At 34.8% G+C, this 144,179-nt stretch overlaps 12 protein-coding genes and 1 pseudogene across 21 annotated transcripts; 9 read left to right on the top strand and 4 right to left on the bottom strand.

Annotated features, from left to right (window-relative positions):
- Positions 1-45,786: 45,786 nt before the first annotated feature.
- Positions 45,787-48,748, top strand: LOC143904877 (BOS complex subunit NCLN). The gene is made up of 7 exons (XM_077419847.1): positions 45,787-46,163; positions 46,248-46,435; positions 46,562-46,891; positions 46,977-47,186; positions 47,289-47,693; positions 47,929-48,149; positions 48,337-48,748. The coding sequence occupies exons 1-7, from the start codon at positions 45,989-45,991 to the stop codon at positions 48,473-48,475; spliced, it is 1,668 nt and encodes a 555-aa protein (XP_077275973.1). The 5' UTR covers positions 45,787-45,988; the 3' UTR covers positions 48,476-48,748.
- A 2,002-nt stretch (positions 48,749-50,750) lies between these two features.
- On the top strand, positions 50,751-52,871 carry Gcat (Glycine C-acetyltransferase). Its single transcript, XM_077419849.1, has 7 exons — positions 50,751-50,944; positions 51,020-51,225; positions 51,359-51,645; positions 51,741-51,947; positions 52,025-52,217; positions 52,384-52,561; positions 52,699-52,871. The coding sequence occupies exons 1-7, from the start codon at positions 50,926-50,928 to the stop codon at positions 52,851-52,853; spliced, it is 1,245 nt and encodes a 414-aa protein (XP_077275975.1). The 5' UTR covers positions 50,751-50,925; the 3' UTR covers positions 52,854-52,871.
- Positions 52,872-53,007: 136 nt separating this feature from the next.
- On the bottom strand, positions 53,008-55,768 carry LOC143904880 (ATPase ASNA1 homolog). The gene is made up of 6 exons (XM_077419859.1): positions 55,298-55,768; positions 54,518-54,726; positions 54,200-54,302; positions 53,904-54,054; positions 53,489-53,797; positions 53,008-53,311 (listed from the first exon to the last, which is right to left on the bottom strand). The coding sequence occupies exons 1-6, from the start codon at positions 55,426-55,428 to the stop codon at positions 53,192-53,194; spliced, it is 1,023 nt and encodes a 340-aa protein (XP_077275985.1). The 5' UTR covers positions 55,429-55,768; the 3' UTR covers positions 53,008-53,191.
- Positions 55,769-57,798: 2,030 nt separating this feature from the next.
- On the top strand, positions 57,799-63,674 carry LOC143904879 (mitogen-activated protein kinase p38a). 8 transcript variants are annotated; one of them, XM_077419851.1, is made up of 10 exons: positions 57,799-57,956; positions 59,251-59,380; positions 59,455-59,513; positions 59,712-59,853; positions 59,928-60,090; positions 60,212-60,283; positions 61,542-61,621; positions 62,316-62,394; positions 62,477-62,650; positions 62,727-63,674. In XM_077419851.1, the coding sequence occupies exons 1-10, from the start codon at positions 57,814-57,816 to the stop codon at positions 62,804-62,806; spliced, it is 1,122 nt and encodes a 373-aa protein (XP_077275977.1). In that variant the 5' UTR covers positions 57,799-57,813; the 3' UTR covers positions 62,807-63,674. The 8 variants fall into 8 exon arrangements, with proteins under 8 accessions (XP_077275977.1, XP_077275976.1, XP_077275979.1 ...); XM_077419850.1 differs by lacking the exon at positions 61,542-61,621 and adding an exon at positions 60,781-60,860; XM_077419853.1 differs by lacking the exon at positions 57,799-57,956 and adding an exon at positions 57,963-58,262.
- Positions 63,675-63,813: 139 nt separating this feature from the next.
- Positions 63,814-65,468, top strand: LOC143904857 (uncharacterized). Its single transcript, XM_077419818.1, has 2 exons — positions 63,814-64,431; positions 65,236-65,468. Exons 1-2 carry the CDS (start codon positions 64,090-64,092, stop codon positions 65,359-65,361), a joined length of 468 nt encoding a protein of 155 aa, XP_077275944.1. The 5' UTR covers positions 63,814-64,089; the 3' UTR covers positions 65,362-65,468.
- Positions 65,469-65,656: 188 nt separating this feature from the next.
- On the top strand, positions 65,657-70,050 carry LOC143904883 (uncharacterized). Its single transcript, XM_077419861.1, has 5 exons — positions 65,657-66,938; positions 67,038-67,934; positions 68,159-68,377; positions 68,490-68,693; positions 68,792-70,050. The coding sequence occupies exons 1-5, from the start codon at positions 66,788-66,790 to the stop codon at positions 69,769-69,771; spliced, it is 2,451 nt and encodes an 816-aa protein (XP_077275987.1). The 5' UTR covers positions 65,657-66,787; the 3' UTR covers positions 69,772-70,050.
- A 1,741-nt stretch (positions 70,051-71,791) lies between these two features.
- Positions 71,792-78,656, bottom strand: LOC143904881 (trimeric intracellular cation channel type 1B.1). Its single transcript, XM_077419860.1, has 7 exons — positions 78,248-78,656; positions 73,042-73,198; positions 72,745-72,840; positions 72,501-72,589; positions 72,284-72,371; positions 72,043-72,163; positions 71,792-71,953 (listed from the first exon to the last, which is right to left on the bottom strand). The coding sequence occupies exons 1-7, from the start codon at positions 78,366-78,368 to the stop codon at positions 71,798-71,800; spliced, it is 828 nt and encodes a 275-aa protein (XP_077275986.1). The 5' UTR covers positions 78,369-78,656; the 3' UTR covers positions 71,792-71,797.
- Positions 78,657-79,364: 708 nt separating this feature from the next.
- LOC143904882 (uncharacterized) lies at positions 79,365-82,869 on the top strand (annotated as a pseudogene). Its single transcript, XR_013259060.1, has 3 exons — positions 79,365-79,537; positions 79,746-80,023; positions 82,765-82,869. The product of XR_013259060.1 is annotated as an uncharacterized LOC143904882 (transcript).
- Positions 82,870-91,050: 8,181 nt separating this feature from the next.
- On the bottom strand, positions 91,051-91,920 carry LOC143904845 (uncharacterized). Its single transcript, XM_077419806.1, has one exon. The coding sequence runs from the start codon at positions 91,876-91,878 to the stop codon at positions 91,066-91,068; it is 813 nt and encodes a 270-aa protein (XP_077275932.1). The 5' UTR covers positions 91,879-91,920; the 3' UTR covers positions 91,051-91,065.
- A 7,997-nt stretch (positions 91,921-99,917) lies between these two features.
- Positions 99,918-132,029, top strand: LOC143904829 (UDP-glycosyltransferase UGT5-like). 2 transcript variants are annotated; one of them, XM_077419789.1, is made up of 6 exons: positions 99,919-100,191; positions 108,802-109,041; positions 119,282-119,695; positions 125,408-125,630; positions 128,207-128,426; positions 131,563-132,029. In XM_077419789.1, exons 1-6 carry the CDS (start codon positions 99,964-99,966, stop codon positions 131,855-131,857), a joined length of 1,620 nt encoding a protein of 539 aa, XP_077275915.1. In that variant the 5' UTR covers positions 99,919-99,963; the 3' UTR covers positions 131,858-132,029. The 2 variants fall into 2 exon arrangements, with proteins under 2 accessions (XP_077275916.1, XP_077275915.1); XM_077419790.1 differs by lacking the exon at positions 108,802-109,041 and having other exon boundaries at positions 99,918-100,191.
- Positions 105,087-108,852, top strand: LOC143904830 (uncharacterized). The gene is made up of 2 exons (XM_077419791.1): positions 105,087-105,238; positions 105,974-108,852. The coding sequence occupies exon 2, from the start codon at positions 106,142-106,144 to the stop codon at positions 106,802-106,804; it is 663 nt and encodes a 220-aa protein (XP_077275917.1). The 5' UTR covers positions 105,087-105,238; positions 105,974-106,141; the 3' UTR covers positions 106,805-108,852.
- LOC143904831 (transcription initiation factor TFIID subunit 11-like) lies at positions 121,422-125,397 on the bottom strand. Its single transcript, XM_077419792.1, has 2 exons — positions 124,272-125,397; positions 121,422-124,196 (listed from the first exon to the last, which is right to left on the bottom strand). Exons 1-2 carry the CDS (start codon positions 124,315-124,317, stop codon positions 124,063-124,065), a joined length of 180 nt encoding a protein of 59 aa, XP_077275918.1. The 5' UTR covers positions 124,318-125,397; the 3' UTR covers positions 121,422-124,062.
- Positions 132,030-133,927: 1,898 nt separating the features above from the next.
- On the top strand, positions 133,928-138,920 carry LOC143904828 (glucose dehydrogenase [FAD, quinone]-like). Its single transcript, XM_077419788.1, is given in 6 exon segments — positions 133,928-134,300; positions 135,978-136,168; positions 136,300-137,786; positions 137,788-138,159; positions 138,251-138,519; positions 138,614-138,920. Coding segments are annotated over 3 exon segments (1,914 nt in total). The 5' UTR covers positions 133,928-134,300; positions 135,978-136,168; positions 136,300-136,391; the 3' UTR covers positions 138,398-138,519; positions 138,614-138,920.
- Positions 138,921-144,179: the final 5,259 nt, after the last annotated feature.

Below are 144,179 nucleotides of genomic sequence, written 5' to 3'. Positions count from 1 at the left end.
TTTACACCTGGTGCAAGAAGGTGAAAGGAAAGATTAGACGAGAAAGACCGCGACATCGTTTATATTCAAAGTTATGTCGTATCGGTTGCAACGAAATTAGAGTCCCTCTAATCTGCAGAGTCTGGCCATACGGTAGCAACTTTTGATTGGTTTGCCATTTCTTGACAAAAGCAAGAGAAACAGAAAGAAATATAAGAAAGAAAGAGAAAGCGATGTGAATGTATATCCTTCTCTCTCGCAGAATTTTGCCAAAACTGTCAAGTTGGCCGTCTGATTAGAGAGACTTAAGCGAAATAGTCCACCGGACGAGAAGAAATAGACGAACGTAGATGGAAAAAGAGAGCAGAGTAAAAGAACTCTGAAGATAATCGCGGTAAATCAGACGAGAAACAATGGCAGGTCCGTGTAACTGCGATTATTCGTGTCATAAAATAAGATTTAAATTATGAAATCTAGATTAAAATAGAAAATATACAAAAAAATATTTGTATTTTTCGATAAATATGCTATAGATTATTTATACGTTTTTATGAAACAAAAAGATAAGGATAAGTAAAATTAATTACGAGACAAACATTTCGTGATCGAAGCTGTTCAATTTGCGTTTAGAGGCGCACCCGCAAATTGAATTTAGACGTTCGGCTGAGAGGATGCGGGCATTTGCTGCAGGTGTCGCAAAGTGAATCGGAACAAACAAGCATTCGAAAGCGAATGCTGAGATAGCTAGGGGACTCCATTTTCCGGAGTCACAGTTTCGCCATATATAGATTCTTATCCCCTTGCCCTTCGACGTCAGAAAATAGAATCGTTGCTCGGTAAATCGGAAACATTTTTGTCGCCAGAGTCTGGCTTCGTGACATTGCATCTTCTTTCGAGATACGACAAATACGACGAGGATGGCGTTACAGAAACGTTGATCTAAATTTATAAAAGTTCGCAAAAAATGCCAGTGTTTGCGCCGGCAGAATTGTATAATGCATATACTAGACTTCTAATAATTTCATCCCCTGTGATATTGATACCGCAATCTTTTTCGCAAATCTTATACGATCGTGCCAATCGTCGGGTGATGAGTATTACAGGGCACCCCCCCCCCCGGTATAAGGGGGATAACCTATCCCATTTTCGTAGTTGGATTTGCCATAAAGATTTTTATCCCTTGTGCGATGTCGAGCGGAAGAAAATAGAATCGTCGCCGCTTTCGAATCGGCCGAATTGTCGACACTTTCAATTCTCGTGACACACACGAGAGCGAATCGGAAAGGGGGCGGAAAGAAGGACGACAGAAAAGGGGAGGTCTGGATCGGTGAGAAAAGGGTCCGAAGGTGATACGGCGTGGGATGTCCGCTTGGGGAGACATTCAATCGTTTGGTGGCAAACGCCTTCAAGATGGCGGGTTTGGTCCGATCGACTCTAATCGCAGCGGAGCGCGGATACGCGATAGCGGACGAGTTGCTCCGGCCACGATTTATGGATTCCTTGGGACGTCCTCCCTTGAAATTGTCTTGTTTATCGGAATCCGGTCTTAGAGTACCTGGAGGACCTTGCCAGGAATCGATCTTCCGGAAAGTCTCCGCCACGTTTTTCCGGGAAAATTCCAGAGGATTGCGTCTTAAAAATATCTAGAGCACATCGTAATAAAAAAGCAATAGGTAATTTCAAAAATTATCTTATTGCGAAGAACAAATTCACACAAAATACGCCAAAAATAAAAAATTTTTGGGTTAAGACAATTGTAAATTGTCAAATGATTCCCGCTATTTTCCCATCAAACCATCACATTTAAATCCCCTTTTGCCCCCTTTACAATCATAAATAGACTATGATCTCATATCCGAATTCGATCTCGATCCCTCGACCTCGAAACAGCTATCGTCCTACCGACAGTTCATCCCCCGGAGAGTATTTTCCGTATTCTCTGGTTGAACATAGGGTCGTCAGCGTGACTGCAGAGGAAGGGGATGATGAAGGAACGAAGGGGGGGACGAGCGGCAAACATTATAATAAATCAGCGGAGCTGTGACGTGAATGTAAAATTGCCGGAACCGATCTGGTCGTGTATAACACGAGGGGGTTGGAAGGGAACGAGCTGGCGAACTGCAAGAAGGGTGGCAAGCGGGGGCGGGGGTGGTCGATGGACCATTGTGAAAGTTATTTGTCATCCTGTCTACCAGATCTACGGAAGGGGGAAGAGAACTGACGATCCGCGAGGGGTAGCTGTTCCTATTGGCCGATTATCGATGGTTATTGCCTGTACTAAGCGCTATATGTAAAGAACAGGATTCCTCGAAAGAATAACGAACCACCCCTTTTGCTGCCTGCCCCTTTCCTCTCTCTCTCTCTCTCTCTCTCTCTCTCTCTCTCTCTCTTCTTTTTAGGTTCTTTGATCTCGGATATCTATATCCGATACTCATCGCTCATACATAAATCTAAAAGGTAACATTTACGAAGAGACCGTTCCGAAAAATCGGAAATTATTAGATTACCGCAGAATTTATATTTAAATAATTTTTCACACTTATATATATATATATACATATATACGCGAGTGTAAAATTTTGTTTAAACACATGAACGTAGAAAACTATGTTTTTTTTTATTATTCCTCTACCAGAACAAATTTTTTCAACGTATTTTTTTTTAAATTGATGTAAAATCTGGTTGGGAAAAAAATCGAGCAACCATGGCCGTTACTTCGTAATAATTGAGTTACAGGGGCGGACGGGGCGCTTTTGTGAGATCGACCGGCCAATTTCGCCCCTGCGCCGATTTCGATTGCATCGATACACTTTCGCGCGCACGTAGCCGGTGCCGACGATATCCAATCCGCCTGTTTGGTTTAAGTTTCGGCGGTTCCCTTTTGTTTGTTATTTCGCGCGTTCCGAATTAAACGTACCACCCGGTTAGGTTCCGGCCCGCGCTCTTTTTATTCGTGATTTTTTTTTTCAGCTACGCACTCGGATTCTCGTTAACGAGCGCTGCGGAGCAGAAAAAAGTGGAAATGCACGTTTTTTGAGACTTTGTTGACAACTTGCTCATCTTTCTAATATTTTATTACTTTGAAATAAACGTTGTCAGAACAAAAATATGATGAGCAGATATAATTTATAGACAAAAATAATAAAATAAGACTGCTATAATAAAAAATTATGACAAATTAACGTATAGAAATAAAAGTAACGATTAGAGAATAATTTTCAATTATGTGTACACTTGAATACGTATAATACTTGTATTTTCGGGCATATAAATTTTTGCAGGAGAGAATTAATTAATGTGTTCACGCGGGGGTTATCACGGTTCATTCAAAAGGTGACGAAATTAGCGCTGCGTTTGCGTGCGTACGACCAATAATTCATCGAGTTGCATAAACATCCTTATAGTATCCTTCAAGCAAGGAAATTACAAAGCGGATTGCGCAGTTCGGACACCGGCTCGACTAATTGGCACGCGGGACATCGAATTCGCGCCGCTCACGAATTTACATGAAATCCCGATAAGCGCCACGCATTCTCGGGCTGATTTAATTAGCCAGGCACGGGCCAGCGAGACAGAAATACCCATGCAGATGGTGCGAAAACGCTCGTCGCTGAATGGGACGACAAGCCGACTCGTTCATCGGCGCGTAAATTGACGACGGTTCGCAATAAAGTGGAAGAACATTTTTGTCTACCTCCTTTTTCACGTCCTCTCCTTTCATTCTATATGCTTCCCGTAAAATCTATAAAGTCACCTCTGAAAGTATATATAACACCAGTGTCTTTATTGATTATCTCTTTAATTAATAACCATTATTATTTTTCTGGTTATCTTTGTATCTAAAATCTACAGGATAAGTCGTATCCCGTCGTTTAATATTATTAATATATTAATGTTTTTATACGTCTATCTCTCTGCTAGTTTTTATTTTACTATAATTAAATCTGTAATTATTTAAGGATGTATATCATCCGTATGATACTAGTAGATGATTTTAGTAAAATCAGTGAATTAAAATCGTTATATCTCAGCAACCGTTTAGTGGATTTGTTTCTACTTTTTTGTAGCACATCAGGAAGACTAAAAGAACATTCTTACAAATTTTGATCCACTTGGTAGCGCTTTGAAAATTATGTCCTATACATCTAAGACTGTACCGGTGATACATCCTTAATCTTTAATTAATCTCTATTACAAACGTGTCCCGGAAAACGTTTTTAATATTTTTTATTATTAAGCTAAATGTTTGACGTATTTAACTTAATAAACAATTTCATGTATCATATAAATTGAACCAAGTTACGTATTGATCGAGTTCTTTTTTAATGACTGGGTCGCTTATTTTTACAGATGCGACGTACCATTATAGAGAAAATAATTCTACTCTTTGCATTATTGCGTAGGCTTTGTTACGGAGAGGGTTGACACTTTGACGGAAGAGAGTGCGCGATCGCGAATTCGCGCGGTGACTCGAATAGCACAAAAGGTGCGCAACGTGCGGCACCCTCGGGGAGCCTGTGGGAATGCGGCTTGAAGACTTCATTATTTTTGAGGGGAGAAGTGCCCTTTCTTGTTAGAGGATTCCTCGCCCAGGGCGACGAGAGCCCGTCTTGTTAAAATTCTCCGAACTGCATATAAGCTGGACCGAGAGCCCTCCTCCTGCCCTTCCTGCTCTTTCACTCTTTCCTTCATCTCCGTTTCGGCCTCTTCTCTGCCTTCTTCTCTACTCTTCATCATATTGTATTTACAATCTTGCAGATTATTCAGGAAGAGATTGAGAAATCGGCGTCATAATTCGTTGTATGATGCGCGCGATAAGTTTGTCTTAATACATAGATTTCATGGAGAAAAAGATATGTATGTGCGAAATGAGCTAAACGTCCTAGACGACAAGTATGATTTCAATCCTTTTCAGGAAAGTATAAACATTTTATATGTGTATAACGTCTAATTCTAGTAATATTAGTTGCATATCAAAAGTTTACAACATCAAAAAGAGATGAAACATAAGCTCCGATGGTAAGGTGATAGTCGAACGAGGTGACAATCGAGCGGAATTTCTCTGCGACGGGAAGCTTATCCGGCTATCTTCAGCGCGATAAACTCCTTGGCGCGGAAGATTTTCGGCGTCCTTTCCCGAAGGATTCCAATTTGACGTGATCGCCTTGCCGCACCATAATCGTATCCTACGATTCCTACCATTCCCCACCCTCGGAGGATATCAGTGAAGGGTCGCCGTAACCACCCCGGTGCAAGCTCGCTGCGATTGGCCAGCCGTTTAGGGGATGAATCGACGCGCGATACCGCCGCCGGTTGGCCGGATTTAATTAATCGATCGCACGCATTACCGGCCGACAAATGGTGGGCAGGCGGTTAAAGCGTTCGCAGTTAATATCGGCGATCATACGTCATGAAGAATAAACAAGTTCCGCTTGCTCGCAGCCGGCTAGCCGTAATTGCGAATTACATTATGCGGCTTGCGAGGTGCGCGTCGTAATGCGATGCGTAAAATTACTAAGCCCGAAAAAGCGACGAATCGAATCGCGAAGCTTGTCACTTTATCGCCGATAAAGAATAAGCGTCGAGTGATATCACATGAGATTTTAATCTCGTTATCATTCAGATAAATGAATTAAGGGCCGTAATTTTTAAATCTGTTATTGCTCGGTCTAAAATGCGCGCGATGGCTTAGAATATGACCAAATCGGTAAAGCTATGTAACGACAGACATTATCTTTTAGTTATTTAAAATAATATATTATATTAGTCGGTTAAATATAGTCAGCAAACATTTTTTAATATTCTACGATAGAAATACAGGAAAGTCTTTATGCCGAATCTACCCTGCCAATTCACGAGACATTAGCGCGATTAGTCGTGCATATAAAAACGTTTTTCTCATGCTTTTTCTTCTTCTTTTTTTCATATAGATATTCGAAGTGTCGCCATGACAGGAAGCCGAGTCGCGCTTCCAGCCGGCGGCGGTGGGAAGGGCGGCAGGGCGAAGCGGGGTGGTCGAGAGGAGGAATGTACGACGGTTTCATAAGTTATCGATTGAAAGGGACGGGTGGTGGGAAGCACCCTGTGGTCGCCATGGCGACCGAACCTGCGCCCTGCGAGTTGGACGTTTACCTTAATGCCCGGGAATTACGGGACGTGATTTTCACCCCGCTTTTCTGCCCCCTCGCGGTCCCTCACCCCGTCGCCTACCACCCCCCTCCTCGAGAGCGCTTTAGGCGATAATGTAATTTTATCTTTCTCCCCGCGGTATCCTCCCTTCTCGCCCGCGCCACCCCCTCCGCGTCGTGGAATGGCGGCGTGGAACGTCTTCTTCGACAAACAACGTTAGTTCATTGGCCGTCCGGCGAATTAATTGGATTCCGGGCGAATTAATTGCGGCAGAAGCCACGGCGGAAAACGGAAATTAGATCCGGCAAAATAGGAGAACCGCCGCCATTAAGCGGCGGACAAAGTGCGGCTGGAAGAGGCTACCTTTTTTTGCGACGTTTGCGACGGAGAAAAGCCGTCTCCTCCACCGATGGCGAGAGAATGAGGGAATTAATTGAATTTTAAATAATTAGTTATCCCAACTGCCGCCGGTATCATTGACACAGCTTGCTTGAGAGCGAAATAATTCGACGTGATTGAAGGGGTATTATGGAATGATGGAAGCATTTTAGGAATTGGAAGGAAATATTATTACAGGCTTAAATGGAAGCAAAAAAAATTCGATAAAGGTATTTTGGTGATTTTGCAATCATAAATTTTAGAACTATGATATTCTATGATATTTTCTACGCATTTATCTCGATCTCGAAGTTATGTCATATATATTACCGCGTGAGGATTCCATTCGTGCGTGGATTACGCTTTTTCAGATCGTTACCGCAGGCCACGTTTCATCCCTAACTACGTCGGCGGAGTTCGAGCCACCCCCTTGGGGGCTGTGCCAATGTAACCCCGCATTAGCTAACTGCGCCCTGATTCGTTGTCGGATCGATTCGAAAAACGGGGAAACCCGGCGCGAATTACAGCATCTCGGCGCTTTAACTACATCAAACCAAGTAATTAAACGTCAAAAAAGTATCTTATTTTTCATACAGCATTATAATAAAAATAGAATTTATAATACATTATTGAATTTCCATTAGTAATTAATTATTTCTATCACTATTAATATAACCCTACCATAAAAAGTAAATAAAAGTACACAGATATTTTTATATTTGATTTGTTTCGTCAAGATAATTTAATAGTTATTTGTGCAACAAGTGCTGGAAGATGAAAATTCACGGGAATTTTCATCTTCACGCACGGCTTGCATACCCTATTTTATGTTGCCTAAAGTGCGTGGAAAGTGGCCTATCACGCGCGCGTAGCGTGCGTAATAAGCCACTTTCCATGCACGTGTAACATAAAAGAAATTGTCTCTCTCATTTAAAAGAATTTGTTTGATGTTTAATGATAAAACAGTCACGTTCGCGGTAAGATCACCTAATGGAAAATACATCATTGTACGAGTCTTGATGCATGTCATTAATTAAGATCCACCGTCTTCAGCACACCGACACGAGCCTTAAACAATCTTATCGCGTCAACGATCGATCCCTTACGAAGCATGTTACCCCTCTTACCCTTTCCGAAAGCACGCTAAAGCTCAGGAAGGAGCCTGACACGGTTACCATGGAGTTATGTAAATCACCGGATTACTCGTCCCTGCAAATTGGAAATCGTAGGGGGGAGAGGAACCCAAACCCGCCTCTTTCTCTCTCTCTCTCTCTCTCTCTCTCTCTCTCCCCCCCCCCCTCCCGACTATCACTTCTCGGATGTATGAGACTAGCAAAATGGGGTGGCTCGTGCGGGAGATGTGTGTGTAAGGTGCCATCATCCCCGTGGAGTTACGAGCGCACTAACCCGCATACCACCTCCATCGAATCATCCCCTGGGCCACGTTACACGCATTAGCTAAACGGCGGCTCTGATTGGCCCGCCTCCACGCGCGGACATTGATGATTCCCGGAACCTACTACGAGGAGAAGATCAAAGTGGGATGTGCATGTGTGCCCGTCAATCGCGTTGACCGCGAGAGAGAGCTATATGTAAGAGGAAAAACATGTTAACGTTCTGCAATTTTCTTTACTAAATCTTCTTTTGTATCTTTTTCTTTTATATGCGGTGGTTAAAATATTAGTTTGAATTATTATGTGGCTCCATGCGGTTAACTCGTAGTCGACAGATCCTGTGGGTTCGATCCCGACTCTCGTCTCATATATACCTCGATTTTTTATTCTCACCTCGTCCACATTTATGAGAGGTTGAGGGCGTAACGGCGTAAGGTTGGTAACCTTGCAAAAAGAAAAACCTCGTAAAAAACTAAATTTACTAGAAAGCCTAGAAAGCCTAGAAAAACTAGGCATTGGACAGTGATAAAAATAATAGCGTTTTTATATTTTAGTAAATGATTGTTAATTAATGTAAAATTTTTTTTCTCATTAATATTTCTCCATTGCAACTGAGCAAGAATGAAAGCAAAAAGGCTGGTAACTACAAAACGTTTTCTCGTTAAATAAAAATCATCTATAGGTATTATGTTATAATTGACATGATAATATTTTTAAATATAAAATTACGAGAAATGGGAGCAATGGACAGCAAGTCGCAGCAATGAGAATATTATTCGGCATCAAACCGCTTTATTAGCACTGAGATATAAGTGTCCTGGAATGCGCCATGCTACGCCCATGGACAGAAAATGATCCAGAGATAGATAGATGAGTCGGAATCTCTGCCTTTCTCTGTTATACAAGACGCATGCGCATATTATTGAAAGTCACCTACAGTTGTCTTTGTCATACAAATAGTATAATAAAAACATCAGCAAGTCCTGCTAATTACCTCTTTCTCGGCTCGCGTCAGCCGAGCCAGTACACACTCCAATATATTTATATCTCAGTGTTCATTAGGCCGTGACGATGACTACTGCTGCATGGTCTAAAATGTAAAAGTAAAATAGAGGGCTGGTACTACACACACACACATCTCCCGAAGGAAATTATGTTTGGACCCATTGTTCATATAAGATATGAGACAGAATAATCTACGATTTTGAGAGAGCATAGGAAGTGTGCTTCCCTGAAGTGAGGAAATTCTCTTTAGTTGAGAGAAGTACAAGGTGCTATTGCTTTTAAACGGAGATATCTAATATATGGGATCCAGAACAACGAATACCGGACGTGCTTCTACGGTTGTTAGTGGAAAGTGGAAAAATTTTTCCAGAAGAATGCAGGAGATAGTTTTCCAATCGGAGATGGTGATGATTATGAGATGTGACAAAACTTCCCAGACCTTAAGTTACGCGTGTCCAGCTTCTTGTTACGACGGTAAGTAAGGAAGGGATAACAGACATTTTTACAGTTTACACGAAAATCGGCCCGAAGGTTGCAATTGACGCTGACCACTGATTTAAATGATGATTAACGTTTTGCTTTTTTAAAAGTTTCAATAAATATGCGATCAGAATATTAGAATATCATAATATTTATCGCATCCTTTAAAGAATACTTACCAAAATATGTTTAGCAATAAAAGGGAATTGAGAATACGTAATACCGTGAATTCATTATTATTTATTCAATTAAATAAATTTTTTTTATTTTTGGTCAACATTCTAAACTCGCTTACACTTCTAATCTCAACTCGAATCCTATAATCTCGGCGAGCATTGAACAAGTCGATATAGCATAAAAATAATATCAAAGGCGCCAAAAGATGTGGTGGCAGGAAATTTTTTAATCCTCAAAACAACTAGTATTGCTCTTTTTTTAGATAAAGTTATGGAAAGTCGCGATACATAAAATGTAACGGAAAAATTGAGTAATAATAATAAGATTTAATTTTAACTTTGGGCGATATAGAAGAACGATTCTTCTGCTGATAACTTCTTGGAGTGTCGAAAAGTTTAAAGCCGCATATAATATATAAAAAAACCTTTTATTCAAAATTCTAAACTAATTAGCAACTATTTAGCATGCAAACTATTTAGCATGTACAAAATAGATTTTTAATGTTCACATGCTTCGATCTTTTATATCGCACCCCGAAAAGAATACTGTTATAACTTAAAAATTCATAATTTTGGGGGGAGAGAAGAAACAAATTTAATTCAATTTCTTTTAATTGTGAGCTAACTAACACAATCATAATTACGATATTTTGTTATAATAAAACTTATATCTATTGTTTGTCGAAGAGGTCTTGTCTCTGTAATTCACTTGTCAATTCACTTATGACACTATTCATCCAGGAAATCGCAACATAATCGGTTTAAAAGAATAACGACACTTCTGCCCCGTGGAGCGGTTTTCGCATAGACTTGTGACATCATTATAGCACATAGGTAACATTTTAGACATACTTATATGGGCTTAACATAAAATCAAAATATTTTTAGTTGTGGCAGTACTTCTCGGGGTGCGCTATAATAGGAATATAACTTAGAATAAAATTGAAAAGGAATAATTTTACATGTTAATTTTCATATAGTTCTTTTTTATTAATCGGACGATGAGAAAGATCTTTGCATATTTGCAAAGCCATCGCACAAGCGAATGCTTGGGGGAGGGAGAGGAGCTCAAAAAAGATGAACCTAATCTAAACTAAATTTTAATTTTAATTTTGAAATAGATATGGGTTAGTTTTCTCGGCAGGGGGAGAAGAGCGGAGTCCCTCAATTGTCAATATAAAGAGCGAAATATAATAAAAATATTTTGTAATATCATTAATTAATAAACAATTTTTATTTGCAAATCTATATACGTTTAACTATGTCAAATATGTAAAAAAATAACAAGAAAATATTTAATTACTATTATATGACTTTATTTGAACATTTTATGCCTTCATTTTTCATTGGTATAAAAATCCATTTAGATGTTTATTTTAAAGTTATTTACAACATTTTTACCGAAGAATACGTAAATAGAAGGTAGGTGGTTTTCGGAAGTTTACCCGAATTTTATCTATGCTGCGTTGCAATGCGACAATTTACTCGACAATTATCGACAGTCGCAAACGTATCGATATCATAGACGTATATCTATAATACATAGGACATAGATCGTGCGGTCTACGTCTCCCGTATAGTCAGAACGCATCAGAAAATAGAAAGTAGAAAGAGATAACTGCTGTACGATAACCAACTGTTTTTTTTCTGACGTGCAGAATGGTGATACAAAGCATGCCATCTCTGTCTAATATTTGACAACCTCTCGACCGAATGCGCAGTTTATTATACATCTATATAATTATGTATAGACAAATGTCCTGACTGATTGACTAACTCATCAACGCCCAGCCCAAACCTTTAAACCTAAAAACATGAAATTCGGGAAGTGTGTTCCTTCCATGAGCACCTTCCGTAAGCACCAACTAAGAATGAATTTTTAGAAATTTGACTACTAAAAGTGAAATTTCATTCTCGAGTTTCTAGAACTTCTCTATTTTGTAGCCAATCAGTAGGATCTGCTGCTGCTTTTCACTGCTCAGGAAATTTCACCTTAATGCGGTGAAAAGGGGTAAAATGTGTTTTCATGGATTCCTCAACGGGCAACGCCGTACAGCTTAAGCTAGTATACTATAGGCCTATTCGTTTTAGCTGAACTTCTTGCACAGTTTATTTTTTCTCCTTTTCTCTCCAACGTGAAAAGAAAAAGAGGAAAGATGAACCGTACAAGAAGTCGATTCTAGAAAGAAATCTCCCCAGAAATAAGTTCCCGGGAAAATCTCCCCGGAAAAAATCTCCCCCGGAAAAAATCTCTCCCGGAAGAAATCTCCCCCGAAAAAAATTTCCCCCGAAAAAAATCTCCCCCGGAAAAAATCTTCCTATCCAAAATTTCAGTACTACTGTATTTCAAATTGAGATGGCATTTTTAAAGGCCGTTACACTAGACTGTGCGACTTTATTTGGTGCTTGTATATGTTATTATTCGGAACCGTCAACTGATTGTACTGTGTTTACTCATCGTCAGCAATATTACCTCGAATAACAGTAATCAGTTCCAAGTTGTGAACCCATATAGCACCTTGTCTCGCGTAGAAAGTATATGCGTGGAGGCAGTAGGTTCCGCCCCCCTGCGGGGGGCTCTACTATATATTGTTAAACTAGACACATAGTGTTCCCCAAAAGTACGTTCCGTCCCATTATTATTATTTTACTCGAGATATTTTTGTTCGATACATTATTGTGTGAGATATTTGTGGACTGAAATATTTTTGAACTGAGACATTTTGGACTGAAATATTATAGACGAGATATTTTTCCTGAGATGTTTTGGACTGAGATAAAATGAGGGGTCATCGGCACCTCGGTTTTTGCTGGGCACGGAAATTTTTTGCGGGGGAGATATTTTCCGGGGGAGAATTTTTCCGGGGAAGATATTTTCCGGGGGAGATTTTTTGATGGGAAGATTTTTTCCGGAGAGATTTTTTCCGGGAACTGATTTCCGGGAGATTTTTTCCGTGGAACAAAACGTCGGATACAAAGAAGTCAGCTAAAACAAACAGGTCTTATATGTCCATGATCGAACTTTAGTGCCACGCGTGCCATCTTTTCTAACAATAAGTCTCTACATTATACTCTCTAACAATTTATCACCGTTTTCCTATAAAATGACTACATGAGATCTCGACCATTTATCTTCGTCACATCTATAATGCCTGTCTATAGCTATACCCATCTTCGTCATCTAATACCCATTTTGGCCTAAAATATCGAAATGATTGTGACAAGCTTAGAAGTAATTTAAAAACGTATATCTTTTTGATATACGTGACATAAATAACGCCTTTTTCACACATTTTAAACAGTATAAACAATACAACTTTTATTGAAAAAAGCATCCCTCTTCCATTCTTTTGTTAGGGATAAAAGTACATTAGATATAAAAAGAACCTTTGTGTAAAAACGTTAAGGTTTTTTTGAAGGGTCATTACCTTGAAAATGCTAAATGGCTTCCTGGCGTGCGAAGAATAAAAAGCAGCACGAGTCTATTCTGATCATTTGCCATTTAAAAAAATATGAGGCAAAAATAGATCACACTAACACTAGACATAAAAGAGATACCTTAAAAGAGGTTGTTTTACCCTTGAACGTGAAATATCAAGTTGGTAAAAGACAAGAAAAAAGAGAGAAAGACGAAGACGAACGATCAGGTAGTCGATGAAAATAACCGAAAAAAAAACGAACTAATGCAAAAAATTGAGAAGGCGATAGAAACTGAATGTTATAGATAGCAAAAGATCGATAGAGCTAAAGATTATTATAATAATAATTGTGATGAATTAAAATGTTAATTAATCGAGTTTGAATTTCTCGATTAGAACATGTAATAAAGGAAGAAACATCAAAAAATTTGAAAAATCGACATTGATACACACTGAGTTTTAATTTCAAAAACTCGATAAAATGCGCCATGATCAGATTAAATTTCATGAGTAAGCGCGCTGCATTTAATTGATACCAATTAAATAGAGAGAAGTGCATTTTCGGTTGACTTGGATCTTTGTAACTTAACAATATTTCTGTGAATTTATATACTTTTTTTCCATTTAGCAAACTGCCCGCTGATTTATTTGTCTGTCTTGAAACACAGTCTCGTGGAAATGAGTTATAAAAATCAGGTAATTAGCCTAAGGAATGTATAGTGCTTTAAATTTCAAATATTAATTTCATAATAAACTAAAAGTAGACAAGAAGATAAATAGTAGGTTAATTACTAGAATTAGCGATAACAAATCCGTGTTTCCGACATGTGGTCGATACTTAGGACGTGCCACATCCTACGGACTCAGATTTCGCTTCTTTTTTCACTGAAATGCACAAACCCTCTTCATAACGAACGGTAACACTGAAGTAGGTCTCGTATTTCCATTCATTTTTCTGTTATCAAATCATCAAACTAAAAATATTGTCCTTATCATAATACTGAATGTGATTAATAAGAAATATGAAAATAATTGGTGCCTTGAAAAATACAGCTTTGGCCAAAATTTATAGGCAGCCTATTAAAATAAAGTTCTCTTAAAATAATTTTCAAAAAAAATAAAAAATAAATATATAAATTAACTCGTTCATAATAATAAACACTCTATTAAATAACTTTTAAACCATAGAAATCTTTCTTGGTATTAGATTTAGTACAGTAATGATTACGAGAGTGCCTAATAATTTTGGCCAAGGCTGTATACACATGATTAATGTATGTAAGAGTAATATACATGAAATATATGATTACGCTCTGTCAATATATTTCTTTCGCATTTTACAACAAATTTTTATAACAAAGTAAAAAATAAACACTATTTTACATAGTACAATATTTTTTAACAAATTGATAAAAAGAATACGTGTCTTGAAAAAATTATTAGTAAAAAATTAAAGTTGTATCTTTTAAAATCAAATTACTTTTGCGTGTTACACAAAAAAACATTTTTATCTCTGATCTCACACGTTTAAAGTATCTCAAATTCGATACTAGTGTTATCCTATCGGCGGTTTTTTTACGATGGTTCTTTTCGGTCTTTTTACACACCGAATGTAACGTGAGTCAAACACTCGCCTCGTCACTCGATACGACTAATGGGCCCATAATGACCGAATGACACGTCCAAAGTGCCGACGACACCCAAAGAGTCGACTTATTAAAACCTTGAACAATCGTCTCAATGTTTCTACGGATTTCATACCGTAATTTACAGAACTCGTGAGACTTTTCATTGCAATTTTATTGTGACAAAAGTAAGTGCAATATTGTGTGTAAAAAATAAGTGAATTGTTAAGTTTAGATTTGACAAAATTAGATTATAATATGATAAAACAATATGTATTGTGCAACAATGTGATATATACAATTTAAATTATATTTTTAATCAAATAACTACATTTTGACTAAAGAATTCAGTTGGAACCTGTCTTAAAATATGATATAATTTTACAAATAGATCTTGAAAATTAATATTTTCTATTTACAATCGCGATTTAATTGATAAATTTAGATAAAGTTTGTCTTAATATATGCCTGAGTTTTGTTTCTCATAGTTCAACATCCGATTCTAAACAGAAAAGTATAATGTATACATATGTATAGATAGGTTTTTTAATTTTATAACATTTTCGCAGAGATTTGAAAAGAGGCCGATTTACTTAAGTAAAAAATTGTGAAAAATATGAAAAAAATCTAAGAACAGATTTTTAAAATATTAAAAAATTACGAAAATACTGTTTTTTATTATAATATTTTTGTGATGTTCTTTATTACGAAAGATATGTTTTGAAAAATAATACTAGCTGATAATTTTCCTGTATTTATTTTTAATAAAATGGCGATATGCGCTTATTTAAACTTAATCTTTACTGAATATGATAACAATATATGTTCAATATATATAAATGTGTATTAGCAGCACATAAATATATACAGTACTAAATTTCATATTTATTTGAAAAATAAAACTTAGCTTTGTTTCTGATTGAAAAAGTGTGTTTAATAAAAATTATTTTATTATTATTTTTTCCGGTTTTATATTCTGAAAGCAATAAAATTGTGATTTTATTGAAAATAAATATTAAGTCGCAACTTATGCAATAATTTAATTTAATTTTTTAATTTATTAAAATTATAATATTCTCGATTTATTATTACCGTACAATTTCATTCCATTTTATGAAATCTGGAAATAATAATGGGTTAATTAATGCAAATAGGTTTTTGATTAAAACACGATTAAAATGAGACCAAAATTAAAACAAAAACAAATTTTATTCTTTAAATAAATTTAACATTTTTTTTTTAATGGAGTGTAATTAAGTATGCAAATTGCCATTAGAAGAAAGAATAAAATAATTTGCGTGTAACAATTTAAACTTGCTATTAATGATATATGTGTCAATCGATTGAAACATATTCTATTACAAATTACAATTAAAGGGACAACATTTTCTCTTTAAATATTTTCTAAATTGAACAGAATCACAATTTTAAACAACATTAATAAATAATGAGTCGCTGACATATCATATCAAGTTTGAAAAAGATTAATTTCCAGCATGTATCACTATCTTATTAAATCAACATGCTATATAACAAAATAATTATCTTTCTCTCATCAATTATGAAAACAATATTTCTATTCCAAAATATTTTGTCAATTGATCAGAATTCATCTTAATCTTATCTTAAGCAAGTCCATGAAACGGAATGCAAAATATATAAGGATAAATATACAGGGTGTTTCCTAAGTAAATACAAAAAATTTAAGGGAATATTTCATGGCTTATTTTAAGAAGAAAAGATCCTATAAACATATGTCCTAAATTGTTTTGTTTTTAAAATGCAGGTTGTTCAAAAAAATTTGAAAATTTTAAAAATATGGAAAACGTTTAAAGATATTTTATTCAAAATTGGTATGCGTATATGTGGTATAAGAACTATTTTCCAGCACCAATAAAACATTTTTAGACCCATCAATAGTATGATGGGTAATCATACTACTCATTTCTTTAATAAGAAAGTGGTACACCATTGTTTTTTTTTTCAAGTTTAATAATTTTTTTAAATCCCAAACTAAAACTACAAAAACTGCCCTTTTTTACGATAAACCGCTTTCGAGTTAAGGTAAAAAATTGAAATTAAAAAATGTAAATTAATATAATTGTGTGTATCATCGGTATGCTTCATCGGTACTAGAAAATGGTTTTTAATACCACATATACGCATATCAAATTTGAATAAAATATCTTTAAACTTTTTCCACATTTTCGAAATTTTTATTTTTTCCACAACTTTAACTCCATTTGGAAAACAAAGCAGTTTAGGACATATATTTACTTATAAGACCTTTTCTTCCTAATCCTAAATCACGAAATATCACCTTCAATTTTTTGTACTTAGGAAACACTCTGTATACGCCTTGCGTATGTATATGTATATCTGCAGTGACGTGCAGCTACCTGCAGTAATTTGTCTATGATCAATGAATGAACATAAAAGCACCTCTCGCTGTGAGCACTAATCATTCTTCGTTGGTCAAATTCGTTCTCCCATTTTTAAACCTTTTTAAACCTTTTTAAACCTTTTCATCTATTTATATATTTTGCTAAACGTTTATACGCTTTTCTTTGTGCAATTATTTTCATACCATAATACCATATCTTTCAATTCAATTCCAGATAGTTTTCTTCGCAGTAGGTTGTCTACTCATAAAAATCTTATTATACGCTACTTAACGGTATACGCATAACGAAATTATGTCTCGTATGCTTACTCGTTGACTGCAAATAGAATATTATAGATCATATCATCAATGAAATATAATATATTAATTGTTCGTTAGTAATAATTCGTGGATTTATACGTTCAAAATACATTGCAATTTTATTAATTACACGGTCTAAAAATTCTTTACGTACAATTTTATTTGAAGTGAAAGTAAATTATCTAACACATTAAGAACAAATTATTAATTTAATTTTTATTATTTCATTTTCACCTTTGCGTATATTTTTTAAATACAATTTGATATCTGCCTTAAATATTATATAAGTATAAGCTGTAATGAGAGTGTTTAATAAAGGCAAAAATAAAAATAAGAGATAGATAAGAATATATAAAAAGTAAGAGAGAGAAAGAAAAAAGAAATGAAATAAAATAAGTGCAAGAGCAAATTAGAAAAAAATTTAGCCGAGCCCGAACTTTTACTTCGAGATTTAATTTGGAGTACGATCGCGTGAAGTCTGCGAAAAAGATAATTCGGGATAATTGAAACAGTAATATTCATGAACAGACAATTTTTTGGAAAGCTATCCTATTTTCTAAACCCTATTTTATAATCCTTAACTTCTTGTTTCATTGAACACAAATTGATTGACTAGTCCAGGAATATTGGCTCAGAGCGAAAAGGAGCCCGATATCATTAGTATCATTACATTTTTCATTAGTTAAGTAAATTGATGTTGCATAAGATGTGAAAATATCTCAAATCTCGACTGTGAGTTATTATAATAATACAATATATATAACGATAGAGGGGGGGGCACAGAGCCGCAACAAGGTGTTCGCGCGCGTTAAATTATTTTTGTTGCGGCTTTATGCCCTATCGTTATATATATGTTTGATTTCTAATCATTTGAGCTTTTCACGATTAATAATATAATAATCAAGCTTTAGTGTTTGTCTGTTCCTTATATAAAAGATGGATACACAATATTTCACTGTTAAATAACATTTTTTATTTATTGAATAATAAAAAATATGCTAATAATAATATTCTTTTAAATAAATATGCTAGTTTTATTCTGATTTTTATAGCCCGTCCTTCCTGTTTTGATAACATGACTTTATATCACTTAAAACAAATATGTTTAATTGTAAGATTCATTGTCTGTAACTATCTCATCGTCTATACAATATTGCGGAATAATACTATAACACTGTAGAGTTAGGTTGCACATAATCGATTTTCACCAGTTAAGTACACTCTCAGTTGATTCCTAATTAAAACGTAACTACTGAATTATCTGTGTTTCAAGATATAAAACTTTAGCTTAAAACTCTGAATATCTTACTGATACGTATTTTGATGCGAGATTTATGTAACAAAAAATCATAAATACGGGCCGAGATATCTCTCAATTCTTGTTTCTTTTCTTTTTTTTATAAAACCAGAGATCAGCAATATAATGCAATTGATTCAACGAACTCTTTTATATTCAGGAAAATTTGTTTCCACCGTAGAAGAGGGGATGACGATACCTTCCTCCTTTCAACAGAATCAACGACTGCGCGTCAACGCGGCCGAAAACTCGTAAACGCGAGATTGCCTGTCCGTTTTACGATCCTTCTATCGCGTTTTCGGGATTATTTGAGAAAATGGAATCCTTTGCAGGCCTCGCTCGAGTGGTTTTAGGAGAAGCTACGCGTATATGGAAACACGGATAAAACTATTGCGCCGCGAGGGCGATGGTCCAGGAGGCGGGAAAGACGTAAAGTGCAGCATTCACCAGTGGCGGTTCGAGCATAGCGAAGAGGAAGGGCGGGAAGAAGGAGAAAAAAATCGAGGGCACCAAAGTGGAGGCGAGTAAGAGCGGCTCTAAAATGCAAACCAGCTGGAAAATCGTAAAAGCGAAAACGTTACAAATGTAACAGCTCGCTCGCCCCGTCAGCCCCCCGCTCTCTCTCCTCGCATGACTCCCTTCGCCTACACTCTCGTGGGCGACGATGGGCGTTTCGGGGTTGCAACTTGCGTGACGTGGAAACCGGCGAAAAAAAAGCCAGATTGCGGTGAGGGGAGAAGAGGGCGATAACGCCGACGAAGATCAGAGGGAGAGGGGAAAAAGGTAGGGAAACGAGATACTCGCTCGCATTCGTCAAGCGTTTTATGGCACGAGCTTGAGAGCCAGGGAAACGCCTGACGAGAAAGGGCGAGACCGTAAAAGGACCGTGAGGGATGATGCCTCATCACACTTTGTCGCCATCACGCTGAAGTATTTTTCTGCTCCTTTTCTCTCTCTCTCTCTCTCTCTCTCTCTCTCTCTCTCTCTATCTCTCTCTCTCTCTCTCTCTCTCTCTCTCTCTCTCTCTCTATCTCTCTCTCTCTCTCACTCTTTTTTTTTAAGAATGAGGATAGTAGCGAGACTCGATGCTGAAGGCTCGCAAGGCTGTTACGCTCGATCCTATTATATACTCAAACGACGTAATAAACTTGAAATAAGCTTTCAAAAAAAAAATTTATTTGGAGACGTTGACTAGACGCTAAATATTTTCATGAACTTTCTTTTTATCTACAGGAAATAAGGACAAGCTGAGAACGCAATAAAGAACAATGTATAACGGACAACATAACTGTGAAGAGAATATCCGAGAATATCTGAAATTTCGAAAGATTCGGAAACATTTTAGAAAACAGCTAGATACGCTAAAATGTGATTAAGAAGATATTTTCTCGGATTATAACTAAAGTCATAAAAAGTACATTTCAAAACATATTAAAGTATACAAGCGGTTATATTTTAAGCGTGTTAAAAAGAATGTCATTATCTTCCCATTAGTCTCATTCAACAAACGAACATCAGTACTCTTGTGTTAGCATCGTACTACGTCTGTATGTTTGTCACTGTTAGTGTCGCATTGCCACATTGTTTTCTAAAATAAAGGGCCATATATATTTCCACGTCTGCTAATCTCTAACCAATCGTTTAACTTTTCAATCAATAGAAATTTACTATTCTAAGAAGTTAACGGTTGCTTGTAAGAACAAAAGGATGAGATATCGACCAGTACATCGATCTGTCACAGCAAAGATTAGATTTGGCAACAGCGCGAGTCACCTCGACTGTATACATGTTTGTCATACGTTAACACTTTCAAACTCTAACTGTTTAGAAACCAACCATACAGATATAATCTAAAAGGTTTTGTGAATTAAAAAGTCAAAAAATTTCAGAGTCTACTTTTATGCCATATCTATAATGCAATTAAAGAAAAAGGATATAATGTTAGCGTTCGTCTAACATGAGAATGGGGGGTTAAGTACATAATCAAATTATTTGTACAAGTTGATTCAAAGGCAAACTTGCTATATAATAAATAATCATTTAATTGCGACCGAAAATAGAAGATTCATTACACAGACTTCGATTTATAGTATATATATTCTTCTACATATATTTCATTATGTATTATAAACATGTCGCTTTTAGGTTGAAAACGTTCAAGGTAGATTATGTTACAATCGAAGGGAGCGGATAGAAGAAAGTTGTATCAGACTGAATGTGATTTAGGATCAATTGCATCCGCGTCCATGAATCGGACGTGACTCGAAGCGGCATGGCGCGAGCGTCGTAAATTCATTAATAAATTACGCAAACCAATTATAATTCTGTCCAATTCCACACGGCGGGCGTAAAGCTAATAAATCACGATAAAGTAACGCAAAAGCGAGACCAAGAAAGAGAGGAGAAAGACAAACAAAAAAAGTGAGAGGAGGAGAATTCATTGTGTCCTGACAGTGTTGCCTGCGTGTGTTTCGATGAAAGTTTTACTTTTCACTTTACATTCATATCTGAAAGACAGATGCCTGTAACGGATGTGAATAATTGCAAAATCGTGAAAGATGGAAGAAAATAAAAATCTGACCTATTTGGGGAAAAAAAACGGATTTCAAAGAAATCAAGTTTTTCGGTAGATTTTATTATATAGGTAATTTTACTACATTACTCTTCACCTAAAATTAGAATAAAAAATCAGACCAATTTTAAGATAAATTAATAAATTATTTATATCGATATATAAATCGCTGTCGACCCCATCGATTGCTTATAATAAAACCTGCAGGTAACGAGGCGTTTACGTTAAAATACTCGGTATTATAGAATAACGATACCTCTTACAAAAAACACTGATAAATTAAAAGGGAAGATGAGCGCGCCTACAAGCCACTGTATATTTAAACAGTCTGTCAATCACGCAGCGGTGCACAATATCGGGCGTTCAATAATAAAAACGAATATAATTTCCATATAATTGCGCCCGCGCCGGTCGTGCCAATCTCGTTCCGTGAGTGAATCGAGCCGCAAGAAGGAGAAGCGTGACGAGGGAGCGTGTCCCGGCGATCGACAACGGGCAGAATTACGGCCGTTCGTCGCATGAATGGAGGCGAGCTGGTCTCTCGCGCGCCGGGGGAGGTGGTTACGCATCCGGTAGCCGCTCCATTCCGGTCGCTTAAAGCGTCGAGGAGCTTTTTAAAGACGCGGCCTGTGCGTCGGGGCCGTCGGACCGTCGGGCCGTCGGTAGGGCCGGGGACGGGCCTCGCTCACCCCCTTCTTGGCTGGCGAGCGAGAGTGCTTACTTTTTGCTCGAAATCAATTTGTAGAGCACAGTCGATTAATTCCGTGGCCCGGCCAGGTGGCTGGCTCTTCGCTGAGAAAGAGAGAGAGAGAGAGAGAGAGAAAGAGAGAAAAGGGTGTTAGCAAGAAAGAGAGAAAGAGGGACAGAGCAAACCTCGTTATAAACACGACTACGCAGTGCTCGCACCGTACACATATATCGGCCAGGACGCGATCCCGTAAGGTCATCAGGGTTCGCGTAACTGGCCGATGAATGCGCCGGTGTGGTCTCACCTTCGGGAACCGCAGGTCTCACTTTCCAGACCGGGTCCCCTGTTCTCAGAAGTCGACAAGGTCGAATAATTAACTAACATCCATGAAAGGCGAGATGAGTCATGTCTCGCCCAAAATACAAGTTCATACATTACTTAGTCTCCATTTTTCTCGAGCAGTATCTCAAACAAATTCCTAAAGAAGATAAAGGTTTGCAATCAGGCATCCCCTTTGGCATTCTCTTCTCTTTCCGCGAACTCGCGTAGCACACCGCTACAATATTGCGTTTGCGCTGCTGCGTGTAGATCGCGGGAGTGCTCGGTACCGGTGCTTCTCATCGCAAAATCGTGACTGTTCGGCTGCGCTCAAATTTTCGCCCCAGACACGTGGAGAAAACTCGCTTATTCTAACTTGCGCTTCTCTTGACTACCGGAAACCCTTAAGGCCGCTTCTTTGATTTTGGCGTATTCGAGTTGATGGAAGAACGAGCAATAAAACCGTGCAGCCGCATTGCAATCTCGATGCTCGTTCTTCACGATCTTGGCAACTTATAGAGGCCGCCTCTTTCGGCTAGAAGAGAAAACGACGACGCAGAGAAGGCGCAACATCGGCTATGTAACTGTTCGTCTTCACGCACTAACTTAAAATTGTCATCGCTCAGATTTGAGCATTTTCCTAAATATTTAAAAATAAATATTATAAAAAGGAGTACACGTCAATGTTGTAAATAAAAATTTTGATAAGGTGTAATAATCTCTTAGTATTCTCCAAATAAAATTAAAATAAAATAATACTTCTTTCCAACTTTTGCACTCATTATTCTTTTCTTCACTCTACTGCACTCTGTTCCTTATGTACCTGTCAAGTCTCAACGCAACTCTTCGCAGCTAAACGAGGAGCGCTAAGATAGCCCGAGAAGACGAAGAGAAAAGATGCGAAGATGAGTGCAGTCAGGAGCGCATTTTTGCCGCTACGCGCGGCGCGGCAGCGCGGAGGAAATTGCGAAAAGCCTCCGTAGTTTCGCTGGGCGGATTGGCGCGCTAAACAAACAGTAGTTGCGCGGCCGAGCAATCACGCGCGGGTTAGCTCAGGATCGTTTCTACCGTGACGGCGAGAGGGAAGGGGGATGATGGTTGCGGCCCGCTATGACGAGGCTGCCGATGCAAGGTGAAAATTGCCGGTTTGCTGCCGCGCGCGGCTCCCGCCAAGTACGGCGATCCTGGTTATAGCAGCGAGCGAGTCGAAGAGCAAAGGCCGGCAGCATCAGCCTTCGGTTTTATCGACTCAAATTGGCCGGAAAGTCGAGTTGGTCGCGCACGTGTGCGCGTTCCTTCTCTCCCGTTTGCACCCTCTTGCCACGCATCTTTTTCCTCCCTTCTTCCGCCCGTCCTTCTTCGCGTTTCTGCGTCTCTCTACTCTGCGCGGACGTTCTTTTTCCATCCTCACTCCGAGACCGAGCGCGCTCCACTAACGCGCTCCGAGATGGTTTGTTTGCACAACGCGGCGTAAGGATTTCCAGGTCGTCAAAACGAATCGAGCAAGACCGCGATAAGTGCCGGTTGTGTTCGAGATTGCTTTAAAATGAATATCGATTTACCAGCAATATTCATCAAACAAAATTAAATAATCTTTTGTCTGATTGTTCATAATTGTAACATTTTATGTTTGTTTGTTTTTTACATTGCTTATACGCATTATATTACTTTTACTTTGTCATTGTATCCATTTCAAGAAATTGAATGCGTTATCGTTTCACCATGTTTCCAAGTCAATGCCATCGTTCATCATATCACTCTATGTTATTAGCTCATAATTTTGCTCAAGAATATTGATACTTGATACGGGAAATCGTGATTTAATGTAGCGATTAAAAGATTAAGCACGCACGTTAGAGCGCGCACCAGCGCGTAGATATAGTCGCGCTACGATCTTTCTGTTCGCTAATCGATATTAGACGCAAAATCGCGTATTAAGAGGAGCGGAACGGAGGTGAGCAGGCGTTGCATAGTGCCCCGGGGAGCGATTTATACCCGAACATAAAAGTTCGCGGCCGATGCTCGAGTTCCCATTAAATCGATGCGCCGCCGCGGCCGTGAACATTAATTAAAAGAATAAAAACCGTACGGCGTTCTCAATTTTTCGGATTAATATCGGGCAAGTGAGGTAGTTTGCACATTGTAGAAACGCGATGAAAGGTAAGGAAGAAAGAGAAAAAGGAAAGAGAGAGAGAGAGAGAGAGAGAGAGAAAGAGGGTAAGTCGTGGCATCCCGGCGCAGCCTACCAGCGCATATTATTTATACGCGTACACGCGTGCGCACGAGCAATAAGCAATAATCGTGTGTCTCGCGTCTCGGGCGAGATATTTATTATTGCCGGAGGTGATACGAAAGCGGTGGAGGATGCGAGTTTGAGATAATACGTCCTGGAAGTAACGAAAACGATGATTTTGTACAGCCTCTGTATTCAAAAAAATCGTATGAGAGAGAGAGAGAGAGAGAGAGAGAGAGAGAGAGAGAGAGAGAGAGAGAAAAGAGTAAATAAAACTTATTCGTAAAAATTAAATAATAAATAATAAATAATTAAATTACTCAAAATACTAGAATAACAGAAAATTTGTGTTATCCTCGTAAGCATATATATTTAAAAAATCCATACACATTTTTTTCGCCAATCATCTTCATTGCATAATTAAAATATTATTTTAATAAGTACCATATTCCCTTGCCGATTATATTTTTTGTAGTTTCTAAAGGTTCAGTCTCGCAATTAAAATTACTTGTCTTTCATTCCAGTTTTAAGAAGACTTTTGTTATCGCAGCTGCATAATTTGTTACGAGCGAACGTGAACAATGCGGCGTGTAGATTCGCACGTGATTCGAAGCCGCAATGGCGCGGCTACGTGTGTGCCCGTCGATGATATATGTAATTATATTATAGATAATATTGACGCGCAGTTGTTTTTTCTTTTTTTTTTAGAGAGAGATTTATCACGCATTGTGTGCGCGCACCGCATGTGCGTCTCGATAAAAAGCTTTTTAGAGCACAAACCACGTAATTGTAGCTTATAAGAGCGACGCGCGCGCGCGAACGCATGCAATAAGCAATAATCGCGAGTGCACGTCGACCGAGATATTTATTGTTGCCCGCGGGGACGAGCGCGCGAAAGATGCGTGCGGAATAATATCCACGGGAATTAAATACAGATTAAGAGCAATAAAGCGGAAATCTCGGGGCGTGTTTTACAGATCGTCGGTTCTTACTCGCTTATTTCACCCGGAAGAGGATTTATTTATTAAAGCGAAAAATATAGAGAAGGAAGATGGGAATAGATGCAAGTATCGATCTAGGCCAACGTTCATAAAGATTTTGCATTTGTAATATTCGTGATTCCGCAATTGCTTTAACGTCGCGTGGCGGACGATCGTGTCGGGAATCGCTTGATGACGTCGCCGAAGGTGTTGCGCTCGGTGTTGCGGCAGCCACGTCTCCCTTTCGCGATCGGCAAGGAAATAAGGACAGAGAAACTGAAAGGCGGACGACGATCGAGTTGTCTGTTGAAGGAGCAATCGATTAGAGTTACGAGCTCTTAACGAGCATCTGTATGTACAGCGCCACGACAAGGTACGCGAGAAATCGTAATAATTGCCGGGATGGCGCAATTACGACACTCTTTCCGCGGATGTGTGCCGCAAATAGATGCTCAGATGCTGACGATTAACCTTGAACTGTAACTCTTTACGATCCTCATTTATGATCACCGGATTGCCCCTAATCGTTACTAAGTATCGGCTCACCGCCTCGTTTGCGTGACGTTTGTACAACTAAGTGCGTTTTTACGTGACTAATCGTATGTTGTTGATCGCGAGACGCGATGCCCGAAGTGGCAAAACTGCAGCACACCTGCACACCCCCCCCCTCTTCCCTCGCCGTAATTTTTGCGTAATGATCGTATCTGCCTAATGACGTACGATCGTCTCGAAAGATCGTTAGACCTTTGCGGTGCGGAAATTGTTTGTTAGTAAGAAATGCGCGTGCACTAATGCGTGTAATTTTATTTATATTGCTTTTATAGAAGACAGTTCCACTGTATCAGAACGCTCGCAAAACAAAAGTATCGAAAACTACGATTAAGAGAAATTTCTTCGCAGTGCGTGCATTTACGGAAACGAGAAAGCACGGATCGCTCTCCAGGAATGAAAGCCGCGTGATCGCATCGAAAAATGTTCTGCCTCGGCCTCCGCATCGCAACGATCGTTCACGCACACGCGCCTACGCACGCACGTGCCTCGCGGAAGCCCCGGGTAAGCGACGGGGTGGCAAGAACAACACGACCAAGCCCGCCCCCACGTCCGCAAGGACAGCGATCGAGTCCCGCCGCACGTAGTACATTACGTATTGTGTGCTTACAGTTTATAGGATGATGCGCGGCTGTGCAACGATCTCATTCGCGACCCCCCTCCGGCCTCCCCCTGCAGTTAACTCAAATTGCATTATGGCAGGACTGGTTGCGTTCTGGATACCGATTGGGGTGGATGGCGCGTCCTCGTGGCGGGTTACGCAGAGGGCAGATACACGCACCGTGTGCGCTCCACAAACACGAGGCGTGTCGCCGCGCCGCGCCGTCTTACGTATACGTATGCGCGTACACGCGTGTGTGTACGTGTGTCACGCACGCTGACCCCGCGGCGGATCGAGACTATTTGTTTAATAGGGATTATTGTGTCGGTCGTCGGGGATGATAGAGCTACGAATTGAAATCAAATGACACGTGACACCCCTCGCCAATGACGGCCTCTTTGTGCCGTGATGCACGGCGCGCGGCTTCGGCTCGTACACGTATAACGTTATTGACCTTGTTACCGTTGCTGAGAGCGCATCCGCATAATTCGATAACCGCTACGTGCGATTAAATCGCGTCGATCGCGCTCGTGCGTTCCTTGCAGATCCAGAAAATAACGCCGTTTAATTAATTGTACCCGCGAATCGAGGGATCGACCATAATGTGATGACGTAGTAAATGCAGTGTAATATAAGATATATTATATATACGTCAATTAAATTACATAAATTCCGGAAATATAAAATTTCAATTCGAGCACAACAAGATATACCCGTACGTACGATCGGTTTTCTCGCGATGGAATTAAATTACCCTAAATTTAACGTGCGGATCGTGGAGGTAGTCTTACAAATTACAAGCGGAACAAGCTGCTCATAAGGCGCGGCCGGCTTTACGATTATTTCGAATCGGCTGCTCGACCACTACCTCTCTACACATATGGCCGAGAAAACGAGTGCGTTCTACCGAACTGGATTTATAGCGGGCTTCACATTCGCGGTCCTGGGGATCCGTTATGTCGTAATTGGCCAGTCGTACAATCACCGGAGCGGGCGCGATTACTTCGCCCCTTCGGTTTAGTGACGTTAAATACAGGTAAGGGGTGTTGTAACGTTGCGGAATTGCTGTGCCGCGCGCGTCGTTACAAGGTTCGCAATTATCTTACCGTCGCGGCGTCGGCTCGACGGCGGCGTCCGTCGTCGATGTGATCACCGGCCGCGGGTTTTTCAGCGTGCGTTAAATTGCTTCATTATGTAATAGAAAAGGTCGTGCGAAAAGCCGATCGCACAATATGTGGGAGGGAAACTATTTCGCGAGCGGAAAAGAACGCAACGCAAATTTCCGTCCTGGTTGTGTTGGGCAACATTGTTCCTTTAAATTAACCCTCCTGCTACCGAGACGGATAACGAGATTGCTTTAGCTTATTTTATTGTTGGTCGTATACATCTTCGGAAGCGTCATTAATTCAACTTCGATGATACAAAGCCGACGTGACGCAGCTATTTTAGCGGCACAACAGCTGATGCAATTTCCACGATTCCTATAAATACTCGCACGATGTTGAAACTATCTCGTTTGTTTGTGTTTTCGGCAACAAAATTGCGAAGCGGAAAGAAAAATAAGAAGTGTTTATCTTGTGAGAACGAACAAGGGAAAACAGTCGGCTGATGTAAAGCTCTTTTCGCGTTGCGACGTCATTAGCCGCTAATCGAGTAATTTGAACGAGAAATAAGAAGTTTAAGAAATTAATTAAAGAGAGACCGAGATACGCGCCGTAAACCGAAACGGGCGATAATCCAATAAATCATTCGACAACATTTCGTCATAATTACATCAGTTTGTTGTAGACGAGCGGCGATAAGACATAGATCTTTTTTTTTTTGATAGCTGTTGTGCGATTTCATGTTTTTATCTCATAATTTATCGATGAGAACCATTGCGATTTATCTAATTAGCGGCGATGAGGATAGCGTAAGCTTGAAAAATAATCGGACAAGCTAAATGGTTGTTTATATAACGTACTAATGAACGCCGCTAATGAGGAGATTAATAAATTATTTGATATCGCAATGGACATATCGGCAATAATACTTAGCTCTTATATGTGGTCCATGACTGAAGATAAACTTATGTTGTACGAACTTAGAGAAAACAGTAAATTTTGCTAACGGTTATATCCCAATGCAAAAAAAATTGTTAGAACGCACAATAAGGCAGAAATGTACATCTTTTATCGTCGCTCGTAAAGACAAGATCGAATGAAATGGCCCCGAAGTAACAAGGCATTTTCCTCCGCTGGCGAAAGGAACGGTAGCACAAATGTAGATATTTCCTAAAGCACGAACGCGATGCGGCAGTCGCCGTTCGATCGTGCGGAGGCGAGAATCCGTCTTCTCAGAGGTAGCGACTGCTATTTCTCCTAGCTAGGAAGCTACGAGCCAAAGAGAGGAAGGGCAGCGGGTGCGAGACGAGGATGGAGAGAGAGACAGAGGGAGAAAGAGGAGGCTGGTGGCGAGCAAATGGAAATCGGTGAATCACGAAACAAGCGGTATGTAAATCCGCGTAACGGGGCCGTTTATTCGTCCCATAAAAAGGCCAATAAAATCTTCTTTCGCAGTGGAAGATATACGCCCGAGCCCTCCTCTGCGCTCTCGTCCCGCACTTCCGTTCGCCACCCCTCGACTCCATCTTACCCCCGGAAAAATGACAGAGAATAAATCGCCGTTGGGATAAAGAATGCGAGACCTGACCAGGGATGGCAAGGGGGAGAGGACATCGTTCGCGCGCCCTCCGCTTTCCAGTTATTCGCCCTCTAGACGACGGATTTTCAGAAGCCGAGAAAAATCGTTCTACATATTGCCCGAAATTGATCTCGCGTCTTCCTCGCCCACGCATGAGCGCCGCGGGATTCTTTTTTTATCGGGGTAGCGAGCTGCGCGATACACCCTATTCGCCGTGATTTTCATGTCAGCGAAAGAAGGTGACGAATGAGACGGGTAATTGTGGAAATTTCCGTGAAACGAGGGAAAATGAACGTGGCGTTTTCTTTAATTAGGCTTGCGCAACTCAACTGGTGATTTATCGCCATTTATATGCCGAGGTATATTTAGAGACGACCACGACTCGAATTAGCTTTCAGATTTTAGCCTAATCGCCGAGCGTTATCAGAAGCAGGGTGAAAAGTAGATTCAGTTGTATAACTAGTAATGATAAACGTATAGATCACAGTTTTGTAAATTACGTAAAAGTTTAAGAATTAAAATTTACTCTATAATCCAATTATGGAGTACTCCATTAGTTATTTATTATGACTATAAATTAGAGCGACTTTATATAAAACACTTGTGATATACCTATACTGTTATTTTTGTAAAAAATGTTTTTATTAATTATCCAATTTTTTCAAATCTTTCTCGTGTGTGTGTGTGTGTGTGTGTGTGTGTGTGTGTGTGTGTGTGTGTGTGTGTGTGTGTGTGTGTGTGTGTGTGTGTGTGTGTGTGTGTGTGTGTGTGTGTGTGTGTGTGTGTGTGTGTGTGTGTGTGTGTGTGTGTGTGTGTGTGTGTGTGTGTGTGTGTGTGTGTGTGTGTGTGTGTGTGTGTGTGTGTGTGTGTGTGTGTGTGTGTGTGTGTGTGTGTGTGTGTGTGTGTGTGTGTGTGTGTGTGTGTGTGTGTGTGTGTGTGTGTGTGTGTGTGTGTGTGTGTGTGTGTGTGTGTGTGTGTGTGTGTGTGTGTGTGTGTGTGTGTGTGTGTGTGTGTGTGTGTGTGTGTGTGTGTGTGTGTGTGTGTGTGAGTGTGTGTGTGTGTGTGTGAGAGAGAGAGGGTGTGTGTGTGTGTGTGTGAGTGTGTGTGTGTGTTGTTGTTTGTGTGTGTGTGTGTGTGTGTGGGTGTGTGTGTGTGTGTGTGTGTGTGTGTGTGTGTGTGTGTGTGTGTGTGTGTGTGTGTGTGTGTGTGTGTGTGTGTGTGTGTGTGTGTGTGTGTGTGTGTGTGTGTGTGTGTGTGTGTGTGTGTGTGTGTGTGTGTGTGTGTGTGTGTGTGTGTGTGTGTGATCTTCTATATCTTCCATATATTTTCCACACAGTTCATCTTCGTATAAGCTGTACGAAGCTGTTCAGCTCCGTATATGTATAACAATTTGCAACAATTCTTCGAGATACAGTGGCGATTTTCCCGCGATAAATGGACGTGAAAGGCGGCAAGGGACGAGTGGATAATCCAGCGGGGGTACCGCGTTTACACTGTAAACAACGTCTTGGTGTTGGGAAAATATTATTGTAACGGGGGTTGGCGGCTCCGTCTCTGAATCCTCGTGAAAGCGATACAGCAGTTCATATCCGAGCCAGGTGCCAACTTTCGGGAGATAATGCTCAAGGCAATGAAGAAAGAAAATATAACGGGTGGCAGACAGCAGCGCGCAACTACCAACTGTATAACCGACAACGTAATTACTACAAGTTGCTACATCAACGTATTTGTATTGCGGAAAAACCATTTTGCTGTTACATAACGTTGGAGCCAACGCGATGATTAAATGTATGTACGTGTGTAATAATTTATAAAGCGCGCAATTAACTATCTTTATTATCTTTGCTCAACTCGCTTCTATACCAAGTAAAGTAAGATTCGAGCGAGTGATTCATCATTCGAGGAGCGTGAATATATAATTAGTGTTCCTACTTTGTCTTCGTTTACTCCGAACGAGAGAAAATCGATTTCGACGGCACGGTAAGCGGCAGCACGTGCTGTCGCTAACTCGAAACAGATTCTCGCCAGATTTTTCGAAAATATAAATCTTATTTCATCGGCGATATGTTCTCCGGCGCCTTTCTTTCCATTTTCTTGGCCTTCAGAGAAAGCGTACGTCGCTTTCACGAAAATCTCTATTGTTTCTTTTCTCTCTCTTAATCATTACATTGGAAATAATTAGAAAGTATAATTCTTAACAATGCAACCGTTTTAATAACTATTTAAATACGTATGATCTCAATTAATTATTTTATACGCAAAAAAAATAATTGACAGAAAAACTCGATAAGTGAGTATTATTTTTGCTTATAACAAAAAAAATTAAATTGCGCCTATAAGAAGAAAACAATATATTTCTATTTTGGCATAAATGACGCACCGTTATTGACCTATATTGACTACCAGAACTTAATAGAAATATATTCTAAATAACGCATAAAAATAAATGCGACTTACGAACGCGTGGTGCAATTAATATAAATCTTACGGTCGCGAGGCGCGCGACAAATCCCCGCCGTCAATTCCTTACGTGTATTACCGTCAGATAATATTGCGAACTCAGAGCGAGATACGAAAGCCACTCCTCGTCCGGGTGTTTGGGTGCGGAGGATGCTCTGCGAGCGCACGGAGAAGTTGGAAGTTGCCCCGTTCTCGCTCTTTCTCGCCACCCCTTTCGCTCCTCCATCGAGAAATTGCTCGGGGCGTGCTAACGAAACCATCGTAAGCAGGTACTTCGACAAATTCATAAAGTACAGTTCATAAAACGTGTACTTAAGGCGCGACGGAGCGCGGACGGGGGACGTGGAGCTCGTAACTCCGGCGTAACCGACCGGCGTGTTAAGTTGAGCGGATAAAACGATGGCGCGTGCAGCGCGTGAATTTTCTCAACGGCGCGGCGTTCTCGAACATCGAGACGGGGGCGTGGTCGGGTGCAATCATCGGTATATTTTCATCAAAGTAAAAGAGAGAAAATTTTGATTTTTGAGGAACGGCTCGTTATTAAGATTAAGTGAACTCTAAGACTCCGTTCTCAGAATTAACACTGATTAAAATTAAGTTCAAGATTCGTTCTCTCCTGGAGTAAAATCGCGACAAAATATTATACATATACGATCGCCTTTCCGAGCACCGGCCGCAAAAAGACGAGTATAACATCACCGCGAGCAAGATCGTTTGTGCAGTTTCCTACTTCAGCGTGCCGTAATAATCGCAATAATTCCTACCTTTAACCGCAGTCTCCTCCTTCTCCACCTCCTCCTCCTCCTCTTCCTCCGATGTTCCGTGTGTTGAATGCCCCGAAGATTCTGAAACAACGGACATATTCATTGTTAGGCAACAAAGGCGTGATTCATTAATCGCGCGCATAGCAAGCGGCACGCGAACATAATGACGGACAATGGTGCGCATGCAACTCGCACGTATGCACGCCTCGGAGGAGTACATCGCTCGCGCTGTAAAATTCGCGGATGCATCTCCGCGTAACAGAATCCGCGACGATGGATGCGACGCGTGCACGAGATGCGTTGTGCGCGGCTTTCGTTTCTGGGAACTTCGAATAACAAAGTAACAATAATCGTCCGTAGGAAACCATGGCGCTCTTTCTCTTTCTCTCTCCTCTTGCTTGTGGAGAAACGATATTAATTACCGTAAGCCTTTCTCACAGTCGGAAGAGACCCCGGCAATATTCGTCACCGGCGCGGCGCGGCGCGGCGCGTACCGGGGCCCCGGAGGCCCAAAAACATTATACGGCACTCTCGCCACCAGGGCGTAAGCGAGAGAGATCGAGAATGTGTTAAAACGCATTCTAATGCGTGAATGCATGCGTGCTGGTCCGCGTGAGCGTGTGCACGATGCTTTAACAAGGGTCTGACAGGCTCGTTGCCGTTGTTATTTATCGGTTATGCCGGCGCATCTCCCATCTCGACGAGAGAAGCCTCCGCTATCCTCTCCTCCTACCTCCCCGTATTCTTCTCTGTCTTTCTCCCCTGCGCTCTGCACCCCAATTCGCTCTTTCTCTCCCTCTCTCCTCCATCTTTCGTTGCGCTCTCACCCCTCGCGTCGACTTGCGAGTGTATAAAAGTCGTACGCTCGTGTGCGCATACCGCAACAGCGTAGTCGGGCGAGGTTCAGCTCTGTCGATGATGGTTAACACGGAATGAGCAATGAGAACATAATTGGTCCTACCGTAAAGATTTTACGTCACAAATATCTGTATTTGCACGCGGGTAAATTAAAGTTGTTGCCGTTGTACGATGAGCAACTTCATTCAACATTGATAAGATAAGTCTTTTTTTACGAAAAAAAAAAATTTGTTGTGTATATTGTGTTTGGCGAATGCGTACACAGTAAAAAATCGTGTGCACATAGCGGTCCATATGCCATATCAACGTGATAACTTAACACTTTGTATATGTCATTTAAAAATTAAATATTATTTTGAGTTCTTTTAACACAATTACTTTAAAAAATCAACACGTCTTAAAGTTATTTTAACACATAAACAAAAGTTAAAGTAAATTTTCAAATAATCGTAAACTTTGACACACAAAATAATTAAATTTATTAAAATTAAATGTTTCTATATTGCACACAATTCAAGTAAAATCTGTAAAATAATTAATATTGTGTTAATATAACTTGAAAAATAAAGTAAAAAAACAAATGTAAAGTATAGTGTCAATTAATTAACATTTCTAATTTGTCAACAAGTAATAACACATGATAATTAAATGAGTAATTTTAACCTAAAATTTAAAATCGACTTTCTGGGACATGTAAAAAATGTTAAAATTACGTATTATTTTTTACTGTATAATCATATTTACGTAACATGCATATAATCATATGTCTTTTTATTGACTTTTTTCCTAAAGAAAGTTTAATTTTATATTCTTTCAAAAAGTCCGCCATTGTAATTATGATCGAGGATTCTGCAAAAGACCTTATCCTCCGTCGTTTTTTAAACATTTAAAAACAATGCAGTTTGAAAAAAAAAGTTTTTATAAAATTGATTAAAAATACTTTTTATATACTTTAAGATTCGAGACGATCACCTAGATATAATATTTGTGCATTCGAGAAAACTGAAATGAATTTCGCTCCGCGCCGTTACGCCACTGGCGGCCATAACGTGGCTTATGGAGATGACGTGACGATGGTGGACGAAGCGCATTTCTGCGGTAGATCGTTGTACACCACGATGTTAGAGCACGGATAGAGTGGGGTGGTTGGAGAGAAATGGAGACGAACTGTTAGCCACAAGCGCGTGTTAAAAACATAACCACTTACTTGAATGGGGTTAGAGTTTATTTATCGCGTGCTCCCTCCCTCGCGTCCCATCCCCGGGGATAATTCGCCTGGCGGCGGCGTATAGCTGCGCGTTTGGGGAAGCTGAGATTATCGTGGAAAAGCCGCCGCGACGATCGTCAAAACGTTCTCTCCCGCCCACTGAGTGATTTCGACACTTAATAGTGGCAACGATATTGGAGAATGACGGAATTATGACTTCCAGTTGGTCCTTCGGACGGCATCACGCTAATTTTGAAACCGCTCGGCCGTAGATATGTGCCTGATTTATTTTAAGAAGTTATTTCAGAGTAATAGTTTTCCAGTTATCAGATGATCTCTGGATATATTTAAAATAATTATTATGATATTGTGACTATTGGATCAAAAATTCACAATCAGAGAAGAAGAAGAAAAGAAAGAATCAGAAAATAATTAACAGTTATATCGTCCCCCATATCTCTTAATTTTGAAATAATTAAAACGCTAATTATTCAAATTAGAAATAAATTAGGTCCATAAGTTGTAATAAAATTTTAATGATGATTCTTAATTCCTATTTACAGCTTTACAAATCATTGCTTTAATCTGTTTTTTTTCTCTGAACTTTTTAAGACTTCGGAACACAGTTGTAATTGAATTGCATCAAAAAATCTAATATTTTTTATAAATAAAGTTTAAATTTTTTATGCAATTTGACAATAAAGGTTGTCGAATCACCGCAGCGTAAAAGGAAACGAAAAAAAAACGCGGTTAACGCTGGCTGGACGGATTTATCAGGGGTGTATCCCGCGGGGGATGTCCCGACAGCACGTTGACCGAGCGCTCCCGCGGGAACGCGGCCGCTCATACATGCGAATTGGGAAAATTTCCACGCTGAAGCGCGGATTGTAACAACAGCAATCACCGACCGTGGCCGTGGGAGGAGGAGGCTCGTTACGGTTTTAATCGTTTCATCAAGTTGTTGTTATCGCGCCGAATGGCCGGCTATTTTACGGACGATCGGCCGACGGTGGAGAGCAACTTGTTTTGTCCCCCGTGCGTTTTCAGGCCGATTCGCTCGTGGAATATGCTCCAGCGATTCCATGAGGAAAAGTTGAACGGAACTGCACTGGAGAAACTGCAAAGATGCGTAGTAATTGTAGTAGAAATTTTTCACCAATCAGAAATTCGGTATTTTTACATGAAGATTGTAATAAAATGTACTAGGTGTTCTTCTATAAAGAAGATTTCTGATAAAAGTGATTTTGAAATTAACATAAATTAGCAGTAGTTTTATGACGTAACATTGTATTTCTCTAGATCTCATCTTGTCCTCGATAGTCTAAGGTGTTCCAAAATTCGTGTAAAAAAAATTTAGAAAATGCCAGCTCAAGGAAATAGATCTAGGATTAAGAGTCCGTTATTCGGTTCCGTGCGTATAGATCGCTCAACAATCATGGTTAATGCATCTGCGATGCGTCGTTAATACAAGCCTGGTATAGTCCTAGGAACTTAACGAGGTCATAAATCGCGTGGGGCGTCCTTTTTTCCGAGAAAGATCGTGAATCTGCGCGCGGAGCTGGCCGGTCGAGGTCGACATTCGATCTGTTTTCGAATTAGACAGGGAGGTAGTCGCTCGTAAAGATGGTGGTACGCGCGCGAGCAGAGCTAAGGTAGATCCTATCTCGTAGAATTATGTCTTTATTAGGCGGAATCTCTGTCCGATGACCATAACGGTTTCCCGAGTTGCGGGGTTAACCGCAGGTGTCTTTCGGTGGAACGAAAGCGAGAAGAAAATCAGAATATATTTAAAAAAAAATGACAGAACACACGGGCGGAAAAGCGGACATGTTGGGTTGGACCTCGAGCTTTTAGCTGAATGTTTTTAACTTATTACATTAGATTCGCCGCTGTACACTGACAAAAAAATTTGTTAATCTAAAAAAATATTTAGTCTAATACGTAAGCAACTTAACATTTTAGTTAGTTTAACTAAATATTAGTTGTATTAATTAATTTTTGATTAAAAAATTTTGATGGTTGACATGATCGAATGGACTCTACCTTTTTTAGTGCAACTTAATAATTGTTGAAACAACTAATGTTTAGTTAATTGACTAACATGTTTAGTTGCACATATCGGACTAAATATTTTTTTAGATTAACAAATTGTTCTGCTCAGTGTATAATAATACCGTTATTAGTCGAGGAGAAAAAATACGGCACATATAGCAACTTTCTATCTGCAATTCAATTAAGGTGGTTCATGCACCTACTTGCAAAGTCAAATAGGCAACTATTTTTATTAGTGATAAATAAGTGTGATTTTTGTCCGTAAAAATTAGCATATAATTAGATTTATTATTTATGACATCTTTAATGTTATACGACCTCTACGTAATTAAAATATTTGAGACAAAAGTCACATCTTTTACTAGAGTTGTGAGCCGTGTGAATATATGTACAACAGCAGCGCGGCAATGAATAAATGATGCATGTTAAAATTATTTGGACATTTTATAACCTCATTGTATTGAAACTTGTATTTATTCAGTATTGCAGATTTTGATGCAACCTAATTTTAATTCTTTTCAGAAATAGACGAATATTTTTATTTCACCTTTTGCTTTATTCAGCGTCCAGAACATGGTAAACGAATGTTTTGAGATATGCGCTATACTCATCAGCTGACACATGCGACGTTGCCAAGCTGCCGCTAATGCCGCTCGAGTCCAGCCGTCAGTTCCGTGTTGTCGATTTAGTCAATCGAAAATTACGTTTTATTAATATATGGTACAGTCAATAAACTCGGGTTTTTATCCAGTATCTTGCAAAATGTTTATTGCATCGTTTCGTAAGTTTTTGGTTCTTTTATCTAGTTTTGAAGTATTGCAATTTTTGCAGCATAAGCGCTTTAACCTCGTTTTTCGGATAAGGGGTCCCCCCACCGCGTTAAATTGGCAAAGTTTACGGACATATATCTCCGGAACCAATCAGTTAAAAAATTCGAAATTTTACAAACACACTCGAGGAACGTTAATCTTTCATTTCATATTAAATTTTCCGGGCTAAGTACATATGACCTAAATGCATGAACCACTAATATAAAAAAAGTTCAAAACAAAAGCCTACTAAATAGCACACATTTATAATATCAATTATTTATCTTTAAAACAAAATTTATATTAAAAAAACATCATATAATATATATATATTCTCATATACGGTACATATATATCATATGTGGAAGCTTTTTTACATAATGCATTATATATGTATAGAAAAATTGTATCTTTATTAATTTTAATATTCTTTTCTATTTTATAAAATGTTATAAAATTAATTTTCTCAATATTAACGTCAAATTTTCGAGTATTATTTATTGGTCACCCGCAATCGATAAATACGACAATCGCGGCTGTCATCGCAATATGGAATTAATACTTTCGAAGAGCGTGAAGATTTTACGCGTATACAATTTGAATTAAGCCGATGCAGATCGCGGACATCGCGGTTACTCAATCCTCCATTGACGGATGTAGCTACGAACGATCGAGGTAAATTGAGATCTCTGTGGCGTTATTGATAAAGTATGACTAATCGGTAATCATGTTGTACACCGCCGCCAATACATACAGTTGGCAGCAATATCCATCTTGCAACAGTTTTTTGCGAGAGGCGCTCGACGGAATAAAGTGGGCTCGTTTTGTTGGATTAAACGGTTTGCGATCTCCGCGGCTCAATTTATAAGAGTGTTGCGTGTTGCGTGGCTTGTATCCGTCAAGAATTGAGAAACAAATTAATGGCGACGCGCGAAGATCTCGTAATAGATATTTTACGGCTTTCAGAAACGTAAAGATACACCGATACAAGGGTATTCAAAATTATTGTACGCGAGATTCGAATCTCTGATGCACAGGTATGTTAAGGATCGCTATGACGGAGGCCCTTCAGACAAATAAAGACGCCGGTGAAATTGGGCAGATTTCTAGAATCAGATATATATCTTCATTACATTTACTTCTCTTCAGATCTTAAAGCGCGTGCGCGCGCGATCGGAGTAGAATAAAATCTTTTTCAGACTATATTCACGAGCGTTGATCGTTTTTAAGAGATCACGGTAGCTGATCATAAATCTGTCTCTCACCCAGGTATACCGTTATCCCTTTGTGCGTCGTTTTAGTCAGATAAATGCTTCTTTGCCAACAACTAATATTTTTTTCCCTTTTGAGAGAAAAGAAAGATAAATATAACGCAGTGAAATCAGTGAGTGATAATTGGTAAAATTAGGAATGCTCCGATATCGCATTTTTGTCACATATATACGGCCAGTTCTTACCATATCTCCGGACGATCTGTGGTGAGAGTTGTGACACTAAAACCTAATCGCCTTCGCACTTCGATGTTGTCCTGCAATAATCAAATTAAATTCACATTCACTCCAGGAATTTCTAGCAAACTCGTCAACATATCTAATTACAAAACGCTACCATTGCAATTGTGACATGATTGCACAGATTTATAAACATAATGTGACGTGTACCGATTATTAGTTTGTAACGACTATAGCTCACATTTCAGTAGAAAAATGCAAATTTACGAAAGGTGCGACTACCTGATGGCTTCTAGCCGAGACTAAATAACGATAATAATAGATATATTCACTAAATAGATATTCTAGCGATCCAGCGCGCAAACGACGCTTCGTAACGTTCGGGAATCCGCGCGGGCTATTGACTTCAAATATAGATTATTAGTAGCCACCAGGAGGTCTACCTTAACCCTTAAATGCCCCGTGGGGTTCAGCGGACCCCAGACCCTTTAGAATGAAATGGTTTTCAAATGTTCTTGCCAAAAATGGAGCTCATGCTCCCATTGATGATATAGTTGAGTGATTGACCTACCCGTTTGTACACTTAACAGTACTCAGTTTACTTAATTTTTTATACTATGTTGAAATTGAAATTTTAACAATATAAGCATTTTATTCTCTTTTCTGAGCCTTGAACAACATTGAAAAAAATTTTCATAACTAAAGATAAAAAAATCAATGAGTATATAAGGAGACATTTTTTTCATGCTGGGGTCTTTTAAACCCCTCATGTCATTTACGAGATTCTTGAGAGGTGTGGCATTTAAGGGTTAAACATATTTTCTTTGTATTTTCCAGTTCCGGAAACTGCTTTCTCATTTTGGTTTTCTGCGTGTTTGTTTCTTTGTAACTTTAGATCAATATAAAATTGACATAGGTCATGTATTCTTTATGATGAATTTGTACAAAACTGTCCGCAGGATTTTAGTTTCTTTTGTTAATGATGAATAGTCTCTTTTGTTAATGATGATTTGACTAACATTTCTGCTTTAGAATTTTATGACGTGATTATATTAATGTAAGTGACGCATTGATTTGCTTTTACAAGGAAATAGTACGAAAACTATCGACCTTCTATACAACAATATTAATTTAAGCCTTTATAATAAACTAGCTTAAGCTGTCCAACATTGCCCGTCGAGGAATTTGTGAAAACACATTTTACCCCTTTTTGCCCCATTAGGGATCGAATTTCTAAAAATCCCTTCTTAGTGGATGCTTACATTATAGAAGGAATATACTTCCCGAATTTCATGCATTTTTTAGGTTTGGGAGTTTCGGCTGGGCGTTGATGAGTCAGTCAGTCAATCAGTCAGTCAGTCAGGACATTTGTTTATATATATATGTTATAGTCAAAGCCCGAAACGCGAGCATTCCTAGGATTGACTAGTCAATCCTGGGGAACGACCAAACGTCTTGGTCAAAGCCCGAAATAAGTTTGCGTTTCGGCTTTTGACTAGTCAATCCTAGGAATAACTAATACGGCTAGTCAAAGTTATATATATATATATATATATATATATATATATATACATATATATATAAACTAATATATATATATATATTATAATAAAATAATATATTATTTTAGCTTTAAAATTTTTAAACCGATCACATTTCATGATATCGCTTAATATTGCTGATATTATTTATTAACATTTATTGTTGATATTTATAAGGGTATGCAACAAGGAAATATCTGAAAAAGCGGCTCGATAATTAAGACAATTAATATCTTGTTTACCCAAGCAAGCGCGGTGTTGACAACTTAATAGTAATTAGCCGGACGTTCTCATTTGAGAGGTTTGTAACGTAAATATATGTGTATTGGTCTCTTCGCACGCTCGCGAGGCTGCTTATATTTTACATCCGATGTGCAATTTACATACTACAGAGTAATGCGAGTTATGCAAATGTTAATCGGCATAATATACATGCCCCGGCACCTGCGTGCACGTTATACCTTGCCTCGAACGGCGATGTCCTACGCCATTGGCAGCGAGCAATCGAAACGCCATTAGTACCCGATGGCATTAAATGAGCGTGTTCTCCAGGCGGGTAGCCGTCTCGTCCGCGCGCCGCGCGGCTTCCACGAAAATTAACCACTTCGCGTTGCTTCGATTTGAAATTCATTAATTTCCCTCCGGACCGCGAAGATGCGTGCACGCTCTGCAAACCGTACAACGATCACCCGCGGTGTTCGCGCGCCATTAACGCGCGGCCCGCCTCGTCTCGGTATCGAGTTACGCGTCGTTTTTCTACGATCGAGCGTAAAATTATCGTTGCAGCAACCGCGATTAAGTTAATTAATAAGTTCTGTTAAGATATTAACTTATTGTATCATGAACTTATTGTATCATAAAATTACCAACTTGGAAAATAAACTCATATACATGCGTGTAGAATAGTTCTCGTAAAGTATAAATTTAAAGAGATGAGATCTTTAAATCGATAAAATCTTTGGATAAATACATATATTACATGTATTAATTAATTATATATCTGTAATTATATGCGCTTGCACGGGCACAGACTTTCAGGATACCTACTGGCGAGCATTCTCATTATCGGATATCTATGTGATTAACGATAAGAGACATCGAGAGTTCAATAATCTGGCGCTTATACTCGCGGAGCGAGATCTCGGTGGTGACCTAATCGACTTATCTAAATTAATGTAAATCGTCATTTTGTCAGCGAGTACAATCTGTAACTGCCGGACGACGCCGACGCGCGCGCGGGACGGAAGAGGGTGTGGATCGTAAAGTCGCGATGTTTCTTAATAGGGAAGCAGATAAGATCACCCTTCCCCCCGCGACTTCTCGCCCGGCGGATTCATGCGTGACGCTCAATGGGCGTGCTTTTTCCTAGGACATTACGTTTCTTCCCCGGGCTATAAATCGAGCGATAACGCCGATAACGTCACCGAATTGAAGGCAAACATTCCGTTGGCACGCATTCGTCATTACAACCGGAGGACAGTTACGGCAAGTCGACGATTTGTCAATTTAGACGCTTAAGACAAAATTCAAACGTTCAGCTGGTAGTAAAAACTGTCGAGCAGATTTATCATGACTATATGTGAAAATTTCGATGGGTATTTCGCATCGTTTGACAAAGCGACTCATCATGATTTTCAAGATTGTCGCCTCACCCAGCCGCTAAAATTTGCAGAAAGTTTCAAATTTTACGTCGTAAACTGTTGCGAAATAAGAACTGGAAATAAGTTGGCGTGAAACGATTGATATAAATTAGCTGAAATATTCTCTGGTCGCTCGACCAGTTTCTTTGATGTATACTGCGCGAGCCGCTACTTTACAAAGTGTATTAATGTTGTGAGCAATCGTGCGTGATTAAACATAATCTCGAAATAAGATTGTCCAATCTAGTTTGAGATAGCGTAAAGAAAACGGGGCTTTGGAAGTAGGAAGTATCGGCTCGGCTTCTCTTATAAATCGCGTGTAAGGAGCTAATAGCCACTTCATGACGAATCGGCGGCGGCGGGGCGATGCGAGCAAAGTGGTCGCGCCACTTCAAATAAACCCGGCGTGTAAATAATTCATTCTGTATAAATAAACAGGAATATTTTACATAATTACGCGGGAAACTCGTTATCGCGGCCCGGTAATGATAGCCCCCGCGCTAGTCGCCATAATTTAAAACGCTAATAATTGGACCAATAATTACTAAACGCGGCTCGCTCGAGTGCAAGATTTACCGGCGCTCCCGAACGGATCTGTCGGCGAGACCGAAAAATGCATTTTAATATATCGTAACGACATATCGATTAGCATGGCCGAGGAAAACGTACGGGAAAAATAGCGAGATCCGCCCCGCAACCTGGAATTAGACGCATTTAATCGCCGCTCGTTAATTACGGAAAACGTCGGCCACTCCGAGCAACAGCGTGATGTTTCGCTAAGTTCCATAATTCGCGTGTATATCATATTCCGACGGGCAGTTCTCATTTAGTTCAGTTCGAACAAGGTGAACTCTGTTTATCAAAGAAATTACGACACCCTGTGTCTTTGCAGAGTATTTTCTATAATACGTGCCTCTGAAAAGCTTCCGTTAAAAAAATCATTATTTTTATTATTGAATCATTTTGTTAATCGAGAAGTGTGTGTATTACCGAGATAACGACTTTCTTCTCTTATCAACAAATTAAATATGGAGCACGCAGTCGCAATTTAATGCACGTATTATCGCACCGTATCATCACCGTATTAGGGCTTGATAAATTAATCGGCCAACGAGAATAGGTTAATAGAATCCCGTCACGGGTGTTGCCGCAGCGGGCATCCGCACCTCTTTTCCGTGGCGCGTAACACACGTTGTTATTATTATTATTCATAAACCGGTCTATTCTCACCCTAATCGAAATCAGGACGCGCCATTAAATTCCGGGGGCCGCGCCCTTTAATCGTCGCCCGACAGCGTTACGGACGCGATTTGTCATCCACGAAATTGAGTCGCATCTGCAGAGAGATGCGCGCGTCCAGGATGCTGCGCTTCCGACGACTCACACGCGCGCGCGCACACACGCCACACACACACACACACACACACACACTCAGTGTGTGAAAGCTGATGCACATGTGAGATTCATGAAACGTTAACCATGGGGTTGCATACGGATTCGCGACTCTAATAGCGCTGCCAGCGCAGATCGAATCCTCGAGGGCGATATAATGCTCGCCGTCGAGTATATACGGGCCACGGACCATTAATATATGGTTGCTGGGGCCATTGTTGCGAATTAGGTGCCATTGAACGACGCATTGTCGGCGATCGACGGGGGGTCCGACGGAGGATGCGACGTGCCCCGCGTACTACCAACCGCGTTTTGATAGACCTCGTAAGTGGAAAGTGGACGATCCCCGCCCCGCCTCTCCTTTTTCCCAACGCGCACGAGTCCCTTTATGTCTGTCTGATACACTTCTCCGCCGTTACGAATAAGCATGGAATGGCTGGAGAGATTAATTGAGCTGAAAAATTCTTGAAGCATCTGTTCGAACAGATTTATATCTCAGTTAGCTTCCTTTTAGTTTTTCTCGTATGAAAATCTGATAGAAAATATAGAATCTAATACAAAATAATATGTAATATTATATTATAAGGTATAATAAAAAATATAATATAACATATACTATATAATATAAACTCTAAAGAACCATATGTTTTATATAACATATAAAACATATTTTATTTTATGTAAGACATATGTAACAAAAAATATATTTTTTTATCTATATATTTGTTTATCTACATATATAAAATCTATTTATATTTTTATATCTACTTTTTTTTATTAATTATAGTTATATAAAAAGATTATCTTATTATATGTTTGATACAATATATAAAACGTATATATAATAAAAATCATTTTTCTATGAAAACTGTTCTAAAGAAATTCTAACAATTTGTTTCTTTATCTTAGAAAAAAATATACTTTAATTCTGAAAATTACGGATAGTACTGACATCTTTGATGTAAATATTCAATCGCCATAATTGGAGTTGCGTACAGTATTTTCTTTGAAATAGAATATTACCTATTTTATGTGCAGCTTCGGTAGCAAAATTTTTTTTTTTTTTAATTAGAAAAGATACAAAATTCAATCGTAGGAAACCACATACAAGAGTCTTCCTCGCAAGCAGAGAGGTTTCTCTCTGTCGCAAGCATACTTTATACTTTATACTGTCTTATACACCACGATAGCAAAACTACGAGATGGCATCGAGGCGCTATCAAACGGGATGTTCAAGAACCTTAAGCTATATAGATCGAATACGATCTGCAGGTAAAAATCGTAGTAAAAATGAATATTGGGAGCGCTTGCCGAGCGCCGCGCCGAAGCGGGCCGAGCCGAAGTGTCCTAAGGGCCGGTATCACAGTCTCCGATTAACGTAATCTCCCTAGATTCTCCGATTAAACTCACTCTTCGTCTCTTTCTAGGGGGATAGTTAAAAAGAGATGCAGAGTGAGTTTAATCGGAGAATCACGTTAATCGGAGACTGTGATACCGGCCTCTAGAGTCCTAGAACTGCTTATTCTACAAAGTACAATGCGAGTCATAAAGTCGTAAGTCGTAAGAATTGACCAATCACAATCGAATTTGAGGAGAATAATCGACTGTGATTGGTCAATTCTTACGACTCGCGACTTTATGACTCGCATTGTAGACCTAGCATAAAAGTTTATAACACCCTGATTCCGAGTTCCGATATTCACTGCAATTCATTTACTACGTTTACGCGAGCGTTACTTCTGTAGTAACTTACGATATATTACTCGTTTACGCGGAGTAAATTATCGTAAGTTACTACAAAATCCCGTTTACGCGAAGGAATTATCGTAAGTTACTACAGAAGTAACGTTCGCGCATGGTAGAAATACAGCGTTCGCGTAAACCGTAGTAATTGCCAGTACTAAAAATCTAAAATGTTACATACAATACATACACGTGACGTTATGAACTCAGCTTAAATCAAGCAGAGAGTCATATGCCTAATATATAATAACGGCCGGGGAAATGCCTTGGTAAAATTAAAAAATGATAGGATATTATATTTACAAAAAACGTAAATCAACGCTAACTAATTATACCTGCATTATAACTAATTATAACTGCAAATGCCTAAATCAGGATGAGAAGGCAATATTTATAATATATGTGGGTACATTATTATATTAGCGCTATATAGTATAATTGTTACGAAACAACATTTTTCTCCACAGTTATCTCTCATGGGTAATCAAACTCGAATGATAAAATAAACGTGTATAGTTTTAAATAAATCTAAAATATTATCGAAATATATCTACAAAACACATTAAAAGACAATAACAAATCATAAAATTAATATCATATGAGCTTTCTACCAGTCATACTTAAAAATTATTGTGCGGTGCCTGGTGCCTTTAGCAGCCTTTAGCTCTAGCAAGTCGCAAGTCATACTAGCCTAATCCGACACGAGGAAAAGTGGGGTTCGTGGTTCGTCGTCGTCGTCGTCGCACGGGTGATAGGACTGATAGGACTGAGAGCGCGGATCCGTGGTTGGGCTTAGGTCGATGAAATTGCGCGAGAACCGCATTTCCATTTGAACAATTGGTACAATACTCTCGGTGGAAACATGTGGCTGGAGGAGTGCGACAGCTTCGCCGAGCTGTGCCGGGGATATCTGCCGTACTATCTGCTAATAGTTCTGCCGATCTTCATCATCATCTCCCCGGTGAACCCGGTGGCCGCCTCCCACGAGTTTCCCGTGTACCGTATGCACCAGTACGACCTGCACGGGGTTCCGCACGGTAAGATATCGAATTTGTCTGTGATCTGTCCGGAGAACGTTCGGTCGGTTCTCAAAGAGACGCGATTGTGATGTACCCTATCAGGTTGCCGAAGCGCGCCCATTTCTTTGGAGGCGAGGTCCCTGACAGGATGGAGTACCTCCAGGCACTGCGTCGTCACGAGAGCACTGGATATGACGCCGTCCGTCTTCCAGTCCATTAGAAGTAAGGCTGGCGCATTGGTGATTGTTCTACCTGAGAAGATGAGTGAACTTACGGCCGAGGAAAAGCAAGTTAGTAATAGGATTAATATGAAGCTTCATTGTATTTTAAAATATTTGTTCTAAGATAAGGTTGTCATAAACAGCTAGATTTATTTGTTAAAAGTTAGAGCAAATTATACTTTGTATTGATTTCAGCACATTTTGAATCTAGAAGAATCTATGATGTACGGTTCTGAGACAATGATACCGGTGTACTTTGCACTGTGGCATCCCGAACTTCAAATGATTCTAGATGATATTGCGGGTGGTTTTATTACGGATGAGAAGGCTGGTTCAGCAGCTGAAGCCATATACAATTCAATTTCAGCTAGCGGTTATCAAGTGGTAGTAACCACTGGACAGGCACTTCCTAAAGCAGATGTTAAAGTTGCCACGTTGCACGGCAAATTAACTGGAACTGGTACCGAAGAGAAATTACCTACCATAGCAATAGTGACACATTACGATAGTACTGGTGTGGCACCTGTAAGTCGTATTATTATTTTCTGTATCATTTATGGTATTTGAAGGCTCGATATATGTTCAAACGCATGGTACAATGCTATTATAGGAATTGTCATTTGGTGCGGACAGTAATGCTTCCGGTATAGCTATGCTACTAGAAATAGCGAGATTATTCTTTGCTTTATATTCCACTGGTCGGACAAGGCCGCAATATAATCTTGTTTTTATTGCAACTGGAGCTGGTAAATTAAATTACCAAGGTAGTAAGAAATGGTTGGAGGATCAATTAGACGGGGTTGAAGGATCTGTTATACAAGTAATACAATCCTAATATTGATATTTTTGAGTAATTTATTTGTATATTTCCATTATATATTCTCTTTAATGTAATTAATACTTGAAAATATTATATTTGCAGGATGCAGCTTATGTAATATGCCTTGATACAGTTTCCGCTAGCAATAATTTATATGTACACGTGTCCAAGCCACCTAAAGAAAATTCTTCGGGTGGTTTGTTTTACAAGGAGCTTAAAACTGTTTCGCAATCATTCAACACTATCACTGTTGATGGCGTGCATAAAAAGATAAATCTTGCAGAAGAGACATTAGCTTGGGAACACGAAAGATATAGCATTCGGAGATTGCCAGCTGCTACTTTATCTACATTAAAAAGTCACGAAGATTCAACTAGGGCTACTATATTAGACGTCTTTAAAGAAGGACAAGTAGACAAATTATACAAGCATACCCAAATTATATCGGAAGCATTGGCGCGTCACATCTATAACTTAAGTTCTAGTCAAATCTTCACCGGTCCATTGGTATGTTTATCGCTGTAAACTTTTATTTCCTTGATTGACTCTAATGTTTCTTTATTTTAAATTTTAAATATAAGTAAGAAAATGAAATATTAGAATATTAAAAAGTTATTAGAATATGTTAGAATATAATTTTAATCTATTATATATGGATTTAATAATTAAATAATGGTGAATAATATTTATACAGCATTGTATGCTTCTAAATCATACTTTATGTGAAACTTTCTCTTCGCAGGATGTATCAAAAGAATCGCTCTCCTTATGGTTTAATTACTTTGCTTCTCAACCAAGAGCAGCGTCATTACTAGTGGATAAAAATAATTTATTAGTTAGTACTTTGAAAGAAGCAATGGCGAGATATTTGGGAGATGTGAAAGTTACTCTTCACACTCCCGATAAACAAGATCCAGAATTTATGTTCTATGATGTTACAAAAGCAACTCTAAATGTATATAGGTAAAGTATATAGCTACGCGCGCGCGCGCGCGCACGCACACGCACACACACACACGCACACACACACACACGCACGCACACACACACACACACACACATATGCGCGCGCGTATGTTCATTTTGCATATATATTTGTAATGTACAACGATATCGATTATATGTATAATTATTTTTATTTTATTTACAGTGTAAAGCCGGCTGTGTTTGATCTCTTTCTTACTATCGGCATAATTTTGTACTTGGGAATATTGTACATGATTGTACATCATTTTCCACATGCTTATGCTTTGGCAACGAGACTTTCTGCGAAGAGCAAGACGACGTGAATCTTATTTCGTATTTACAAACAAAGAAACCTGAGCTTTTTTTTGAACATCAATTTCCAATAATGTTGAATAATCGACCTATATAAGAAAGTTGACTAGTTCTTAGATTATACATTTCTTCTAAAGTACTCCAAAACTATATATACTGATGCATATTTAGGTATTTGCTAAAAGCAAGTTAAATCCAAGTATATATTTGTTTGTTTGTTTGTATGTGTGTATATATTTATTTCATGAAGTTTTTAATTATAAAATAACTACAGAGAATACGTATTTATAATGCTCAATAGTATGCATGTTGACATCCTTTATTAACCTCTTCCAACAATAACGAGACTTAGAACACTGAGGAAAAACAATTAGATTTCTTTGTAATTAGGTGTTCTCTAGTTATAATCTATTACTACGTTTACGCGAGCGTTACTTCTGTAGTAACTTACACGATATATCACTCGTTTACGCGGAGTAAATTATCGTAAGTTACTACAAAATCCCGTTTACGCGAAGGAAAATCCCGTTTACGCGAAGGAATTATCGTAAGTTACTACAGAAGTAACGCTCGCGTAAACGTAGTATATGTGAGAAATAATAATAAAGACCAAATTATAATTGACCAAATAGTAAGATTAGAAGTGATATAAAGATTGGAAGATTTGTGACATGAACAGTTGTATGAAAACATAAGCAGTTATATAAAATCTAATATAAAATATATATAATAATATTTTAAGTTTATTTATCAAAGATATGTAAATAATAATATTTATTTTTGATATTCTAGAACATGACATTCTAGAAATAAACTGAATTCTTTGTTCTATTGATTGAATAAAACTTTGATTTCAAATTTAATTTGTCATTACGTAAAAAAGATAGTTACAAGATAAATATATCTAGGGAATATATATATATATATACATACACACGGGGTGTTTCGTTTTAATCGCCCCAGGCAAATATGTCAAAAAATATGAAAGATATACGGAAAAACGTTTCAGACAAAAGTTGTTTGGTTTGAAAGGGGACATAAGATGGTTCAAACCATGGTTTGATCATGAATGGTCGTTTAAAGTTCACGTAAACGACACCTGTAATTTCTTAAATGGAAACCCTTATTTTTCAATGCATATTCTTGTAGCTAATTTCGAGAGCTTTTCAAAACATTATAATAAAGTATTTTTTCGTTAAAAACTTTTGGAATTATGAGGCTTGAAAGTTCTAGTATTTTGACATAAAATACAAAATATCTTGTAAAACATTAATTTTTCGGTAATGCTATTTTAATACTTTTATACACAGAATAATGAAACGAATTGATTTGTCTCATTATTCCGTGCATAAAAGTATTAAGGTAACATTACCGAAAAAATATAAAATTATATACAATGTAGATACAACTAAGAAAAAAGTATTTCAAGTTTTAATAAATAATTTAATTTCAGTTTTCATAAATTTTAATTATAATAGGGCATTGGGAAAGGGAATGGTAAAGTATAAAACTTTTCTTTATATTAATTTGGAATTTATTTCAGTACAAAGCTTGCTTTTTGGTTGAACTATAATTTAAAAAAAAAAAACGAAACTTTTAAGCCTAATTTTTACTTTTTAATGCAAATAATTCACAAAATTAGTTGCAGTAATTTATTATTTTAATATTTGATAAATATGAAATTAATATTTTGACCAAGAGTATCATTCATAATCAGTTAGCTATGGGACTTAAAATATATACAATATGTTAAACACATAGAATGGAGTACTTAATGCGTTACTATTATATAAATTATAATAAAAAATAAAAGTAAACAAATATACAGATATAAATGGTAATTCAAAAATTTGCTATTACTTATTCAGGATGGAAAAGATTATTTCAGGATGAAATATATATAAATTGAGAATAAATTTATGTTCTTAAGTTTTTAAATACCGCGCTGTTAATGTATCAATAAGTACAATTTAAAAACTGTACTTTTTCTAGAATTATTTATTATATTCCTTATAGCATAAAAAATCATAGACTAAATACATCGATGAAAATTTCTTAGAAGCTACAATCTCAATACTACATAAAAAGTATTTAGAAAAATTTTATTGATAAAATTGTATTGGAAAACAACAATTGAAAATGCTCGATAGATGCACTTACAATTTTAATATTTTTTATTATTTTCAATGTATGATGACATTTATACGAGTCTATTAAAAAACGATCAGATTGTAAATTTATATCGTAAACATGTTTTGCAAATGTGTTTAACTGAATATTTTTATAAACGTAATTGCATAATAATCGTTCGACAGTAGGTATGCTTAGCGCGACAAATATATGCTATTGCATCTTAATGTAAAACCGGTTTGACTGCTTTAGGATCACTTTACTATGTTGCTTTCATCTAAAATCAGTTGCCAGCATCCATTCTAAAGGAATAAATGATTTTGCATATAATATGTATAGAAATTTTAAAAGTGCGTTTATTTTGTGACTATCATTTGCAGAGTAACATCTAAAACGATTGTGTAACTTAAATTTTTTTCATGTAGTTTTCAAATCTCAAGATGTCAAACGGAATATCAGGCGGACAACGAGCTCTTTAGTTGCTTGCATCGAGCTTGAATTAGCAGCTATAGTCAAAGCTGGTACATGGAAAAACGAACGCATAATTGCTTCGCCTCAACGAACGAAGCTCGCACTATCGAATGGGAAGAAAGCGCTCAATTTTTGCGCCAACAATTATCTGGGCCTTGCGGTAAGACAAGAACAACGAATCGAATGTTAACATATTATTACTATAGCAAATGAGCACAATGTGATATTTTCATAAAAATTGGAAATAAAAGTGTTTTTATAAAAATTGGATAACAAGAATTCTTTAAATGTAGGATAACAGGGATGTTATTAGCGCAGGAAAAATTGCGCTGGATAAATATGGTGCGGGTTTAAGTTCCGTGAGATTTATATGCGGAACGCAAGAGATACACGTCCAATTAGAGAAGAAGCTCGCCAAATTCCATGGCAGGGAAGATACGATACTTTACGCGTCCTGCTTCGACGCGAATGCTGGTATCTTTGAAACTCTATTAACTGCTGACGACGCGGTGATAAGTGACGAGCTAAATCATGCGTCTATCATCGATGGGATAAGACTGTGCAAAGCGAAAAGATACAGGTAGCTCTGATTCAGCTGTGACTTGTAAACCAAATTTTTCTGTTGCTGTTGATCTGACCTGCTGAGCTATTCTCTTTTCGTCATAATGTCAAAAGGTACAAACACAGAGATATGGTGGATTTGGAGAAGAAGCTTCAAGAAAGCGAGTCGGCACGTTTGCGTCTTATTGCAACCGATGGAGTATTTTCCATGGACGGTACCGTTGCACCATTATCGAAGATAATCGAGCTTGCCAAGAAGTATGATGCTATCACGTTCGTAGATGATTGCCATGCTACTGGATTTTTTGGCAAAACCGGCAGGTATATCTGCAAAATCTCACAGACTTCTTTTGATATTGTTCTTCGATTCATTTTCATCCAATTTTATCTTGATCCAGAGGTACAGAAGAATATTTTGATCATCTGGGAGATATTGACATCATTAACTCTACGTTAGGAAAGGCTCTTGGAGGAGCGGCAGGTGGTTACACGACCGCCAAGAAAGAGATTGTAAGTTTGTTAAGACAAAGAAGTAGACCATATCTGTTTTCGAATTCAGTACCTCCACCTGTTGTTGCATCGGCAATTAAGGTAAAGTATTATATCGTAGTTATTATACATAAGATATAACTTATCAGTGTTCCTGTTAACAGTGCACATTATTTTTAAACAGCTGGAGAAAAAAAGAAACGATATTAAACTTATTGTGCTATTTAAACTTTTCTAATTTAAACATTACTTTATACATTATTAACAGGTGATGGATCTTATAACAGACAGCACAAAGTTTTTGGATCGTTTAGCAGGCAATACCGAGCATTTCAGAAATGCGATGACTAAAGCTGGATTTATTATCAGCGGCGATAACCATCCTATTTGTCCTGTTATGTTGGGTGATGCAAAATTAGCAACAACATTTGCAGATAAAATGATGGGTATGTATATATTTTCATATAAATTATAAAATCTTTAAAGAAATAAACTCAATGATAAAATATACAACACCTACCATATGTTATCAAAGTTTTACGACTTGTTCTGTTACATTGCACGAGAATGTTTTTTTTTGCAGAAAAGGGAATTTACGTCATTGGATTCAGCTATCCCGTGGTACCAAAAGATAAAGCAAGAATACGTGTTCAGATTAGCGCAGCGCACTCGACCGAAGATATAGATCGTGCCGTAGGTGCTTTTATACAAATTGGAAAAGAACTTGCAGTAATTTAATAAATACATTTTTAATAACGGCAAAGAAAAAATGAATGATTGATTCTGTCTCCAATATGCATTCTGTTTCATTATATAAATAAATAAATCGCAGTGTCAACGCTATATATTTAAGCTAATTTGTATTATATACAAATTAAATATTGCAAGTATATAAGTGCATGCGAATGTTGAACATTGAATTTATTAACACGTGCAATAACAAATATCTTAATCGAGCAGTATATTAAAGGTGTACCTTTTTTTATACAAATTTCCAACGCGCAATGTTAAGTGTATAAAATCTTGAATTAGGTGTATAAAGTTATATTGTTATTAAACATTTGTTACATAGAATGCTAAGGTTTGTATGGTTTAACGAGATTTTCCGAAAATTCCCTGACCTGTTGAACTCCACGCACTTCTCTTTCTAGCAATGGAAGCTGCGTGACGTGAAAGTCCTCATAAAGGTCCATTATCTTAAAAAGAAAAAAAAATCATTTAATTTATCTTTCAAGAATTACCTTGTCCTTTTTTTATTTGCATTTTGACAAAGCAATAAATATAAAATATTATTATTCTCTAATAATTATTTAGCTCTAAAAGAATTACGAAAAACAAATTAAAATATCAGCCATAAATACAACGTTAATTACCTGCTCTAGATATTTATCTTGAATTTTATGCCTTGCAAGACACAGCCGACAAGGAGTATCTCCCTCTTTCAAAAATAACAGTTGGTTCACTATAATATTATGGGTATCAATACCATATTTTGTTAATTCTTGTACAAGTCGTTCTGTCTCATAAAGCGACAAAAATTCTGCTATGCAGACACATATAAATGTCGTCTGTTGTGGATTTCTGAACTGTTCGTTAACTTGTCGAATGACAGCAAGCATTTCCTCCATCTTATTAGAGAATGTATCCACATTAAAATCCGTTAATCCCAACAACGAACTTATCTATAAAAGAAAAATCTTTTTTTCAATTTAAATAATTGAAGGAGGATACTTGATATACCTAATGTTAAAATGTATTTTAGGTGAAATAACATGGATTAATTCTAACCTGTGTGATGAAAGGACTAATCTTCATTTTTAAACGCATTAATTTTCCCAATCCTTTTTCAACCACTTGTGGAAACGATAGTAGCCTCAATGTGTGCCCAGTAGGTGCAGTATCAAACACCACAACAGAGAAGTTCATTCCTTTTACTAGCCTAGAATCAGCATGTAAAGGTATCAAAATAAAAAAGATAAAATAGAGAGTAAGATTTCAAATGTATCTGTAGGTTTAATTGATCAGAAAGAGAGATTATCCTAAGAGTTTTACAAAAATGAGAAATATAAAAACTGTAATTTTACTTCATAACTTCCGCATAGCTCATTGCCTCATCTATACCAGGAAATGCACCGACAATTTCTTGCATAACATTTTTGCTCAATCTCATCGCTTCTCCTCCTGAAACTATATATAATATGTCTAATATGTATATAATAGATTCCTTTAAAATAACTCTACATACAACATTATTTCCTTTACTTCAAGTGCATAACAATTACATTATTACTATTATATATTTTGTTATAATTGTGTATATTTTTATTATTATATTGTTAATGAAAATTTTTTGTCTAAAGTTACTTATGCAGACGTTGAACAGAAGCATTTTAAAAACAAACCTGCTTCACTGTCAAAGTATTCCTCTGGTAATTCTGTAATACCAACATTAGGATCGATCTCCATTGCAAACAAATTGTCAAAATCTTTCACCTTAGTAGGTACTTTGCTAAATTTCTGATCAAATGCATCAGAGATATTGTGCGCTGGATCTGTAGATATAATAAGTACGCTCTCTCTAACTTTGGACAGCTGTACCGCTAGGGAACAACTGCAAAACAAAGATTTGGATTAGTCTAACTTTTTCAAGTGGAGTAACAAATAGGAAATATACAAGAACATTATTCTAAGTTTTATTCCAAGAAAAACTCATAAGTAACAAAAAGTATACTCAAAGGAAAATTTATCTGGAGAATCTTTTTCATAGTTTTGTAAAAAGAGAAAGAGATCTAGAATCTTCCATTTCATGTCAAAGTAATTTATGTGATAACAATATAAATAATTATATTTAATATTTATGCATAATAGAGTATAACATTTATATATTATTATATGATATATATACATATATAATATATATAAATAAACATATATATATTATATATACACATAAAATTATATATATGCAATAATGCAGTGATAATTATAACTTTATTAAAGTACAATGACACGACAGAAAATAAAGCAAAACAGTGAAAACTAGTGGACGCGATTGCACATAGAAGGCGAGGCTGCAGCTGATATGCTGATTCGATGAGATCATATACTCGTTGAGCAAGATCTTTACTGATTCCTGTCACCAGGATACGAGTGACAGGACAACGTTTCCAGGTTATGTATACCTGCAAGTTGTCTTCCCGACTCCGCCTTTGCCGCCCACGAATATCCATCGTAAGGAACGTTGCTCGATCACGTTCCTGATGGAGGACTCATACACCACCGTTCTCGTCGCTTCGTTCTCGGCAGTATTCATATTTGTCGACAGTGATAATGCGTAACCGGGGGAAATTTAGCGCATAACTCCCAATAATCGTCGCGTCAGCGTGTGCTGCGTGGCCGGCGTGGCGTGTGCAATGTGTATCAGGCAAAATGCAAAAAGCGCGCACGGATCTCGGAGTGTAGTCGGAGTCGGGACTTGGGAGTTTGGACTAAATAGCACAGTATACAACTGTGCTAAAACTACTAATAAAGCTTCGCGCACAACGTGGCGCGTCATTAAATGCCAAGATCTGCCCGTCGTAATTACACCTTCTGCACCATTCTGCACCACGATATATTTTTTTTATTTTTTCCGGTTTTCTCTCTTTCTCTTTTAAGGAGGTTCGACTTCATCGGCTTCATCGGAGGGAGTAGTGGGACGCGGGGGTTCTGGAAACAGCGCACTAGCGTTTGAAGTAGTGGGAATGAAGGGGATTGCTCTGATTGGTCGCCGCGTGCGTATAATGCGTGCTGCTGTTCACGTCGTTCACGACCGTGGCAGTCTAGCAGACGAAAAATCAAGCAATTTATGCTTTAATAATTAATTTTTCTACGAAATGTGCGGTAACCTTTCTCTTTCTTTCGCTCATTTATTTGTAAATTATTAAGTTACATGTGCATATTTTTTTTTCTTATTATTTGCATTTTTCTTGCACTTATTTCATTCTGAAGGTATATGCAATATATCATTTCCCATAAAAACCTATGTTAAAAATGCAGCCAGTTTCATGAAATTTTAATATGTTGTTTTGGAATGCAAAATAGAATTATGTGAATTTTTAGGGAATTTTTTACCGTCCCGTTTTGAAAAAAATCTAATCCAAAAATTGTATTTTTTAAGTTTTTGGAGTAGATTTTTTTCAAAACGGGACGGTGAAAAATTCCTAAAAAATTCACATAATTTTATTTTGCATTCCAGAACAACATATTAAAATTTCATGAAACTCTGCATTTTGTTGTAGCCATCGAACCTCCTTAAAATGTGAGCGTGTATTTCTTCCATTAATGCGAAAAAATATAGCTCTTTGTAATCGTACTTGAGGATGATTTTGGCCAAACTTCGATTATTAATTTATTAATATTGATATATAATATCGATCTGTATTATTTTGTAAACATGATGATAGAATCATTGTTATTGTTAATTATTTGCTGCTTTACATATGAAAAAATTGATTACATTAGGAACGAATTATGTAATTAGAAGTTTTGTGCAATTAAGTTTAATATACATATATATATATATATATATATATATATATATATGTCTATTTTTTACCAATTAATGTAGATTAAGTTTAATCTCAGTTTAATTTACTTTTTATCTTTTCCTACAGTTCTAGAAATTCTTTTCTAGTTCTAGTTAAACTTAAATTAAAGTTAACTAATAAGTTATTATATATAATCGGGATGAGTTTGATCGATCGAAGTCCGCACTGATTATTATAAGTAAATGTTCCAATGGCTGGACACGTTCCAGTGTCCGACCACATTGAAGAAAAATATTTACTATTTATTTGAACAATTAAAAATGGAAAATAATAATTATTGTAAAAAAACTTTAATATTTAACGATTATAATTAAGAAAAAGAAGTAAACCTAATTAAAAATTTGTGTATTTAAAGAAATTGATTAAATGAGCATCATGTGTCTGTTTGTTTGTCAAAATAATTATGGCCAATCGTTAACAAATTCGTTAAGCGTAAGCATATAGCTAACAATATGAAAATTTGATATTTAATATTTGTAAATAAATAATCAATTATCTAATTTTAAAGATTAGTTAGAAACTTGTTTTGACGAAATTTTTTCTAAAAATCACAATTAAAACGATATTTTTTACTGTCCTGATACTCTGGTACATACATTGAAGTATATCTAGTAGTTCCAATCGCCGGACGCATATATATATATATAATGTGTTAAAAAATGAGAGATTATTATTAGTGTCATGCAGTGTCGCCTGTTGGAATTGATAGATTTTTACGGTAAGTGTAATAATTAATTACATGTTTTTAAAGGCATTTAATTGCATGATATTTAAAATTGGACTACGAAATGTCGCTCTGTGCAGTCATTTCGTTAGCTAGATAAGATCTTGCGGCTATCTATCTAACAAACATATTTGTTGTTGTAAAATATATTTAAAATGAAGAACTACCTTTTTTAAAATGATCGCAGGTATAAACCTGAACTATGAATAATTAAATTAATTTTTATCTTAGGAATAGTTTACAGCGTTCCCCCGCCATTCTAATCGCGCTTTCCTTCTATGCGATATCTCGTATCGAACATAAAAAAGATATCGAACAGTCGATAAATTATCGAGGATCGAGAAACGTTTTTAGACCGCGCAATCGCGCGGTAGAATCGATTGGGATGCGCCCGTTGGCCTCCGAAGTCCGACTCCGATCTCCGACTCCGACTGCTTCGAAGTCCGACAGCGGCGACAGCTCCGACTCAACTCTGAACTCACTCCGACTCCGAACTCCGAGCCGAGTCGAATGTGTAGCCCAACTGAAGTGAGTATAGCCTGTAGTGCCTGTACCCGTCTGTGGCGTCTGTACCGCAATGAGCTCGTAGCGGCACCGGCCGACCTGGAGATGTGGTGTCGCGCCGCGCGGTAGAGATTGAGAGTCGGTGAACGCGAGAACGAAGGGACGCTGTCACGGCTGTCGCCGCAATCCTCGCCGGAGCCGAGAGTGACGTGCGCGCGGGGGAGGCATGCCACAGTTTCACAAGATCGAGATCAACAGGACGGAATGGGAGGTACCGGAGCGGTACCAGTTGCTCACTCCTGTGGGCTCGGGCGCCTACGGCCAAGTCTGGTAAGCGACAAGTGCCGTCCGCAGCACGACGCACGACGTTGTTGGCACGATTTTCGTCAATCGTCGCGCGGTGTTACGTGCACGCGAGCGCGAGCGCGCGTCACGCAACCGCCGAAGGTGGAGAACCTTGGCGATGTAGTATGTATGTGTGTACGGCAGTGACTCTGTCAAGAAGCTCTCGACCAAGTCGCAAAAAGTTTTCCGATCTTGTCGGGATATCCTTTGAATGTTTTGCATCGCAACGCGCAGTTCTTAGACGTCTTACTTTGATTTTATATTTTTGTAATTTATATATCTAATATAAATTTCATAATTTTGTCAGAAAATTTTCTTTATAAGTTTCTTGCACTTCTGTATCGTTCGATTTGTTAACTGTCGTTCAGGGGATGATCGATCAATTGACAATCGGATGTAAAGTTGCTGGAACGAGTGACGTCCCGCGCTGCTGGGGGCCATGAACCGATCGCTCTACCTTGACATTTACATTTTCGGCGTTAGAACGGCAAGATTGTCGCGCGACTATTCTCCGTCGTAGAGAAGAGCTCGAATATAATTATTGCGGGGGTTGCGTTAATTCCGAGAGGGAATTTTGCGCACGCGTCCGCATATTTACGAAAATAGAATGGATTTGGAACGACGCATAATGTTTGTCAATAACGCGAATAACGCGAAATCTTGTGATCAAAATTTGACTTACAATTAAGCATTTGTTTATCCCGATTTGAAATAAAATGGTTGCGTATTGAGTTTGAAAGAAAAAGAAGAAAAAAAATAAATAAATTGCAGAAAATATCAGTAATATATCTGTGAAGTTATAAAGCTATATTTATTTATTTTACAATATTTTAATTAATGATATAATCGATTTACAAAAGTGTTAAAGTTTGTAACAATTAAATACAAATTACAATGTAGTGCTTCAGATAGTGCCAATAAAAAATACGACTAGAAATCATATGTTATTGTGAAAGAAAATTTTACGTTCCAGTTCAGCGGTGGATACAACCACTGGACAAAAGGTGGCGATCAAAAAGTTAGCCAGGCCGTTTCAGTCAGCTGTGCACGCAAAACGCACATATAGGGAGCTGCGTATGTTAAAACATATGAATCATGAAAATGTGGGTAAATGCTCAATCATCGAGATACTTTAAGCTTGTAGTCAGTTTTAAAGATACGTGTTGCTTTTTTGTAGGTAATAGGACTGTTAGATGTATTTCATCCATCTTCATCTTTGGAAGATTTTCAACATGTGTGGGTATCATGTCCATTATGTTCCAGTTAACAAGACATCAAACGACATATTTTTTAACACAGTGACGTCTAAAGACGTCTTAATAACATCTTTAGTGTTAATGATACGTCATTAAGATGTCTCTAGAAGTCACCTTGTTAACTGGGATGAGAACAGTCTTATTTTGCTTATATTAATTGTGTTATTTATTTATATAGATACCTAGTCACACATCTAATGGGCGCTGACCTAAATAATATTGTCAGAACGCAAAAGCTTTCTGACGATCATGTGCAATTTCTCGTCTATCAGATCCTCCGCGGTTTGAAATATATCCATTCTGCAGGAATTATACATAGGGTACGGTAATGCGCTGTATGTTTACATAAAATGTGAAAAATATAGAAGCAATTTCTGACAGATTTGATTAATAGGACTTGAAACCGTCCAACATAGCGGTCAATGAAGATTGCGAACTGAAAATACTAGACTTTGGGTTGGCTAGGCCCACAGAGAACGAAATGACCGGTTACGTCGCCACTAGGTGGTATAGAGCACCTGAAATTATGCTTAATTGGATGCATTACAATCAGACAGGTCAGTAATTAATTGTACCGAAAGAGGATTAGTGGAAAAAGAGATATCTTATCTGCTTTATCTTATAAGAATAGAAATCTTATCACACGTTATGTTGTAATATTATTGTTATATATTTTAGTTGATATTTGGTCAGTGGGATGCATCATGGCGGAATTATTAACTGGGAGAACATTATTTCCTGGAACAGATCGTATCCTTTGTCACTATTGAGTTTTTGTTGTGTTATTTTAATATTTCCAGTATTACTTTACATTAATTTTTTTTCTTATAAGTTATACCATAAATGTATGTTTTATGTTTTTAACACAAACTTATTAATTAGTTTTAATAAATATTTCTATTTGTTTCATCCAGTTGCAATGTCTTTTAATAAATATGCTTTTTGCTAAGGATCTATTGTAACTGAGATATCCCATAATTGCATTAAACTCTTAAATTTAATACCACTGTATATATTCTGCTTAACATGTGCTTTTAGAAAGCCATTTGCTTACACTTTGCATTTTTAATCTAAAAGCTATTTGCAAATTAGCATGAATATAATATAATAAAGACTGTATATATAAAAATATCAATTACATATTTAGAATGCGTAACATATTGTTTTAAAAAATAATAAAATATATTTAACAAAGGGGATATTTAGTATTTTCAAAGAAAAATATAGTGGTGCCTTAGCAAGAGCAGATATTCATCAACTGAATTTAATTATGGAAATTTTGGGTACTCCACGAGACGAGTTTATGAAAAAAATATCATCAGAATCGGTAAGTTTTATTTTACAGTATTTTGTTTTGCAATTATTTTACAGTAGTTACTAGTTACTTTATCACTGTAGCATGAAATGCACGTTTTATACATTTTAAATAAAATGTGAACTGTGCTTGATCTTTTCTTTTTCTTTGTTAACATGTAAAATAAAAATGAATATTACATCTTGGCAAATCCTTAGATTTAACATAATATTGATGCAATATTTAATATAAGATTTTAGCAACAAATAATCTATACTTTGATAGCTTAATAAATTATATTTACGGATAACATAATATTAATAATAATGAAAAGTAGTATATATTCATATAATTACTAAATTCATAGAAAATTCAAGAAAAATTTAAGTAATTATAGATTTCAAGACAAGTTGTAATATAAAGTATATTTTAATAGAAAAAGGTTTAAATTTTACATAACATGAAGCTTATTGGCGTATGCAAATATTAGCATATTAAATAAAGTATACTATATAAAGTTAAATCTTTTTCACATTTGATATTTATTTAAAGCTTTAATTCACGCTGCTTTATAACAAATATGCAGCTTGCTTTAGATGCGATCACTTACCAGTTTGTGGGAATGGTTTTATATGTATTTAGCATTAATAAAACTACTTTTTAATTGTTATTTAATTAATACTGCTTTTCCAAACATACCTTAACCATAAGCAGACATTGATCATCTAACACGAGTGTTAGTACTCTGTGGTACACCCACAGAAGAAACATTAAGCAAAATTACTAGCCAAGAGGTAAATTTGTTTTTTAAGTCAATATAATATATTCTAAACTTTATGTTCAGACTCAAAATATAGTCATTATATATAAGAGAAATATAAACGTATATTTTTATTAAAAAAAAATAGCTTTTAAATATCTTAACCCTTAAGCTGCATACGTGGGTCTACGGCATCCGAGCTAAAGTGATATCTGCTCGAAAATGTAAAACTTGCAAGAGCCTGTCAGAAGATATTAAATAAATGATATTTATCAAAATGACTATAAAATCGTCAACTACAATGTAGAAAGATGTTTCACACACACACACACACACACATGAATTTTTTTAGATTTTTTAAAATACTTTAAGGTAGGGAAAAATAGCGTTGAACGTGACAGACCCACGTATGTACTTAGAAGGTACTGAAAAAACGTATGCACTTTAAGGGTTAATTTGATATTTAGTTTATGATGTTTATGTTTATATTTTGTTTATAATGCTTTAGATTAAAATGTATGATTTTGCTATGTCACAAAAATGTTTTTCTAAATCTTTTGAGAGATTTATATGAAAATGAAGATATATAAAACATACGAGAAGAAAAAAATATATAGTAAATATATATCTCTAGTAAATATATACAGTATACATACATATAGGATACAGATTAATTTATATAAATAGCGATATGAGTTTTTTTTACCGTAATTGAATTACTGTTACAGGCCAGAAATTATATTCAAAGTTTGCCGCCGTTAAAGAAAAAAAATTTTAAAGAGGTATTTCGTGGAGCTAATCCTTTAGGTAAATAACAAAAATGTCTGGTAACTTATATTGATAAATGTCAAATGATGCATTTCATCAGAATCATTAAATTTTTGTTTAGCTATTGATTTACTGGAACTGATGTTGGAATTGGATGCAGAGAGAAGGATCACAGCGGAACAGGCTTTAGCACATCCATACCTTGCACAGTATGCAGATCCAACTGACGAACCTGTTTCTCTACCATATGACCAGAGCTTCGAGGATATGGATCTTCCAGTAGAGAAATGGAAAGGTAACGCATCTTCACTAATTCTTATTTTAATTTAAACCATTGCCACATTGTGGGTAATGGATATTTTTGCTTGTAGAACTTGTGTATCATGAGGTTGTAAACTTCGTCCCACAGCAGCTACCTACATTGTCTTCGACAATTGAAACGACTTCTTAAGAACAACTTCTTAAGAATAGTTATAACGCGTGTAATATAGATTTAAACACAGTAAGATACAATAATATATATAGATTAACATTAATCATGAGAGTGAAGGATATATAATTATTATATACAAAAATAATACTATATAATTTTAATGTATATAATTTATAAATAACGTAGTATGTCGTTGATAGTTGAGCTAATCTGTTCAGAAGATAGAATATATTTTTCTCGAAAAGAAAACTAAACTCACTTATACTATTTAATTACGTAACTCGGTTATCAGTAATGTCTGTTACACAACGATATCGTTGTGTATAAATTTTTTAAGTTATTTTATCAAGTATCAGTTCTTTTAGTCCATGAAAGAGATCATGGAATTAATTGATTTTATGAAATAATCGATTATTATCATATATAAATTATGATAAACTTGCTATATGATACATTCAAAGTACGTAGTATCAGATATATACATGTAACTTTAGACTTAAACATATATAATGATATAACAATTGTAGTACTTATTATTTTTTAATCATGCTACTAAATCAAAAAACAATGCGATATATTTCTAACTATAAATCCGCCCGTGTTTGCAAACTTAACAAAACGACCAATATTTGCTGAAATATAAAAAGAATTCCTATTACAATAGAGAAAACAAATGGTAGCAATAAAATGGAATTGAATATACGAGGCATTGTTATAAATTAGGAATTGCATACTTGATAACAATAAAGGATATATTGCCATATAAACGTAAGATTATAAAATTTACAAAACAAATGTACAATAATTTATATTTATACTGCATAATGTGTGATAGAAGAAAAAGAAATATGTATGAAGATATATTTAAAACTGGTATGGAGATATATTTGAAATTTGTCTGATTTCCCTTTCAAACTTTTCATTAATTTTTTTATTAGGTTTGTTTTTTATTGCTGCACTGCTGGACTGCACTAGAACTTCTCCCGCTTTTGTCAAATTTTAAACATATACTTATTTCAACCATGCAGTCAGTCACCTAATGATACAGGTATCATTCATCTTTTTCTTTATGTCCTCTTTCTAAATTTCTCTGTATTCGTAATCGAGCAGTACAATGAATAAGTGTATTGTAACATTTATGGTATATTTTCTTTTTGGTAGTCATACACACTATTCAAAAAACACCAGCTGAATGCAAACCTTGCCTAAACTTATGTTTAAATAAATTGTTTTATCTTGATAGTATTGATTGAGAAGGTTAAATAACCTAATTATAGTTTATCATAAAATATTTGTTTAATATGCCAAATATATGGACTGAGGATGATACTGAGAAATTAATAGCACTTTATGGACAATATCAATGTTTGTGGAACTCATTTCATTCTGAGTTCAATAGCAAATCATTGCGTTACGAAGCGTACAAGGAGATAAAAAACTCCATGAATATTCCTGGATTAACAATATGTGATTGTATTAAGAGAATTCAAAATGTAAAAAAAGAATACTGTTATGAACTATCAAAAATCGCTGCAGCTATTTCTTGTGAAAAATTGTATGCGCCAAAAGCGAAGTGGTTTAAAACGATGCACATGCTCTTCTTCCCATACATGTCAATATCTCATTATAATAATTTTAGGAAGGTATGATGTAACAGAATAATATATGAGAAATAATTATACAGGTTTGATTGCTAAATTATATTTATATGATAAAGTAGTAGTAGAGTTATATAATGATAAATATCATTATCTTTTAAAGTTATGTATTGTAAGTTATGTTCATATTTTGTTCATGTTTATAATGCGTATATTGTTTTATATTATATTTATAATATGCACGAACGTATTTGCAGCAAGATAACAATTATCAAAAATTTAATGATGGCAGTATTCAAAATAAATTTTTGCATTCATCTTTTGAGAAATTAGAGGGCAAACATATTTGCTCATGTAATACTTGTGGAACGTGTGAGCTTCAAGAGATCGAGTTGTGTTTAAAATTGAGGTCATTTGTTATATATATATCTATTTTGTGTAACTCTATAAGGCATCACAAAATAAAATTGCAACAATATTTTTCAAATACAGAGATACCATTCCTTCTGTTCCGAAATTGCAAGATGCTCTCGTCCATTCTGGAACTATTCAAACGATTGATGTAGCGACAGAAACGAGTAATGATATTATCGCAGAACACGAAACGCAAACGGATTTGCTTCACGTTAGAAACGAATATGAGAGACACATTATTAATAAGTATAAGATACAAATACTTTCGATAATTTTATATTTTTATTACAATGTTACAATTTTAATAGGAGCGAAAATATGTCGCAGGCGATAATGGAGGAAAAAAGGTTTATATGTACTAAATAAGCAAGTAATTTATATTGTCGATTTTTCAAGAGAAAGGATGGAAAAAAAATGTAAAAACTTTTATAACAGGATAGTTCTACATGTTCGGATGATATTCTTTTAGAAGTGCATGGCAAGAAAAAAATTGAAGATAACTTTGACATATTTGGAAAAAGCATAGCGTTCCAATTACGAACTATTGACATTCGTAAGTAAAATCTGTTGATTATAATAGGAAATAATTATCATTATTGAACTAGCATAACTTATTTTTAGAGACTGTTATGGAATTGGAAAAGGAAATACAAAATTTGATAACAAAAGCGCGATTAAAAATCTTAGAATCTAAACTAACGGATCAGAGTAGTAGCTCAATTTGTTGTTGCGATTGTAACGACTGTAATGTAACGTGTAAAGATGAAACTTGTAGCTGCGGTCTAACATTACAGGAATGTTTATTACTTACTAAAATCAAAGAAAGCAAGGGATTTGGATTTTGTTACAAGCAATAGGCAAGAGAGGGAAACAAATTTTTGGCAATAAAGTACCAACGTGATTGCAATCAATATTCTCAGTTTAAATTATTATTTAAAGTTAAGTGATATATTATATATAGATATATAAGCAATAAATTCTCCAGTAAAATATTAATAAATACATTAGAAAATGCAAATAAAAAATATGATCTGTAATGCAATACTTTTATCAATGTGTAAAACAAATATATTTTGCAAAAAGTATTTAAGTAAATATAGTTATAAATTAATTATGTACCGTATGTATATAAGTAATTATATATACATATGATTTTGTGCTGATTATTTATTTTCAGATAATAGAAAACTTTCGTTATATGTATATCGAATATTGATAAGCAGATGTATTCACTTAAGATTTTACAAAGAATTGCAGTTTCCTTCATGTGGTTGTCGTGCAAATTTTCTGTCTATAGAATATGTAAATCTTAATTCCGTGTTGTTATATATTGATAATTATGTCCTTTAACTGGAACGAAAATTTTACTCTCGTCTTTTTAAATGCATATCGGGAGCACTTATGTCTTTGGAATCCATATTATGTGAAATATTATGATTGTTTAGCCAAAAATGAAGCATTGAAGAGTATCATTAAAAAACTTAATATACCCGAATTGAATATATCCGATTGTCTAGAGCAAATTAAAGTGATAAGAAAAAAGTAAAAGCAATAAGAGAAAAAAGTAAATGATAGAAATCTTCATTTATTTTTATATGAAGATTTATATCCGATTTTTATTCATTCAGATTGAATCAGTTTCAAAAGCGTTATTCTCATCTTAGATATGGACAAGAACAAATAAAAGTTATCAAGGGATTTCAATCGGGCAAACCGTACAAATCTCCTTTTGCTTGGTTTCCTGTAATAGCTGGGATGTTAACAAAGGTGATTGATGATGAAGACAAGCTACACAGGTAATATATATAATTTATATATATGTAATTCGTGCAACAAAAGGATACATTATACATAAATTATTTCAAAAATACATCCATTTTTTTTTAAATCTGACGAATTATACTGTTAAATCAAACACTGAGATATTAATACTGAAGATTTTAATTTACGTAACTATTTACATTATTATTATTATGGATAGAACAGAATGGAATCAGTAGAAACAATATTTCCTTTAAAAGACTGTGTTACAACACCATATGACAAATATAAAAGTACATCTAATTTTCCTTGTGTGCAAGGAACAAAGCAAGATTATAAGACAAAACCAAGAAAAAACACTAAATTTACAAAAACAGGTAAAGAAGTATTTAAGAAATAATCATTTCTGTTTTAAACTTGCGGTTATTAAATATTCAATTTATTTATTGCATTCAAACACTACATATATATGCCAGAGAATCTTGATATATTAGATCGCAAAAGCGAAAGGCAGAATGATGTGCAATTGCTGCAGTGTCCATCCTGTGGTTGGGAAGATGTAAGACCTAACAGATTGAGTATAACTGCCAAAAAAACTTATGAACAAATAAAACCATTAGATATCGCGGTTCCTTGTCCAGAATACTCCAATTTCGCCGATAAATCTTATGAAGGATACAAGGCAGATCGATACCGAACAGATACTATGTATCAAGGAAAATATAATAATATTCCATGTCCAAGCTTTCCTAGCAGTTTACCAAGTTATACCGACTATCCTGAAGACATATTAACAACTCACTGTCCGCAAGGCACTCGCAATTACATAAATCAACAGATGACACCGGGACCAATTATTATTACGTCCAAATCAAAATCATGTACAAGAGAAATACAATTGCCAAGTGAACAATTATTTCCGGAAAAACGAACGAAGCAAGTAGAGACTAGTGTCGAACAATACGATAAAGGAATACAAAACACAGTTTGCATGTCAAAGACGAAAACAGATGTTATACGAAAGTGTTATAGAGAAATCCAAAATAAGCCTTTAACATCTCAGGAAAAGTTGAAGCAAGTAGCAGTAAATACTGCACAACAGTGTGATAAGGAAATTCAGAATACCATCTATGCGAGTCCAAGTAATTGCCAGGCTTCTCAAAAATGTTCTTCGACACGAAAAGCAAAGCAAATTGATACAAATACTGTGGAATGTCCCGCTAATGACATGCAAAATACGATTGGTATAAAATTAAAGAGTGTGGGAGGCTCTATGCCAAATTTTATATTAATAACTACCGATAGAAATTATTTACCACTGATACAAAGAGATTGGAAGGAATTGGCAACTAATAAATGCCAGAAAGACTCTGGTGATTATGATCAGAACGGTTTTTAAAAATCTCAAGATATATATTCAATTAATATCTTTAAGAGACATATATATATATCACGTCAAACTTGATTTGTAAAAATTTAACATAATTTTTTATCTTACTAAGATATGAGTAATGAGATTTGCCTAATTGTAAAGAAAAATATTTATACATGATGTATAAATAGCATTTTGTTAATCTACTTTCTGATATTTCTTCAGGAGTGGAGAAAGCTTATCTTGAGTTAGATGACAAAAAACTCGTTGAAAATGAAGTTTGCATTAAAGAAACCTGTTCTAGCGACATAATGGAGATTATCAAAGAGAATTCTGTAATAACACAAGTTTTACTTCAATGCTTGGAAAAAGTTATGCAAGAAAGAACCAAAATTTGTTCCGTTACGTCACTCTTATCGAACAGAGATAATGTAAATTCTAATTGTAAGTAGTGATTATAATTCCTCGCAGCAATATATAGATTTAGTTTATTCTATGATTATATAAGTCATATTATAACTGTATTTATATGTTACAATATATCTTTTACATGCAGCTTCTGAGATGATTACTTGTGAACAAATTCCGTCAAAATATGCAAATGAGAATATACATTTTGGCAGTAGTTCTGCTGTTGAATTAGAAAGCCTAAGTTGTTTATCGTGTTTGGAAAAACCGGAAGAAAATAACACTATAACAATGTTTATCAAAACCTGTTTGGAGCTAATAAAGCATGCTCTTGAATTGAATAGCAAGAATGGTCGGTATTTTTTAACATTTTATAAATAGTGAATCTATATAATTAATGTATTTATTAAAAAGAGGTATATTAAAACTTTTCAATGTAATCTTTTTCAGTGCAAGAGAGCTGTATAAGAAATGAAGATGAGATAAATACTTTTATCGTTTTAAATAAAATAAAAGAATATGCAGACGAAATTTTAAAAATATATACACTCGTGGATTATTCAAAGAGGCAGTTATTAAATAAGTTTTATTCTAGATCCAAATCAAAAAGTGAATGCCCTTCGAAACGAAACTCTACTTTAAATTCAATTCAGACTCAAGATACAAAGGAGGATGCTGCTATAGATCCATTTACAGCCTCTTTTGCCAACTCGAAAGATGTAGAAGTATTGTATAGACCTTCCATATCGAAAGTTAGAGATCACAGTCTTTCGAAAAATGGTGCCACATACGTAGAAACAATGACAGAAGAACTCTTTGTCAAGGACAAAGATATTACTGCGCGTATAGAGAATCATGATATCGGCTTGAATGTGTCATTGCCGCAGATATCACTTCGTGAATCGGGAACTCAATATACTCCGAAGCAATTACAAGATACAGGCATTGTAACCGATTCCACTTTCGAGGAAAAGATAAGTGTCGCCACTCAAAATCGCGAGCCTATGTTGATTCGCGTAATCAAGTCTAATAATAGCGAAGGTATTCTAAAATTGGACAAGGAGACATGCGTACGCGATGCCCACGTTTTCTGGATGGCGAACGTCGATAAATGCTCAAAAAATATGTATCATAAATATTCAGTTAGAGAATACGATAAATTGTTACACTCTGGCGTTTCTCATGTACGTGAGAAAGAAGTGAATTGTATAGACTACCGTACATCTTTGTTACCGAAGAGAATTTATGGATACAACAAAAGATGCAAAAGTTCATTGCGAGGTTCATTGCCATGTAATCACGACTGGACTAAAGCAAACCTTAGATTATTATCGAATCAACGTATTTCCAAAATCCCATTGTACGTGAAATCACGCAAGTATACACGGAAAAGGACTGAATTGTATAGAATGTCGCAGTCATATGTATAAAAGTATATTTAATTCAATATAATAATATGGTAAATGAATGTGAAAACATATCATAGAAATAAATCTTATAGTTCGATAATTAATTTTTTGTCATGGTAATCAAATAAATTAAAATTTTTAATTTAAATCCCATTTTATTACATGAAAATGTATAATATTTTCACAATTAGAATATGGGTATTCCTAATTGTAAAGGACACATCTATTGACGAGAATTAAAGAAAACTATCATGTGTGTGATATACAGTATCAATATTTAAATTTAGTAAAATAGTATAAAAGAGACACTTCTATTTTTTCATGCTGTTCATTTTTATACTGTTTATACTGTTATTGTATATCTTTAATGTCTTATATAGGATTCGTAAAGCAGCAATACAATTATTTAACAATGACATTAATCAGTTCAATTATTTGTCCTTAGTACATTTATTTCTTCTCTATGTAAATATATAAAGGAAAGTCCCCTATTATGAGATATAGAGTTCATTTTGTATGATTGCCGGAAAAGTCTATGGCCAGAATTTAAAAATGTAATGAATTTAATGAATGTAATGAATTTTCTACTAAACAGATTTCACCGTAAAGGCAATAACTGTATTAATGATGGAACCAACAGATGGGACCTATTAGTTTAGCAGAAACCCCGCTATCTCATAATAGGGGACTCTCCTTTATATGTATATATATTTACACAGGGTGATCCAGAAATACTTGTACAAACTTTGGGAGTGAGTTCTCCACACATAAACAAGAAAAAAATATCACATACATTTCAGGCCTGCACGTTCACCTAATCTAAATCCATTAGATTTTTATCTGTAGGGACACTTAAAAGCCCTCTAGTTTGTGCAACTAAAATTGCAAATAAAGAGATGCTTCGCCAACGTATCGTAGATCTGCAAAATCATCTGCAACTTTCATGGTTTCTTTGAAAAGGTCTGTTACAGGTTACAGTCTATGATCCGATGTGTCTATACGTACACTGAAGCAGGTGGAGGACATTTTGAGCATTTATTATGAATTATAAGTAGATAAACAATTGAATTGAAGATGTATGAATTGACATGTGATACGGTACTGTAGATGTATTCTGTCAGTTTTTGTTGAAAGTAATCTTTCAATTATAACTCATAAACCAAGTATTTCTGAACATAATGTATGACATTTTTTTCTTGTTTTATGTGTGGAAAACTCACTCCCAAAGTTTGTATAAGTATTTTTGAATCACTCTGTATATTATAGAACGAATAAGTAACACAATCCAGTTAATTTTTGAGATACATACTACAAATTGCTAGAATATATTCTAATATGTATTTGCACAATAGTAAAAATTGCGCATTGTATTACAAATAACTTGGAAACAAACTTCAAAATCAGCCATTAACAAGTTACGTAAGATGTAGGTATTATCAATATTGGCAAAAAGAATATACTTCTGTGTTTGCTAATTAAATCAGTATATTATTATATTTGAAAATAATAATTCAGATTTAAAAAAATAATCGACAAATAACATTGTATATTTAATTGATAAATGAGCAAAGTTTTATATAGATGTATTTGCGAATTTTCTTCATTTGCTTGAAAATGCATAATGAAAAAAATGATAAATGATATATAAATATGATATATTCATTGTTTTATATTAGTTGAAATAATACTGTTGATAATTTTATAACACACACTTCTCAAAAATTCAATAAGTTTTACTCTTAAAGTATATATGTGTATATATATATGTATATGTATATGTATATACACACACACACACACACACACATATATATTGAATTATTGTACTTCTCTTCAACATTTGATGATTTGTCAAGAGTCAAGAGTAACTCTTATCATCTCTGACTAGCTTTTTAAGTAGTTTTATCATTTCTTAAGCAGCCAATGCTAGCTTGTGATGATGATGTCATAAATATGTTTTCTGAAAAGAGATATAGATGAGATTTGATTTATTGTGACATATTTGCATTTTGTAGTATTTAAAGATGTATATCGCGTTTACTATTATTTAATTTGTTTTCTTTGCGTCCGCCTTCTCATCTTTAGCTTGACCACGACCTAACAATTTAGCCAACGAGTCCCAAATTCCTCCCAGGAACAAGGCGCAGAATAAATTTTCAAATGGCACAAATGGGTCATGAATACCAAGCAAAATTGATGATATCTAAAAAATTATATTATTGTTATTATTATTTTGCTTTACGCATGTCAAATGTATAAATTTAAGGAGATATTTCAGGATATAGACTTTACCTTGAAGTAGACAAAGAAGGTGACAATGCCAAAGTATACAAGAGCATGAGGTGCAGAAATGAGATCAGTCTTTTTATCTAGCACAAAGATAATTGATGCAACCATGGACGCTTTTGTGGGGCTATAAAGAAAAGTTATCATTTATTATCATTACATTTATCTGCCAATTAAAAATATGATTATGTATAATCCATTTATAATGTAAGTATTTATTCATGTAAATATTATGACTTTTACATACAAACTGGGTTGCAAAAATTCCATCGCGGTCGGTGTCCATACGCCACGTATAAGACGCTCAAATAATTTTGTAAATCCAGCTCCATTGCCTGTATAAATGTTATAATTACACTGTTAATAGTTAAATATATTGATTTGTTTTATAGCATGCGTTCACATAGTTTAGTTGTAAAGATAATGCAGTATATATTCCATCTGATACATGTTTTATGACCAACCTTTGAGTGTGCCAATCAATATCATAATAAGATATGCATTTGGATAAAGTTTTCCTGCATGAGTCACTCCATCGTATACCTTTTTACACCTATAAAAAAATAGTATAGGTAATTTAATTTGTATGCATTGACATCTTATTTTAAATTATTCTTATATTCTTTTATTTGTCATATACAAGCTCTTATAAATGTATGGTGGAACAAAAGATATCTTAAAAATTGACAAGTAATGATATTTACTTGCCTATATATTTCCTTCATGGCAGCACATATTAATTTTACCGGTAAAAATTTAGCTACTTTATAACCGATGTCGAACGGTGTGTAAAATATCACGTACCTGAAACATTTAGAAAAGTTTTTTTAATGACGCGAGTAATTTCATTTTTTTAATGACATACATCACTAATTTTTTTTCTAATTTTAAAAAAAGATAGATAATTATTTTTCAGTAATTTTTATAAAGTTCACATAATTGCAGATAAATAATAGATTTTACGAAATACAAAGCTTTACAACAGGCTACTTTGATATTACTGACCAAACAATAGTTGCAACTACCACTTGTGGTGTATTTTTTAAAGGTGCAAGAATTGGTTCTCCTAATAATCCATTGCACAGCATACCGCTTGCAAAAACTACCAACATTGTAGACAGCCAACATGATAGAGGATGTTTGCGAGAAAATACTTGTGCACCTGAATAAAATATAAGATATTATAATTATTATATATTATATCCCGAAAATTTTTAACATATATATAAAATTAAATCTTATGACATTTATGATTTATGATGGCGTATATTTTAAACAGAAAATGAAAAAAAGAATTATCTCTGAAATTACATCTACAGTATCTACACTATAGTATAATTTCTTTAGTATTTGTCAAATGTTCTTTTCAGAAAACACCGTTAAAAAATTGTTAAGCTATATGTGACAGATATAAAATTTTATTACGGTGTGGAATGTTGAAGACGAGTTGAAGATATATATGCTGATTGGGATAATTCAGTTAGGAAATCCTTATAAGTAAATCTATATAATACATCCTTACAACACATTCCATATATGCGAACTCAATTGTCAGAGATGTGCGAGTAACTATCAATGAAAATAATAATATATTGCATCAAGTACATTTAGAGGAATTTAAAGTGATTTGAAGAAACCATGAATTTTTGTTGAATTTCAATTTTATACCATTTATCGCATTAGAAAATTAGTTTAAAATCTATTTCTTAAAGAAAATAGATCTCTTTCACAATACTAACGTAATATTAAATTAACTAAAAACGAATATTGTAAAATTGAAGAAAAGAGTTTATTGCTCCTGTTCTTATTTATTACTATCTTAAGTTGTCTACAATTTTTTTTGAATAAAAAAATAACATTCTTTATAAAACAGTGATTCAAATTTTATGGTAAGTTTAAGAATAGCAGTTTGTAATAAAAGAGCAAGATTTAACGTAATAAACAGATAATCCTCTATTCATGCAAACTGGCAAAGAGCATGTTTTAGAGAAGCTGCTTCCGAAAGAGCCTTTATTTTGAATACTTCTGACTTTAACTGTGTATGTGCGGGCACGGTGCATACTGAAATAGATCAGCTGGGTTGTCTGTGTCATTGCCTTGAGATATAGAATTATATGATAATTGTGCCAAGCAGTGAAACCAGCTCTTGATTCCTAATCAACTTTGATTTTGATATGTCTCTTAATAATGCATTACTTCTCTCATCTCTCTGTTGCATATTATATTCTATTAACATTTATCATGATCTCTTTCCTCAAATGAATACAGGATGCCAATCGGGAAATTGTTAAAACCGGTCATTTTGTATAACAAAAATGGAAAGAATAAAGTAAATTAAACATTACTCTACCGAAGAAATAAGTTATTTTGATTATCACATAGTACACAATATTTTAGGAAGAAAAGATCCTATAAACATATGTCCTAAATTGCTTTGTTTGCAAAATATAGCCACACGGAATATCCCCTTCAATTTTTTGTACTTATACTTAGAAAATACCCTAAAAATTTTTCTTCTTTTGATCATAATGATCATTTAAATAGAAGATTTTTTTGATATACTCAACCAGTCAAATGTATGTATATATATACATTCATTTTTTAATGATTTATTTTCACAAATTTATAAACGTATATTCTTTTGGCACTGTGTGCTAATAAAAATGACGGCTTCTTCTGTAAAACAGAGTTAAATTTAATTCCATCCATTCAAAATAACAACTATTTAGTATGTCTGTTAAGTTAATATCTCCCCTACAAAAAATCAAACACATATACAGAAATTAAGTGTTCTTTATATACTAATTATGTGCTCTATTTACAATTTTTGTGTTCGAGCAGTTTAGCGGGAAATCGCAATTGAAACTGAGGGTGCTGGTTTAACGTAAGTTAGCACCCCTACTAATTAAAATTACATATGAAATAAAAAACTCAGTATGCTACAATTATGTACTTTTTCTGTTTTCAAAAGTCTTAAACAAAATTAGCTTATTTGTAATAGTTTAAAAGATATACGCCAAAAAAGATCTATGCACCATTAATATAAAAGTAATATAAAAATAAAGCCGCAGTTATATATATAAAATATAGGTAGTGAATTAGTTTTTGTCTTAAAATGTTCCTCAATTTATGTGCTTTCGAAATATGCAAAATGAGATTTTCGTGTTCATCCCCTTCGGCCGACCCGAACGTGAGCACCACCATACTTACAAGAGTACCAGCCGAAGGGTATGAGCACGAAATATTCATTATGCATATTTCGAAAGCACATAAATTGAGGAACATTTTAAAACAAAAAGCAATTTGTTATCTGTATTTTAACTGGTACTTTACTCTTGTAAATATAGTGGTGCTCACTTTTGGGGAGGTTTGTCGGACGAAGGGAATGAGCACAAAAATCTCATTGTGTATATTTCGAAAGCACATAAATTAGGACACATTTGAAGGGGATCCTGTACCGAAGGCCGAACTTCCTCGGTGTCGATAATGTCAATCTTTTCTCTAATCTTGTTTTCTATGTTATATATCTATATCTGTCTTTGTCTAACTATAGGTATCTGTCCTAGTTCGATTGCTGCGCTATCTCTCGCTACACGCAATCCTATCAACCTGCATGTGCTTTTGCACATATAAAAGTTAGATTATGGCTGCGGTCCACTTGATGCTAGAAATGTTTTGGAGCGTTCTTCTTCTCCTTCTTTCTTCATTGAAAGAAAAGAGAAGAGGAATGCTTCGAAGCATTTGTAGCATCAAATGGACCGCAGCCTATATACTAAACTTTTTTTCTAGGCTCTCAAGGTGGTCCTTTCGCGGACCCAGCTAGTCAAGTAACAGTCCGTCACGAGGTAATTGAAAACAAACATTACACAGCATCCCAATAATTATAATAATATAACATGATTTTACACGCACGATTTAATCGTATTTAATTATTTACTAATTAAAAAAATATCACAATAGTAGTGCGGTTGGACTCGATTTAGGTTAGGTCAGGCATGACAGTACGAGTAAAGCAATATGCGCGTGGATCCACTACTTATTTAACCTCATATATCAGAGCAAAACATTCGGCAAGCCCTTATTTTCAAGGTATGTACGAAATCCGGAAACTTCAGGGAATATTTTAAGACATGAATAATTTATTCATCTGATCGCTAAGTACACATGTATTATTCGTTGAAAACCTCGGCCGTGGCGATTTGCATCATTCTATCTTTCTCGTTCATTAGATGTAAACAAGGATAGAATGACAATGGCACGCTCCGCGAACGCACATTTAGAATGACTTATTTCTTGTAAAGTGTCGGTAACCTCAATTGATTTTTCGTACACATGTCCCTTATTACTGTATATTTAACATATATCAAATTTAGGTACTTATCTAATACTTGTTCTCACGAAAGGACCACCTTAATCTTATAGTTCTAATTGCACGATATTGTTTATAAATGTTTTCCCTAGGCGCTTGTATCTCATTTTGTATATATAAACTGCAGTAATTAAGCAAATATTGTAAGGGGATCCTGCAGCCGTATGATTTACCGACATTATCGAGGCTAATTTTGTTTAAGGCTCCTGGGTAGTCACCGCGGCCATATTGGATTCTTACTATCGAGTATCGAGGCGAGGAAAACACCCAATTTGGTTGTGCATGCCATTTTCAAATAAAAAGACATTTCAATAAAACATCACTATAGATCGTTTCAGAACACTTCCAAAATTGGCCGAAAACTACCCTTTTCCCTCGACAATAAACAAACAGCCATAAAACGAAGCCTAAACATACGGGAAAAACAGCCGTTTAACGACTATCGAAAGGAGGTGAAAACGTTCCTTCCGCATGCACTTTTCGGCCAATTTTACGAGTTTCACGAATACGTTAAACGTTAGAGCACAAGCACAGAGCAAATAATAAAGAAATAGCACGCACAACAAAATAGGTTGTCAACATGTCACAAGACAGAATTCTCCATTGGAGAGAGTGAGAGGAGAAGTGGCGTCGCCACCGTCAACGCAGAGTTTTCGGCTCAGGGACCAGGAGCCTTAAGGCCTTTGAAAGCACATAAAAAGCATACTGAGTTTTTTATTTTATGTAATTTTGAGTGGGTGCTAACTTACGTTAATCCAGCACCTCCACTTTCAATTGCGATTTCCCGCTGAACCGCTCGAGCTTGAAAATCGTGAATAGATCGCATAAAGAGCACTTAATTTCTGCACGTGTTATTTCGGTCTTTTGTGGGAGGGGAGGAGGTGTGCTAACTTAACATCTATTTAGTTTCAGCAACTTTCCAATTGTCGCTGTAGATATTGAAACATCTCTTCAATTATGCAATAGCGATTACGGCGTGCAATCAATCCTAGGCATAAGACATAATTCGCGCGGTAACGTTATATAAACGATAGAATTTCCATTATTATTAGCGTGTATAATTCGACCGATGAATTACTTATGGAACGTGTGATTGAAAACAGTCGCGATCGATTATTGTGTGTCATAACCACTTATCAATCTTCTGTAATCTCGAAAAACGGACGATGAACACCTTTTCGATCCTGCTATCAACATTACGTAATAGCATGAACAATCGCCGTTTGCCGTTTCGCGAAACTTCGGGAAATACAATTCTTCATTATTTATCAGTAGTCCTTCATTGTTTGTCAGTTCATTATTTATCCAGTGTTTCAAGTGTACAGTGCAATGTCCACAGTTTTAGTCTCATAATCTGAATTCTGTTTTGACGCGGAACGAACATATCTCTATAATTTTCCTGGCAATTATGAGATCGTAGAAATTTCGCCGATTGTACCCATGGATATAGGAATATATTCCTATATCCATGATTGTACCTTGTGTTGACGCGAGAAAAAATCGGCGACATAAGCAAAAATGCGAGAGAGAGAGAGAGAGAGAGAGAGAGAGAGAGAGAGAGAGAGAGAGAGAGAGAGAGAGAGAGAGAGAGAGAGAGAGAGAGAGCCAAGAACAACCATGTTCGTAAATATAAAGCTTCGCGGGAGAGCGTGGGATGTGGTCGCCGTCCCGGTGTCACGGGAATAGCGAGGTCACGGAGAAGCTGTTCCACCGCGAGAGAGAGATAGACGTCGGAGCCGGAGCCGGAGCCGGAGCCGGAGTCAGAGCCGGGGCCGGGGGATACACCGAGGGAGCGTTACAAATTTAGAAACGCGGCCGAGTGCGGGCTGACGCGCAGCTCACCGGTTCCTAGGTCCTCCCTGACGTGCAGCGTGCACAGTACGCAGTGCGCTATGTCGAAATACGGGAACATTTTCAGCTTGACAACCTGATTGGCTATATCCAGGAACGCCTCGGGATCCATCGTCGGCGGTAAATAGTAACAACGTTGCTCGCTGTTGCCGCTCTCCTGATCCTACAACAAACCACGACGTTCACACACCTCAGATGTCTCGGAACACCTCGCGTGAGAATCACGACGCGTATGCTTCTTGATTAGCTCGATTTCTACGATTCAAACGTTTGCGACCGAGGACTGAGCGCCCGCGAACGACGCCAGCAGCCAGCTACGTGTTGTCTGCTAACTACTAGCTGCTAGTCTGTGCAGTCTGCTACTGCTACTGTCTCGTCGTCTGCTAGGATAACTTAACCTAACCTAACCTTGTGGTCAAAAGTAACAAAAAGAAAGAATCACGATTCCATGCTTTATCGATCAAGTAGTGTTGTTAAACTGCGTGCAGATGGCGATGAAAGACTGAGTTGTAGTAATCTATATTGATTTCTGCATTGCCGACATGGCATATAAGGCTGTAAAGCCGGTATCAGACTACGCATTGGAGATTGATTATGATTAGATTGAAGATTAGTGTTCAATCACACTAGCAACGCATTGGAGATTGAGATTAAAGATTGAAGATTAAAGATTGTTCAGAGCATTCTGAGCTATCAGACTACGCATTGGAGATTAAGATTAGAATTAAAGATTAAATTTTGACCAATCAGAATAAAGTTGCCCAAGAGTGATATTAGGGATTGAATTTTAGAGTTCAATCTATTTTTTTAATTTTTATTAGCAATCTCAGCCAATAGCCCTCTGACTTTTAGTCACGTGATAGTTGCGCGGTATCAGTATATATATATTATTCAGTGTGCGATATAAATGACAAAAAGTAAAAAAGGTTAATTTTTCCAACAAGTTTATTTTTTCTATATTTCAAGCAAAAGAACTTGTTTATAGTGAGTAAATATTTATCATTTTTTAACTTTTGCGATATAGTTGTTATATTAAATAAATATATTTATAGCTAAAATTGACACTATAATAGATAAATAAATAATATATAGTACTATACTTGTAGCTATGCCACCAAAAATGCAATTATGGATTGACGAAAAAGAAAATGAATTGATATTTGAAGTTGAGAGACGGCATATTGTGGGATGTAAGCTGTGAAGCATATAAAAGAAACGATTTAAAACTTAACCAATGGCATGAAATAGCCCTATATATAATCCTAGGACCGTCTTTCAATGGTAAAAGTTTTTTATATATTTTTATGTATTATTTAATTTCATTTGGCGTTTTAATTATATTTGCGTTTTTTTAGATATACATTGTTTTATAACAATAAAAAAAAGTATACATTGTCGAGATAAATTAAATTTTTATTAATTTTATAAACTTAAGTGGCATTCTACATTTCTTCAAATTACATTATACCTATATGTTATATTTTTACAGCTGATATGGTACAACATCGTTTTATTAGTATGAAACAAACTGCTTTTATGAAAAATAATTGGAAAGCGCGTGAATCTAGAGAAAGATGCAGTGGAAAAAGTCCTGACGAATTTTTTAAACCAAAATGGAATCTTTATGATAAACTGCTGTTTTTAAAAAAGGCATGTGTTCAGGCAGTCAGTCAGTCAAACTTAGATCAACAATTAGATCTTTCTAATTGCGAAATAGAATTGGAAAATAATACGGATGAAACACAACTTAATTTATATGATACACAGGTAAATTGTAAAATACAAATATTAATAAACTATATAAATAATACACACATACACATATTTCAAAATAATAAATAATATATATATAAATAATACATATTTAAAAAAAATAACTTAATTTTAAATTTTTAATTATTGCGAGCAGTTTATGATACAGTGCATTATTTTGACTACATATTTAATTTCAGCAATGTGTCGTATCTAATATTCCTGAAAATTCTTCAGATGCGACTCCATCCTGCGTAATTGAGACTAACTTACTAAATCATCCTTTAGCGTCGTCTTCTTGTGAATCTCAATCTAATAGTTTATTATCAAATGTTTATTCCTCTTTTAACTCAACCTCAACCTTTCCGCACAATAAAGAAAACTTGTATATGAAAAGAGGTGTAAAAAAAAGACGAGGAACAATAATAGAAGAAGCACTTGGAGCTGTTAAAAAACTGTCAAGTCAACCTCAGATCTCTCAAAGTGACTCAGCAGAGCATTTTGGCAATTTTATAGCAGCAAGATTACGTGAAATGAGTCCTGTCAGTCCATAAACGTTGTGAACAAGAAATTTTAAAATGTATTGCAAATTATTAATTGCCACGATAATAAATGTATTAAGTTTTATTTTTTCTTATTTTTTTTAAATATAGATGATGTTTTATTTAACAATAAATGTCCAATTGAATTGTTAAATTAAATTATATTACATTACATTATATTACGTTGCACTACATTACTTATACGCTAAAATAGAAGGAAAGAAAGTTAACTGAACCAAATCTATTATAAAATGTTATTATAAAATAAAAAAATCAACTTAAAATGTGTTAACGTCAATCATACGTTCTTGCCATGGAATTGGCCCTACTCCATTAAAATAGTCACACCACTCATCTCTAAGTCGAAGAGCAGCATTTGCATGATGATTACCCCCCTAATTGTTTAAATTTATCATTCCAAGAGCAGGCTCTTGTCGCCATTCTTCTGGCTAAAATCTACACGCAAGCTCGTCTTCTTCATCAGGAAATGTAGGAGGAGTGTACATGTGTCTTCCCACCACTTCAGTTCTTAACATATTATGTATACAGCAACATGCTAGTATAATTTTTAATCGCATCATCGGGATCATACCGCATTGCTGACCTAAAAATTTGAAATCTAGCTCCTAATATTCCAAAAGCATTTTCAGAACAACGTCGCGCTCTGGATAATCTTTAAGACAAAGAACAAAACTGAAAAGTTAATTAGTACATAAAAGTATAATACATAAAAAATATATTTTAGATTTTTTAATGTAAAAAATTACCTATAGTTGAATATTCTTCTATTTTTTCTACCACTACATCAATGTCGCGGATAAGGAATAAGAACCTTTATACAAAAGGAAAGCCTTCATCTTCAAGACATAAGGAAATTCTTTTTCTGTATTGGGCAAAGGTGCTGAACTAGGAATTTTCACGGGCTGCCACAAGCATAAATAGTTAATGCAATTGGATATTATTGGACCAAATATTAAACTATTAAAACAATTATCTGACGTTTTTTGTTCATTAATATTGATGTTGCATTAATAAATTTTATCTCAATTACACTGATACTTTTATTTTTGATCTGCTAGAAAATGATCTGTTACGGGAAGTTAGCAGATCATTTTTTTGATGAACTGTTTTTTGGATAAAATCACCAGAACTATTACTAAAAAGTATCAAGAACTATAGAACTTGACTGCATGTGACAAGAACTCCCTTTTATTTTTGATCTGCTGAAAAATGATATGCCAACTTCAGCGACATGCTATTTTTCTATTTATTAAAGTATATATAAAAAAAATCCTTTCTGATATACATTACTAGTTATATTTTCTATTTTTATCTTCATTCAAATTAAATAAATTGATTACATAATTAAAAATACGTTGCTTCCGCACATGTTCTAAATCACCTTTATTTTCTAAAATGATTATTGTGTGAATTTCGCGGCAACTTATATTTCTCGAATACATTGTGCTTCTATTCGCGTTGAATTAAGACAAAAAACTAACTGTTAAGGAATTATTGAGCTGTTGACGTTGACAAACCATACATACATAATTGACATACGGCGATAAATAAATCTGTAAATCTATAAATTATCTATTATCATTACTATAATCGCATAAACTATATAGTAATATGTGCGGTGTCGTTTCGCGTATTTGGCGCGAGACAATACCGTGCCTCTTGATTTTATTACTAGACGCCACAACATTGTGGTTTGATATTTTGCAAAAAGCAGCTATGAGCAGCTAATTCTTTTTTTTATTATTTACTATGCTTAGTAATCTTTGTTATGAGATAAGAAAGAATGCGTCACTCTGCGTCGCACTTTTTATATTGACAATTTTATTCATATTCGTTCTTGAAATTTTTACTGTTTAAAGAATATATTATAAATGTTAATAAGCACAGCATATTGCATTTTCTATTACAATATAGATATATGTTAGAATATCTTATCAAGTTGTCATTCAAAGGAAATAAAAATTATAGAATATTATCATGATATATAGAATATTATCATTGTGGGAGACAGCAAGTTGTAAAATAGTAATGGAACGCGTGCATAAAATTGTCTGACTTTGAGGACGTATTTCAAAGTGCCAATACATATTCATAAAATAATTATTGCATAAATTGGTTTACTAAACATTTAAGATAATATAATTTTATATTTAAATATTTTATTAAATATTTGAAAATTTGATTTTTGGCCAGGTTTGGGATTTGGGATTACTGTGCGCCGCTGAGGTCTCAGAGCTGGATAGAACAAAATCTGATTGATGTCTACGCATTTTTGTTTCTTAATTTCTTTATAATATTGTTAAGTATATTTTTTCTAATAAAGTTATTGATTAGTTTTTATTACGCATTTAAATTACGCAAGAGTAAACAAGCGTATAAGTTATATAAGTATTAACAGATTTTGTGCGCGGCTGTTGCATGTAATGTTAATGTAAAGAAATGAAATTAACGCAAATATAGAAAATGTTGTATTAATTGCATTGATATTAATATTAATAATATATAATTAATAATAAATCAAGCAACGCGGCAGCGTCGCGACGCCAAGTATATAAAGAGATCTAATAGACGACTAGCAGAACGCGGCCAAGTAGCTTATCCGGAGTTTTTGGGCCAATCAACTTTCCGAATCAAATATCTCAAAAAAGAAAACTGCGATCAAAAATCTGATGACAGTTTTCTAATAAAACGTTTTGATACGAGCTTTCGATTGCGATCAGTCTGATTAAGATTGGTGCAGTTAATACTGAGATTTCGAAATTTCACATGTTAAAAATGTGAATTTTCTCAATTTTTTTGTTGAGATTTTAACATTTTCAGCAAGAAGTTCAGATTGCAGTCACACGGACAGACACTCACGCAAAGCCAATTTGTTCCTTAAAACGCATTTATACCGCTCTGGTCAGTGCAATCAGTGCGCAATCATTTACACGCTCACATTCCTTGACGCGATTATCTTAGTTATCTCGCTTGTGCGTTATATGCATAATTTAATTGTGTGCCGTATACGCATATACCGTGTGTACCAAAAGTTCCGGAACGGTCAATTTTATCTCAGAAAGTGTTGATTTATTGGAAATTTTAAATAAAAGTTTCTTCAAAGGAGGCCAATAGATGATCCTATTATTATTCGATTTTGGGTTTAGGGCCCACAGGGTTTAGCCTGTGTTGAGCCTAAGTTCAATTTTTTAAATAGATACTCCCATTTTCTATTGTATCATCTTTTTTTACTAATTAATTTGAACAATTTTTGCCTAAAACATTTTTCTCTTTGTCTAATAGTTTTTGAAATATTCGAGGAGAATTTGATGGTATCTTTTTTAATATATAGCTTATCTCGATAATTGTTTGTCGGAGGGAAAAGTAGTACAGGGTTTTTGCACTTGATTTGGTCTCAAGAATGTGTTGTTGCAATAGTACCCTAACTTTTTTAAATACTTGTGCATATATCTCTTTGAATCTTTCATGTATTATTTTTAATATTAAACATCACAGAGGAAGCCTGCTTTTTATGCATAATTATTAGTAGATATTTATTAATTTGGCTTCCTTATAGAGATGGTTTTATGAGCAAAATAAAATGTTGATTAAGCAATGTGGAAATTTACAATTTGCATACTTAAAAATTGTGAGAAAGTAATGTTCAAATTTATAATTTGCATACTTAAAAATTATGAAAGATCAATGTGCAAGTTTTTTCTTGCTCACTTAAAAACTAGGAAGCTAGGAACTGAGGAAGCAATGTGCAGGTTTTTACTTGGACACTTAAAAACTATGAGGAAACAATGTGCAAGTTTCTACTTGCACACTATTCTTTTATTGTGATAAAGCTTTATTGCAACTAATATCTGTTATACTCTTACAAAAATCAATTAAATAATTAATATTTTTACTAAAATATAATCTCTACTAATTGCAGATATATCTTATTTTCATTTTTTTCAATACCAACCTTCTTTTAATGATACTCTATATAAAAAACTACATATATATAATTTATACTGTAACTTTTTAAGCAGAAATCGGCAACTCTTTCACCGATCCTCGCAAAATTCAAAACAACTGTTCTTTAATGATAATCTATATAAAACTACATGTACATCTTATACACTTTTTAAGCAGAAATCGGTAATCCCTTCACCGATCCTCGCCGAATTCAAGAAAAAACTGAAGAATATAACAGAATTAGAAATAACCCGATATCTCAAAATTTGCGGAAGTTAAAGCAACCACAGACATTTCTTCAAATATTATAGACCTTTGATCGCGTATAAAGCTGTGTCTAATCAACCAAATCTTAAATAATTGTATTTGAAATAGGGGTAGAAAAGACTGAAGAATACAATAGAATTAAAAGTAACCCAATATCTCAAAATTTGCAGAAGTTAAAGCTACCAGAGACATTTCTTGAAAATTCAAAATTTTGTATAAAGAAATAACTTTTTTACCGGTTATCGCCAAATTCAATACCAACATTTTTTTAATGATACTCTATAAAAAATTACATGTATAACTTATACATGTAACTTTTTAAGCAAAAATCAATAACTCCTTCACCGATCCTTGCCAAATTCAATACTTTCCTTAAATTATATTTTATCCATCAAATAACTTACACATTTTTTAAGCAAAATTGGTAACCTTTTCACCAATCCTCGCAAAATTCAAAACAACATTATTTTAATGATACTCAATATAAAATTACATGTACATCTTATACACTTTTTAAGCAGAAATCGGTAATCCTTTCATCAATCCTCGCCAAACTCAGAACAACCTTCCTTTAATGATACTCTATATATATAGAGATTACATGTATAACTTGTCCACTTTTTAGGCAAAAATCGGTAACTCCTTCACCGATTTTCAAAAAATTCAAAATTTTATAAAGAAGGAGCCCTTTTACCGATTATCGCCAAATTCAAAATATCAACCTTTTTTTAATGATACTCTATATAAAATTACATATACAACTTATACATTTAACTTTTTGAGCAGGAATCGGTAACTTCTTCATCGATTTTCGCCAAATCTTAAAGAATTATATATAAAATAGGGGGTAAAATAACTAGAAGTGTAATCTGTGTACAGGATTTTCATACAAATGTTGGAATATTAAAAAGTATTTTGTTATAAAAAGATATATAATAAAATGTGCAAGTAAAAACTTGCACATTGCTTCCTCATAGTTTTGAAGTGTGCAAGTAGAAATTTGCACATTGTTTTCTCATAGTTTTTAGGTGTGCAAGTAGAAACCTGCACATTGCTTCCTTATAGTTTTTAAGTGTCCAAGTAGAAACCTCCATATTGCTTCCTTATAGTTTTTAAGTGTGCAAGTAGAAGCCTTCGCTCACTAAGCTTCTCTCTATAACGAAGCCTGTATTTTATTCGATGTATAATTATTAGTATTTTATTGTTTTGGCTTCCTTATAGAGGAAGCTTTGTGAGCGAAGGCTTCTACTTGCACACTTAAAAACTATAAGGAAGCAATATGAAGGTTTCTACTTAGACACTTAAAAACTATAAAGAAGCAATGTGCAGGTTTCTACTTGCACACCTAAAAACTAGGAGAAAACAATGTGCAAATTTCTACTTACACACTTCAAAACTATGAGGAAGCAATGTGCAAGTTTCTACTTGCACACTTGTTTTTATTGTGATAAACTTTATTGCAATTAATATCTGTTATACTAATATCTGTTATTATTATAAAAATAAACTTTGTGAGCGAAGTTTTCTATTTGCAACCACGGATATTTCTAATTTGCCGATCATCGCCTAATTTACTACCAACCTTCCTTAAATAATACTCTATCGATTAAAAAAAAAAAAAAAAAAAAAACAGCCCGATATCTCAATATTTACGGAAGTTAGAGCAACCACGAACATTTCTTAAAAAATTCAAATTTTTTTTTAAAAATGAACCCTTTTACCGATCATCGCTTAATTCAATACCAACCTTCCTTGAATGATACTCTATCGATTAAAAAAAAAACAGCCCGATATCTCAATATTTGCGAAAGTTAGAGCAACCACGGACATCAAATCTGTACATACACACATACATACATACGGACATTTTTTTTAATGCGATTTTTGACCTTTTACAACAATATGAACATATTGGCATAAAAAACTCCAAAACCGATCTCTTCTTTGGTTTCTTCTACCCCTATTTCATATATAATTAATTTAAATTTGGATGACTAGATCCAACTTTATACGCAAACAAAAATCCGTAAACGATTTCACGAAAACAAAGCTTCCTCTATGAGGAAGCAAAAAAAAGACTGAAAAATATAATAAAATTAGAAATAGCCCAATATTTCAAAATTTACAAAAGTTAAAGTAACTACGGACATTTCTAAAATATCAACGTCTACAGATTGAACATATCATATTCTTTTCAAATTTTATATTTAATTAACTATACACATCATGGCACTTCCCTACTAATTGCGGATCTTATTTTCATTTTGCTTAATTCCAACCTTCTTTTAATGATACTCTATATAAAATTACATGTATAACTTACACATGTAACTTTTAAAGCAGAAATCGGTAACTCCTTTACCGATCGTCGCAAAATTCAAAACAACCTTCCTTTAATAATACTCTATATCAAATTACATGTATCTTAAGCAGAAATCGGTAATCTCTTCACCGATCCTTGCCAAATTAAATAACAATCTTCCTTTAATGATACTCTATCCATAAAAACAAAAAAAAGCTCGATATCTCAAAATTTACGAAAATTACAGCAACCACGGACATTTCTAAAAATAGCCAGACATTGGTAATTCCTTTACCGATCCTTGCTAAATTCAACACCAACGTACTTTTAATAATACTCTATCTATAAAAAAAAATTAAGTTTGCAGATATCTCAAAATTTGCGGAAATTAGAGCAATTACGTAGATTTGTTTAAACAGAAATCGATAACCCCTATATTATTAGCAATTTTTATTAATTCTATTATATTCTTCAATTTTTTCTACCCTTATATATTTCATATATAATTCTTTAAAATTTAATTAATCAGTTCTTGAGTTAGAGAAATTTCAGTAAACTTGGCTGTTTTTTTTAACAGAAATTGGTAACCTCTTTAATATTAACAATTTTTATTGATTCTATTATATTCTTCAGTCTTTTCTATCCCTATTTCATATAGAATTCTTTAAAATTTGGTTAATTAGTTCTTGAGTTATAGAAATTTCAGTAAACTTGGCTGTTTTTTTTAACAGAAATCGGTAACCTCTTTATTATTAACCATTTTTATTGGTTTATCATAGGGAAAGCTTTGTTTTCGTAAAAATATTTTTTTTAGTTGTTTTTGCCAATGTGTTCAGAATGTTCTAAAACGTCAAAAAATCGCTATTTTAAAAAATGTCGGTATGTGTGTATGTATGTGTGTATGTGTGTATGTGAGTATGTCTGTGCTAAATTTACCGAAATTTCTATAACTCCAGAACTGATCAACCAAATCTTAACGAATTGTACATGAAATAGGGGTAGAAAAGACTGAAGAATATAATAGAATTAATAAAAATTGCTAATAATCAAAGGGTTTTTTTTAAATAAAATTTTGAATTTTTGCAGAAATGTTTGTTTATGCTTTAATTTCCGCAAATTTGGAGATATCGATCTATTTCTAATTTTATTATATTTTTCAGTCTTTTTTCTACCCCTATTTCATATATAATTCTTTAAGATTTGGTTGATTAGACTCAGCTTTATACGTGATCAAAGGTTCCTAATTTTTAGAAAAATGTTTGTAATAGCTTTAACTTCTGTAAATTTTAAGATATCTAATTTTTATTAACTTAAAAACTATAGAACTTGACTGCATGTGACAAGAACTCCTTTTTATTTTTGATCTGCTGGAAAATGATATGCCAACTTCACCGACATGCTATTTTTCTATTTATTAAAAAGTATATATAAAAAAAATTCTTTCTGATGTATACATTACTAGTTATATTTTCTATTTTTATCTTCATTCAAATTAAATAAATTGATTACATAATTAAAAATACGTTGCTTCCGCACATGTTTTAATTCACCTTTATTTTCTAAAATGATTATTGTGTGAATTTCGCGGCAACTTATATTTTTCGAATACATTGTGCTTCTATTCGCGTTGAATTAAGACAAAAAACTAACTGTTAAGGAATTATTGAGCTGTTGACAAACCATACATACATAATTGACATACTGCGATAAATAAATCTGTAAATCTATAAATTATCTATTATCATTACTATAATCGCATAAACTATATAGTAATATATGCGGTGTAGTTTCGCGTATTTGGCGCGAGACACTACCGTGCCTCTTGATTCTATTACTAGACGCCACAACATTGTGGTTTGATATTTTGCAAAAAGCAGCTATGAGCAGCTAATTCTTTTTTTATTATTTACTATGCTTAGTAATCTTTGTTATGAGATAAGAAAGAATGCGTCACTCTGCGTCGCACTTTTTATATTGACAATTTTATTCATATTTGTTCTTGAAATTTTTACTGTTTAAAGAATATATTATAAATGTTAATAAGCACAGCATATTGGATTTTCTATTACAATATAGATATATGTTAGAATATCTTATCAAGTTGTCTCATTCAAAGGAAATAAAAATTATAGAATATTATCATGATATATAGAATATTATCATTGTGGGAGACAGCACGATGTCATAGTTGTAAAATAGTAATGGAACGCGTGCATAAAATTGTCTGACTTTGAGAACGTATTTCAAAGTGCCAATACATATTCATAAAATAATTATTGCATAAATTGATTTACTAAACATTTAAGATAAATATAATTTCATATTTAAATATTTTATTAAATATTTGAAAATTTGACTTTTGGCCAGGTTTGGGATTTGGGATTACTGTGCGCCGCTGAGGTCTCAGATACGCATTTTTGTTTCTTAATTTCTTTATAATATTGTTAAGTATATTTTTTCTAATGAAGTTATTAATTAGTTTTTATTACGCATTTAAATTACGCAAGAGTAAACAAGCGTATAAGTTATATAAGTATTAACAGATTTTGTGCGCGGCTGTTGCATGTAATGTTAATGTAAAGAAATTAAATTAACGCAAATATAGAAAATGTTGTATTAATTGCATTGATATTAATATTAATAATATATAATTAATAATAAATCAAGCAACGCGGCAGCGTCGCGACGCCAAGTATATAAAGAGTTCTAATAGACGACTAGCAGAACGCGGCCAAGTAGCTTATCCGGAGTTTTTGGGCCAATCAACGTATAAAGTTGGGTCGAATCAACCAAATCTTAAAGAATTTATATATGAAACAAGGGTAGAGAAAAGACTGAAAAATATAATAGAATTATAAATAGCCCAATATCTCAAAATTGGCGGAAGTTAGAGCAACCATGAAAACAATGTATAATGTGTGTTTATTGTCTCTCCCCTCAGGGTTTACAAGGCGTTTTTATACGAGGAACGTACCCAAACCTCTTACAAAATTTCCCCTTTATTCCAATTCCTGGCCTTTTGCGACCTCACAATAAGTCTATTTCCCTTCCCTTATCCCTCTCCTCTTCCTTCCCGACTTAGGCCGCCTCCCTCCATCTCTTCCTGTCTCATCTCTTCCTTCCTGTCTATCTCCTGCCCTGTGCCTGTTGGCCCTCTTCCCTGCTCCTGTGGGGTTTCTCCTCCGTCTCTCTCGTGCTCTCCTCCACCTCCTACCTCCTCCCGCTCCTGCTCTCCTCCTCTCCTCCACTCTCTCTCCTATTCTAATTTCCCTTCCCTCTCTCTCTCTCTCTCTCTTAACCCCGCTTTCACCCTTCTGTCCTCCGCTATCTTTACCCTTGGCCTCCTTCTTGCTTTTCTTCTATCCTAATACCCTCCCCTTCTCCTCCTCCTCCCGTTCCTAGCTATCAACCTTATCCCCTCCCCTTTATACCTCCTCCCATTTTCCCTCCTCCTCCTTCCATTCTATCTCCCTACCATCCACCCACAGTCTCCTGTTTTCCACCCTCGCTCTTCTTCCCTTGTCCCTTTCTTCCTTCGCCTTCTCCAACATCCTCCACCTTGTCCTCCTCTCCTCCATCGACAGGTCCTCGTCCACCCCAATCCCCCACCTCTGCCTAACCTCTCCAAATCTTCCCAGCAATTCTGCCCTCTCCCTCTCATTTTCTATCTCCACTATCAAAACCTCTCTCCCTCCTTCCCCTTTCCTTTCCCAGACCCTTCTAATCTTTGGCTCTTTCCCCAGTACCTTCTCTGCTACCCGTATCATCATGCCCCTCCTTTCTTCCGCGTCCCTTCCATCCAACCCTCTCCATACTACATTCTTCTTTCTTCTCTTCTTTTGCTCTCTCTCTTCCTCCAGCCTCTTTACTCTCTCCTTTAGTCTCCTCGCCTTCTCTTCCTCTTCTTTCCTCCTTCTCTCCATCTCCTCCCTCACTCCTTCTCCTTTCTCCCTACCTTTCCTCTTCTCCAAATCCTCACTTCACTGCTTCTCCAGTCTCCAGCCTTCCCCTTGACCAAGCCTCCTCTCCCTCTCCTTCCTTTCCTCTTTTTCCTCTCTTTCTTTCCTTTCCTTTTTTCTCCTCACTTCCTCCTCCTTGTCTTCTACCGCCCTCCGCGCTCTATTCCTCTCTTCTGTCCCCTCCTCCTCCCTACTCTTCTCTTCCTGTCCTCCCTTGCCCTCTTTGGCCGTCCTTTCTTCTCTGTAGCCTCTGTCTTCCTTCTCCCTGCTCGCTCTCCCTTCTGTTTCCTTTTTATTCTCATCCTTCCTTCTCCCCCCTTTTTCCTCCCCCTGTGTATGTCCTCTTGCCGCGTACCTGTTCTCCTCCTCCTTTCTCCTATCTTCCTCGCTGGCCACCTCCTCCCACCAGTCTCTTCCCCACCCCTTCTCGCTCCAACCTCCCTCGCTGCCTTCCGATCCATCCTCCTCCGTCATCTCCTTTCTTGCCACTCCCCTGTTACTCCTCTTCGTCCTTGCTGGTTCCTTTTCCCTCCCTCTCCACCCGTTGCTCTCATCTGTCTCTCTTTCCTCCTCCTCATCCTGCTCCTCGCTTTCCTCGCACCGCCAGCGCCCCTCCTCTAGCCTCTCCAACCTCACTCCAATCTCCTTTAATTTCTTCCTGATGCCTTTTCCTTCCCGTCTTATTTCTTCCCTGATTTCCTGCCCTATCTTCCTGACTTCTTTCCTGATCTCCTCCACCCACTCTGTCTCCTCCGACCTTTGCCCCATCCCTGCCATCGTCTCTTTTCCTATCCAGTCTTCCTTCCGCTCCTCCACGGTTTTTCTCCTTCGCATCTCCCTTACACCTTTTCCTTTCACCTTCCGTATACCTTCCTCCTTTACACTTCCGAAAACAATGTATAAATTTTTATCAAAATGAGAGTAAATAAAAGAATTGTACTACCTTACTTGAGTGAAAAATACAATGCGATACAAAATTAGAAAAAATAATTTAAAAGTGTGCAAATTAGAAAGTTGCACATTACTTCCGTGGAAGAATTAACTAACCAATTGAACCAAATAGAAATAAAAAATATCCGCAATTAGTAGAGATCATTTTAGTAAAAACATTAATTATTTAATTGATTTTTGTAATAATATATCATTAATTAGTATAACAAATATTAGTCACAATAAAACTTATCACAATAAAAAAATGGTGCAAGTAGAAATTTGCACATTGCTTCCTCATAGTTTTTAAGTGTCCAAATAGAAACTTGCACATTGCTTCTTTACAATTTTTAAGTGTGCAAGTAGATACATTGCTTTCTCATAGTTTTTAAGTGTGCAAGTAGAAACCTACATATTGCTTTAGTTTTTAAGTGGGCAAGTAGAAACTTGCACATTACTTCCTTACAATTTTTAAGTATGCAAATTATAAATTTGCACATTGCTTAATCAACATTTTATTTTGCTCATAAAGCTTCCTCTATGAGGAAGCCAAATTAATAAATATCTGCTAATAATTATGCATAAAAAAATTTATGAGCAAAATAAAATGTTGATTAAGCAATGTGCAAATTTATAATTTGCATACTTAAAAATGGTAAAAAAGTAATGTGCAAGTTTCTACTTGTCCACTTAAAAACTAAAGCAATGTGCAGGTTTCTGAAGCAATGTGCATGTATCTACTTGCACACTTGAAAATTGTAAGGATTTTCTGGAAAACAGTGCCAAAAGTCTTTTAACTTTTAAAGGATAAGTTTTATTTTTTATTAATGAATAATTTTTTATTAATGGATCAATTTTCGTGAAATCAGTGCCAAAATTTTTCTAATTTTTTGTTGATGATCTTGATGAAACTGGTGCCATAAACCATAAACATTACTTTATTGCATATCCCCATAGGGTTTCGCAATGTAGTCTCCTTTAGTACCCTTCTCCTCTCACTTTAACCCTTAGGACCAACGGCTTAACGTCTCTTTCCGAAAGACGGAGCCCAGTTTGCTCCGCACAAGAGCCTAATCTTGCACGGAGGGGCGCAGCTTTCGGAAAAACTTTCCATGTTTACATGGCTCTAGTGGACTCGAACCTGGTTCCTCAGATTACGAGTCTGCCGCTCTACTACTAGACCACACTGCCGCCCGATGAAACTGGTACCAAAAGGTTACTAATTTTATGGAAATGGCTACTATGGGGTTGAAAATTGGAGGTTTTATGGAGTTCTATTGGTGCTCCTAATTAATGGGTGAGTTTAAGGAGAGGGGAATAGATTTTGAGCCCGCGCTTCGCAAATCTAGTTAATTATACTTCATAAAAATAATTAATATTATTAGATAATATTTGTCTATGATAAATGGAACAATCTCATGGAATATATTTTACGGAAAAACAAAGATAATTCAAAATTATTGTAAATTTTAGGTTAGAATTCTTTTCGTTTTTCCGTAAAATATGTCCATGGGAAACTCAGTCATATATAAAAGCGGAACGGAATAAAAGTGATTGGTTATCCCTTACTATACTTCCTTTCCGTTCTACTTTTTCGTTCCGCTATTTCGTCTACGTGGGACTGCACTCTAAGAAGCCGTGAAGTAACCTGACTGCAAAATAAAAGTTTATATACTAACCTTACGCTGTAATTAAGCAATACACACCAAATTTTTTGTTTTAATTTTTAACTTTATGACACGTTGTGCTACGTTGCTGCTTTGTACGTTAAGTTAGTGGTCCAGCAGTCAGTAATTCCACTGCTGTCCGCTAGATTGCTAGATTGTAATACTAATCGATAAAAAGATATTGTGATGGTTCAACTTGCCCGAATGGTTCAATTTACCCAAACTTACTCTAATTCAAAATAGATCTTAAACTTTTTTTTTAAGTCTTTTGTGCCTTGTAAACTGTTGAGTCTGTTTTCTTTTAAAAAAGATAAAAATAATTATCTATTATCTTTATACTACTTTATACCACTATCTTTATACTACTATAATTATCTTGATAACAGGCCTCCATGACTGATAAGTCTTGATGAAGTCGCTTGCTCTGCTCATTGCTAACAGTTTCTACATTTGCTGGAAAAACTCTAAGCGAGAGCTGAGTAAATTCCTTTCCCTGAGACTTTTCAGTGAAAAATTCCCATTCTTTGTAGTTTCTCAAAAAATCAAGGATTAGTTGTTAACATCTTTTTTTGTATCTCCCAAGAAGTCTTTCTTAAAAGATATCCAGGCAGAGAGCTCGTTCAGTTAAGTGACTTTAAAATTCATTATTTTCTTTAAGTCTTTAAATTTGAGAACTAATAATAAACATGCCTTCCTTTAGCTTGGCCTGATTTATTTGCGGAAAATAGTTATATAAATACTAAAAAGTTGTCCGGATTGTTTAAGCGCTTTTGCAAAGTTTTCATATAAGATCGAGTTTAATATGAAGCAGTATAGGTACTATAAATAAAGCGCGCAATCACCTAACGTTTTTTATATACGTGTAGAGGCGAGTTAATTTTAGACATCTGGAAAGTTCCAGAACTTTCTGGATCGTTTAAAATAATATTCTTATTTTTTATAAAGTTATAAATAATTTCTATTTATTAGTCATAATTCGCTTTATTGCCAATAGAGCCTGCATGCGAATGTCGTCATTCAATTTCAACAATGATAGTAGTAGGAAGTGAATAGATACTGTGTACTATATCTACATACATAAATACATATCCCTCTATCTATATACATAGATCTACGGCGTCCGAGCCAAAACAACATATGTAACTTGAGAATTAACGCTGAGAGCCAAAAAACAGTAATTTTTGTTTATTCTCAACTTTTAATTTCAATACACACATGCTTACTTAAAAGTCTTGTTTGTTGAAAAACACAGTAATTCTAAAGATTAAGATTGTAAGCGACATTGTCTGAAAGAAATAATAGAAGAGAAATAATTACTGAGAAGTTTGAGATTATTCAATCATATGTGCGATTCTGTAACCTGTAACCATTACTGTTGGCCCTCCATATTCGTTCTATCGCGCGAGTTCAGAGCAGTTCAGAGAGATACATAATAGTTATTGTAGAATAGATTGTTAGCTCAGCGTTAGCGTATTAGGTTGTTATTTCGGAATCTTAGATTCGAATCCCGTCTCCCGTCAATGTGTTTTCAAAAATGGTAAAACAGTGCGTAATTTTAATTAATATAAAATAGAATATATGCAAAACCACGAATACAAATTAAACTATAAAAATATTAGAAAAAAATAAAAACTATTTGAAAATAAAAAAGAAAAAAAAATTTGTTTTTGTTAAAATATTGCACCGGAATCATTAAGTACTGGTCTTTAACGTAATGGTTACTGTGAAATCCGTACTGGTTACTGGGAGAATGTTTACTGTATAGTAATGCGTAATGGTTACTGTAAGAAAGATTAAAAATTGAGAGTGAGCAAACCTGCCTGGCTTCCTCCTCTAAAAAAAGTAGGTGGGGGAAAAAATCCAAACCGCTTCGAAAGATAAACATATTGTCGAGCAAGTCAAATCTCGTACGGACGTCTCAGATCCAGGTATACATTTGACATAGTCTTTATCTATAGTAAGTAACAATGTTGCCATTATTTATGATAAATGTTGTTTTTGGTCAAAACAACGTCCCTTTAAAAGATTTTTAAACAAATAGTTGTTTCTCTACAGTTTAGTTATTCCCCCCCCCAAAAAAATGGAATTTTGGATGGCGGCCGAAGTTCGGTGGATGATATGAATCTTTTCAACATATTCTACATGTTATATATTACATAAATTTGTAATGAATTATTAAAAAATGTTATATTTGCTACATTAAATATGATTTTATCTTTAATTTTTCATTTATCAACGATTTTACTTACCTAAAATTTACCATTTTGACTCTCCTGAATAATTCAACTTTTTTGAAGATATCAATCTGCACTATTTTTTTTGAACATTTACTTCTGAAGTAAAAAACCTTAAAAAAAATTTTTTATACTACTTAGAAAAAAAATTACAAAGGCCGTAGCCAGATAAGAATTTAAGGAACAATGTGCCCCCACACGGATCATGCTCATTTTTTTCCCTCTGATTGCTATCAGTGTCACTTACAATTTAGTCAAGTATTAGCCCTTAATATTAAATCGTTTTGGTGTAAAAAATTAAAATAAAAATAAAAATTACGAAAATAATTCCTATCTTTTGATCGGCTTAACCAATTTTGATGAAGTTTTAATATGTTGTAGATATCATTGAGACACATTTGTGGAAAATTTGGGAAAGGTTTCTGATAACAGAAACATTGAGAAAAAAAGTAAATGTTCTTGCTTTTTTTAGTTTCAATATTTTTCTGGCACAATTATAAAAAAATTTGTATAGAATCTTGGAGTAGTTTTCTATCAGACATAATTTTTATTGAAGCAATAAAATGGGTAGGCGGTACTTTTAAAAAATAAAGTATCCTTTTTTATTTTTTTAAAATATGATATGCTTTTGGTACGATGTACGATTGCCATATATTTTATGTAGAATTTTGGGATAGTATTTTACAACAAGTAATTTTTTTGAACCAATAAAATAGGTAGGCAAAAGTTCAAAAAAATAAAATATTGTTTTTTATTTTTTTAAATTATGATATGCTTTTTGTACCATTGCTATATTTTTTTGTGAACTTTTGAGACGGTATTCTACAACAAGTAATTTTGCTTCCTCATAGAAGAAGCTTTGTTTTCGTGAATTTCGTATATGAACCTTCGATTGCGTTTAAGTTGGGTTTAGTCAACCAAATTTAAAAAAAATTATATATGAAACAGAGATAGAAGAAACCAACGAAGAGATTGGTTTTTGAGTTTTTTCTGCCAATATGTTCAGATTGTTGTATAAAACGTCGAAATATCGCCTAAAAAAAATGTCCGTATGTGTGTGTGTGTGTGTGTGTGTGTGTGTGTGTGTGTGTGTGTGTGTGTGTGTGTGTGTGTGTGTGTGTGTGTGTGCGTGTGTGTGTGTGTGTGTGCGTGTGTGTGTGTGTGTGTGTGTGTGTGTGTGTGTGTGTGTGTGTGTGTGTGTGTGTGTGTGCAGATTTAATGTCTGTGGTTGCTCTAACTTCCGCAAATATTGAGATATTGGGCTGTTTTTTTTTTAATCGATAGAGTATCGTTCAAGGAAGGTTGGTATTGAATTTGGCGATGATCTGTAAAGGGGTTCTTTTTTAAAAAAATTTTAAATTTTTTTAGAAATGTCCGTGGTTGCTCTAATTTCCGCAAATTTGGAGATATCGATCTATTTCTAATTTTATTATATTTTTTATTCTTTTCTACCCCTATTTCATATATAATTTTTTAAGATTTGGTTGATTAGACCCAGCTTTATACGCGATCAAAGGTCCATAAATTTTATCGTATATAAAGCTAAGTTTAATCAACCGAATTTAATAGAATTATCTATGAAATAGGGATAGGAAAGACCGAAGTAAAAATTGTTTTTTGAGTTTTCGATGCCAATGTGTTGCTTATGTTCGAAAACGTCGAATTTAAATTTTTTGAGGATCGGTTTTGAGGATTGGCTATCAATTGAATAACTTAGGGTAGATTAAGGCGAATCGGATTAATATAAGTTGTAAGACAATTTTCGTTAGTGTTTTATTTTAAACGAGCAATTTTGTCGTGTTAATTAGTAATTCGATTTGCCTCGGTCTACCTTATACATTTTTTAGGCAGAAATCGGTAACCCTTTCACTAATCTTCGCCAAATTCGAAACAACCTCCCTTTAATGATATCTTATATATAAGATTACGTGTATGATTTGTACACTTTTTAGGCAAAAATTGGTAACCCCTTCACCGATCATTGCCAAATTCAACACCAATATATCTTTAATGATACTCTATCCATAAAAAAAGTGTGCAAGTAGAAACTTGCACATTGCTTCCTCATAGTTTTTAAGTGTGCAAGTAGAAACTTGCATTGCTTCCTCTATGAGGAAGCCAAATTAATAAATATCTACTGATAATTATGCATACAAAAACAGGCTTCCTCATATGGAAGAAGCAATGTGCAGGTTTCTACTTGCACACTTTTTTGAATCAATAAAATGGGTAGAAGATACTTTAAAAAACAAAATATATATTTTTTTAATTATCATAGTTTTTTGGTACTATCGTCATATTTTTGTTTAGAATCTTGGAATGGAGTCCTACAACAAGTAGTTTTCCGGAATCGATTAAATAAATAGGTGCAGGTACTAAAAAAATAATAAAATAAAGTAAATTGAAATAATTATAAAAGGATAAACTATAATCGTATATTAAATCAAATGTTTATTAATGAAGTACACACATACACATACACGTACACATACACTCAAAATAATGAAGTACACATACACATTTGTTCACATAATCACTCTCATACTATTATTTACGCTATTTATAATTATATTCATATGGATGGACTAAACTTCATCATTATCTTCATTAATAATAGGCATGATATGCAGTCTGTTTTAAATATATTTAAATATAAAAAAATATTTAAATATGAACGTATGTGTATGTGTACTTCATTAATAAACATTTGATCTAATACGATTATAGTTTATCCTTTTAATATTATTTCAATTTATTTTTTTTTGTTTTATTATTTTTTTAGTACCTGCCCCTATTTATTTCATCGATTCCGGAAGATTACTTGTTGTAGGATTCCATTCCAAGATTCTAAACAAAAATATGACAATGGTACTAAAAAACTATGATAATTTTGAAAAAAATATTTTGTTTTTTTAAAGTACTTTCTACCCATTTTATTAGTTCAAAAAAATTACTTGTTGTAGAATATCGTCTTAAAAGTTCACAAAAAATATAACAATGATACAAAAAGAGCATATCATAATTTAAAAAATCAAAAAAAAAAATTATTTTTTTAAACTTCCGACTACCTATTTTATACTTGTTGTAGAATACTATGTCAAAATTCTATATAAAATATATGGCGATTGTACTAAAAACATATCATATTTAAAAAAAATAAAAAAAAAAATTTTATTTTTTAAAAGTACCGCCTACCCATTTACTGTTTTAAAAAAAATTATGTCTGATAAGAAACTACTCCAAGATTCTACAAAAATTTTTTCGTAATTGTGCCAGAAAGATATTGAGAGTAAAAAATAGCAAGAACATTTATTTATTTATTTTATCTATGTTTCTGTCATCAGAAACCTTTTCCTAATTTTCCACAAATGTGTCTCAATGATATCTACAACATATTAAAACTTCATCAAAATCGGTTAAACCGATCAAAAAATATAAATTATTTTCGAAATTTTTATTTTTATCTTTTACACCAAAACGGTTTGATATTAAAGGCTAATATTTGACCAAATTGTAAGTGACACTGATAGCAATCAAAGGAAAAAAATAAGCATGATCCGTGTGGGGGCACCTTGATCCTTCTTATCCGGCTACGGTTTTTTTAAAGAAATCCATCTCTTTAATTTCTTTATATTTATTCAAGTTTATATATATATATATATATATATATATATATATATTAAAAATAAGATATTAAATCAATGATTTTTGTCAAAATGACTATAAATTCGTCAACTACAATGTAGACAGATGTTTTGTGAATTTTTTCAAATTTTTTAAAATACTTTAAGGTAGGAAAAATAACGTCGGACGCGACAGACCCACATATGCGGTATAAAGATCCGAAAAAAACTAGGTGGGGAGGGATGTTAATAATTTATTTATGCATCTTTTTTTCTTATTTTTATGCTTATATATAGCTAAGTTGTCGAGAAATTCTCAATATTACCAGCTTGAAGTTATATAAAATATCATTATAATAAACGCTGTTATCTCGAAATGAAGAGAGGGGGAATGCTATACTAGGCATACAGATATATTTAGTCTCAGTTCTGATTGAGAGACCACGCGAGAAGTTTTGCGCTACAATGTTAAGTCGTGTCATTTTCCTTGTTTGTTGTATTTTAATGAGTGATCTCGTTGCAGCGTCGAAACCATTGTCGATTTTAGTGATACAGAATATTCCGTTGCCTAGCCACCACGTCTGGACGGAGTATTTGGTTAAAGGGCTGCTTCGCAGAGGTCATCATGTACACGCAGTGAGCATACATGAGACTAAGGTCAAGGGTAAACTCGCGCAGAATTTGACGTACGCCGTAAGTAGATATTGTATGAAACTGGAAGACATTCTGAGAGATATAAATCGATTATTTGCAAATTATAAAACAAATAAAAAAGATATACATATAACTTTTTTATTTTAAAATATTGTTTTCTATTTTACGTACAATCTTTTTTGGAGATCTTAATTTATTATATTTTTATATTAGCCCAGTCAAATATATATATATATATAACGATATCGGAATTATGTTCATATAAAAAATAAGGGTTATAAAATTCTCTACAAAAAAGTTGTATACATTTTTTCCGTATTTATTTTATCATTAAAGTATTGTATTTTAAGGTAGTACATCGGTAAACTCATTTTCTTAGAAATCTTGTAAAATTTGGACAGTATATTAATGTAAGCGCACGCTCTACACACATGTGCAATTAGAAAAAGATTGATGGAAGTAAAAAATAAAACTTTTTACATGTATTATAGAACGAAAACAGCTTCCGATATCACGTTTTTAATTGTAGAGATCAAACTACTCTTACGGTTTTAATCAAAAATCAGAAGACGATAAAAGAGACTTGAAAGAATATTCTTACAAAAATACAAGACCTTTGATCGTCTAGTTTCGAAGCAATTGATACATGAAGTACACAATTTTTATTAGCGGATTTGACAACTAACTTTTGAAAATCTAATAGCACACATGTCTATATGTATCTATACATATGAGATTTTTACACACACATGTATAATGCGGTCACTCCCAGCCAAATACTATATATTGATCATTTGTCTATCAACTTTTTGACAGTATTGTCGGACAAACTACTTTAATAATTAAAATAGATACGGAAAAAATGTATAAAACTTTTTTGTAGAGAATTTTATAAACTTTATTTTTTATATAAAACGTATTTCCGATATCGCTAATGATTAGCGCGATATAAGTAAAAAACTAAATTGGAGCGCCATTTTTCCAAAATGACGGCTCGAGCGCAACAGATTGAGTTCAGGACTTTTAGTATGTTTAATAGTACGCCTGAACAAACATCTTTGCCAAGTTTCAAAACTTTATCAGTTATTTTCCTTTAATTTTCCCTATTTGACTGGGTTATACCTATATCCTCTCTTGTATAACGAAAAGTAGGGGAAGCCCGGGCAGCCCGGATGTGTTAATTATTATAAGGTTTGACAAAAAAAAGATACAGGAATTAAGATCAGAAACTTTTTTTATTCTAATATAATATTGTCTCAAAAACTGTTAAATAAAATAAAATAAAATAAAAAAGTTAAACATTTAAACTTTTTTGCAATCAAAAATTAAAGCAAAAGAAACTGTCCGCTTTGCTCGACCTCGCCTGGGTAAAGCGGGGTCACTGGGACCGGTCCATTTCGTTTGGTCTGTTTTACGTTTGTACTGAAAAACCATCTTGAAACAGAAAAAAACAGCAGTCACAATCTGGCCCGTAATATTCTATTCTTATTTCAAGACCGTCTTAAGTAAGATGATCTAAAGATGGTAATACGCGTACGGCTCTGTGATTGGTTTATGACACTTTATGACATCTTAACCCTCAGTTACCTCACCAGGGTCTAAAAGACCCTGCACTCGCGCCCTTTTTGAACGCGCAATGGTGGGAATTCCGGACCTGTGGGAGGGGGGGGGGGAAGTTTGAAGGTTTTAGCACTAGCCTGGCCACTTGCGAGAGTCAATTCGGTCGAAGCAGCCACGGCAGAAAGTGAGAAGTGAGACGATAGGGTCACTCAGACCCTGGTGAGGTAATAGCGTGACAAAAATGATTTTTGTCAAAATACAAGTAAATAAGTAAATCTTATTAAAAACAGTGTATTTATGCAATATATATATATATAATGATAGAAAAAATATTCTGTGTTGTATAAAAAGTAAAATATTGGATTTTATTTGTTTATATACAGAATCAAATAATATCTAGTACCTATAGCTTAGCGTCAAGATATTAATTTTACGGCAGCTGCGACATTCTCAAGAATTCTAGTAAATATTTACAAAATTTTTTTAACCGAAACTGTTTCATTTCTTTCATTATAAAGATTATTATTATTATACAGTAATGGAGACAAGGGCCGGTATTTATAATCAGATCTTATTTCAAGACCGTCTTAAATAATATCTTAAGATGCTAATAAGGCTCTGTGATTGATTAATGACATCTTAAGATTGTACTTAAGATGGCCTTAAATATAAGAACCGACTATGAATACCGGCCAAGGTCTCGCACTCGGTCAACGGCCAATGTCGTACAATCCCATGTGTAACAAACATGTCGCAAAAGTATGCAGCACTTGCGCGTTGCAATATAATTTTTTTTCAGGTGTCTATTTTTTTATAAATAAAGTATTTTTTCATGCATTTTTATTGCATGTTTTAAATCCAAAGGAATGGAAAAATAGAAACAAGGAATAGGAAAAAATCTTTATAACGGGAACAGGATAAAACAGGTTTTAACGCGTCAATTTTTTTTGTGTAAGATTAAATATCTGTAAAAGGAAAAATATTAAACTATATATTTTTATTTATTTATATATAAAAATATAATACATTAAAATTTTAAAATTATTTATAAATAAATTTGTATGGATAAGCGGATAAGCTAATAAATTTGTATGGATAAAAAAGACAGAAAGTCAATAAGATAATGAACTAAAAAGGAAATTAAACAAAGAAATATATGGAAAGATGGAAAGACGTAGAAATTTGATATTTAAAATACATACTTTTTTTTTTGTCTCTCTCTCTCTCTCTCTCTCTCTCTCTCTCTTTCTCTTTCTTATAATATATAAATATTCTTTTTCTTCTCTCTCCTCTTTCTGTTTTTTCCTTGCGATTTGTTTTTGATCGATGACATATAATCAACTTATCCTACATATAACATATTTCATTAAAAACTGATCGACCGCGAGCGATTAATGACGTCACTTCGGCAATTCGAGCAATTACACGATTCTTATTTATGAATTATCTCATGACAAATCGAGCAATAACACGATTCTTGTATAAAATAATCAAAGTAAAAAAAAAGAAAGATAGAGAAAGTCAATAAGTAATGAAATAAAAATTATTATAAAAAACTTTTGTAATTAAAAAATTATATATTTTATAGTACTCTCCGCAAAATTCTACCCCTGTTTCATATACAATTCTTTGAGATTTGGTCAATTATTTCCTTAAAAAATTGGAAAAATTTCTGATACCGGTTTCCCAAAAGATCGGTAACGAAAAATTATACATTTTATAGCAACCCTCTGGAAATTCTACCCCTATTTCATATACAATTCTTTTAAATTCGGTCAATTATTTCCGGAAAAATTGGAAAAATTTAGGTACCGGCTTCTAAAAAAATCGGTAACGAAAATTATACACTTTATAGCATTCCCCGGAAAATTCTACCCCTGTTTCATATATAATTCTTTGAGATTCGGTCAATTATTTCCCGAAAAATTGGAAAAATTAGAAAAAATATAATGAGTCATAAATCCTCAGAAAGTTTCAGATATTGAGCCGGCTTTTTATTTTCAAGATATGGAGGGTCAAAGTTGGTTGCGTATTCGCTGTTTTAAAACGTTGAAATGGAAACTTACATAATAATAGGTTTAAAAAACGTATTTGTTCGCTGTTATGTGATTATATACAGGTATACGCGAATATATGTTAGTATAAATGTGATTAGAGTGAGTCCCCTCGCCTCTCACTTTCGGGGTGCTTGATTAGAGTGAGTCCCCTCGCCTCTTTTTTTTTCAAAGCCGGCTCAATCTGAAACTTTCTGAGGATTCAAACTCATTATAGACTATCATTTAGTACCAAGTAGAAGTCTAAATTTAAGGGTGAAAAAAGACAAGGGTGAATTAGGCTATTTTTGGCCTGTTTTTGCGGTTACTCTTTCAGTACCAGCGTACCAGCTTCCAAAAAAATTGGTAACGAAAAATTATACACTTTACAGCACTCCCTGGGAAATTCTACCCCTGTTTCATATACAATTCTTTGAAATTTGGTTGATTATTTCCCGAAAAATTAGAAAAATTGGTTTTCAGAAAATTGGTAGCAAAAAACTATACACTTTATGGCATTCCCCGGAAAATTCTACCCCTATTTCATGTATCCTTGATAAAAATTCGGTCCACTAACGAATGAGTAATTCGCGGTCAGACAGACAGACAGACAGACAGACGGACAGACGTCCGGTACTTATATATATAGATAAAACCCTTGTATCTTTTTTTTAGTCAGTACTAGGTACGTCAATTTTAAAAACAAATTTTTTCGCTTTTTTAGAAGAACACGCTTTCTTTTTTTTTTAAATAACATTTACATTTTTTAATTTGGAATAATCTAACCCACACAGTCTTATAGATTTTTAAAAAATGTATTGATTAAAAAAAAGACGTCAAATTGATGCATTTGTCTTAAGGCGGAATTCCACTGAGGCAACACTAAGCGACATATGTAGTATGTCATCTAGTGTCGCCTATTTTTGATGCGCGATTTTAAACTGTGCCACAAACTCGATGTCGCACGAGAAATTTGTCGCCCAATGTCGTATGCGCCTTGTCATTTGTGTTCGTAGTATGCGGCTTAATCAATTTCATTGAAGCAACATCAGTATCGTGCGCCATGTCATTGGAAACGGTAGCAGCAGCTGCTTATTTGGTAATAGCGTTAAGTGGCAAAAGGAAAAAACGAAGAAAACCAAGGTGGTGGAGAAGAGAACTCTATTTATTGGGAGTCGAAAATCTGAAAATGAATTTTTTTATAAATTGGTTGCGGACGATAGCGCTTTATTTAAAAACTTTACGCGGATGAGTAGAGAAGATTTTGGATTTTTGTTGAATTTGGTTACACCAATTATAAGAAAATCGGACACCAACTTTCATGATGCAATACCGGCTGATGTGAGATTATTATTGACATTGAGATATTTAGCCATTGGCGACAGCTATCCTTCACTTATGTATATCTGTTCCGGATCTCTGAGCCAAGTATTTCACGAATTATTCCAGAAGTATGTAGAGCTTTGATCAACGTTCTACGTGATTTTGCAAAGGTAAGAACTAAATTTATTATTATTAGACGTACCAATTCCAATTATTACATTTATTTGTCACTATTTTATAATATTATTTATGCAAAAAATCACAAATTTTATCGTTTATATTGTCCATATTTAAATTCTCAGTCAACATGTGAAAAAAGCCGGAATTTCTTGTTGTGCATTGTCGGTAGCCTCAGAAATCTCTGAGTAAAGTGAAGAGGGAGGACGTGTTTTATCGCTACTTTTTTTGTAATCATGAGAATTAAAAGTACTGGACAAATTCTCATCATTGAATTTACCCATTGCTGCGTTAAATAATATATTATTCAATAGATGCTTTACAATAGTTTGTACTCTAGGCGTAAGCTTTCGCAGTTCATTTCCAACATGTTCTCGGTACGTTGCACACTCATCTCTCTGAACTGCACGTTTTAGAATAGCATACGCTTTTTCTTTACGATCTGAGGGGGATGCCGAATGCTGTTTCCTCATTTTTTTATTACGGGGAAAAAAAGTTTGATTTCCTTCTCCATTGTTCGATCGTTAATTCCCATCACGTTGATTGTGAGATACATCGAGTGTTACTTGAGTATCTTGAGTATCTGCAGTATTTTGAATATCTTGAATATCTGAAACTAAGTCATCTTCTTCTTACAAAAATAAAAACATACTAATATCAAATACAATACTGGAGTATAAATATAATCACTAACTAGATAAACTAAAATTGCTATTGCATTTTTCCAGATTCCCTGCACAGAAGACGAGTGGAGGAAGATTGCAAAAGATTTTGAAGTTTCGTGGAATTATCCACACTGTGTCGGAGCTTGTGACGGAAAACACATCGTGATCCAAAACTCAAAAAACAGTGGCAGTAATTTTTTTAACTACAAAGGAACCTTCAGCATTGTTTTGATGGCCATTGCAGACGCCATTGCAGACTATTGTTTTACGTACGCCGATATTGGTTGTCAAGGCAGAATTTCAGACGGAGGAGTGTTTCGTGAAACAACGTTTTACAAAAAAATGTTGAAAAACAATCTGGGATTACCACCCCATGAACCTCTTCCTGGAAGTAATAAGTTATCGCCCTATGTTCTAGTGGCGGATGATGCGTTCCTCTTGCAAATACACATTATGAAACCTTTTCCCGGCTACCATAAGAAGGGCTCTTGTAAAAGACATTACAACTATAGACTTTCACGTGCTCGCAGAATAGTGAAAAACGCTTTTGGATTGTTAGCATCAGTCTTTCGTGTCTTTAGAAGACCAATAATGTTAAATATGGAAAATGCTGAGATTATCACAACAGCATGCATTTATCTGCATAACTTTTTAAGAAAGAGTACAACTTCGAGAGCACTATATTCACCTCAAGGAACTTTTGATACTGACACACGAGATAGAAACATTATTCCGGGATCATGGAGGTCAATAACGCAAGACGACACTGGTATGGAGAATTTAAAACGCGGTAGAGCACAGAGGTCAACTTTGGAAGCCAAAGAAGTGAGGGACGAATTTATGAGGTACTTTACATCAGACGAAGGACATGTACCGTGGCAAGATCATTACTGATAATTTAATAAAGTTGTAATAAAATAAAATATAAAGAAATAAATATATATAAACTTACCTCAGAATTTTTTTCATCACTCATAGTTGACATGGTTTTTCTTGGTACATCAACATTTAGCAAGAAACTCAATAGTTCATAGGCAAACCATTTTCCCTTCTTAAAGGATGAACCACTTTTTTTTAAATTTTGCAATTTTTTTTGTTTGCGATGAAAAGCTGTCCGCAAATTCTTGATTTTTTTTTAATTTCAAAAACACTGCAATTGTATTTACTTGCGAGCTGCTTTAGCTTGTCATTTTTCAACGTGTTATTTTTATAATCGGAACTTTTGTTGTCCCATAATTCCGGCAAATTATGATAATCTTCAATAAATAATGTGGTTTTCTCGATATTCCACTCCATGTCGCTTGCTACAAGCCGCACCGATCCATTGACTGTCGGATAACCGACGACAACTTTCAACAATCTGAATCTTGTTGAAAGATGGCGTATGCGACCGGCAACACCAATCACAGTGTAGCATGCTACACTGTCGCATGTTACATGTTGCTTTATGTTGCTTCGGCTGAAAGACTCCATGTTGCATGCGTCATTGCCGCATGCGACATGTTGCCCAAATGTTGACTTAGTGGAATTCCGCCTTTAAAGATACAAGCTGGAGAAGACGCCAGGGTCTCTTAGACCCTGGTAAAATAATATCGGAATGTAAAAACGTAAGGTAACTGAGGGTTAAGATTGTACTTGAGACAGTCTTAAATATAAAATCTGACTCCCCAATAGCACGATATATTGCAGCAACATTGCAGCAATATTGCCACATTGCACTTGCAGCGTAAAATTGCAGCAATCTTGCAGCAATATTGCCACATTTGCATTTGCGGTGTAAAATTGCAGCAATATTGAATACCATATTGTGGCAATCTAGCAGTAATATTGCTGCAAGGTAAAACTGCAACATATTAAAAGACATATATATACATATACGTACGTATATTATATATTATATGTACCAATATAGTAAAATGCATTTACGTACTGCTTCTATGTACATATAATAGATATACATATAATAGATATAATGTCCTTATTAAAAATTCGTGCAGCTATATACTCTTTTATTTAAACTGAATTTGTTTCTTAAGATGATTTTTGAAAAATTATATATTTGCGCTGGTTGTGACATATGTAAACTATACATAACACTTACATCAAATTAAGAAGTAGTCTACCACGTAAGACAGTTAGCTTATGATCCAGAGGTCCCGAGGTCCCGAGTTCGAATCCCACCAAGGTAAGTGTGTTTTTCAAATACGAGAAAATATTTATAATCATAGACTGCATTTTAAGAAACAAATTCAGTTATAAAATAGTAATAAAATTTCGAAAAAACAAATTTTTTTTATGCCGGGTGAATATTGGAAATGTAGTGCCACAACATTGCTGCAATATTGCAGCAATATTGCGCAGGGTAGGACATAGATAGATTGCTGCAGCATTGCTGCAATATTGCTGCAATATATTGTGCTGTTAGGGTATGAATATCGGACTATGAATACCGGGCGAAGAGGATATAGTTCATCCGCTTTGCTCCCATCCAATTTGTCCAAAAGACCTACTTAATTGGCGCGAACTTGGAAAGGTTAAAATAAGTATGAGCAACAAGTAAAAAATTTTAAACTCTAATAGAGTTTTAAAAACATATAATTTTAATTTAAAAAAAAAAAACATTTACAGAGTGGTTAAGGAACAATTACTACTAATAATCAAGCTACGTACCTTAGTAAAGTCGCAAGAAAACACACAAAATTTATTTTTTCCTCATAAAAAACTTACGAGAGCAAACATATGTTCTTTCGCACTGCCATGGCATCGGCGACCGGTCGTTCCCTCTTCCTGCTAGAGACTCATAGCGCTATCTAATATGAGCGAAAAAACAGTCTATCCGCAATGCCTAGGGCGTTCGTTTAGCCCGGGCTTCTCCTACTTATTATTTTCAGGTTTTCGATGATCTGATGCAAACTTATGACGAATCCGAGGATCATAATCCAGTTGAATGGGAAAAGTTCAACAGTCCACTATATATGATATATTTTTTGTATCAGTTTTACATTAACGGATGTGACACACTGATAAAAACTAAAACAGCGAAAGAGCTTTTGGAAATGACTAAATCTGTTGAGTTTGACGTTATAGTACAGGATATTAGTATATCTCATTGTTTCTACGGATTATGGGAGGTAAAGCAATCATTAATTTATTTAGTCTATTTTTAAACTGTGCAAGCAACTTAGCAAAGTTGTCTTATAAATCAAGTAAGTTTTGCGTAACAAATTGAAAGTGCTTAGTTATCGCTAATATATCAGCGAATCTTAGCTTCTTTTATCATTTGTTCAAAACAATGTATTGAAATGCGATTTCATTATATTTTTTCAACACGCAAAATGTGAAAAAATACGTGAAAAATGTAACCGTCTCTATACAGATATACAGGGTGTTCGGAAATTCAACCGCCAAGCTTTTAAGAGATTGTCGGAGGCATTATAAAGATCATTTTTTGCAAATAGATTTGGGGTTGGAAACGTGTCGTTACATCGCTATAACGACATCGGGATAATCAGCGGCAAAAGGCTTTAAGGTGAAATCAAAGACGATTCCGGCGTGTCCGCCAGTCCGTGGTTCGGAGCTATCGTCTGTGCCATGCAAAGATCATGGGGGACGACACACCTACTCTATCAAGACATCTTCTTGCATAACATCGCTTATAAGCAGTAGCGATGTATAACGACACGTTTCCGATCCCAGGTCTATTTGCAAAAAATGATCTTTATAGTGCCTTTGACAATCTCTTAATTGAAAGCTTGTCGGTTGAATTACCGAACACTGTATAGGTTAACAACCGGGAAGTTACTGAAACTATGTAACATATAAGTAAAGAGACCAAAATGAGTTAAACATTATACTATAGAAAAGAATCGAGCGTATTCCGTTTGACTACATAACGATTGGACACTGTTCAATTTAACGCTTAATTGGATACGTATATAGGTATACAGTGAGTGCAAAAAGTATTCGTACAAGGGAAATTTTTATTAAAAAGCCTTATTTGTAGAAAATGAACATTAATTAGCAGTTTATTAACAAAGCATATATAATAGATGGTACATTTTTTAAAATTATTTAAACAAAAAATATAATAAAACAAATATATTATTCTAATAATAAACAAAAATAAAAAGAATTATATTATTTTAGTACACAAAAAGTATTCGTACACTTCTTTTTAATTTATATAATATATTAATTTAATATTTTGTATATATGAGAGAGAGAGAGAGAGAGAGAGAGAGAGAGAGAGAGAGAGAGAGAGAGAGAGAGAGAGAAAGAGAGAGAGAAAGAGAGAGAGAGAGAGAGAGAGAGAGAGAGAGAGAGAGAGAGAGAGAGAGAGAGAGAGAGAGAGAGAGAGAGAGATAACCATTTGGTACACTGTTGGAAAATTTGTGTTAAATATAACAAGTCACATGTCCCAAACGGCCCACTCAAATTTTTGTGTTAATTTAATATAATATGGATGTGTTAAATGGTAACATCGATACTATGTTAAAATATTTCAACAGAAAGGAAAGGTAATTCTAATTGTAATTTGAGGTCAATTATGTGTACAATTAACATAACTTTTATGTTAAGGTAGTCGTCTCGTCAGGGCATGTATTAGATAAAGTTTTCGATTTTGGATTTTATATCAAATTATATGATCAGCTTTGCAGTCGATTTTTTCTGTGGCTCCTTACCGACTATTTACTCTAGAAAATCGATCTCGAAAATCACAAATTTTGCATTACTTCATACAGACGGCCAGAAAAAGAAGGCTCTATCACGGTTTTAATCACATATTTTTCGCATTTTTCGATTAGATGAAGTGAGAAAAAACATTGCTTTTTGTACATTAGATTTCGAAGAATCCGATGCAACCATAAAATATATAGTTTACCGAAGATTTCGCTGCTAATTTTTTAGTTTATTTTAGTGAAAATGCGGTAATCGAGCAGACATTTTTTGGTCGAGGTAAGATTGGGAAGACTTGGCAAGCCGCTGGCTAATCACTGTAGTTGCAGGTTATGAGGCTCGTTTTTCTTAGCCGAATTGGATAGTAATTGACACCCCTGTCATGCGTTTTGAAACCCTTTCTCAGTAATTGTCAAAATTCAATCGAAAAGGAGATGTAACCTCACTTGTAACCTTTCTCGACGACTCGCATGATCAGCTGATCAAAACGGAGTCAAATGAGAAAAATCACATAATTTGGAAAAAGTAACATACTTTGGCACGTATGAAATTTTACACCATACGTCATAAAATTATTTTTCCCTTAGCAAAAATTGCCTGAAATATATTTCTGAACGTGAAAACCTACAAACAGTCACATGACTAGCACGTAGCGAGACGCCTACCTTAAAGTAAAGATTGTAAGATAAAATCAACATTCTTTTTCTGTAAATTTTTATTCCCATTTCTGTTATAAAGCAAAATCAACACTCTTTTTCTGTAAATTTTAACACATTTAATAAATACATTCAAATATTGTGTTACTTTAACATATTTTTTAAATTATTTTAATAATTTTACATTTTAAATTTGTTAAGTTTAATTAACATAGCAGGCTATGTTAAATCTACACATGTATGTGTTGATTATTTTACACAAAAATTTTAACAAGGACTTTTTTTAACAAAACTATACAAAAATTTTCCAACAGTATACGTACTATCACAGTCTGTAGTCGATGCATCGATTGCACTAGGTTTCGCGGTATAGTTGGTGAAATCATTACCATTCTTTTTGAAGAGCGATTTTTGAATTTTTTTTGGTAAGATTGGAAATTTGTCTTTCCCTAATAGCATTTCCAAGAATACTCCATAAATGTTCAATAGGATTGAAATCCGGTAATTGCGGAAGTGTATTACGCAATTGTTTTGGTACATTATATAGAAACCATTGGTTCATGTTATAAGCTGTATGCTTTGGATCATTGTCGTGTTGAAAGATATACTTATCGGCAATTCCCAATTTTTGTGTACTCAGTACTGTCATGAAGATATTTATTCAAAATCTCAATGTACATTTTATGGTCCATTATACCATCAATAATATGCAAATTGCCGATTGCTAACCCCTGTTACCTTCATAAATCTTCAAACAAGCACGGAACCACCACTTTATTTGACTGTGGGTATGAGATTTTTTGGATCGAGTTCTGTATTTTTTTTTTGCTACTTTATACATCTCCCATCATCAGAGGCAAAAATATTAAATTCACTTTTGTTGCTTCCTTATATTGCTTCCTTATAAAGGAAGCTTTGTTTTCGTGAATTTCGTATATGAACCTTCGATTGCGTTTAAGTTGAGTTTAATCAACCAAATTTAAAAAAAATTATATATGAAATAGGGGTAGAAGAAACCAACGAAGAGATTGGTTTTTGAGTTTTTTTTGCCAATATGTTCAGATTGTTGTAAAACGTCGAAATATCGCCTAAAAAAATGTCCGTATGTGTGTATGTGTGTATGTGCAGATTTAATGTCTGTGGTTGCTCTAACTTCCGCAAATATTGAGATATCGGGCTGAATTTTTTTTTAATCGATAGAGTATCATTCAAGGAAGGTTGGTATTGAATTTGGCGATGATCGGTAAAAGGGTTCTGTTTTAAAAAAATTTTGATTTTTTTTAGAAATGTCCGTGGTTGCTCTAACTTCCGCAAATTTGGAGATATCGATCTATTTCTAAATTTATTATATTTTTTAGTCTTTTCTACCCCTATTTCATATATAATTTTTTAAGATTTGGTTGATTAGACCCAGCTTTATACGCGATCAAATACGCGTCCATAATTTTGATCGCATATAAAGCTAAGTCTAATCAACCAAATTTAAAAGAATTATATATAAAATAGGGGTAGAAAATACCGAAGTAAAAATTGTTTTTTGAGTTTTCGATGCCATTGGTTGATTAGACTCAGCTTTATACGCGATCAAAGGTCCATAATTTTCATCATATATAAAGCTAAGTCTAATCAACCGAATTTAAAAGAATTATATATGAAATAGGGGTAGGAAAGACCGAAGTAAAAATTGTTTTTTGAGTTTTCAATGCCAATGTGTTGTTTATGTTAAAAAACGTCAAATTTAAATTTTTTAAGGATCGGTTTCGAGGATTGGCTATCCATTAAATAACTTAGGGTAGATTGAGGCGAATCGGACTAATATAAGTTGTAAGACAATTTTCGTTAGTATTTTATTTTAAACGAGCAATTTTATCGTGCTAATTAGTAATCCGATTTGCCTCGGTCTACCTTATACATTTTTTAGGCAGAAATCGGTAACCCTAATCTAGTACACTAATCTTCGCTAAATTTGAAACAACCTCCTTTTAATGATATCTTATATATAAGATTAAGTGTATGATTTGTACACTTTTAGGCAAAAATTGGTAACCTCTTCACCGATCATTGCCAAATTTAACACCAATATGTCTTTAATGATACTCTATCCATAAAAAAAGTGTGCAAGTAGAAACTTGCACATTGCTTCCTCATAGTTTTTAAGTGTGCAAGTAAAAACTTGCACATTGCATTCTTATAGTTTTTAAGTGTGCAAGTAGAAACCTGCATTGCTTCCTCTATAAGGAAGCCAAAATAATAAATATCTACTAATAATTATGCACACAAAAACAGGCTTCCTCATATTTGAAAAAGTTACTGTATTCCAACATTCTTTAGTTTTATTAATCCTCTATTGTTCTTGTTCAGCAAACGAACATCAGTGCTCATGTGTTAGCTTCGCGCCGCGCTTGTATTATATGTTTGTCACTGTATTATGATATTCTCTCTCTCTCTCTCTCTCTCTCTCTCTCTCTCTCTCTCTCTCTCTCTCTCTTTCTCTCTCTCCCTCTCCCTCTCTGAGAGATGGTTGCTGTCCAGAAAGTTGGAAAACGTCTACAATAATACCGATTCCAAAAGTAGATAAAGCCAAGAAGGCGAGTGAATTTAGGCCTATTAATGTGTTACCTATATTTGAGAAAGTGCTAGAATTAGTAGTAAAAGAGCAAATTAAATTATATTTAGAAAATAATAGTATTATAACTGAACATCAATCGGGCTTTAGAAAACACTATTCATGTGAAACAGCGATACAAACTGTTATAGACGAATGGAAACTGATAGTTAGTGAAGGGAGAATGGTGGGGGTAATTTTCATGGATCTGAAGCGAGCGTTTGAAACAGTAGATAGGGAAAGATTACTAGGAAAATTATATCAATATGGAATCAGAGGTAAAGTTCTTGAATGGTTTAATTCATATCTAACGAATAGAACTCAGAAGGTGAGATTTAATAATAAATGGTCAAAATTAATGGCAACGGAATATGGAGTTCCACAGGGATCTGTATTGGGACCTTTGTTATTTATACTTTACATAAATGATATAATCAAAGTCTGTCCAGAAGAGTGTAAGATAAAAATGTTTGCCGATGATACTTTAATATATGTAGAGGGAGAAAGTAGCGCAGAACTAGAAAGGAAAATGAATTCGATGTTTGTTATAGTAGAGAGAGAGAGAGAGAGAGAGAGAGAGAGAGAGAGAGAGAGAGAGAGAGAGAGAGAGAGAGAGAGAGAGAGAGAGAAAAGTGGATGAATATAAATAAGTTAAAAATGAATGCAAGGAAAACGAAATATATGATAATTAGAAGTGTAAGAAAAGAGCTAAGAGGTAATATTATGTTGACATGCTTAGATGGAACTGAGATAGAGCGTGTCGAAATGATGAAATACCTAGGTATAATGATTGACGATAGGCTTAGATTTAGAGATCACTGTGATTATATGCTAAAGAAAATAGGAAAAAAACGAGTTTTCTTAATAGAATAGGTAGTTATATATCGGCTTATACCAGATGCACGATATATAAGACAATCATAGCTCCTCATTTTGAGTATTGTGCAACGTTACTAATTGACATGAGTGAAACGGAGCTAACCAGGCTGCAAAAAGCGCAAAATCGAGCTATGAGAGTCATACTGCAATGCAATAGATATACCAAAGTGGAGCATATGCTGCAAGCGCTGCAGTTTATGTCCATAAGACAGAGGCTATATTATAATGTGTGTACATTTATCTTTAAAGCGGTGAACAACATGTTACCGGAACAATTAAAAGACCGTCTAGAATTAGTGGGAAAGAACACTGATAGGCAAACCAGACAAACCGGCGATATAGCAATAGTGTTTCGTAGGACGAGAAATGCGCAAAAAAGTATTTTCTATGAAGGAGTAAAAATGTATAACGCACTGCCAGCCGAAATTAAAAGATGCGAAAAACTAAAAATGTTCAAACGTGTGCTAAAAGAGTACGTTCTGTTATATGTATAAATATGTAGTATGTAAAAATAGCTGAGAAAGTTAATAAAGGTCATTCATTCATTCCCTCTCCCTTTCCCTCTCCCTCTCCCTCTCCCTCTCTTTCTCCCTCTCCCTCTCCCTTTTTCTCTTTCTCTCCCTCTCCCTCTCTCTCTCCCTCTCCCTCTCCCTCTCCCTCTCCCTCTCCCTTTTCCTCTCCCTCTCCCTCTCTTTCTCTCTCTCTCTCTCTCTCTCTCTCTCTCTCTCTCTCTCTCTCTCTCTCTCTCTCTAAGGCTCGGATCCGCATTAGAAATCGGCTATATAAGCAAGCAAAACGTTCCAAGAGCTTGCTTGGCTACGCCACCTACAGGCTTTTTCGTAATCAGCTTAACACAGATATTAAACGGGCCAAAAGTGAGTATCAACTCAATTCTATCAAAAACATCAATGATCCAGCAAAACTTTGAAAGGAACTCGCTCGACTGGGTCTTGTAAAATCAGCCTCAGTTTCACCTCTACAGTATTTTACACCTGATCAACTCAATTCTTTTTATGTGTCGATTTCAAATGCTCAGTCGCCTTGCTTGTATGCCGATTTCACTTCTGCCATTGCTCTAGTTACTCGCCCATCTCTACGTCCTGAATTTGTTTTCTCCACCATATCGCCATGTACGATTCTTAGGCTCATTTCTACTGAACCACTTCATTCATATGCGTCGGGCTCGGATGGTATACCGCTTTTCATTTTGCGCATTGCATGGCCCATGATTTCGTCGTGTCTCACTGTTTTATTCAATCATTCGCTTAGATCTTCTTCCTTTCCGTCTCAGTGGAAGCGTGCGCTCATTCGCCCACTTTCGAAGATTCGTATACCTCTGTCCCCGTCTGATACGAGACCAATAGCCAATCTACCCAAACTGTCAAAATTACTTGAAAGGATTGTGGCTTCGCAAATTACAGATTACCTTATAGAACATGATCTCATCAATCCCAGACAGTCTGCATATCGACCTGGTTACAACACTCAGTCAGCATTATTACGGGTATGTGATGACATTAAGGAGGGAATCGAGAATGGGCTTATTACAATCATGATCCTTTTCGATTTTAGCAAGGCGTTTGATACTGTCTCCCATTTTCGCTTACTCATTAAGCTTAAGGAGATCGGTTTTTCTGATGCCGTTCTGACCTGGATATTTTCTTATTTAACTGGCCGTTTTCAAGCTGTGGTTGACGATGCTGGTAACTTCTCAGAGTGGCTAGCTACGTCATCAGGTGTTCCTCAAGGCTCTGTTCTGGGCCCGCTTTTGTTCTCTCTCTTCATCAACGACATTGGAAGTGTCTTGCTGTATGCACTTCATATGTTGTTTGCTGATGACATTCAAATTTATCTTAAGTGCTCACCCGCCAATATTTGTCAAGGATTAGAACTAATCTCTAGAGATGCGAATGCTATTTTTAACTATGCTCAAACTAACGGACTCAAACTAAATCCTGCCAAATCAAAAGTGCTTATCTTTGGAAGTCAAGCTCACATTAGAAATATCGATCTCAGTCTGTTACCGCCTATTACAGTAAACCAAGTACCTCTTCCTTTTGTGAGTGAAGTCAGGAATTTAGGCGTTAATTTTACATCGACTATGTCTTGGAAAAAGCATGTGTTACATGTTTCGCAAAAGGTCCATTATGCGCTGCACAAACTAAAATTTAATAGAAACTCCCTTTCAACTGAATTGAGAGCCAAATTAGTTACTACCCTGATAATCCCTCACATCGACTACTGTTGTCTCGTCTATCATGGCCTGAGCAATGAACTGAATGCCAAACTGCAGAGATTGGTAAACTGCTGCATTCGTTTTATTTTCGATCTTAAATGGGACGATCATATCACGCCGTATAGACGTAAACTGGGTTGGCTCTCAGTTGAGAATAGACGGTTGTTTTTTCTTGGGTGTCTAACGTATCGTATCCTTTTCTTAAATTCTCCATCTTACCTAAATGAGCTTTTCGTGCCTTCTGATCCAGCGCTGAGACGATCCGAGCGCCTAGCAACGTCATCACAAGTATTTCACGTCCCGTCTTGCAGAACTACGACGTACATGCACTCCTTTCGCCTGTTCTCAATACGGTTTTGGCATACTCTTCCTGATAACATTACTTCAGCATCGTCTCTTGCATCCTTCAAGAGCCTTCTCCGTTCGTTTTTATTTGCATCAGAATTTGTCTGATACTTTTATCCTTCTGTATGAATCGCTCGGTGCAATGTTCGCATTATCTAGTCAAATGCTTCTAGTCTGTTGCGTTATACAAATTATCATTTGTTATGTATTGTGTACGTTTATTTAGTTTTAAGTTATACATAATTATGCTTATGCTTTTATCTATGCGTTTCCATTTAGTTTTAAGATGTACATAGTTAGTTTTTGCTTTTACTCTGGTGTTTCTATTTAGTTAGCTACATTTAAGATATATAGTGGAATTGCGACATAATTGCCATCTTGTCTTTGTATTATCTACAGACTGTAACTTCTAATATTATGTCGAATTCTAAGTTTTGCTATTCTGTAATTTTGCCCTATAACTGTGTTTGGGCATATTAAACAAATCAATCAATCAATCAATCTCTCTCTCTCTCTCTCTCTCTCTCTCTCTCTCTCTCTTTCTCTCTCTCCAGACTCAGATCGAGGACCACTGATTGCGAAAAAAAAAATTTTTAAACGAAGTAAATACATTTTCTTAAAATTATTATTTTTTATTAACATAAATATTTATTTATATTTAGTCTATCTTATATATATATTATAAGTTTATCTTAATTTGACGGATTATAAAACGTTTGTCGGTTTTGCTTATGATTTGTGGCTTTAAGATTACGACTCTTCGGTTTATTTTTCAGTTTTTTTTCACAAAAATGATCAATTATCGATTGAATTGTTGACGGGGTTTGTCGACGAACTGAGCAATTTCACGAAGAGATTTACATTGATTATGTACTTCAATAATAAGTTTTCGTTCTTTTTCGTTTGTTTCCCTGCTTTTGCGACCCATTTTGCTAATTAAATAATGCAGTAATGCTGACATTATTTGTTTTTTAAAAGTCATAATTGGGAAGCATAACCTACTGTCTAATGTAAACAAAATAGCTGCCCCGAGAATAACCATATATTCACGATCTTACAAGCTCAATTTCTCAACTGTACGAATACTTTGTATGCATCCAAATAGTATAATTTTTTATTTATTATCAGGACAAAATATTTTAATTATTACATTCTTTAGTTGAAATACTTAAAAAAAATCTATTCTGTTTGTTATTAATAAATTGTAACTTAATATATATATATTTTTTTTCAAAAATATAAAAAAAAATTTACTCTATACGAATACTTTTTGCGGGTGTAGTTCTGAATGACCCCTGCTCCCGATCGACTTAAAACTTTACAGATAAGTTGTTTTCGATGTGAAAAATGAATTCCGCGTGGTCCCAACTTCGGAAAATAAAAAAATTTTAAATAATAGCATTTATCGACTAAAATCGATTCTATATGATATATATGTTACTGTAAAAGTGATAAATTCGATAATTTTACATATAATTACCGGTTATTATGCATAATTTTCAACATATACGGTGATAAATGTGATAAATTATAGCAAATTTATCAATTTTACCGGTAATAACCAAGACTTTTTGGCAAAAGTAATAAATATTTCATTAATTTTGTTGTAGGGCCACATAGATTTACAACTTTCCACGCGTGGAAAGTTCACGTATGTACTTTACAAGGCACACTATGTGTCTAGTTTAATGGTAGAGGAGCCTCCCGCAGGGCTTTTACTTTTACCAAACGTACTATTACTTTTACCAAAAAGTCTTGGTTATTACCGGTAAAATTGATAAATTTGCTATAATAGACTATATCCCTTTTTGCACTCACTGGACACTCACTGAACTACACATTAGAAAATGGAATCAATTAAGTGTTTTAGTTTTGCAAAATAGTACTTAAATTATTCTATTTTATTTATTTATTACGATGTAATAGCTATTTAGTTTTAGATTTTTCCATTGTATGTAGGTATTGTTTTTTAGGCTGCTAAAGGTAAGCCACCCATAGTAGGCTATGTTCTATATAGTCTTGCACCTTGGCTGAAGGATTACGTCGGTGGTCCAAGTTATCCTACTGTTCGAACCAACCCTGCATCCATTGCGAAACCTGAAGGTTTGTGGCTGAGGACATGGAATGCTCTATATTTTATTGTGGATGATCTCATAAGATATTACTATTACTTCCCTATTATTCAACGACTTACTGAGGAATATGTAGGCCATGCAATGAGGCCATTACATGAAATAGAAAAAGACAGAATTAACATAGTACTAATTAATAGTCATCCTGCGTTCGAGCCTGCGATCCCATTGCCGCCAAACACCCTGGAGATCGCAGGTTTAAATGCCCAAGCCGTGCAACCAATTGCCGGCGAGATAGTTGTGACGTATTCTGAGGTAAGAAAATTATACTTTTTGAGAAGCTTACTTGAGAAACACAATTTAACAAAAAATAAAATTATAATATTATAGGAAAGAAGCTGTGTATACTGAAATGTTATAATTTTAACGAAACTCTGTCGTGTGTTTAACGGTCAAATTATTATCTAGATTTTATCTGTATTCGAAGATTCTCGAATTAGGATTTATCATTCCTTCTTGTGTGGCACAGATATTTCCGTGCCATTCAGGATATTGTAACAAATACTAACTGTTTTAATTAGCAAAACTGTGACTAACTTATTAGATCGAGCAAAATCTGTAATTTTGCTTTTATTAAATCAATATAATAATAATATTGTATAAAAATTTTATGTATAATAATCGTGATAAGCTCAAATGATTAGAAATCAAACATATATAACGATAGGGCACAGAGCCGCAACAAGATGTTCGCATTAAATTATTTTTAATTTTAATATATATTTTCCAACCGTATATTAACTGCGCGCTGACTAATTGTCAGACTTGCAACACAGTTGTAATTGGAGTAAAATCCTCTCTCTCCCCCTAATTAAATCAATTCGATTTAATTTTGATGCTAATAAGCATTTAAATAACTGTAAAGAAATTATTGCGAAAAAATTTATTATTGTTATACGCGGGCTTAAATATGCGGTTCTACAATAATAATATTAGGTTATTGTTATAAATATTACCACATGCCTCAGTGGTCGAATTGGTACGACGACTTCACAGAATGAAGGAGGTTCCAGGTTCAAAGCCTGGCTGAGATAATATTTTTCGCAATAATTTTTTTACAGTTATTTAGATGCATATAGCATAAAAAATTAAATCGAATTGATTTAATTAGGGGGGGGGGAGAAGATTTTACTTCAATTACAACTGTGTTGCAAGTCTGACAATTAGTCAGCGCGCAGTTATTATGGTTGGAAAATATCTATTAAAATTAAAAATTTTATGTATATTTCCAAATTGATTAAAGTTTTTGCATGCGTTTATTTCTCATACAATTTGTTATATGTATCTATACATATAACTATAAACTCAGACAACATGCGTGTGTAAAAAACGTAATAAAGACGGTTTTTAGACGTGGGTGCTAATGTAGGAATTAACCTAAAAAAAAAAAACAGTGGTAGTATTATACCTCACAAAAATCTAAGTAACAAGTGGTAGACGTAATCTTTTGTATCTCCAAAAATCTCAAAAAAACCTTAGTATTTTTATTTCCAAAAGTTATTATTCAAGTGATACACATCACAAAATTACGTTACCTTATCAAGTGATCTATTATTTAAAAAAAAGGTAAAGAAACGCGCCAAGTACACGCATAGTAGTGTATATGTTGTTATCTCGAAAAGAAAACAGTGGTAGTATTATACCTCACAAAAATCTAAGTAACAAGTGGTAGACGTAATTTTTGTATCTCGAAAAATCTCGAAAAAACCTAAGCAGTAGTACCTTTACCTAAAAAAAAAAAAAAACTAAGTGGTAGTATTATCATACCTCGAAAAAACCCAAGTAACAAGTGGTAGACGTAATCTTTGTATCTCAAAAAATCTCAAAAAAACCTAAGCAGTAGTATTTTTATTTCAAAAAAATTATAACTCAAGTGATACACATCACAAAATTACGTTACCTTATCAAAAATGAGTCGTGCTTCAAGTGATCTATTATACAATTACAAAAAAGAAATGATATCTCTTTTTAAATTACAGCGCCAACTACAGAGAGAACATACACTGAGATAAAAAATTTGTCAATTCCAAGAAATATTTAGTCCGATACGTTCAACTAAACATTTTAGTTAGCTAACTAAACATTAGTTGAATTAATTAATTCTTGATTAAAAATACGAAATAAATTGTTGAAATAACTAATATTTAGTTAATTAACTAAAATGTTTAGTTGAACATATCAAACTAAATATTTCTTGGGATTAACAATTCTTTTTCTTAGTGTATTTTTCGAGATACAAAGATTACGGTCTACCACTTGTTACTTAGGTTTTTTCGAGGTGAAAAATTACAGAGGTAACAATACAAAATACAAATATTTTATTAAAATATTTAAACCCAACAAGGGAATACAAGGTATTTAAATACAAAATTTCTATATGTATTTTAAAAAATTTAATCGCATTGCAAAGAATTACAGAGGTAACAGTACAACATTAAAATATTTTATTAAAATACATAAATTTTTTTTGTCAAAAAACTTGGCGCTGCTAGTGAGAGAGAGAGAGAGAGAGAGAGAGAGAGAGAGAGAGAGAGAGAGAGAGAGAGAGAGAGAGAGACCTTTTACAATTGTAAATATGACTTATATTCTATATACTTATTCTATACTGTAGTATTGAAATGTATCGAGTTGTGTTAGCGCAGATGTGTGTGTATCGCGTGTCGCGCGCGTGTCGCGATGCCGTGTTGACATGCGAAGAATCTATTAGAGAGTCGATTGTCTAATGACAACAGAACGTTAATTTGTGGAGAGTCGTTTTTCGAAAGCAAGCGAGAAAAGGGCGTTCGTTGCCCAGGGAATAGTAACGGAGAAGCCTTCGAGCCGAGAAGTCGAATTGTAACGTTTCGCGTCGTGTGTAGTTTCGGAATTTGAATGAGGCTCAGCCTCAGCGTAGATCGAGCGAGAGTGTTAACGTTCCTTTTGTATCTCTCATATTCTGTTATTCTCATCCTATAATAAACATTATACTGTTTTTATTTCCTTCAAAACATTGGATACCATCTTTTTTCCTACAATACTTAATTCTAATCGCTCTAAAATCTAAACTTATCCTATACTTAATCATAAGCCGCATTATTCACCGTCACACACTCACCGTCATTCACCGTCACGAGTCACGAGTCATAAAAATACTACTGCTTAGGTTTTTTCGAGATTTTTTGAGATACAAAGATTACGTCTACCACTTGTTACTTAGGTTTTTTCGAGGTATGATAATACTACCAAATAGTTTTTTTTTTTTTAGGTAAAGATACTACTGCTTAGGTTTTTTTGAGATTTTTCGATATACATACAAAGATTACGTCTACCACTTGTTACTTAGATTTTTGTGAGGTATAATACTACCACTGTTTTTTTTAGGTAACAACATATACACTACTATGCGTGTACTTGGCGCCTTTCTTTACCTTTTTTTTAAAAAAGGTAATTTTGTACAGATATCACGCCTTTTTGTAGTATTACGCATTGTATAAACAATATGTACAGAGTGTTATTTCGAGGTATAATATTACCACTTTGTTTTTTTCGAGATATTCATTATACGGATCGGTAATCGATATAACTATATTGTGCTCATAATTTGGCACATTAATCGCAAATGCTCTGACGATGCAGGGTCTCGGAAAATCTAATACTTCATAAATAACGCATCCGAAGTAAATATTATAATATACGCCAAAATTAGTTTAAGTAATACTTGCATATCATATTTCAGATTCTCATATTGTGCGGTTATGTATAAATATCAATAAAAAACTCCGTACTCTGTGTCTCTAAATTCACAATACAATGAAATCACAATAATACAAAATAATACAATATTAAACTGTATAAACACGGTATCTGGAACAAACGCACAAGAGAGAGAATATTTAAATATTTTTTTTATCGATCAGAGAATATATTATTATCTTGTTTTCATAGTTAAATAAAAATCAGAGACATTAAATAAATATTCCTGCAAACAGGATGAAAAATATAGATCGTAATTATATAATAAAACAGCTCTTAGTTTGTTCTGTAGTTTGCTATATTTTTACTGTATTACACTGTCTTTTTCTTTTTCTTTTATATTAAAATATCTTTAATTTGTTCAAGTTTTGTAATTATACTATAATTTATCACTATTTTCTAAAACAGACTAATATTTTTCTATATAATTATGTTCCTACAGAATAATACATATTTCGAAAATTATTACATATTTTGATAATTAAACTTTTATAGATTTACATAGAATCATATATTAATAATTTAACGATAAAAAAGTTCAATAATAATTGTTAATAATAACTGTTTAAAATTGATAATCATTATGTATTAATAAAATTTGCTTACGATATAAAAATACGTGACTATGTTCGACTTAATTTACATGAAAATGAAAAATATAAAACGATTGCTAGTAAAACATTTACCACATGTTTATAAATTTTAACTAACTGCCGATAACGCTTTAAATGTAAAAGCTGAATAACCATAGTAATTTAATACGTAAAAAGCCCAGTTTTGATCATTGAGCGAATTACATAATTTGTATTTAGATTACGCTCATAAAGTCTAATATCGGTAGGCTTCTATAAGAGAAGCATTGTATTAATATGTCGCAAATATTGGACTAATCATAGCCTAAAAAAAGCTTTGTGCGCTCGACTATTCGGTATTTGACCCTGCAGTCTTAATCTGCGGACAGTTTCTCTCAAGTGCTTTGGTTGTAATGGACCAGTTTCATTCTGGGCCTCCATAACATCTAAAGCTATACAACAAAGCACAATATAATCTAGAATTAAATTCCAATATTCTAACCGTACTTATAAGAAAGAACTCGTACCTTCTTCAACAATCTCGCCAACAAATACCTTAGCAATTCCCGACATAGCTATATGACAACGTTCTGAGACACTGAACAGCCTGTTATGGTTTGCATATATATATATATTATATATATATATATATATATATATATATATATATATAATCTGTGAAACATATTTAGTATAATACTTCTTTAATGGAATGGTTATTTCTTTTGTAAATAACGACTAAAAATAAGGTGCGTACCCTCTTTATAGCTGCTTTTATAGAAATGCAGATCGTCTGTATACATCTCGTATCTGTCCACGTAATCTTCAGTGAAGTTGGATACTAGTACTCTGTAAAAGAAAAGTTCTCGACTGCACTGCGATACTAACGCCGCTAGCCGCCAGTGTCGAAAAAGTAAAAGTAACGTTTCTGATTATGACGTCATCATATATAACGTCGGCGTTAGGAGGAAGAGGAAGTATCTTAATAAAAAATTTTCACATTTGGACTTTGCGTCGCAATATCTCCGCTCGTAGGGCACGTAGCGGAATATTATAAGAGAACCCCCCCCCCCCCTAATTAGACCCCAAGTTATCGATCAAGCTTACTTATAACTTGATCCGTTCACTCGTTATCGAGATCTCAACATCTCGGGTACTCGCAACCCGTCGCGTCGCGTAAAAGAGTCACGGTCGGTCTCGCTCCGCGTGTACTTGGCGCGATCGAGATACTACCGTGTCTCTTGATGTATAAAAAAATATATTTTAAATATGCTATATTTTCAACATCTTTATAATTGAATAAGTAACGATCACGTATGTGATATAATATAATTTTTATTTATTAAATTGTTATTAATTAATTTCTGTAAGAATCAGTAAATTTGAAACTGAGGATAAATATTATTGTTTTGCATATTGTTAAATTTAGAAACTAAATATATTTTTTACAAAAATATTATATTTATAACAATGACTTTTATAAGAAAATTAACTGTCGAGTATGAATCTCATTTGAATAAATATATAATACAATTTGTTGCTTACTATTACATACAATCTGCTTGTAAACATATTGGTTATATGGTATATACGATTATGTTTTGAGATTAAGATACGTATCTTTGTACAACATCAAAATGTTTAGTTTACCATTATTTTGCAGGATGTGCGCGTATTTCTTGACGAAGCAAAGAATGGAGCTATTGTAATATCGTTAGGAACAAATGTGAAATGGAAAGATGTCGGCCTAGACAAGATTAAAATTGTTATACTGGCTTTGTCGAAACTGAAGCAACGAGTGCTGTGGAAGTTAGATATTGATGTGCAATTTGAGATACCGAATAATGTAATGGTTGTGAAATGGATGCCGCAAAGCGAAGTTTTATGTAGGTTTCTCAATTTCTAGGAGTATACGCACGGAAAAAAGTAGCTAAATTTAGTCGTGAAATATGGATATTATGACTAACTTTTTTGCAGCAAGAGCTATAATTTAGCAATAGTATAGCAAAACCTTTTGTTTTTGCTGCAAAAATATAACTCTTGCTGCAAGAAATGTAAATTATCCATATTTTACGACTAGATTTACCAATAGTATAGAAAAAGAAAATCACACAATTTTTGTTGTATTAAATTAATCTGAGTATCTCGCCGTAATGTTTGGACGATTTTGTAGTTTTCTCACGCCTAAAACAATTTTAGCTTTTAATTATTACAATTACCTATATATTGTAATTTCTTTATAATAAGAGGGTGATTTTTATTATAATAAAAAACTTGCTTTCTTTAAAAAAATTATACACAGACGACAAAATTGTTGATTGATAATATCATCAAGTCACATTAATTTCATAAAGACATGTACAGCTAATGAAATTTTCTATCAATTTGTATCAATGTGAGATTTCCATGGTGATAGTTGAGATTTACCATTTATTGTATAACATGTTTGTTATATTTATTATAATATATTATAATGTATTTTGCTTTCTCATAGAGGAAGCTTTGTTTTCGTGAAAAAATTTTTTTTAGGTATTTTTGGCAAATGTTTAGAATGTTCTGAAATGTCGAAAAATTACTTTTGTCCAAAATGTTCGTGTGTATGTATGTGCGTGTGCGTGTGCGTGTGCGTGTGTGTGTGTGTGTGTGTGTGTGTGTGTGTGTGTGTGTGTGTAACGCTTTTTGTTGTCCGTTTATAGTCTAACTTCTGCAAATTTAGAGATATCGGTCCATTTCTAATTTTATTATATTTTTCAGTTTTTTCTACCCTTATTTCATATATAATTCTTTAAGATTTGGTTGATTAGGCCCAGCTTTATACGCGATCAAAGGTCCATATTTTTTTGGGAAATGTCTGTAATAGCTCTAACTTCCGCAAATTTCAAGATATCGGGCTGTTTCTAATTTTATTATATTCTTTAGTCTTTTCTACTTTTATTTTATATATAATTAAGAATATAACCACTTTAAAATTACTATACTATACGTTAGTTTGCCCTAAGTTGGAGTACTGTTCCATAGTTTGGTTTCCGTATTTCAAATGCCATCAGATATTGATTGAACGTGTGCAACACAAATTTTTGCGTATGGCTGCTTATCGGCTAAGTAATCCTATGTCAATTACTTGCCATGTGTGTGTGTGTGTGTGTGTGTGTGTGTGTGTGTGTGTGTGTGTGTGTGTGTGTGTGTGTGTGTGTGTGTGTGTGTGTGTGTGTGTGTGTGTGTGTGTGTGTGTGTGTGTGTGTGTGTGTGTGTGTGTGTGTGTGTGTGTGTGTGTGTGTGTGTGTGTGTGTGTGTGTGTGTGTGTGTGTGTGTGTGTGTGTGTGTGTGTGTGTGTGTGTGTGTGTGTGAGTATGTGTGTGTGTGTGTGTGTTGATGTCTGTGTGTGTGCGTGCGTGTGTACTGTGTGTGTGTGGTGTGTGTGTGTGTGTGTGTGTGTGTGTGTGTGTGTGTGTGTGTGTGTGTGTGTGTGTGTGTGTGTGTGTGTGTGTGTGTGTGTGTGTGTGTGTGTGTGTGTGTGTGTGTGTGTGTGTGTGTGTGTGTGTGTGTGTGACACACACTACAGCGCTATATTAAATAAATTAAATCTGCTATTTTTAGAAAATAAAAAACTATCCGTTGATCTTACATTTATTTTTAAGCTTCCCAACCACTTTACTGATTGTCCGGATTTGTTGGAACGTATCTATTTTAACATCTCGACTAAAGAATTAAGACAGTACTCTATCTTTCACATCGGGTATCACAGTACTTTGTATAGCGCAAATTCTTGTGTAAATAGGCTGATAACATCCGCAAGTAATTTCTCTAATAGAGTTGACTCTTTTGGTGGCTCTGTATCAACTTTTAACCGAAAACTTTCTCGTCTACTCTCGTAACTTAAATGCTTTTCATACTATGTTGTGAAATTCTATTGTTTTTGTTTTTTTTCTTTTTCTTTTGTACGCTAAAAGATTTATTACCCGTTAATAAAGTTTAGTATGATTATTATTATTATTATTATTATTTAAAATTTGGTTGATTAGATCCAGTTTTATACGCGATCAGGTCCATATGCGAAAGTCCATATATGGACAATGTAGCCTGAACTCCCAAAGTCAATATCGATTTGAGATTGCGTTAATTGTAAAACCCCACTTGTGCTACTAAGCTGACCCTTTTTAAATTTATAAAAAGGTTAAATTTAAAATAAAAAAACGTGTGCAAATTAGAAACTTGCACTTTGCTTCCTCATCATTACGGATCGCTAACATTCCTCCTATTTCATTTGCTCATAAAGCTCTATGAGAAAGCCAAACTAATAAATACTAATAATTATGCAACAAATAAAATACAAGCTTCCTCATAAGAGGAGCTTTTTGAACAAAATAAAATAAAAGGAATGATAGCGATCTGTAATTATGAGGAAGCAAAGTGCAAGTTTTTAATTTGCACATTTTATTATAATATGCCTTCATGTGTTTAGCTCATAAAAATGTAAGAGCAATTTGGACGCATGGTGGTCTTCTCAGTACGCAGGAAGCCATTTGGAAAGGTATACCAGTGATCGTAATGCCTTTCTTCATGGATCAAAGACCCAATGCAAGATTATTAGTAGCTAAAGGCGTTGGCATACACTTGGATATTAAAACTTTGTCCGCGCAGTCCATATTGCACGCAGTTGAAGAAGTACTTTACAACGAAAGGTATCATATTTCGATCATGTTTTAATTATTACTATTTAAACAGTTTAGCAATATACTTACACTAGCTGGTTACCCGGGCTTCGCCCCGGAGGACATGTGTATTAAGACAGGCAAATAGTCTCTCTCTCTCTCTCTCTCTCTCTCCCTCTTTCTCTCTCTCTCTCTCTCTCTCTCTCTCTCTCTCTCTCTCTCTCTCTCTCTCTCTCTCTCTCTCTCTCCTCTTTCTCTCTCTCTATCCTCTCTCTCTCTCTCTCACTCTCGCTCTCTCCTCTCTCTCTCTCTCTCTCTCTCTCTCTCTCTCTCTCTCTCTCTCTCTCTCTCTCTCTCTCTCTCTCTCTCTCTCTCTCTCTCTCTCTCTCTCTCTCTCTCTCTCTCTCTCTCTCTCTCTCCCTTTCCTTTTCCCTTTCTCTCTAAAATGCTATAAATTGAAAAATATTACTTTCTTATCTACTGAAGTTTAATTCCGTCGTGTACATACAGTTCTTTGAGATTTACTCAATTATTTTCTATAAAAAATTGGAAAAATTTTGTAACCAATTTTTAAAAAGATACCAGTTTCCAAAAAGATCGGTAACGAAAAACTATACAGCTTATAGCATTTCCCGGAAAATTCTACCTCTGTTTTATATACAATTCTTTAAACTTCGATCAATTATTTCCCAAAAAATTTGTCAAACATCTGATAATAGTTTCCAAAAAGATCGGTAACGAAAAATTATATACTTTATAGTACTCCCCGGGAAATTTAACCCCTACTTTATGTACAATTCTTTGAGATTCAATCGATTATTTCCCGAAAAATTGGAAACAATAAAAAAACCGGTTTTCAAAAGAATCGATAACAAAAACTGTACACATCATGGCGCTCCCCGTAAAATTCTATCCCTACTTCATATACAATTCTTTAAGATTTGGTCAATAAATTCCCGAAAAATTGAAAAAATTTTGGTACCGGCTTCCAAAGAGATCGGTAACAAAAAATTATACACTTTATGGCACTCTCCGGAAAATTCTACCCCTGTTTTATATACAATTCTTTGAGATTTCATCAATTATTTCCCGAAAAATTGAAAAAATTAGAAAAACCGATTTCCAGAAGATCGGTAACGAAAAACTATACAACCTATAGCACTTTCCGGGAAATTCTACCCCTATTTCATATATGTTTGGTAAAAATTCGGTCCATTGGTTTCCGAGATCATAGAACACAAACAATCAAACCGACAAATTCTGTCTCTTTATAATAACTAGAAGACTAGAAGACGATCAGGACGAACTTCTGATTTGAGCAGTAGTAAAATATGAAAAGGAGCAAACAGCGAAGTTAGAAAATACTCAAAACAAAGTAAAAGATATTGATTAAAAATTCCATATAAAAAAAGTGTATTATCGAAAAAAAAACATTGAGAAAATACAGTTAGTCAGAGAAAAAAAATTTTGTACAAGATTCAATCCTAGTTACTTACAAACTTTATTTCGTGGAATTTCTAAATTTTTGTGAGAAAGAGAGACCTTGTTCTTTTTTTTTAAATATATTTATTTTCAGAATAATGCGCTTTTTGTGTATCGTCTTGAGTATTTTCCAAAGTCGCTGCTTGCTCCCTTTCATAATTTTCAGTAGCTTGAATTAGCAGGTCGTCCTGACCGTCTTCTAGTACTAAAATTATTAATTGCGATGTAAATAAAAAATTTTAAAAAAATTCAATTATTTTCAAAAAATTGTCCAATTAAAAAAAATATATATATGTAACTGTGTATATATATATGTAGATCCAGAGGTATGTTCCGGGACTGTTTACGTTTTTTGAAATGTACAGTCCTGGAATATAACGCTATATATGTAATCAGATTCAAATTATATATATATATATATATATATATATATATATATATATGTAGGTCCGGAAATATGTTCCGGGACTTTTATTTTTGATATCGGTATATTCCGGGACATTTGGCAGTTTCCAGGACTGTACATGTCAAAAAACGTAAACAGTCCCGGAACATACCTCTGGACCTACACATATATATATATATATATATATATATATATATATATATTATATATATATACAATATAGATTATTAAAGAAAACAAATATTTGTTTGTTTTTTATTAAAATTTATAAATTCTTATTTAAACTCACAATAACTAATAACTGAATTCTTCCATTGCGTTGACGAATACGTTATTTCTTGAAGTATTGAAAATAATATTTATGTCACACGTGCATGGAAAGTGGCTTATCACGCGCGCGTACACGCACTTGCAACATAAAATAGGGTATGCAAGCCGTGCGTGAAGATAAAAATTCACGGGTGCAGAGTTGACGCACGAGCCTTCGGCTCGTGCGGTCACCGCACCCGGGAATTTCTAGCACTTGTTGCACAAATAATTATTATATCACACGTGCGTGGAAAGTGGCCCATTCCGCGCGCGCCATCTGTGCGACAAATAACCAATTTCCCACGCGAAAAATTCCCTACTCGAACCCGTGCAAGCATGAGATATTCCCGCACTGCGTTAAGTCAATAACGTTTTTTTTAATTTTTTTAATTTTTACGGGTAGTGTATATTTGAACGTTTTTAACTTAAAAACTATTGGACTGAATTTGTATTAAAACCATATAAAATAGGGGTAGAATTTTTCGGAGAGTGCTGTAGAGTGTATAGTTTTTCATTATCTATTTTCTGAAAATTGATTTTTTTAATTTTTTTACCCGTAAGAATTAGAAAAATTAAAAAAATTGGTTTTCAGAAAATTGGTAACGAAAAACTGCACACTCTATACCACTTTCTGGAAAATTCTACCCCTATTTTATATGGTTTTAATACAAATTCAGTCCAATAGTTTTTAAGTTAAAAACGGCCAAACATTCACCACCCGTAAGAATTTTATAGATTAGTATAGATAGCATAGATATAGATTTCAAATAATGTTTGAACTCTAATATTTAGTTAGTATAATCAATTTATTAATTCCTTTAGAAACAATTGCTTATAAAATAATAGATTATAAAATTTTGCTTTTCTGTTTATGTCTTGTCCTATTTGTCTTTTTAATAAAGATGCGGTCTTTAATTAAAATACAATTTTTGAATTACATCATTAATAATAAAACATTTGTTTGTACAGTTATACAAGAAACATGAAACAATTATCCAGAGAATTCCGGGATCGGCCAATACCGCCATTAGATTTAGCTGTTTGGAGCATTGAATACACCGTCCGTCATCCAAATGGAACTTTAGTAACGCCGTTGAGATCTCAAAGCTGGGTAGAACAAAATCTGATAGATGTCTACACATTTTTGTTCTTTAATTTTTTTATAATATTGTTAAGTATATTCTTTGTAATAAAGCTATTTATTAATTTCTGTTATAATTATATGTACACCGCAGCTAAATTACGCAAGAGCAAACAAACGTAAGTCGTAGAAACATTAACAGGCTTTGCGTGCAGTTGCTGCATATAATGTTAATGTAAAGAAGTGAAATTACCGTAAATATAGAAAATGTTGTATTAATTGATAGATATTGTAATTAATAATAAAATATGTTACACTGACTTGTAAAATAAATCAAGATGTGAGAAAGAAAGAACTGCATTTTTTTTGAAATAATTAAGCTTCTACCTTTGCGACAACAGCACCAGGAAGCCAAGGGCCAAAATTGTCACGATTATTAGAGAAATAAAAACAACATTTACATTAGAAACGTCTTATTTAAAATTGCACTAAAATACAAATAAAATATTATATTATTTTAATCTTAATAACAAATCATAAAAATACTTCGACGAACTTTGTTTTCGAAGATGATAAGTTGTATGTCGGAAAATCCTGATAAGAAACGATAGATGTGTCGGTTCGGTTAAGTCGTATAAATATCGACGAGATGTCTATCGTTTTAACCTTATAAAAACATATGCAAAGTAGAAGGTTTTCAAACGATTCAATTCATATCATTAATATACGATAGAAAACGAACCGATTTGCTGCCGTACAGAAGATGATAAGTTGTATGTCGGAAAATCCTGATAAGAAACGATAGATGTGTCGGTTCGGTTAAGTCGTATAAATATCGACGAGATGTCTATCGTTTTAACCTTATAAAAACATATGCAAAGTAGAAGGTTTTCAAACGATTCAATTTATATCATTAATATACGATAGAAAACGAACCGATTTGCTGCCGTACAGAAAATGATAAGTTGTATGTCGGAAAATCCTGATAAGAAACGATAGATGTATCGGTTCGGTTAAGTCATATAAATATCGATAAGATGTCTATCATTTTATTCTTATATATATCCGTATTAATGCATACGGTAAAATTATTACCATAAATAACGATACATATTATATCGTGTATATACGATTGATTCAGATGGGCAATAATTGTACATATAGAAAACGATTCATAACTATAAAATTTGTATAGTTATTTTCTTATTCGGACCTAAAACGATAGAAACCGATTCGATTCAATTAATGTTTTATCTGTCTTCTAAATATGCAACGATAGAACCGATAAGATACGATTAAAAACGATACAGATATAGCCGTTTTTAATCGTTTTCTATCGGATATGGTTACCAGGGCTCCCTTGCCTACATAAGACTAACTGTTAATTTTCGACATTGTCCACTTGGAATCGAGCAAAGTCCGCAATGTGATAATAGTTGCTGACATTGCCATCGCTGGATGGGCAGTGTTAACTTTGCCCGCATCAAACCGGGCAATGTCCGCTAATAAACTACTTTGCCCAGTCGCGTAGTGCAATGCTAACATTGCCCGGGCAATGCCGACATTGTACACCATGCGGACTTTGCCCGTACATATATAATCACACACACACACACACACACACGCACACGCACACGCACACGCACACGCACACGCACACGCACACGCACACGCACACGCACACGCACACGCACACGCACACGCACACGCACACGCACACGCACACGCACACGCACACGCACACGCACACGCACACGCACACGCACACGCACACGCACACGCACACGCACACGCACACGCACACGCACACGCACACGCACACGCACACGCACACGCACACGCACACGCACACGCACACGCACACGCACACGCACACGCACACGCACACGCACACGCACACGCACACGCCCACGCACACGCACACGCACACGCACACGCACACGCACACGCACACGCACACGCACACGCACACGCACACGCACACGCACACGCACACGCACACGCACACGCACACGCACACGCACACGCACACGCACACGCACACGCACACGCACACGCACACGCACACGCACACGCACACGCACACGCACACACACACACACACACACACACACACACACAACCAGATCTGTTATCATATATGTATATATACATACGATTTAAAACCTTAAGAAACAGCTAATTAAAAATGTCCTCCACATTTTTATTTGCTTTCATTGGCTCGTTTATGTTATCGGACGAAAACACACCCACAAGCTCCGCCTGCCTCGCCGTCCACTCGCAACCAACTTCTTTAAAAATTTCTGGAGAGGGGTACTGGTATATAAAGAGACGAAGCTGCGGTGGAGCATACTCAGTATTTCGCATTATCCAAGCTTGTCTGTGACTGCGAATTCGAGTCTTGTGTGAGCTGTGCCGACGAGGGCTATCCCTGGTGCTGTTGGGATAACGGACGGCTGGACGGCGAGGACAGCGCGGTGTCTCCCGAGGTGCAGGTGTCTGGACACCCCTCCAAATTAGAGGATAAGAAGACGACGAGGCCGCCGCTTAAACGACAGGCCGACGAGGACTTATTTAGCCCAACCGAACAAATTACACTGCGTTGAAACCGATTCTCCTTTACAAGGTAAATTAAATACTACTAATCACTTCCAATGCTTATAGCCGAGACGGTATAGAATTACTAGGGCGAGATGACGAGGATTTTATAGAACAACCACTTTTGCATACAATCCAAAAGAAAAAGCTGAATTATTGGGGCAAAACTTTCATAAAATATATCAAGAAGCAGACAGTTTCATATCCACATGAAAATGTAGTAAATGAGTACGTTGAACTCTCAGATGAAAAGACACCTCAATGTGATTTAATTACTCCTCGCTTAATTTTCGATATCATCAAATCATTTCCTAATAATAAAGCCCCCGGCTCTGATAAGGTCACCACTTCTATGCTAAAAAAATCATCAGATAAAATCGTAATTCAGATCTATTACAATATCTTAAACTTTTTTCGATTATATTATTTTCCTTCGTGTTGGAAGACGGCAAAAATACTCGCTTTTCCTCAGCCGGGCAAGCCACAAACTTCTCCGACTAATTATAGGCCTATAAGCCAATTTTAAGCTCTCTAAGTAAAGTTTATGAGAGTCTTACTCACGCGGATTGATGCCTTTTTATCAGAGAATAATATCATAATCAACGAACAATTTAGCTTTAAAGCACGCCATTCTACCATTCAACAATTACTTAGAGTCACAGAATTTTTCGCATTGGAGATTAACAAAAAACGAAGCTCAGCTATGGTGCTACTCGATATACAAAAAGATTTCAATTCTGTCTGGCACAAGGCCTTGCTATATAAGTTAAATGCTCTTAACATGCCAGAGAGTACATAATCAAAATAATTCGCTCATATCTAAAGAATCGCAAATTTATAGTAAATTTCGAGGGTGAAACGTCATCTATCTGTGAGGCTATCTCTGTAGTCCCTCAGGGCTCTATCTTGGGGCCCATTCTATTTAATATTTTTATAAATAATATTCCCAAGGACTCTAAGACTGAACTCGCAATCTACGCTGACAATACTGCCGTTTACACCTCCTTCTAGAGCCCGGCTATACTCGTCAGCAGATTGCAAAGACATGTTGATGCCATTGTTTAATTCTGTAGAAATTGGAAGATGGCTATCAATAACAAGAAAACCGAGGCTATAATAATTATTCGCAAAAAATTTCCAAGACCTCCATCAATAAAAATGTCAAGTTTTAAAGTTTCTTGGGCCACTAAAGTGAAATATCTCAGCGTTAACATCGACGCAAGCTTAAAATGGAAACCGGCAATTGATGATAGAGTTAGTAAAGCTCAGAGAGCTCTTAGAAAATTATATCATCTTTATAAATAAAACAAGTAATCTTAAGACGGAATATAAACTATTACTATACAAGACTTGTGCCAGATCAGTGTTACTTTACGCGGCTCCGGTCTGGGCAACAGCGCACAAATCATACATTAAACGCATACAAATTATGCAAAATAAGTTTCTTCGCATCATACTAAATCTCCACCAAAGTACGCACCGCTGAATTGCACACTCAAACTCAAACTGAATATATAAATGAAGTTATTATTCAAGAAAAGAGTCACGGTACGGTCTCGCTTCGCGTGTACTTGGCGCGAGACATTACCGTGTCTCTTGATATAATTTTTCCCTAAATTATGTTTATTGTTTTTTTTTAATTCAATTCTGAACGAGGCACTTCCATACCTCGAATCTCAATAAATTATTTTCTTTTTACTTTCAGGGATCTTATATATTGCCATCGCACTTGTACCTTTTGGAACAAAACGCATGTTAATTTTCGCTTAAAGAACGCTCCAAACTTCAACTACATGGCTACAAGAATATGCAATAAAAAATAAGGGGTATTAATTGAAAAATTTGAAGCAACCCTGACTTGACCTTAACGACTCTACAAAAGGTCTAACTAATACAGTCAGTAAATAGATCCTTTTAAATTTTACAACTCTTGTCTAAAATATTTCTTCCAAAAATATCATTTTTTCCGAAATAATGTTCTGACCTTTTTGTTGCACTCTGTATAAAACGCGCACTTAAAATTACAGGCCAGGTATATATGACGAGCATCTAGGCATACTTTCTATCATTGGACATCATTCCATATATTCACACAAAGGCCAATTATTATTTAAATATAATGAACAATATTCGAAGGGTCCTCCACGTTCTCAGTATCTATACCATAATCAACTCATTACACGGACACTCATACAGCAGTCTTCATTGCAATAGTAATAGTAATAACAGATGGACGTTGCAAAAATTACTAAGCTCAACTATTGATTTCTTGAAGCAGAATCAACAATATGTAAATCAAGAATTACCGGATATGACACCCCAGTTTGGAGACAGATACGATTTTATAGTGATCGGCGCTGGTACGGCTGGAGCAACCATAGCCGCAAGATTAAGCGAAGTGCCACAAATTAAAGTACTGCTGATCGAAGCTGGTTCCAGTGAAAACCTCTTTATGGATATCCCAATAATCGCTCCCATCTTCCAGATATACAATAAAATAAATTGGAACTATCAGACCAAATCATCCCACAAGTACTGTCGTGGCATAAAAAATAATAGTTGCCATTGGCCGAATGGAAAAGTAGTCGGTGGCGGTAGTGTGCTAAATTTTATGATAGCATCTAGAGGCAACGCCGAAAATTACGATCGATGGGCCGAGATGGGGAACGAAGGCTGGGCATACCAGAACGTCCTCCAGTATTTCAAAAAACTGGAAACAATGGATATTCCAGAGCTGAAATCGGATATTAACTACCACGGTACCGATGGACCAGTACATATCACATACCCGCCATTTCATACCCCGTTAGCAGAAGCCTTTCTAGAAGCTGGCAAGGAGCTGGGATATTCACTAGTGGATTACAACGGAAAGAACAAAATAGGATTCTCATATCTGCAAACCACAATCATAAATGGCACTCGCATGAGTAGCAATAGGGCATACTTGCATCCCGTGCACGGTCGCACCAATCTTCATTTGACTCGTGAGAGTACGGTGACAAAAGTGCTAACCGATCGTATTACAAATCGAGCAATCGGCGTAGAATTCATCAAGAATAAGCAAACAATACGTGTGTTTGCGAAGAAAGAAGTAATTCTATGTGCAGGTGCCATTAGATCGCCGCAATTATTAATGCTTTCCGGCATCGGACCAGCAAAACATCTTACCGACCTAGGCATAAATATAATTCGAGATGCGCCAGTCGGCGAGAACCTCATGGACCATCTAACCTTCTTTGGATTGACATTTACAACAATTGCAGCAGCAGGTTTCAAGTTATTCGATCTGATAAATCCGTTTCATATATCAGACTTCTTAAGCAATCAAATGGGAACGTTTACGATTCCGGGCGGGTGCGAGGCCCTCGGTTTCGTCAACACAAAACAGCCAAAAAATAAAAATAATTTCCCAGACATCGAATTATTGTTTGGCGGTAATACAATGAAAGAGCTTGTTCCCCAAAGGATGCTCCAACTTAAAGATCCTATAACTCAGGAATGGGATAAGTACAGTCTCAGCAAATGGCTGGACTGTTTTACCAATACTGCTGAAACCTAAAAGTCGCGGTAGAATAACATTGTTAGCTAGTGACGTTAATGTTAAACCAGAGATCGTGCCAAATTATTTCGATGATCCAGACGACGTCAGGACAATGATTGCTGGGATTAGAATTGCGTTAAGAATTGGTCAGACAAAGACGATGCAAGCGTTCGATTCTAAATTGTTAAACATTACTTATACGGAATGCAACAATTACGAATATGACTCCGACGCTTATTGGGAATGCGTAATAAGGATGCTATCAACGACACTTTATCACTACTGTGGCACTTGTAAAATGGGACCTAGTGGAGATCCGACTGCTGTCGTCGATCCCAGATTAAAGGTATTTGTTTGTAAAAACATAATAGAATATTCATGCAGAATATCATAATAAGCAGCATGTGTTTTATAAATTCATATGTAATATTTTGCAGGTTATTGGTATTCAAGGATTACGAGTAGCAGACGCATCCATTATGCCCGAAATTATATCGGGGCACCTAAACATTCCTGTATATATGATCGCCGATAAAGCGGCAGATATGATCAAAGAAGACTGGGGTTACTTGGAAAAGTCATAATTATATAATGAACTTTTATGAAAAAGTAGCATTATCTATCAACGACACTTTATAACTACTGCGGCACTTGTAAAATGGGACCTAGTGGAGATCCGACTGCTGTCGTCGATCCCAGATTAAAGGTATTTGTTTGTAGAAACATAATAGTAGAATATTCATGCAGAATATCATAATAAGCAGCATGTGTTTTATAAATTCATATGTAATATTTTGCAGGTTATTGATATTGAAGGATTACGAGTAACAGACGCATCCATTGTGCCCAAAATTATATCGGCGCATCTAAATATTCCTGTTTATATGATCGCCGGAAAAATGGCAGATAATAATATATATTCCTTAAAACAACATATTTTATCCAAACATATAAGTAATTATTCGCAAAATGTTTGTAAAAAAAATTGTATGCAAAAAACAAATGTAAAGTATACACTGTAAATGATGCTGTAAATGATGCAAATAAAATTTTTCATGGAAATTGTAATAATATTATTGAAATAATCTCAACTACTTGCAACAAATAATGATATGAATATAACAGATTTTAAGAAAAAAATTAATGAATCTGCTACTCATCTTGTAATAAAATTGTATGCTTATGGTATACTTTAAATCGTAATATGATTCATAAAATTATTAAAAATTGTTCTTCATTTTTTAATAGCATTTGCTTTCAATTTTTAAAAACAAAATATAAAAACATAGACGGTTTATGTAATATATTGCAGATAATAGAAAATGCGTTTGAAAATTTTAAAACTGAATATGTAACATTTCAATACTTACAAAATATAAAATGCTTGATAATGCCGTCAAGTAAAAAAATACATTCGTCTTTAACATTTGGCCAAATTGATGAACGTAAAAAATGTAAAATATATCATAGAAAAATAACTATTGTGAATAAAAAGAAGTTTTAAAAAAATTTCTAGAAATTCCGAACGTCTTTTCCACAATAACTAATACATATATTGAACAGTGTAAAAAATACAATGCTATTGTTATTTCTATTATTCAAAGTACATTTTGGCAGTCTATTGAAAAGTTTGCTGAAAATAAAATTATTTTACCATTAGTTCTGTTTTTCGATGATATCGAAATAAATAATCCTCTTGGGGGGGGGGATCACATAGAGATATAAATAAATTAGGTGCAGTTTATTGTTCGATTCCATGCCTACCTGATGAGTATGCAAGCAGATTAGAAAATATTTACTTAATTCAACTTCATAATTATGTTGATCACAAGTATTTGGAAAATAAGATAATATTTAATCACATAATTGATATGATAACAGATTTAGAAAAGAACGATATACAAATTACTGTATATGGGGAAGAAAAAACAATATTTTTCACATTGAGTTGTATAGCAGGAGATAATTTGGGTTTAAATACTATACTAGGATTTTCAAAAAGTTTTAATTCAACACACTGTTGCAGAATTTGTTTGGTTTCCAAAACAGAAATTCAAAAGCAGATGCGAGAAGATGTTAATATTATAAGAACAAAACTATACAACTCACTGTGAACAAAATATGTTCGGTATTAAAGAAAACTGTGTTTTTAATACTATTCTAAGTTTTCACGCAACAGAAAATTTTTCTGTTGATCCAATGCATGATTTATTAGAGGAAATTTGTCGATATATATAATATTGAAAAGATTTTGAATAATTTAATTAATAAAAATAAATTTTTTTATATTACAAGTTTTCCATGAAAGAATCCGATTTTTCAATAAAACTTCCTTTAGTGAAAATGTTGTTTCTCCAATACTGTTTGATTCTATACAAAAAGAGCATATAATTATATCAGCTTCAGAAATGAAAAATCTTGTTCTAAATTTGAATTTATTTATTGGAGATCTTGTTTCTGTCAATAACCATCTGGGATTTATATTTACTTTTGAGACAAATTCTATGTATTGTATTTTTACATGCTTTAAATATGGAAAATATTGACTTGTTAGAACTGAATATCTTTCTTTATATATTAAAATATAACCTATTATAATTCATTAAAAATTAAGCATCATAACTTATTGCATTATCCAAGAATTATGCGGACGTATGGGCCTTTAAAAATTATGACATGTACCCGATTTGAAGGAAAACACAAACAAATAAAAGAAAATAGTACAATTTGTAAGTCACGAGTAAATCCCTCATTTATACTTGCTGTACGACATCAATTGCAGCTCTGTTACAGATTCTTTATAATAAAGGTTTTATAAATCACGTATCTGTGGGTAACGTTATTTCAAACTAAAAATGTAATATGTATGTTAACTGCATATGAAATATACATAAATATTTTTGTATTTGACAACAATCTTTTAATTTAATAACTATAAACCATTAGAGAAAATATTTTAAAATTATTGAACAAATATATATTTAATTATATTTTCAAACGTATATATATATATATATATATATATATATATATATATATATATATGTTTTTGGTATATTTCAAGAACATTTATATATACATGCATATATTTAGAAGCAGTAAATATTGATTAATCAATATAGCTACCTTTAGCAATCATCTATATCGTTTTTCTCAAAGCTATAAATGATTTAACATGTACGGTCTATTTTAAGGACATATAAATATTAATAGGCAATGGGTTGATATGAGGACATATACACATTTTACGTATGGACTATTATGAGGACACGGATATATAAAATTGAAACTTTATATATTTTAATCCACTTTGAATTCAGTAATATTACCTTATAGCTATAATTGATAACTATACCATATTTTGCATAATATCAACACGTTTATATACATGGGTATTTTTTAGGACTTTTAAAATAAATACACAGAGACAAGATTACCTTAACACATAAATTCATGCGCATATTCGGAGTGTGTACTCGTATGTGCATTTGCTTGTATCATTGTTGGTTATTTGAGAAATAGCAATTCAAACCAGCTGTTTCAAAATAGCTAGAAGCTGACTGACATTTTATAGTTTGATATATCAACATTTGATTTACGTGAAAACATCAGATTTAAAAAGTAACATAGATAATAGATTATACTTTATATACTAGGTATAGAGCACATAAAATATTAGTTGCATTAAAGATCAATTCAGACAAACTTGCATAGGTGCATAAGCATATGCATAAAAAAACGGATTGATTTATTTCCTTATGCATATGTATATGGATTAATTAATTTTCTTGTGCTTATGTTTATGCGCTATGCAAGTTTGTCTAAATATACGATATACCTTTATACCTCCAAATATATGTCCCGATACGCGCGAAAAATTTATGTGTTAAGGCAATACCTATGTGTGTGTTCTGTCACAAAATGCAAGCAAAAATTGCTCGACATTTTGAATTAGTCCATTCTAAGGAACCTGATGTTCAAAAGTTCAAATATTTACCTAAGGGTTGTAGCGAAAGAAGAAAGATCATCGATACTTTAAGAAAAAAAAGGAAATTTTAAATTCAACATTGAAAAACAATATGAAGGTCAAGGTTTTATTCCATGTAGACGAGCAAGAGAAAATCAACCTAAGATTCTTAACAATTATTTGGCATGTGGGAATTGTAAGGGTCATTATTTAAAATCGACAATAAGACATCATTTCAAAAAATGTACAGGTCGGAGAGGAGAAAAAAGTCGCATCGTTAAAGTAATGGGTCGGAGGATAGAAGGCAAATGTCTCAAAGAAGCTGATGAGAAAGTACGGCGATTATTATTACCAGCAATGAGATCTGATGACGTAACGCGCAATATTTGTTACGATAGTTTATTACTATTATATGCAAATTTCCAGTGCAAATATATAGGCACTCATCGCATCATTTACAATAAATGATTCGAGCTCGATTGCGGCTTGTAAGTCGCCTATTGATAGCGATGAGAAATATTAATAATGATATAACGTCTTTTACTTCTATTTACGACCCAATTTTATAAGATTGAAAAATTTTATTTAAATTTAACAAGGGAATACAAGATATTTAAATACAAAGTTTACATGTGTATTTTTTAATGGTCACAAAGAATTACAGAGATAACAGTACAAAATACAAATATTTTATTAAAATATTTAATCCAACGAGGGAATACAATTTGTATTTAAATATAAAGTTTATATATGTATTTTTCAATAGAATAAAAGATTTAATCACAAAGAATTACAGAGGTAACAGTACAAAATAAAAATATTTTATTAAAATACATAAATTTTTCTTGTAAAAAAACTTGGCGCTGTGTTCGACCTCAAAATTTTAAATAAATAAGGACAACAATAAATAAAAATAATTCAGAGAAGAATGCGATGGGAGTAATATTAAATGATTATCAGCGTGGATGTGGGAGTGAATGATATAGGTGTGCGTGACGACGCGGACGGCGGATAATGCGGCTTATAATTAAGTATAAAATAAGTTTATTTATTTATTTAAAATTTTGAGGTCTAACACCTTTTAATCCATTAAGTCAAAAGAGAGGAAACGAGCGAAAACGGATGACCCAAGCAGCATTTTGACGTCCGCCCGACGTTAAGATAAACACACTTAACGTTGGTATCCAACGTTTTCGCTACGTCGTTTCAACCCTCTTTTGCACTAATTTGGGGAATCAAATTTAGGTTGTACCAACGTTGGAATCTGACTTATATAAGTTAAATTGAGGTTACATTTTTTCCACCAGTTTTAACGTTGGTATGTAAACTTTGATTTTGTACACTCTGCTAGACCGGAGGTTATTTTTTCACAACGTACATTTTAGGTGTAGTTTTCGTGCTTCCATTTAAACCATATGACGGCATTGGTGTAATAAATGTATCATAATACGTACTTATCAATTTGGCACAAATAAAATGGCTTTATAGGAAAAATATAGTTTGCGCAGTCTTTGATACTATTGTAATTTTGCCATAAATATACGAACCCAGCACTGAAATTGTATAACAAAACTTTATTGATAAATGTGGAAATGATAAGTCGAAATTAGACGAATCCTTTCTAAAATATTCCAATTTACTAAATATTCTAATAAATAACTAAAATTTTCCAAAGTGTAGATTTTAATTTTTTTTCATCAAAATTACTTTTAAGATAAATATGTTGTCAAAACCTTAACAACAGATATTATATAAATGCTTTAAATTGTTAATAAAGTGCGTTAAAAAAATATAAATCTAAATATACCGGAAAATGGCGGATTATTTGCCTTCCTCTTTGAGGAATGAAAATGGCGAAGTCAGCGTTCCACACTATATCAAACTTTACGTAGTAAAAGGTGCGATAAATTCTACTAAAATTTGTCTTCTCGTATAAAATAATTAACTTTTTCAGACTTTTCCAAACTAAGTAGTATACCACTGTAGGCAAAATTGTACCTATATTGACTAAAAGTCTTAACAAGGTCGCCAAACTGACTTAACATGTCGATAAAGTATCAATTAGTTAAAAATTCTATACTAGATTTGCGAATGAGTCGTATATCTTAACCAAATCCGACCTATGCAATACCATCTATATGGTGATCTAGAGCATGGTTATGGCAGCCGTGCAGCCGAGCGAACGCGCTCTCGAGCTGTGAATCGCGCGGCGCGCGCGCGTTGTTTCCCGACGACGCGACGATAACCGCGTGAGATGAGATAGACCGGTTCGGCCGTGGATCGTCAACATTCGTCGCATAATCCTCGTAGCTCACGCACGACGCCGCGAATTGCCGTCGACGATGCCCGCTTGATGCAGCAGTAATCTGCTGTACATTCATTTAGGCAGAATTTGTTAC

This window comes from Temnothorax americanus, unplaced genomic scaffold (assembly GCF_048541705.1).
Source record: "Temnothorax americanus isolate GAGA-0224 unplaced genomic scaffold, ASM4854170v1 Scaffold59, whole genome shotgun sequence".
Classification (NCBI taxonomy): domain Eukaryota; kingdom Metazoa; phylum Arthropoda; class Insecta; order Hymenoptera; family Formicidae; genus Temnothorax; species Temnothorax americanus.
Note: the sequence above shows the minus strand (reverse complement) of the source record. Positions and strands in the feature narration are given on the sequence as shown.

Excerpts from the sequence above, each read along its gene's own strand:
- LOC143904879 (XM_077419851.1), top strand. The coding sequence starts at position 57,814 with ATGCGCCCGTTGGCCTCCGAAGTCCGACTCCGATCTCCGACTCCGACT. Across the intron at positions 60,091-60,211 it reads GATGCATTACAATCAGACAG|TTGATATTTGGTCAGTGGGA; the intron begins GTCAGTAATTAA and ends TATATATTTTAG. Across the intron at positions 62,651-62,726 it reads TCCAGTAGAGAAATGGAAAG|AACTTGTGTATCATGAGGTT; the intron begins GTAACGCATCTT and ends TTTTGCTTGTAG.
- Gcat (XM_077419849.1), top strand. Across the intron at positions 52,218-52,383 it reads TTGTTGCATCGGCAATTAAG|GTGATGGATCTTATAACAGA; the intron begins GTAAAGTATTAT and ends CATTATTAACAG. Across the intron at positions 52,562-52,698 it reads ATTTGCAGATAAAATGATGG|AAAAGGGAATTTACGTCATT; the intron begins GTATGTATATAT and ends TTTTTTTTGCAG.
- LOC143904877 (XM_077419847.1), top strand. The coding sequence starts at position 45,989 with ATGTGGCTGGAGGAGTGCGACAGCTTCGCCGAGCTGTGCCGGGGATAT. Across the intron at positions 46,164-46,247 it reads CCTGCACGGGGTTCCGCACG|GTTGCCGAAGCGCGCCCATT; the intron begins GTAAGATATCGA and ends GTACCCTATCAG. Across the intron at positions 47,694-47,928 it reads AAATCTTCACCGGTCCATTG|GATGTATCAAAAGAATCGCT; the intron begins GTATGTTTATCG and ends TTCTCTTCGCAG.
- LOC143904845 (XM_077419806.1), bottom strand. The coding sequence starts at position 91,878 with ATGCGAAGGAGAAAAACCGTGGAGGAGCGGAAGGAAGACTGGATAGGA.
- LOC143904829 (XM_077419789.1), top strand. The coding sequence starts at position 99,964 with ATGTTAAGTCGTGTCATTTTCCTTGTTTGTTGTATTTTAATGAGTGAT. Across the intron at positions 100,192-108,801 it reads CGCAGAATTTGACGTACGCC|GTTTTCGATGATCTGATGCA; the intron begins GTAAGTAGATAT and ends TATTATTTTCAG. Across the intron at positions 125,631-128,206 it reads GCCGCAAAGCGAAGTTTTAT|CTCATAAAAATGTAAGAGCA; the intron begins GTAGGTTTCTCA and ends TCATGTGTTTAG.
- LOC143904831 (XM_077419792.1), bottom strand. The coding sequence starts at position 124,317 with ATGTCGGGAATTGCTAAGGTATTTGTTGGCGAGATTGTTGAAGAAG. Across the intron at positions 124,197-124,271 it reads TGGCGAGATTGTTGAAGAAG|CTTTAGATGTTATGGAGGCC; the intron begins GTACGAGTTCTT and ends TTTGTTGTATAG.
- LOC143904830 (XM_077419791.1), top strand. The coding sequence starts at position 106,142 with ATGGCCATTGCAGACGCCATTGCAGACTATTGTTTTACGTACGCCGAT.
- LOC143904881 (XM_077419860.1), bottom strand. The coding sequence starts at position 78,368 with ATGGATCCCGAGGCGTTCCTGGATATAGCCAATCAGGTTGTCAAGCTG. Across the intron at positions 73,199-78,247 it reads CAGGGAGGACCTAGGAACCG|GTGCACAAGTATTTTCTCGC; the intron begins GTGAGCTGCGCG and ends TATTTTATTCAG. Across the intron at positions 72,164-72,283 it reads GAATTTTTGCAACCCAGTTT|CCCCACAAAAGCGTCCATGG; the intron begins GTATGTAAAAGT and ends TTTTCTTTATAG.
- LOC143904880 (XM_077419859.1), bottom strand. The coding sequence starts at position 55,428 with ATGAATACTGCCGAGAACGAAGCGACGAGAACGGTGGTGTATGAGTCC. Across the intron at positions 54,727-55,297 it reads GTCGGGAAGACAACTTGCAG|TTGTTCCCTAGCGGTACAGC; the intron begins GTATACATAACC and ends TTTGTTTTGCAG. Across the intron at positions 54,055-54,199 it reads AGCTATGCGGAAGTTATGAA|GCTAGTAAAAGGAATGAACT; the intron begins GTAAAATTACAG and ends TGCTGATTCTAG.
- LOC143904857 (XM_077419818.1), top strand. The coding sequence starts at position 64,090 with ATGCCAAATATATGGACTGAGGATGATACTGAGAAATTAATAGCACTT. Across the intron at positions 64,432-65,235 it reads ATTATAATAATTTTAGGAAG|GATAGTTCTACATGTTCGGA; the intron begins GTATGATGTAAC and ends CTTTTATAACAG.
- LOC143904883 (XM_077419861.1), top strand. The coding sequence starts at position 66,788 with ATGGAATCAGTAGAAACAATATTTCCTTTAAAAGACTGTGTTACAACA. Across the intron at positions 67,935-68,158 it reads TAAATGCCAGAAAGACTCTG|GAGTGGAGAAAGCTTATCTT; the intron begins GTGATTATGATC and ends ATATTTCTTCAG. Across the intron at positions 68,378-68,489 it reads AGATAATGTAAATTCTAATT|CTTCTGAGATGATTACTTGT; the intron begins GTAAGTAGTGAT and ends TTTTACATGCAG.